The following is a 114,453-nucleotide window of genomic DNA, read 5'->3' as shown; positions in this document are numbered from 1 at the left end:
CGCTAAAAAGTGTGATGATAAGACGTCCCTGTCATTGTTTTGTTAGCATTAGCAGTTGCACCGTCTTCATATGTTAGCGCTGTGTGCTCGTTTTAGATTATAATGTAACCTCTGTGTTAAATAGTCGTTGTAATACAGGCAGTATTGTAGTAGTGGGCATGGATGGAGAAGTTAGTGTAAATATAGTAACACACCATTGCGTTACATCCATATGAAGACGTTGTTCTGCAGGTGCATCATGGTCATTTTCATCTGGCTCCGCCGGGTCCGACTCTGGCTCCAACATGTATGGCTGGATGGACAAATCTTCCCTTGTTGACATTTTGTAAATAATGTGTGAATATAAAGTTTCTGCGCCGCTAGATAATTGTATCTGTTCTATCAAACTACAAAGATGGCCGAACAGGGTGACGTTGAACCGAGTGTCACCTCTGCAACCTGGAGAGGAGGCGGGGTATGAAGAGACCGCCCCAAAACCAGTTGCTCTCAGAAGCACATCAGAAAAGGGGTAGAAAAGGGGCCTGTGGAGCTCTAATAATGAGGAATTCAGACCCAAGCATTGCAGTTCCGCTTTATATAGACCACAACTGTATGATTTAGATGTAAAAAGGAAGGATTTAAAAGCATGATATGTCTCCTTTAAAACGTGTTTCAGTCCAGGCAGTGTGTTCTGAATGACAACTAAGGCTTTTTGCACATTTTCAACTGCTTGTGCAGGAGATGCAGCACCACAGTACACAATAGTGTCATCAGCACAAAAATGTAAAGTGGCATTTGTCACATTTTGGCCGAGATTATTTACACAAATTGTAAATAAAAGTGGACCGAGCACAGAGCCCTGCGGCACACCCTTGTGGACGGGTATAAAATCTGAGCATACCCCGTCATATCTCATGCACTGCGACCGACTGCTCAGATAGTTTTAGAACCAGCAACCGCTTCTTCTCAGAGAGCCGAGCTCAGAAGAATCAGCTTTAGAACATCATGGTCGACAGTGTCCAAATGTCGCACAGTGCTGTTTCTTGTCAAGAGCTCCAGAAAGGTGGTTTCCCACTTCCAGCGCAGCTGTGACAGTGACAGTGACAGTGACAGTGACAGTGACAGTGACAGTGACAGTGACAGTGACAGCGACTGCGACAGCGACAGCGGCAGTGACAGTGACAGCGACAGCGACAGCGACTGCGACAGCGACTGCGACAGCGACTGCGACTGCGACTGCGACTGCGACTGCGCTCGGCCTTTCTCTGAAACCTGATTGAAAAGGAGATAAAATGTCACTAGTGTATAAAAACTCCTTAAGCTGATCACTCACAAGAGATTCAAGGATTTTAACCAGAACTGACAGATTTGATAAAGAACTATAGTTGTTTAAAATACTGGGGTCGCCCCCTTTCAGTAAAGGGAGGACAAAGACAGACTTCCAAATCCTTGAATTTCCCTGGAAATCACTGAGAGGTTAAAAAGATATGCAAGTGGTTTTGCAGCAGTGAGCTTCAAGAAATAAAGGTCCAACAAGTCTGGTCCTGAAGGTTTTCTAGGATGGAGCTTTTTTAAGGCCTCACCAACATCCTGCACACAGAAGGACATCAAATGGAAAGACTGTCCGGTCAACACTGACACACAAAAGGAGAAAACGTGAAGCGAAGCTGTTCTTCAGCTGAAGCAAGTCTGATCCTCGTGTGCTGTGTGACATCGACATGACTTTTACATCCATCTGTATGCATTTAGTTTCATGTTTTCTAAATAAAAAAATTACTCTTCTTGTGTTTTACTTGTGTTGTGTGAATAATAAAGATTTACTAATAGAGTTCCTGTACATTTTCTGTCCAGGATCATTCTCAGGGTCATTCGTCAGAGATGAGCTCTGTTATTGAAAGAAACTTGTCCTTCAACTTGTTTTCACTTCTTTCATTTCAAAGCAGGTTGACACACATCCGAGCACAGACTGTTACAAACCAGTGAATTGTCAACAATAAATACACAATAATCACCAAGAAGCGTTCAGTTCAGCTAACAGGCGTTTATTAACAAAATGTATTAATTCATCAATAATTCTGGAATCATCTCATAAATCAACACATTCAAGTAGCAAACGACATCTAACATGGAGATCTAATCTATTAAACAGCAACACTATGTACAAAGAGAGTGTGTGTGTGTGTGTGTGTGTGTGTGTGTGTGTGTGTGTGTGTGTGTGTGTGTGTGTGTGTGTGTGTGTGTGTGTGTGTGTGTGTGTGTGTGTGCGTGGTCTAGAGCAGTGGTTCTAAACCTTTTTGGGGTCTTGGACCCCCTGCATATTTAAGATCAACCCTGAGGACCCCCCCACCCCCACCCCTGTAAATGTAATAGACCAGGGGTCCTCAATTATTTACCCCTGAGGGCCGGAACAGTCGCGGGTTTTTTTGCATATCAGTAAAAGTTGTTTTAATTGCAGATGTTTTAGCTGATGTTACCATGATTACTATTATCATTGTTATTATCATCATTTTTATTACAGTAGTAGTAGTCAAGGTAGTAGATGTAATAATTTAAGCCTGGGATTTTCAAAACCTGTGTTGAGGGTCACATGAAAAAGCACATCCTCCTCTCTGATCAACTCCATGGAGGTTCTCTGAATGCTGAGCGCTCTGGAGTGTGTCCACTGTTCAGTAGCTGCTGGGAGAAGAACTGGGGGGGTGGAGTCAGATGTTTTTATTCTACGCCCTGGGCGAACACCGGCGCCTCAACGAGACGCACCTGAGACGCTGATTCTCATTTCCTCTCAGCAGAGCAGCCCGCCTCAGAGAGCAGCCCGACGCAGGGCAGCCCAGAGCAGAGCAGCCCGCCACAGAGAGCAGCCCGACGCAGGGCAGCCCAGAGCAGAGCAGCCCGCCACAGAGAGCAGCCAGCCGCGGAGCAGCCCGCCGCAGAGCAGCTTTGCTTATTAGTTCACAACACCGCTGAACAATACTGCTGACGGTGCATAACGACTGGTGGTGATCCTCCATGTTTCCTGCTCTGACTTGTAACTCATGAGAAAAGGTGGAGACTGTCGGTGACGGAGTGACGCCTCCACCCTGAATCCTAGAATCCAGCTCAAAATGCTGATCCTGGTCAGGAACTGAGGTTCCTGCCAAACTTGTGGTGGTTCTGTGTGTGAACGCTCCTTTAACAGCTCCTCTACCGGTTCCTGTCTTTTCTCCTCCTGACTTCAAACTTCATCCACCAGATTAATGATTATTTTAATGACCTCAGCATCAGCAGAAGGTTCCTCAGCTTTGACCAAGAGAGCAGCGATGCTGCTGCTGCTCTCTTGTACCAATGCTGACAGAGCGTAGACCCAGAGCGTAGAGCCAGAGCGTAGACCCAGAGCGTAGACCCAGAGGGCTTGTATCACCTCATGTGCTCTGTTTTGAGACTGTGGGCCTTTGGAGGCTCGTTGGTATTAAAGCTGCTGCATGCAGAGAGTTGAAGTGCTGATCCACTCTGCTGACCGCTCTGGTCTGCTGCAGATCAAGTCTGGGTCGGTAATATTAAACTAACCTGTTTAGTCCAGTCAGAGTTCAGCTGAAGCTCTTCCTGCTGCAGCTCAGGTTGGTTCTTTTTTTAAATTTTGACTCAGTGTTGGATGCCGTGTGGTTTCGCGAGTCATGAAAATGAAATCCGTGGACGTCCGAGCGGAGCAGCATTGACGTGATTACGTCAGATGTGCTTTGACTCTGACTTTGACTACGATGTGGGATGAGGATTAAAAAGGTGGAGCAGAGCATTTTGTTATTCACAAATTGCACTTTATTTCACGTTGACGTGCAGCTAATGGGCCGCCGCGGGCCAGACAGATGGCTCCTGCGGGCCGCCTGTTGAGGACCCCTGTCATAGGATCTTTTTTAAGAGATGTTTGATTTTCACGGACCCCTTGCACTTACACCACGGACCACTAGGGGTCCACGGACCGTAGGTTGAGAATCACTGGTCTAGAGTGATGAGTGTGAGTGGGTGGAACGTCCACCAGAGGGAGGCAGGCGTCGGGTTAAGTGTGGTGACCATGACGACCACTAGGGGCGTGCGGCAGCCCACAGAGGGAGAGCGCAAGAAAGAGAGAGTTCTGGCGAGGATCGGTTCCGAAACCCAGTTCTCCATACAAAGATCCCAGTGGGCCTGGAACTCACTTGGACCTCTGGTTGTGAGGTGGAAAACCCAAGTCTCGAACTTGCGACAGACAGACGGACAGACGGACAGACGGACAGACGGACAGACAGACAGACAGACAGACAGACAGACAGACAGACAGACAGACAGACAGACAGACAGACAGACAGACAGACAGACAGACAGACAAGCTTCAGCTCCGTGCCGCTGTGGCTTTATCAGCGGCACATTGAAACACATTGCTTAGCTTCAGGCTAATGTAACAGTTGCTGCCCAGACAAAGCTCTTAGCGTCCGGTTGCTGGGCGGTTCTGTGAGGCAGCGGTAACTTGTTGTTACTGGGTCTGAATTCAGCGTCCTGAAATCAGAGGCCTGGCGCTTCAGCTGCAGGAGTGGACAGCGAGGCAGCTGAAATGGGGGGTGACGCTGGCTCGGGTCTCCAGAATCCCCCCAAAGAAGTAAAAAGTAAAAGAGAAGAAGTAGTCCAAACTGTGTCCTGCTCGTCCAGCGGGCTGAACCTCGGTTTGGTTCCGTGGGTCCACTTGGTGCTCTCTTTACCGTCCCAAGGCAGCGGAGACGTGTGTCCCTCTCGGTGGCTGGGAGGAGAAGCGGGGGACAGTTGGTAGGAAGGGAGTCTCACCAAGTTTGAATTTCGAACCCCTGTGGTGTCCGGGTCGGGTTCGACCGGTGATGTTAGCAGCTAGAACTCTGCATTCGCTGCACAGTTTCTATTGGTCCCCAACCTGGGGGTTGGACCCTCCTGGGGTCGTTGCCTTCCTCCCTGCTGTTTTATGGCCTGTTCACTGTTCCTGGTGTTTCTCCTCTGGGGGAGAAACTGCTGGAGGAGTTCACTGGAATCTTGGGCCCTACAGAAGCCATTAAAGTTTGGGATGTTAAAGGCTAAAAGTTTCCAAACAATTCCCAAAAAACTGCTAAAGAATGTCTCATGCAAAGCAGATGAGAGAGGCACCTCATGTTGGAGATCAAATGAGATCAGTGTCTGTTGCCATGGTGATCAGGAGCTCCTGCCTGTCTGTCCGTCCGTCCTGTGCTGGGCTGTGGACCTGCCTGGGATCTGGGATCACTGGGATCCAACATGTTGGTATTAAGTTGAGGTGACCTTTAGCAAGAGACCAAACCCCAAGCCGTGAGTCCAAGCAGTGAAATACATTTAAAAATATCAGTTATTACCAAAGGACAACACGTAAATACAGCAAGTCTGGATTTTGTGCAGCGTGAGTGTGATTTTGTAGTTGAGAGTTCACTGACAATGTGTGAGAGAGAAAAGCTGTGGTTCACACCGGAGCCGACACAAAGAGCCTCCACATGATCCAAAAACAAAACATGAGTAACACGAGACTGAAACAAAACCCTCTACGTAGAGCACAACTCACATTTATCTTTAGTAAAACTCACTGTTTCATGACAGTACGGGAACACGAGAAAAGCCTTAATAATGTAAATCCATAGCTTCACTTTCAGAACACAATCTTATAGTGAGGTTGTCTCTTTTGCTTTAATCACAGGAAAACTTCTGTCTGACTCTGAGTTTGACTGACTGCTCTGCTCTCATGTTTTAGGTTGAGTTGTCCAGATGAATGACTTCAGGCTCACGTCTTTCCAGCTGCATCTGCTCTTCAAACTGCAGTTCTCCATGAGGACGGAAGATGGCGACACAACGCTAATATACCCTTAACTGCAGTGTAGTTTTCAATAACATGATCATTTTATTCCTCCTCTTGGTCTGGGGGATTTAGCTTCTTCCTAAAAGGTTTTTGGCAAATGGATAGAAAAGTATTTTTACAGTGTACTCATGCTGATCTTGCAGTAAAGCGAAGAGAAAAAGTAGAGTTGTTGTTTTTCTACTGATCCAGCCCAAATGGGACTGAAGGGGACTTCATATAGGCCCTGCTGTGGACATGTGAGATTATTCACTTTGTAGAAATACTCAAGTAATCTGTCACTGTCGGAGAAATCCTGGAGGCGAGTGTTGCACTCCCAAAAAGGCACGACTCCATTTCCTTCGTTTGACAACTTTATCTGCCCCGGAGCTGGGTATTTTTTGATTTTCTCTCCACAGCAGCCGGCAAGACGAGTTCCATTCCTCACAATCCACGTTCCACACACAACATCTTTCTACTGCCGTAGAACAGATTAGTGTCGTGCTGTCGCAACATTTCCAACTTAGGTTATTAAAGAAACATACAATATTTACAAATGAAACCAATATGTCTGTTAATACAAAACAAATGATAGCATTTCCTCTAATATTTCCAGGTTCCAACACGAGCCAGCGACAATATCAATAGGCTGAGGAATGAAAGACGAGGATCCAAACATTGTGAGGTTTCCTTTAATGTGAAGCGTGAGAAGCACACCAGCAGCCTATGAGCACAGTTCCTCCTGGCCACAGCAGCCAGGGAGGTTAGAGGACACCGTTATCAAAGTCTGTCACAAGATTGATCCGACCTTACAGGAATATCAGCGGCGCCTTCAAAGGAACACATAGGATAACATGTGCTCTATGTTAGTAGATAGGAGAACACAGTATGCATTCACAGAGAATAAGCATAAATACATCAAGCATATGAATATTCCATCACAGTCACAAATAGAGAGAAGACTTTTGAGAAACATTAAATATCATGATAGAGTTGAAATAATATTTCAGGAAAAATTTTGTTTGTAATTGTCAGTTCTATTAATATGAACATTTACATTTTAAGCATATTTGTACGATTTAGTTGAGGCATAATAAAATCAACATGAAGTGAATGCACATGAGTACTTGTATCCACGGGAGTAAAAAAAGAATATTCCATTTATTTGTAATGTCAGTCTTGTAAAGATTCCATTCATATGCTACCAGCCGGTAAAACAAAACACAGGCTTTTACTTTCCTGTTTCTTCAGCTCAGTCTGATGAGATTAACTCAGAACGGTGGGAACATGCTGGAGGTGCTGTGAGTTTCACACTGATTGTATTAATATCAAAATGTCTTTACAGAGAGGAGAGCAGCCTCTCTAATTAATCAGTTAATCTGTAATGATGGTGAACATTTGTTAGTGAATGAGCAGCAGCAGCAGCTTCAGGATGAATTTCCTCTTCAGTACATCAACATAGCAGCAGCTTCTTTACATAGAGTGGTTGGTGTATAACAGATTTCCTACAGTTCATGAAGGCAGCAGCAGCTGTTTCATTGCATTGAATCGTGTGTGTGTGTGTGTGTGTGTGTGTGTGTGTGTGTGTGTGTGTGTGTGTGTGTGTGTGTGTGTGTGTGTGTGTGTGTGTGTGTGTGTGTTTTGTGCGTGGGGGGGTTCTATTGCATTGCGCTGTATCTGTGATGTTGTAGAATTTCCTACAGTCCGTGAAGGCAGCAGCGGCAGCTTCATTGCATTGAGCTATCTATGATGTTGGATCATTTCCCACAGTCCGTGAAGGCAGCAGCGGCAGCTTCATTGCATTGGGCTCTCTATGATGTTGGATAATTTCCCACAGTCCGTGAAGGCAGCAGCGGCAGCTTCATTGCATTGAGCTATCTATGATGTTGGATAATTTCCCACAGTCCGTGAAGGCAGCAGCGGCAGCTTCATTGCATTGAGCTATCTATGATGTTGGATAATTTCCCACAGTCCGTGAAGGCAGCAGCGGCAGCTTCATTGCATTGAGCTATCTATGATGTTGGATAATCTCCCACAGTCCGTGAAGGCAGCTTCATTGTGGCCCTGCGGAGTAACGCCATCATCACACGCAGCGGCTCCAGAGCAGCGGGGGGACGTCAGGGTCACACCGCGGCGGCTGTCGGTACTCAGTGGCTGTCGGACCGGAGCGGATATGGAATACAACGGCTCGGACTGTTAGACGGTTCCCGGTAAGAGACGGTGCTCGTCACCCGCCTGCTGTCTTTGGAACGCTGTGATTTGTGTTGTCGCCCGCTGGACGTGCCTGGCCTGTTAGCTAGCTTCACCCGGGTCTCCCCGGCGGGCGGGGGGCTGCTCGGCGGCTCTCACCGCCTCACAGAGCCTCCGGAGCGGCGGGGACACGGAGGTCCTCCGGCCGAGCGGCAGTGTGTGTGATCAGCCAGTTTCCATCCTCACCTCTCGGTTGTTTACCACACACACTCAACCTCCACCCTCATCATCATCATCATCATCATCATCATCATCATCATCATCATCATCATCCACTCTCATTGATGCCGAGTAGAGTCAGATGAAGGACTGTGTGTGTGTCCTCTTTGTCCACATGTCTCCCTGTGCAGGTTTTGTGTGACTCTTCCTCTGAGCAGTTAACCTCTCCGGTCCTGTGTCTCCGGTCCTGTGTCTCCGGTCCTGTGTCCCTGGACCAGAGCAGTTAACCTCTCCGGTCCTGTGTCTCCGGTCCTGTGTCTCCGGTCCTGTGTCTCTGGTCCTGTGTCTCCGGTCCTGTGTCCCTGGACCAGAGCAGTTAACCTCTCCGGTCCTGTGTCTCCAGTCCTGTGTCTCTGGTCCTGTGTCCCTGGACCAGAGCAGTTAACCTCTCCGGTCCTGTGTCTCTGGTCTTGTGTCTCCGGTCCTGTGTCCCTGGACCAGAGCAGTTAACCTCTCCGGTCCTGTGTCTCCGGTCTTGTGTCTCCGGTCCTGTGTCCCTGGACCAGAGCAGTTAACCTCTCCGGTCCTGTGTCTCTGGTCTTGTGTCTCCGGTCCTGTGTCCCTGGACCAGAGCAGTTAACCTCTCCGGTCCTGTGTCTCCAGTCCTGTGTCTCTGGTCCTGTGTCACTGGACCAGAGCAGTTAACCTCTCCAGTCCTGTGTCTCCGGTCCTGTGTCTCCAGTCATGTGTCTCTGGTCCTGTGTCACTGGACCAGAGACACGGTGGACATCCTCTCATCACCTTTAAAAAACACCTCTGAATATTAAGGAAGCTGGAAATTAAATTCTCCCTCAAGAATCTGAATTCAAATGGTAAATAAAGTTGCTCCAGCAGAACCCACAGGGGAACCAGTTGTAGTTGCTGAGGTACTTCTCTAATACACTGACACCTTTGTGAAGGAACTCTCTCATTACACTCATATAAACACATATTTCACAGAACAGCCAGAGTTTCTTGAATCTTACCGTCACTGAAACTCACAAAGATTCCCGAGGTGCCGTGTCACAGGATCCCGTTTGGATCCCGTTTGGATCCCGTTTGGATCCCGTTTGGATCCTTCAGATCTCCACTCTCACTGGGAATATGATTAACAATCAGGGTCACGACGTGACACTGTCCTCCTGGCTGGAAGACTCTTCCTTTGAGAACGTGGGTTAAATGTAGATGTTCTGCCGCCGCAGGTTCCCCGAGATGGCGTCAGGCAGGGAAGGAGAGTTTGACGGCTACAAACTCCGGTTTGTTTGTAAAAAGTTGGAGTTTGGTGGCTGGAAGGAGAGGTGATGGTTTCAGTGTGTTGGTTTATTCTCTGTGCAGAAGTGAGACCCTGGATGGGAAGTATAATGACGTATAATCTAAAGGATTGTTTGTGGTAGAGTAACTTTAAAACTTGTCTTTTATTGTATTTTATACACTGCCCTGAAATATATTGGTGTATTTAGTTGTGATAAGTTAAGTGTCTCCCTTTGACTTTAGTTATTTGAATCAAACCAGATTCTTAGGATTGTGATCAGTTTGCTTCATTGTGCAGAAGATAATCTGTGACTTCCTCTCACCTGACCAGGATCATTAAACTGAAGCTCTCAGTGTTCCAGACGTGGACGGTCCAGTACAACGGTGCAGGGAGCCCACGGTTCCGTCTGAACCTCAGGATTTGGGCCACAGTTTCAGTTTTGAAGTTTTCTAAGCTGGACGATAAACACGGTCAGTGTTCCTGACTGGAGTGACGCTCTGGAGTCCTGGACTGCCAGAAGGGTTAGGACTGGAGTCCTGGACTGCCAGAAGGGTTAGGACTGGAGTCCTGGACTGCCAGAAGGGTTAGGACTGGAGTCCTGGACTGCCAGAAGGGTTAGGACTGGAGTCCTGGACTGCCAGAAGGGTTAGGACTGGAGTCCTGGACTGCCAGAAGGGATAGGACTGGAGTCCTGGACTGCCAGAAGGGATAGGACTGGAGTCCTGGACTGCCAGAAGGGTTAGGACTGGAGTCCTGGACTGCCAGAAGGGTTAGGACAGGGTCTCACGCTGGAGACGCTTGTGTTTCCTCTGTTTCCTGCTGTGAATGCTACAGAAGAAGAGCAGGACAACATCTGACACTGCGACTGAGCCCAGGACTGAACCCAGGACTGAACCCAGGACTGAGCCCAGGACTGAGCCCAGGACTGAACCCAGGACTGAGCCCAGGACTGAACCCAGGACTGAGCCCAGGACTGAGCCCAGGACTGAACCCAGGACTGAACCCAGGACTGAGCCCAGGACTGAACCCAGGACTGAGCCCAGGACTGAGCCCAGGACTGAGCCCAGGACTGAGCCCAGGACTGAACCCAGGACTGAGCCCAGGACTGAACCCAGGACTGAACCCAGGACTGAACCCAGGACTGAGCCCAGGACTGAACCCAGGACTGAGCCCAGGACTGAACCCAGGACTGAGCCCAGGACTGAACCCAGGACTGAGCCCAGGACTGAGCCCAGGACTGAACCCAGGACTGAACCCAGGACTGAGCCCAGGACTGAGCCCAGGACTGAGCCCAGGACTGAGCCCAGGACTGAACCCAGGACTGAACCCAGGACTGAACCCAGGCTGCAGGACGGTTCAGTCCTCAGCAATGTTCCTCTCAACTCTTTTCTCCTGGATTAAGATAGAGGTTAACTTCAATCTAGCTGACCGCCCCAACAAAAGGAAAACCTATAATCTGATGTTAGAGGAGGAAGATGCTCTATAATCTGGATGTTAGAGGGGGAAGATGCTCTAAAATCTGATGTTAGAGAAGGAAGATGCTCTAAATGTGATGTTAGAGGAGGAAGATGCTCTAAATTTGATGTTAGAGGGGGAAGATGCTCTATAATCTGATGTTAGAGGAGGGAGATGCTCTATAATCTATGTGTTAGAGGACAAGGATGCTCTATAATCTGATGTTAGAGGAGGAAGATGCTCTATAATCTGATGTTAGAGGAGGAAGATGCTCTATAATCTGATGTTAGATTAGGAAAATATGAAATGTCCAGTTGAATCGTCAGCATGAGTCTGAATGAAACTTTTATTCTGAGTATTTTCTTGAGGTTTTCCTGTTTTGGAAACATTTCCCAGTTCAGTGAGCGGCAGGTTACGCAGATTAATGTGGTAATCTGCTCTTGAACTTTCGCCCTTAAATGTCACATTTGTGACGTGGAGCAGCAGAGGAGAGTCTGCAGAAGAACCAGGTCAAAGTGTTTATAGACTAACGGTGGTTCAGTGAGAAGCTGCACCCCCATTTTCATTTCTCACAGAAAAGTGACTGAGGCCCCGTTTACACTAAAAGTGTCTCTTCCAAACCTTCGTCACACCAGGTCACACCAGGTCACACCAGGTCACACCAGGTCACACCAGGTCACAGCAGGTCACAGCAGGTCACAGCAGGTTTCAAACCTGGTTCTCAAGGTGCAAAGATTCTTTCACAGGTGTGATGCCCCCCTGCAGAGACTACAGCAGGAGACCACACGCTGTTACTGCCCCCCAAACCCCCCCCCCCCCCCCCCCCCCCCAACCTCCCCACTGTAAATAGTTCCTTCTGCTCATGCACCTGTAAACCAACATGGCCGACCTGTAGTAGTTTGACTCGCGGTCGTATTCTAGTTTTAAGATCCAGATCAGTGATTTAATAGTTGAGACTCTCCCTGATATCATCTGATGAGTCATCAAGCCACTAGAATGTCGGTTCTGTCCATTTTGTTCATGATCATAGCGTATTGCTCTCTGCACACGTCTGTGTGGTTTCATCACAAAAACCAGTGACAGCGCCCTCCTGTGGCCCGGCAGACTAACTACATGGTTGTCAGCGTGTCTGCTGCTGCCGTGTAAACGCAGCACTTTTTTAAACGCATTAGGTGTTGTCACGTGAAACGTTGTCGTGTAAACGGGGCCGGAGTTTTCTGGAATTGAAGTGTCAGTCATTTTTATCCATAAAGTGCTTAAAACCCCACAGAGTGCTGGACACAAACAGAAGAAGAATGAGCTCCAGGAAGCTCTACACCACATGACCCGTCAGGAACTAAAGTCAGAACTCAGTCATCAGTAGGCCCGACTGAGAGGGACGGTCTGGGCGATACCATGCCGATATAGGGACATAAAAAATGCTGATGCCGATCAAATCTTTACATTCTTAAATAAAAATAAATAAATTATGAAATATGTTTTTTTCATGGTTTGAATTTACAGTCGCTTCAAACTCTTGTTAGAAAGATATAAACTAACCCAAGATCATGTGACTCTTTTCAGAAACGTGTGGCAGAAGGAGCATATGAACAATTTGAACATAAACTAAGTCAAATATATGATGTGGAGATAGAAAGAATCTAAAAAGTGTTCATACAAAGTCGTTTTGCTCAGGAGCCTCATGGAGGAAAGTCCATTCCCACGCGGGCCGGACCGCTAAGATCACCCCATCATAACTTCTAAATAACCACAACTTCAGATTGTTTCTTTGTTTTAGTTTGGTTCAGAATGGAACAAGAACATTCTGAAAACTACACATCACAAGTAAACAAAACACTTCAAATCGTTAAAAAATCTCAGGACACAATTGGTGCAGTTTCAGGAACACGAAGCTTCAGTGGCTGGAACTTCGTCTCCGTGTTTCTACAGTCAAACACGTTTAAGTCACAGCCTGTCAGGGTTTGGACTAAAACAAACAAGTCTTCCAGGTATTAAATACCTCATTTGTTATTTCCACGTCTGAACCTCCACACCACATCGACTGGAACTATTCAAGAGGGTGGAGTTCCTCTCTGCTCCACTGTTCATTGAGAGAAAAATAAAAGCAGTGAAATTCATAAACAACGTCAATAAAACCAACTTATGAATTACTACAGTAAATCACACTGTTCACTTTCTTTAACTCTCCACAAGATATTCATTTTCACAGAACGATGTCAGGGGTCATCCGTTTCTCACGCAGCATTTAAGTCCTTTCAGTCCACTGTTTATTTTACTCCTGAAACCTGACGTCTTTCAGCTTTCACTAGTGCATCAATACCAGGTGTCACGTCCCGAGGGACAGACATTTTCAGGAGGTCATTCAGGTGTTTGTGTGTGAGCCTGAACGCAGCTTTGTTTTCTTGATGCTCATCACAGAGAAAAAGCTCACCTAGATATGTGGTTCCAAACATGCAGAACACTTCAGCAGCAAGGGCTCAAGTTGGTCCAACCTGCCAGGAGACACTGATCACATGTGTCCAAGCCAGCTGCAGCAAGTTGTCCCTTCAAATCTGAGTCACACTGCAAGTTGGATGTTGGCGGCAGATCGGAGGTGTTCAGGGTGAACGGCTCTTCCTCCAGTTCAACACAAATCTCAATGCCTTGCTCAAACTCCCGTTATCTTATCATTGAACCGCTTCATGTCTGCGGCACGTCGGGTCTATCTCTCTGATTCAGGCCTCTGGATTGGATGAAATTAACAGTTTGGACGACTACCTCCATGAGGTTTGGTCCAAAAACCACGTCCTCCAACTGCCGTCTGAACTGTCTCTCTAGATCTTGTCACGACACCTGCTTTTCCCTTTCATTGATGGTGCAGCCTCTGTAGCCAGACTGACCGCGCCGGACCAGTCCACTTCCAACCTGTCCACTCCCCCTGGTCCACTCCCCCCTGTCCACTCCCACCCTGTCCACTCCCCCCTGTCCACTCCCACCCTGTCCACTCCCCCTGGTCCACTCCCACCCTGTCCACTCCCCCTGGTCCACTCCCACCCTGTCCACTCCCCCTGGTCCATTCCCACCCTGTCCACTCCCCCTGGTCCATTCCCACCCAGTTCACTCCCACCCTGACCATTCATCCCCAGTCCACTCCCACCCAGTCTACTTCACCCCGGTCCACTCCCACCCAGTTCACTCCCACCCTGTCCATTCGACCTTGGTCCACTCCTACCCTGTCCACTCCCACCCTGTCCACTCCCCCTGGTCCACTCCCACCCAGTTCACTCCCCCTGGTCCACTCCCACCCAGTTCACTTCCACCCTGTCCATTCGACCTTGGTCCACTCCTACCCTGTCCACTCCCACCCAGTTCACTCCCCCCACGGTCCACTCCCACCCTGTCCACCCCTGAGTGAGGCTGTGAGAGCAGTTTGCTCAGAGTGAGAGCGACGAGAAATAGGGAAGCGTACTTTTCAAAATCTCAGCGCTCTTTAACATCGGCGTCAATCGGCCAACTTTTGGCAGATTTGGCAGAGTTACTTTTGTTAATGAGTTACTGAGTTACTTTTGTTCATGAGTTACTTTTGTTCATGAGTTACTTTAGTTCATGATTCAGGCCCTCTGATTGGGGCCCGGTCCTGGACTTGTGGTGGTCACGCGGATCCCACTCGGCATCACGCAGGGACAGAGCGTCTTTTGTTCCAGCAGAGAGAGTTGGAACCTGGCCGAGCGGTGACGTCTCTCAAACACACTCATTGTTCAGAGGCCGTGACGGAGCCTGCAGGGTGACATCACATGATGGCGTCTCCGCCTGCATCACTGCCATCTCCATGGAGACGAGACAGAGGACACTATTCCACCTCTGTAACTCCAGTCCTCCTCTCTTTCCTCTGGACCGATGTCTCACCTCTCGTCCAACAAACACTAGGATTTATTCTACGCTTGGCCACAGGGCCGTTTCGTGAAGTGCTCGTGCCTCTAGGTGGGAAGTTCCCCAGTTTCTCCATGGTTCCACCTTACGGTTCTTCATGACGGTTCCTCCGAACGGTTCCTGCTCAGGTTAAATTGTAGGTCAAAGTACTGAGTATCCGATTGATACTTTTCTGATCCTGTGGATCTTTGAACTTTATGGTTTATAAAAAAATATGAAATAAGATGTAAAACTAAAAGCGACCTTCACTGTTCCGTTTAGCTCCAGTTTTATAAAGCGCATATATGAAATGAAAATTCCCCAAATGATGGAACAGGCTATTTATTTTTACTTATTTTGTCCGATAATACCTGAGAGTGTAGTGCTGAAGCACTGCGGGTGGAGCCCGAAGACACTCGTCCCAAAGTAAGCTGAACTAAAATATAAACACAACACTCCCATTTTTCTTGAGCTGAACTCAAAGATCTAAGATTTTCTTTCTCTTTCTCTCAAATATTTTTCACAAATTTGTGTAAATCTGTGTCAGTGAGCACTTTTCCTTTGCCGAGATAATCCCTCCAGCTTACAGGAGGCAGATCAGGATGCTGATTGGACAGCAGGATTATTGCATAGGTGTGCCTTTAGGCTCGCCACAATTAAAGGACGGACACTCTAAGATATTCACTTTTGTCACAGACATGTCAGGTTTTGAGGGAGCGGCCAGTTGGCATGCCGACTGCAGAAATGTCCACCAGAGCTGTTGCCTCTGAATTGACTCATTTCTCAACCATAATCCGTCTCCAACGGCATTTCAGAGAATGAATCCAACCAAAGCTCCAGTTCTTATGTGAAGCAAAACCATCTAAACCCTCTGAGCTGTGGTGTCTTCATTTTAGAGGTTCCTCAGGTTTTGTGGCTCCAGATGAATTTTATTTGGTGAAAAGTGGTAAAAGCTGCTCTTTAGAACATAAAGGTTGCAGGGCTCTGTTCTGTGGAAGCTCTTTGTTGGGTGTGGAGGGTTAGCATGTGTAGCGGAGCTGCTAGGCCCTGTGTGATGTCATGTGTGAGTGACCAGGCTGAATCCTGGATCAACAAAGCCTCCCTGTTCTGCACAGTGTGAAAACTGAATGTGAGCCATCTGATGGAGCTTCATGCTTCTCAGTTTTCACTCTGAGCGTCGTTATCACAGCTAAGCACTGCACCGTCACTTCTCTGCACTGCTGACGGAGAATCCCCGACCAGAGAATCCCCGACCAGAGAATCTCCGACCAGAGAATCCCCGACCGGAGAATCCCCGACCGGAGAATCCCCGACCGGAGAATCCCCGACCGGAGAATCCCCGACCGGAGAATCCCCGACCGGAGAAGCTTCGACCGGAGAAGCTCTGACCGGAGAAGCCGGCAGACACTGTGGCCTTCAGCCCCGTGGCCTCAGAGCCTTGCTGGCACAGTCACAAGGTTTTATCTTGGCCATGTCCTGTAATGTGTCAGATAACCACAAAGACATCCAGCAGCTCCCAGTATGTATATTAATCAGCTCAAGCATCCCTGTCATCTCATTCTGGAAAGATTTATTTTTATCATGGTGTTGATCTATCAGCAATGAAACATATAAAGGAGATAGATTTGTATTTTCATTATAAAAAGGGTGATTTTATTTTTTTAAACTGCAGTATCAACATGGTCTTTTGAGCTCATCCATCCATCTGTCCATCCACCCATTATATGCTTGATTCCCAGGGATCTAAAAACACTAATTGATATAAGAATCATGGACCTGATCATCTAAAATAATTTGACGTAGAACACAGTTCATGAAGCACAATGTTCAATGAACATGAAATAGATTGAGTGAGTACCAGGTGGTGCATAATCCCCGGGGGTTATGTTAATATGTTAAGTCCAACACACAAAGTTATTCCCACCATATGAAAACCTTTTCATTGTTTCTCATTGCATCGGTCTTTAAGCTGCAGAAGGCTGTTTGATTTAGCTGGTTTGTGGAGTTTATTATAAGATATTTTCTTTGTTGCACTCCTTCCTAGTGTCTTTGAATCTCTTTTTCCCTACTCCTTTGACTGTAAAAGATTGGTGTTTATGTTTATTTTGTTTTGGTTTATTTGCCTTAAAAGTCCAAAATGTTAAGACTTCCTCCACCAACTGCTTTGCAGCAGTGGAATACGCTCCAATACGCTCCACTGATCACTTTCAGGTGCAAAAATGCAGTAAAATCTTTAGTCAAATGCTTCTGTTTGTATGTTGTCACTCATTCCGTTATTCTCAGCTGATTAAAGCACAATATATAGCAGGCATGTGAGGATGCGTTTGAAAATGCTTCAGGATCTTATGACATCCTGAAAGACCGTGTCTGTCTTTGAACTGTCTGAGAAATCCAGAGTATTGATGGAAACTGTTTGAAGAGTCTGGTTGATTGATGAAGATAGCTTTGAGCTGGGAGTGTTGAACTTCATGGTTCAGACAGACGTTCTCCAGATCTCAGCTGAGCTGCTGCCGCTCACAGAGGAGACCCGGGGGTTTGTTCTGTCTTCCTGTGAAGACTAAGGGGCCGTCCACACCAGCAAGCCGGTTCATGTGAGGGAGCAGTTTCTGACCTATCGTCCAGACGAGGTGTTTTAGAAGCGTCAAAACGGGTTTCTTTGAACACGGGTCCCAGGGTGGGTAAATTCTATAACCCCGGCTCACTCCGTCCAACACCCCGAGGTCTGGACGACAAAGACGATGATCTGTGGTAAATAGATGACGTCATCGCCCCCCTCTTCCTCCCACCACGGTCCGTGATGTCACCTAATAACCACAACAATCACGGACTACAAGCTACTGACGCGAGCAGGAGGAGCAGGGCCATAGACCTATAAAACTAGAGTTATATGAGCAGGAGTCTCAGCGCCCCTAAAAGCCTGGCATGCGTACTACATGCCCTGAAGCCTCGTGTCAGTGTTGCCAACTCCACTGTAAGGAAAGTAGCTATTGGCCGTCCTCGAAGTCGCTGGAAGTCGCTAAATGACGTCATCACCTAATTTGCATATATGGACATTGGCGTGTAATTGTAAGACACACTGTAGGAAAGAGGAATAACATAGTGGAAGAGACAAAGTAAGTAAAAAAACACACCCTGAATATGTTAAGAACTGCAAATGAGCTTTCTGCGGCTGATTCTACTGTTTTTGTTTTTGTTTTTGTCATTGAAATAGAACTGTGTGAGTCAAATGCAGTGATTTATTGGATGTTTTAGTGTGATTGAAGAAACAGTTAGATTTACTTGCTGCCCAGTAAACCAGCAGTGGCGGCCTTGCTCGGTCCCTTCTCAGTGTGGACGCAGTGTGGTGAGGGTGTCCTCTGGTCTGACTGCAGGAGGGACGGAGGGAGGGACTGTCACACTGACCTCAGGACGGGGGAGGGGCTCACAGCAGGACCCGCTGCTCGCTGACCACAGTGACTGTAGAACCAAACCTGCTTTCACCTCAGAGTCGCTAAACACACTAGAAAGTCGCCAATAACACCAGAAAAAGTCGCTAGATTTGTCGCTAGTCGCTTTTCACAAAGAAAGTCGCCAACAGGACCTGAGAAGTCGACAGATTTAGGGACAAAGTCGCCAAGTTGGAAACAGTGCCTCGTGTTGAGCCGTGTTTATAGTGAGGTGTGGATGGAAAATCTTTTAGAGAACCTCAGGGAGAAAAAGGTCATTTTGTCTGGTGTGGATGTGGCCTGAAAGCACCAAATAGGCTTTACCGTAGAGGTTTTTCTTCTGTAAACGGTTGTTATCGCCTCCTCATGTAGCGCCGAGTGAAGCAGGCCAGAATCTTCTGCTCCAGTTCTCAGCAGATCGTTCTGTCAGACTCTCGGTCCGTCCTGCAGCTCACCATCACTCAGAACCTGCTGGACCCCGTTTACACTATGGTTCAAGTGAAAACTCATTGTTTTTGCTTTTTCATTCCAGAAGAGTTTCACTTTACATGGCAACCTTCTGAAAATTCTGTTCATCTACAGAGCAAACAATGTAGTTATCATGTTGAGCCACTAGTTGGTGCTGTTGGTAGTTTTTGTAATGAAACCACACACACACACAGCAGACAACAATACGCTCTAAACATTAACAACAGGAGACACGGACATTCTAGTGGACAGACGACCAAGTGGGATTGTTATGGTATTGACTGTCAACTATAAAACTACCAAGACCCATGAGGAGATGGACTGGGAGTCATGACAGTCATTGTTGTTAGTGGCCATCTACTGAGCATGTGCAGAACAACTAGTTACTACGGCTGTAGAGTGCATGCGCAGTAGCAGCGTTTCCACCCTCTACATGGAGACGGAGCCCGAGCTTTTCCAGAAAGTGTCGTTTTCAAAAAGTTCCACCTTTGGAGTCGTTCTCAAAAAGTTGCGTACCGATGCCATACATAACACGTCTTCACTTAAAATGATTGTGGTGTAAACGAACCCTCAGTGACCTCCCATCTGTTAGGGTGAGGGGGACACTGGAAGCTTTCAGGATGTCCCAGCATGCCATGCTGTTACCATGGACTCCATGACGCCATTCAGCTGCCACACAGTCAGTGGGGCTGTGCAGAGTCCATGCAGAGGCTGTGGCCTGCAGCTGGAGGCTTTGCACAGGCAGTTGTTATTGAAATGGCAGCGTGCCTTACTTCCCCTTCACAGACGAGCCCTGGAATGAACCAGAAGAGGTGGGCTGACAGCAGCTTTATGTTGGAGCCTTTCAAGGCAGAGAGGACAGTGAAGCCGGCCTGGCAGCCGTCCTGCACTCACACCTGCACTGCACTGTCTGAGCAGGACGACAGGACCGGGCCCCAGACTGGCTGACATGCCTTCAATTAGATCGGGGGGGGGGCGGGGGGGACACTCAAGCAGAGATAGGAAACTGACAATCGAGAGTCACAAAATGACAAAATTGTACCAAATCATGTCACGATGTGCTGGAAACTGAAGAGATGTTAGATCATTTCATAGAATCAGACCGTGTGTATGTGATCCGCTCGCCTCAAAAATACATTTCTTTTCACTGCACTTACAGAATAATATGAATTAATTGGAATAGGATATTGGTTTCAAGTGGTTTTATTTAACCTTTTCTTTTCATCACCATTTTTTGGAATTGTCTCACGGGCTGCAAAGCAGGCACACAGCGCTGCCTGTGGCCCGCGGACCACCAGTTACCTAACAGAAGTAACTGTTCTAGGACTCCATGTATTAACTTTATGGCATATTTTTTACTTCATTAGATTATGAATGTCAGTGCACTCTGTTCTGGCTCTTTTAAGACTCATCTTTGTGCTCCTTGTGGTGTTAAACATGTGATTAATGATGAACGTGTGTCTGTGGCCGGCAGAGCTGCTGCGGAGCATTAGCAAACCTACTTTGTTTTTAGGTGCTGTGATAAAGAACTAGTGACGGGACTCTGGTGTGGGAGCACGCAGTGGGGACACAGGAACGTTGGCACAGATGTTTTTAAGGCTTTCAGCTTGTTGGTGTGGCGGCTCAGCCTCTGCCCCCCCCGCCCCCCCGCTGTGCATCCTGCCTCTATGGCTGCAGAGCAGGATGACTGAGGCCGTTGTGCTCTGCAGGTCATGTGACGGCTTTCAGACGAGGCTGCTGCTCTGCACAGCGACGGCCCGGCTGCTTGGAGCAGAGTGACAGGAAGAAGCCTGCAGAGCGGCGCAGACATGTGGGCCGGCCACGCCACAATATTCTGCTGCTGCACAAAACACAAATCACATGTTTCACTCACTCTGAGGTCGGTAGCAGTATTTTGGTCCCCTCGCAGGCTTAAACTAAAATACACTTTACAACCTGCAACTGAAGAAGCAGTTTTGGAAACAATTTCTTTTTGACTGACTCTTCTTTTGTTATTCCTACTGGAGCTGCATGATGCATATTAATACATTTATTTTCTTAGTGGTATCAACATGCACACTATAGATATCATGAAACACTGAACCCAAACTAAATGATGTTCCCTTACACTTTGCTTCCATTCCATATCGGTAACTGAAAAAAACAAAATGCCTGTGAAAAGGTTAAGTCCAGTATTTATATATTTACTGTAATTTTGTGTGACTTTCACTGGATTTGACACAAATTTGAAAGAACCACTTAACAAACAGAGGCTCTCGTCCTGCCAGTGGCCTCTTTAACAAACACACTGACTGTAACGCGTCAATGTCCACATGCAACATCACATTTCTACATAAAAGGCTAATTAAAAAATAAAGGTGCTTCAGTGCATAACCACTTTGTGTATGTAAAGCAGTAAATATGTTATGCTTGTTTACTGTATATCTGGAGAGATTTTATGGCCTGTATTATGAACTGGGATCATTTCACAATTTCCCAGCTTCTTTTATGTAAATCTCAGAACATCTCCCTGTTGTTTGACATAAGCCTGGAAACATTTCAGAGCTTTGCAGCAACTAGTATGGTAACCTTCTCGGCTGCAGGCGAGCTGGAAACGTTGGCCCCAGTTCAGGATGGTGGTGTCGCTGGTGGGTTTGCATGTTCGTGGTGTACTTTACTTTTTCAAGGACGTTTTTGCATATCACATGGTCTTTGTCAATCTTGCTTCTTCCTTCAATGTTACGAAATCCAAGATGGGTCCGCACACTTAAAGAAGGACTGAAATGTGGATGTTCACTTCCACTCAAGTCATTAGGTAGCAACGCTGGGGAAGTGGCAGCTGGAAGGCGACTCTGGGAGGGCCTTATTTTAACAAAAATCGATATTTGGCAGCAGCATTTCAATACTCCTATCGCATGAGGAAGGACGATACATGGCTGGGTTGATATTTTGTCCCGCCCCTATTGCAGACGACTGCACAGAGTTTCTTGGAGCCACGGACGGCTGCATGGAGCTGCAGGGAGCTTCATGTAGCGGCGTACAGCTGCAGACAGCTGCATACAGCTGCATGGAGCTGCAGGGAGCTTCATGTAGCGGCGTACAGCTGCAGACAGCTGCATACAGCTGCAGGGAGCTTCATGTAGCGGCGTACAGCTGCAGGCAGCTGCAGGGAGCTGCAGGGAGCTTCATGTAGCGGCGTACAGCTGCAGGGAGCTGCAGGGAGCTTCATGTAGCGGCGTACAGCTGCATACAGCTGCAGGGAGCTGCAGGGAGCTTCATGTAGTGGCGTACAGCTGCAGACAGCTGCATACAGCTGCAGGGAGCTTCATGTAGTGGCGTACAGCTGCAGGCAGCTGCAGGGAGCTGCAGGGAGCTTCATGTAGTGGCGTACAGCTGCAGGCAGCTGCAGGGAGCTGCAGGGAGCTTCATGTAGCGGTGTACAGCTGCAGGGAGCTGCAGGGAGCTTCATGTAGCGGCGTACAGCTGCATACAGCTGCAGGGAGCTGCAGGGAGCTTCATGTAGTGGCGTACAGCTGCAGACAGCTGCATACAGCTGCAGGGAGCTTCATGTAGCGGCGTACAGCTGCAGACAGCTGCATACAGCTGCATGGAGCTGCAGGGAGCTTCATGTAGCGGCGTACAGCTGCAGGGAGCTGCAGGGAGCTTCATGTAGCGGCGTACAGCTGCAAGGAGCTGCAGGGAGCTTCATGTAGCGGCGTACAGCTGCAAGGAGCTGCAGGGAGCTGCAGAGCAGTGAAACAGGCCGGAGACCTTCATGCAGCAACCTCTTGTTCACTTGCTGATAATCTGTGGTCACAGTGTTTCTGTGTCGCTCTGGATTTACAGTTTGTTCCCCGTGCATCTAGATCACTTATTGTTTCTGCACCACTCTGTCACCATCAGCCTCACAGTATCACTGTGCTCTCCCAGAGCATCATGGGTAAAATATCCATCTCCACAGAGAAGAGCATACAGGTGATGTTCAGGTGAATAACTGAGTCTCTGTGTTCCTGCAGGGCAACAGGAAGAAATGTGGAGGAATTAAAATCCTGCAACACTGGAAACCTGAGGTAACACACACACACACACACACACACACACACACACACACACACACACACACACACACACACACACACACACACACACACACACACACACACACACACACACACACACACACACACACACACACACACACACACACACACACACACACACACACACACACACACACACACACACTCTGAGTTGTGTAGGTCTATGGTCCTGCTCCTCCTCCAGCTCGTATCAGTAGCTTCTGACGCTCTACTGGAGCTTGTACTCTGCCACTGTTGTGGTGATCAGGTGACATTGTGGACCGCGGTGGGGAGGAGAGGCGGGGCGATTACGTCATCGTTTTTCCACAGAGGATCGTCTTTGCCGTCCACACCTCAGTCGAGCCAGGGTCTTAGAATTTCCCCACTCTGGGACCCGGATTCAACAAAAAGCTTTCGAGCTTTTAGGCTGCCGTCTCGTGTGGATGGTCGGCCAAAAACGGTGCGTTTATGTGAACCGGTGTTCCCGTGTGGACGGCCTCTGAGTCTAATTTACAAACAAAAGAGCAGTAAAGAGGATTAAATGAGAGAAACTTTATTCTCTCATGGAGGGAGCCAAGGTGTGTGTGTGTGTGTGTGTGTGTGTGTGTGTGTGTGTGTGTGTGTGTGTGTGTGTGTGTGTGTGTGTGTGTGTGTGTGTGTGTGTGTGTGTGTGTGTGTGTGTGTTACAAACACAGGACACACACTCTTCCTGTCCTCCCCTCGGTCTGCGATGCCACTGGATCAGATTGTTTAGTCTGACGTTCTCTTGGCCATGTCAGAAAATGTTGATATTCCAGGCAGAACTTCCTCACTGCTCTTCTTTTACTTTACATTCTCCATCACTGGTTCTGAGGCGGAGGTTCTCTTGTGTTTCCTGTTGGAATATTAATTCATCACCATGACGACACGAGTAGTTCTGGTTCCATCAATTCATGTTTCTGCAGTTCTGTCAGGTGTGATCATGAACCTCATTATTCAATTTACGGTCACCATTTGACCTCACATGCATGTCTGTGGACTGTGGGAGAAACCGGAGCACTCAGAGGAAACCCACATGTACACCAGGAAAACATGCAAACACACAGAAAGGCCCCGGCTATTTGACCTGTTTGACTCTGTAAACCACTGTGCCACTTCCTGTTCAATAACTCCCCGGAGGAGATTTATTCACCTGCACTTGGTACAACATGAGTGATAGTGATCACTGTGTTCACTCTCAACTCATTTTATTGCATGAAAGTGGCTTAGAATTTCTATACATGCACATTTTGACCTGATATTGAAACCCTGGGACTGACATATTTAATTTCACTGTGCTTCATGAACCGTTAAACCCCTTGTCTGCACACACACACACACACACACACACACACACACACACACACACACACACACACACACACACACCCACACACACACACACACACACACATGCATTGTGTGTGTGTGTGTGTGTGTGTGTTTTCAGGCTGTAGTTGTGATTGTGCAGACAGTTTAGAGCTAGAACCTCATCCTGTTTACTGTGGAGACCACCTTCACCACATGTTGGTCGTCTGGCTCTGATCTGTCGCTCTGGTTCTCTGCTTATGAGGTGAGTGTTTTGGTGATAACACTGCGCCTGCTTTTACTTCCTGTCAACACCCCAACGCGAGGCTAACTCAGCACCTTAGTATCTGAGGGGACCAAAGTGCAGCAGTCCCATGTTCCACGTCCATAGCAGACAGAACAATGTCTCTGTCTTGCTGTCCATGGTTAACCTCCTCCTCTTCGTCTTCCTACATGAGACCAGCTGAGCAGCAGCCCTGATTCCTGCAGTGCCCCCCCCCCCCCCCCATTCGACTTTTCAAATAAGATAAATAAACACATGGACAAAACCGCCTGGTCTCTTTAATTATGACCCACAGTCAGAAAGTTGAAGCTGAATGGACTGGTTGAAGTGAACTTTTCAAACAACACCTGGATTATTTTAACCAGCCCCACAATCTTTAAACCAAACTCTTTCCAATGACGATGCTCGGGGCAGCGACATTTCACCTCAATACAACGTCGTCTCTGCAAGTTTGTTTAAAAAGTGGCATGAGTCCAGATACACTCCTGGAATGTCCTTGATAAAAGACGTTCTGCTTCTCGTCAGGACGTTGACTCATGTCTTTATCCATTCCTAACATGATGAAGGAATAATAATCACGACAAAATGTTCATGTGGACTCGGTCCAAATCTTCAATTAAACTGAACCCAGTCAGGTCAGGATTCTGTATTTGAAGGATTAAAACAGCATCAGGCAGGTGAAGCGAGAACATTGTGAAGAGGACATGAGGGCTCCGGTTTCAACTGTTAGAGAAGATTAATGAATATATAATTCTATAAGGAAGTAAATGTGTCATTACAATACAGCTCAGTGTAGTTTTTTCCTGCTCTGGCTCTCAATTAAGCTAAACGGGACATTAAGCAGCTTTTTGGGTTATTTACAGGTTGATTGGCCGAGGCACTGAAAGACTCTCCCTCAGTATAAACGACTTTCTTCCACATGTTAGTAACCCTGCTCTCAGCGAGCTGAATGGAAACTTCACACTGACGAGTCTTTTAACCACATCCTGGCTCGTTGTTATCTGCTCACTTTCAGCTCCGTCGAAGCTGCACATTTGCAGCAACACAACACCCACAACATGCAACTCTCACCATCTTTTGCTTTTGCGCTGAGGCTGCAACTAAATCATTAACCATAACGTTAAAACTACACGTTTCAGGATTCATGTGAGGGACCGCCTGAGGGTCTCCTCTGTCCAGAGCTCGCCCTCAGCAGACACGCTGCCGTTTCATTTACTGTAACTCATTCAGTCCCTTTGGTTTTTAAATCGGCAGATTCTTGTCGTGATTCGAGGAAGTGAATCACTTGAATGAAATCGATGCATAATTGATGGTTCTTTGCTAACGGTGGATGAATATTTGAATGGAGACAGCAGAGGCGTGTGGCTGCTGTTGATTCAGACAGAGCTCAGAGGAAGGGGAGTGGGGGGGCGTCCATGTCGACCCTGGTTAGAGCTGCTTTAGTGAGAGAAGGTCAGCGTTCATCACATCTGCAGGCTCACATACAGCAGCTCTGTCCGTGTTCCTGCCTCTGGCTCACGTTTCTAACTTTGTAGACTTTAATTACAGATTTATTAACAGCAAGGCCGCGAGCTGCTGACGAGCACAGGAAAATGTTCCTGAGAAACATTTTATGTTTATCAAGAAAGATGCTCCAGTGTGACATAAAGATATAAAAAGTGTGGATACTTCCTGAACATCATGACAGAGCTTCATATTACCTGGACAGGAATGACAGAATGGATCATTCGCCGTTTCACTGTCCTCTATTTCAAGCTTTTGTAGCTGTGATGGAATGTGTGAAGGACTGCATGGTGGCTGGCTGGATGTCCCTGCAGACTGCCCCGCCCACACAACACACATCCAGGGGCTGGTTGAGCTTCAGAGGGTCAGAAGGTGTTTATGTTCCTCCACGTCATCCGTCCCCTCGATGCTGCTGCTGCAGACAGGAGCCCTCCTGACACAATGGTGTCAGTGCTGCTCCGCCCTCCTGCAGACTGACTGACAGGAACATGGCGGAGAGGCTGCTCCAGCCGGGTGTTCATGTGTTTGGGTCTGCAGAGGGAGGGAGCAGAGGACCGTGTGGTTGGCGTTCAGGCAGCAGGTTGAGATGGAGCTGAGCATGTGGCCTGTCAGGCTCCCTGCAGCAGGCCGGCGGTGGGAGGAGGGGCCGCTCCCCTTCTGACAGCTCGCAGCTCATAATCCCGACCGGAGACGCTGCCCACCAGCCATGAGCGGCAGAATATACAGTCACATAACAAAAGCTTCTACATTTTTCAAATAACCAAGTTTTCTGCACAGATTTGTCAAAAGTTACTCTTTTTTTTTTAATGACTTTTTCTACTGTACAGAGCGACACAACTGGAATGATAAAGGAAGCAGCTTGAGACAACAAATGCCATTATACACACACACACACACACACACACACACACACACACACACACACACACACACACACACACACACACACACACACACACACACACACACACACACACAGGTCAGAGCAGCAGAGGTCATTCTGCTTTAACAGTAATAGTTAAAGGAAACACTAGATGTAGATGTTTTGAGGGATTATACGTATAATCTGCTGTTTGACCGTTTAGTTTTTGCTCAGCATCATTCGAAAATTGCCCTACTGTGTTAGTTCACACTGCAGGCAAATATGACTCATTTCTAATTTTCTGCTCACAGTGACTCATATTCCGACACCATACATGTGGCCGTGTGAACGTTGCAATTCTGATTCCTTCAAACCAGAGTCAGGCCTCCAGCGTCGCTGGTACCAAATCTGATATGAGTCTAAGATTTTCAACACGACCGCCGTCTGAACGATCCAGTTGTGAAGTTGGTGAGCCAAATTCTCTCACCTTTTAACTTTGTTTATTTAGTCTATCTGTGTGCTTATGACATGTTCTTTATCACACATATATTAGTGTTAGAGTCTAACATTATTTCTGCGCAGGTTGAGATTTGGGCTGGTTTTATTGAGGTGTGTGGGTTTTACATTGTTTGGGCTGGAAACCGTGAGTCAGGTCCAGCCACCCTGGGGCTGACCAGCATGGCGTCTATATTTACAGTCTTCTTGGGGTAAAGTCACGTTGTCTTCTGCGCATGCACTCTGGGGTCAGATAACGTTCACGCAAAGAAATCAGATCCCAGCAAAAAATCTGAATTGTGCATCCAGACCTGCAGTGTGAACGGTCAGGTCAGGGTCAGGGTGAAGGTCAATTTACATCGTTAATATAGCCGGCTGATAGCGTCTCTTCATATCTGCTGGAGATCTATTACATTTTCTTTTTCTTCTTCTGTCTCCCAAGGTCAGAAATTGTTTCCTGCGATGGGATCAGAGCTGTCAGTAGTTTTCAGGCCAGCTAAAAATATCTGGGCCCAAGTTTTCCTTTTCACTCCCGACTGTCGAAAGCATCGCTGGTCAGCTGTGTTTTTCCTCCTTCTTGGAAAAGGGAGGCGCTCTTCCTCATTATGGTGAAGCTGCCCCGGAGGAGGAGGCTGCGACCACAGCTGCTGCGCTGTTGTTGGGTGCCCCTGCCACCACCACCAAGAGAACACGGACCTGAAGGAGTTGTTCTTGTCACGCTTCAGCCCCCCTCAGTACGGAGCTCAAAGCTTCAAGTCTACATGAGTATTGCTGCTGCTGATGTCCATCCTTTTATGATCAGTGTTGTACATTCTACTTCCAGCAAGAAAGTGCATCTTGTCACAAAGCTCCAATCATCCTGACCACAGAACATACCAGTTCCAGCTCCTGGCCTGGCTCAGGTTGTTTGTAGGTGTGATGTACTGAAACGCTTCAATCTGTTTGGAAATCCAAGATGACAAGATCACAATGACAAGTTGTGTTTCTTTGCTGCTCTTACTCTTGGCTGTGAAAGTCTTGGTTGTTGAAAATCTAAGCTCCAATTCAGACATTGTTTTATTGCAGACCTCATTGTAAAGATGTTTTGTTTAATAGGATGATGAGTTCACTAGACTCAAACAGGCGTTTTATAGTTCATGGTGCTGCGTGGAGTTTACGCACACTGATGGTGACTGCTGACTCACAAGGTGCTTGCATGCTGCAAGTAGCAGCTTGTGATTCAATGTTGGACACATGGAAAATAAAAATAATCTATAGAACCACCAACCCAGGAATCTTAACACTCTAGACTTTAGACTCTAGACTTTAGACTTTAGACTTTAGACTCAGCTTTATTAATCCCTTGGGATGACTCCGTCAGGGAAGTTTGAGTTCCAGCAGCTTAATAGAAGAGGAGCAGCACACAGAGGAACAAAGATGAGTTACAGAAAAAGGTAATTCACTAACTTAACTAAATATAGAAGTGGCAAAAATAACAAGACTCCGAGCAAAATATAGCACAAAAAATAGTATACAAAATATAAGATAATATAAACTCTTAACTCCTAATTAGACTATATACTTCATAGCTGTGTGTTGATATCGTGTAGGATTGGACAATAACACTGCAATAAGGTATCCCATTATATATACAAATAGTGACAGTATCAGTTTCATTGCCGTCATTAAAAACTAAAATCTACATATTTATTCCTATAGGAGCCTACATACATACATACAAACCAATAGATAAACGTGAACACAATCTTTGCCCCAACATTTGCTGGAAAAGGTAAATACTATTTATTGTGTTATACGGTGAAGCGTTTTCACCTTTAAACATGACTTATATTGTTATAACACAGACTTATGTTTGAATGGGGAAACTGTGGACCTAAAGTGATTTTTGTAATTGGTAGCGATCATATCGCCCGGCGAGCTCAGCTGGTAGAGCATGAGACTCATAATCTCAAGATAGAGGGTTCGTGTCCCACGCCGGGCGCCACCTTCCTGTGGGCTCTCCACCTTCCTGTGGGCTCTCTCCACCTTCCTGTGGGCTCTCTCCACCTTCCTGTGGGCTCTCCACCTTCCTGTGGGCTCTCCACCTGCAGGAAGATTCTTAATGGGTGCAAGGTGATCTGGGTGACGGTGCTCAGACTGACAAATGGCAAACGGGAGAAGATGGATGGATGGATGGTAACGATCGTACTGTATACCCCGGGAAGTTTGGAAAAGGTTTAACGGTATCAAAATGTGGATACCGCCAACTCTAATATCATGTACTATGTTGTTGGATAACATACTGCTATAATTGTTAAAGACCATTCACAGTTCTTGTCACTGCTGGTAGTTTGTAGTCCAGCTTCTCCTCCTGGATAAGTGATGTGGTTCTACAGACTTCTGCAGCTGTGATGGCGGATGAAGCAGTACATTGCACTCCGAGGTGTAAGTTTGATGGGAGATTTTAACCTGTAGCAGTGACAGGAATCCAGCAGCTTGTATTTGAATGATATGTTCCAGAAGGTTTGGTAAAGCCTTCCTTCCTCCATCACACGGATGCTGCGCGACACTGGCATGCTGGGAGAACTAAGGGCCTGTACACATCACAGCGCCGTTCCATGTAAACGCATTGCTTTTGACGACCATCCCATCCCTGAAAATGTCTTTTGTTTTTTTAACACGAGTCTCAGAGTGGGGAAATATTTGACGGCGAGGTGTTGACGGGCAAAGATGCACATTTGCAGAAAACGATGATGTCATTGCCCCCCTCCCCCCCATGACCCTCTCCCTGATCACTGAATAACCTCAAAAATGGCGGACTACTTGCTCCAGGTCATGCTGCAGACACTACTGATAATAGCAGGTTCAAGAAGGTGAGATGTTGGATTTCTCGAGTTTGAGGAGGAGCTGAGTATTCTCCTCTCCATTGTCATCTTCTGCGATTTTGGTGTATTGGTGAGTCACAGCGGCCCCTAAAGGCCTGGCATATGTATGACATCGTGGTTTTAGTGACGTGTGGACAGAATTTCTTGGGCGAACGCCGGGGAGAAAAAAGATCGTGATGGTTTATGTAGACGAGGCCTAAAAGGAGACATCTTTTCCCTTCCTCTTCCTATCATGTGACACTTGGAGGCTGTTATTCCCATCTGGTGGCTCTTTTTGTCCTTCCAGCTTTAACCCCAGCTCTCACTCAGTCCTGTCTCCTTCCTGTGCTCATGAATCATGTGGTTATTACACCATTCAGCCTGTCAGGAGCTCAGCAGGCTCGGTCACTGCTGGGTGAGCAGAATATTTGGTGCTGGGAGCTTTGTGTTGTCACTCTGGGCAAAGTTATTGATGTTCATGATGGTTTCCTCCTTCCTGAGTTTTGGGCTCCTCTCTGTGTTCTGTCAAAGGGCAGCACTGTCAAGACAGTTTAACCACATGAGGATGTGCCTGGACTTGGCAGCAGGCTCCAGTTAAATTCATGTATGTCAACCTGTGTTAATGCGTCTCGGTCTAGATCAGGGGTCCTCAATAGGCGGCCCGTGGACCAGATCTGGCCCACGGGAGCCATCTGTCTGGCCCGCGCTGGTCCATTAGCTGCACATCAACGTGAAATAAAGTGAAATTTGTGGAGAAAAAAAGCACTGCTCCACCTTGTTTGGACCTCATCCCACACCGTAGTCAGAGCCGGAGTCTGAGCTCATCTGACGTAATTACGTCAAGACTGCTCCGCTCCAACGTTCATGGATTTCAATTTCAGTTCCACGACCCACCAAACCCCCGTCATCCAGCAGTGAGTCAGCATTAAACTAAGAACCAACCTGAGCTGCAGCAGGAAGAGCTTCAGCTGAACTCTGACTGGACTGAACAGGTTAGTTTAATATTACCGACCCAGACTTGATCTGCAGCAGACCAGAGCGGTCAGCAGAGTGGATCAGCACTTCAACTCTCTGCATGCAGCAGCTTTAATACCAACGAGCCTCCAAAGCCCCACAGCCACACAACAGAGCACATCAGGTGATACAAGCCCTCTGGGTCTACGCTCTGGCTCTACGCTCTGGCTCTACGCTCTGGCTCTACGCTCTGTCAGCATTGGTACAAGAGAGCAGCAGCAGCATCGCTGCTCTCTTGGTCAAAGCTGAGGAACCTTCTGCTGATGCTGAGGTCATTAAAATAATCATTAATCTGGTGGATGAAGTTTGAAGTCAGGAGGAGAAAAGACAGGAACCGGTAGAGGAGCTGTTAAAGGAGCGTTCACACACAGAACCACCACAAGTTTGGCAGGAACCTCAGTTCCTGACCAGGATAAATGTCTTTTTACGTGGCATGAAAACCAATAATGAGACAAACTGGAGAAGGTGGAACATTTTCCTCTTCCTCCCAACTAGGGATGAGCATGAGTAATCATTCAACATCCCTTATCGCCTATAATTCATGTACAAGAGTAAACCCCCTGCAGAAATACTAGAGTAATTCCCCTGTAGCAGTACTCCAGCACTGTATTAGTTCTGGAGTAAAGAACTACTGGATTGAAGAGATGTGGTCTCTCTAAACCTGTGCGGTTTGTCTGCATGTTCTAGAAAGTGAAAAGCAGGCATGCATGCTGTGCCAGAGAAAAAACTGACGAATTATCACTCCACTGGAGCAGTTCACCCCAAACAAACACTTTGAATATTCAGCTGCTGCTGCTGCTCTGCTGCTGCTGCTGCTCTGCTGCTGCTGCTACTGCTGCTCTGCTGCTGCTGCTGCTGCTGCTCTGCTGCTGCTGCTGCTGCTCTGCTGCTGCTGCTGCTGCTGCTGCTGCTTCTGCTGCTGCTGCTGCTGCTGCTGCTGCTACTACTCTGCTGCTGCTCTGCTGCTGCTGCTGCTGCTGCTGCTGCTGCTGCTACTACTCTGCTGCTGCTCTGCTGCTGCTGCTGCTGCTGCTGCTGCTTCTGCTGCTGCTGCTGCTGCTGCTGCTGCTACTACTCTGCTGCTGCTCTGCTGCTGCTGCTGCTGCTGCTGCTGCTGCTGCTACTACTCTGCTGCTGCTCTGCTGCTGCTGCTGCTACTACTCTGCTGCTGCTCTGCTGCTGCTGCTGCTGCTGCTGCTGCTCGCTCGCCTCACTCAGGCTCGTCAGACATCATTTACCCTGAGACGCTGTGATCCAGTCTGAGAAGATAACACAGCTCATCACCACAACGAGCTCAACAGGCTGCTTCACTTCACTTATTGAAACTTTAAAGGCCTCACAAAGTTCCTGGAAGATATTGAGTGTGAATACACCAAGCACTGATGCTAAATGCTAACCGTCGGAGTCCTGCACAAGTTGTAACAAAGAGCCTCAAACTTCAGAAGAAATCTGATGGACTTGTTGAATTTTAAAGAACTAAAAAGGATCTGAATAACACACAATATAAATCAGGACAGTGATTGAAAGGCATAGTGAAGCATTGTGCTCATAAAGTTTTCAGAATTTTTTTTTTTTTTTTTTGAGGTGTTAAAGATTTTCAGTTTGTTGACAGAGCATTGTAATCCTTGAATATCCCTATCCTAAACATACCAAACCTCATATTTATTGCTGTGTAAAGATGACAGATGTGAACTCTGACTCTGGTTTCACTGGGACAAAGTGATGAACACGAGTTCACCTTAGTTTGAACCAGATGATCCCACTAGGGTCACTCTTATCAGACCTCCTCTGCTGCTTTCAATGAACTCCCACATTACCTCTTCATGTAAATGCAACCATGGAACCCCCCCCCCCCCCCCCCCCCTCCCAAAACCTTCTGGTCCATGCAGCCATCATGTGAAATATTCACAGGCACAGGCATGTGGCTGTAGGTCCAGTCATCCAAATTGATCTGTTTTTATCTCATTAACTCCTTTATTGGGGCTCTTTACATCTTCCCATGCTGCAGGTCCTTGGCTCCAATTTAAGGACTTAATGAATGTGGTCCCTTCACAGATATATGAATCGTCTTTGTCACCTGAACTAATTATAGCTGTCCCACACTGTAATTAGATTTTGTCCCATGCGTTATTGATTTCATGTTGAAAGTACACGAGACATGGGAGGAGGTTGTCTCTCTGATATGAATCATGAGAGAACACTGGACATTTGCAGTGCAAAGTTGTGTTTCCAAGATAAAAGATGTAGGATTCCTGATGTCTTAGGTAAAAATATATGTCGGTGGTCTCCAATCCTGGTCCTGGAAGGATCCTTTCCTGCAGGCATTAGATGTATTTACACTCAGGAGAGGGACCTTCCAGGACCAGGACTCGTGACTCTGATCGCAGACCAGAGACTGGCTGCAGCTGAGAACCGTGTCGGTGTCAAGCAGTGATTCAGCCTCTTTCTGGGACGCGGGAGGAGAATGTGAGAGACTGGGGGAGTAAACAGGGAAGCAACTCCTGCAGCAGGCAGGTGGCAGCTTTTTCTGCAAATGAAGAATCATTAATGAGCAGAGAGGAGTGCGTGAAAAGGAAGGAAGGAAGCTGGAAATAAAGAGATGAAAGAGGCTCTGGCTCACTGAGGCTGTGCAGAGCTGAACACTGCCACAGCTGGCATAGATAGATAGATAGATAGATAGATAGATAGATAGATCTAGCTCTAGCTGTAGCTCTTGAAGAAGACATCAGTGTTACATACCACAGTGATCTGTGTGTGTGTCGCGACAGTGTGACATATAACTGTGTTAAACTGTCACTGTTGTTTGTAGGCGAAAGCCCGAGCTCCCAGGGAATCCTGGGTAATGTAGTTGTGTGAACAAAGCCAGTTCCTAAGGCACACAGTCGTCGTCCTCCTGATTCATACTCAATGATCAGTTCAAACAGGTGGTGAGCGGGTGGGAGGGGTCTTTGAACAGGTGATGAGCTGGTGGGAGGGGCTGGTGGGAGGGGTCTTTGATCAGGGGATGATCTGGTGGGAGGGGTCTTTGATCAGGGGATGATCTGGTGGGAGGGGTCTTTGAACAGGTGATAAGCTGGTGGGAGGGGCTCGTGGGAGGGGTCTTTGATCAGGGGATGATCTGGTGGGAGGGGTCTTTGAACAGGTGGTGAGCTGGTGGGAGGGGTCTTTGAACAGGTGGTGAGCGGGTGGGAGGGGTCTTTGAACAGGTGATGTCTGGTGGGAGGGGCTGGTGGGAGGGGTCATTGAACAGGTGATGAGCTGGTGGGAGGGGTCTTTGAACAGGTGATGTCTGGTGGGAGGGGCTGGTGGGAGGGGTCTTTGATCAGGGGATGATCTGGTGGGAGGGGTCTTTGAACAGGTGGTGAGCTGGTGGGAGTGGTCTTTTATCAGGGGATGATCTGATGGGAGGGGCTGGTGGGAGGGGTCTTTGAACAGGTGATGTCTGGTGGGAGGGGTCTTTGAACAGGTGATGAGCGGGTGGGAGGGGTCTTTGAACAGGTGCTGAGCTGGTGGGAGGGGTCTTTGAACAGGTGGTGAGCTGGTGGGAGGGGTCTTTGTAGGAATCTGAGCGGGGGTTCTGTCTCTACCATGTTCCTGTTGATGTGAAGTGGGGTGTCCACTCTGGTCTTGCGGAAGTCTACAATGACCTCCTTTGTTTTGGTTGAAAACCACATGGACAGTGGGGATGCAACCGTTCCCAGTAAAACATTGAACTGTTCAGTTCACCCTGCAAGGTTCAATACGCCCTTACAGACTGTGTTTTTTTCAGTTTTAAAATACATTTTGCATTTATACTTTACAGGCCAATGTGTCTGTGTTTGTCCCCTGTGTATTCTGTTCAGAATGATGGACATGATCCAGCCCTCTGGTTCTTTCTGAATGGACCCGATCAGATCAGGATCTAACGATAGACAAGTTTACAGGAAGGTTCATGTTATTTATGTTCACATATAAGGTCTTGAAAGTCAATATTAACGTGATGTTATGATCTCTGTGGGTTGTACTGTTTGATGAAGGACTGCTCAGGATCTATGAGAATAAAGTAAACACCTCTCCACTGGTTGACATTGTACAACGCAGCAGGTGTTTTACCCACTCAGCAGTCTCTTAGTGCTCATACAACTTTAGCACACAGTCACTGACACGTTGATGTCAGTGAATCCGGGAACTCTCAGGTTTTACTGCCCTGCTCAATGACACTCACACAGGAAGACATAAGGAATCCAACTTCCAACCAAATCCGACACGCTCTACCTACCGAATGTGTTTTGTTTCTGTCAGACTGAAAGACTGCTTGTGTTTGTGCATTTGACACAAAACCGAGAATGTAAATACTTCATATGTTTGAAAGTTCATGTGTTTTATATTTTGACTAAACTACTGGACATCATCCGCTGTATTCAGCCTTACTTTTCCTTGATAAAACTGCATGAATAAAATGTTAAAGGATAAGGGGACCAGTTATGATATGAGGAATCACGATCTTATTCTCATCATTTGCTTGCTTTTTCAGCATCTTTCCATCAATCAAGCAGCACAAAGCCGACAGAATGAGCTTGAAAAACACCCTGTAATTCACCCCTTTCATACACTTGATATCTTCTTTTCTCTCTGAAAGAAATACCACACAAATAACATGTTGGACTTGCTCTCCCTCCTCCGCCCACCAGCTTCTTGCGACAACCTCTGATTGTGCTGACAAGCATGTCGGCCTCGCTGCCATCTGAAGGATAGCTTTGTAATTATGCTGAAAGCCGGTGGTCCCGTGTGTCAGCGTGGCTCTGATGCTCCAATTGACGAAGGGTTTTCTCCATTTGGCTGCGCGAGCAACAGAAACCAGGGTGAGAGTATTATCTCCTGGTGAATGCCGGGGTCTTAACATGAAAAGCTGAAGTGAAATCAACAAAACTACAAAGTTAACCACAAAAGACATTATTGTGAGGGACCGAAACCAGTGGATAAATACATAAGGTCCATTTAAATAATGCTGACATTCAGTGTTCCACTTCTTCTGATCCAAAGCAATCTTCGGAGATGAATTAATCAACAAACAGACTTAAATGTGTTTGCACATCAACATAATGTTCATTTTGTTGTTTAGTTTTTTACTTCTATTGTAGACAGCATGTCCTTGAATTTAACAACCAATTAGTAATATCAGCTTGTGGCTTCATGTTTAGCATACTTTAGTCTGACAGTTGTTTAAACTGAAACTTTCCATCAACCGATAAAGCAACAGTTTGTGTGGGCCGTCACCACACCGGAACAAAACAACACGTCGACACGTTCTCCACCTCCGCTCTCTCGCTCCGCTCAGCGCTCAACACACCCCAGCTCCCTCAAACACCCCCAGACCCTCCACCAAGTCCATGGAAACTACGTTCAACATTTCATTTCACTGAACAGGAGCTACAGTAACTCTGGACACAGTGAAGACATTGTAGAGGCTCCGCAGGATGACCTGAAAGGAACTCTGTTCTAAGAAACCTTCTGTGATGAAGTGGAAGAATTAGTTGATCAAAATTAAGACAATAAAAAAGCCATTCCTTGATGAAGATCCACAGTTGGGGAGCGCGAATATTCACAGCATATTTAATTAGAGCTGCTACAAATACTTGATATAGTCGACGTAATCTACAATGAAAATTTGTTAATGGAGCACTACTTTCTCCTCTACTCGCCTCTAATTGGCTAGTACTCACTGTACTTGCTGATCTGATTGGTTTATGTCTATGTTTACCACACAGCATGATGACTGATGAGCCCATGACGTCCGCCAAAGGTTGACCAGGACTCAGGAAAAATAAAGTCCTGATCCAGAATGCGGATCACCTCTAACTCTTAAAGGGGTTTTCACTGTCCGAACATCTATCAGTGGTGAAAACTTGGCTGAAAATCTGTCATGTGTTTTTGACGCAATCCTTAAAAGCCTATAAAATGAAATTTTATTACGTCCTTGGCAAATATAAATATGTGAAAATGGACAAATATTATTGATTATTGATTATTATTTATTATTGATTTTCACTGAAAAGAGAATTGAACATGTACCCACTACACCACTGAACACTAATAACTAGTTATTAATGAAACAGTGAGCGATGGTCTGTACTTCTTTAGAAAAATGATGACTGTCTTTGGATGATACGTGGGCAACTTAGAGTGTTTGGCAGTAATGTTTTAAGAAAAGGGGCCTCTTTTTTTATTGACATACAATGTCTATTGTTTAAAAAATTAGTATTATATTTTGCTTCAGTTTATTTATCTGGTAATATATCTTTTTTGAAGGTACAGGTGAGATTTTATGTTTTGGCCCTTGAGTTAAATTATATTTAGTTATATTTCAGGAAATTTTAAAAGAAAAAAAGTACAAATATAAGCTGTACTTGACTATAAGCTGCAGGTGTCCATGTTGTAACAGGGCAGGAATTTCACTGCAGGAATTTTGGGATTGTTCATATTTTCAAAAATTCCTGCAAATCTGTGTTTCATAGTGCTGGAAATTCTTGAGAGAGAGAGAGAGAGAGAGAGAGAGAGAGAGGAGAGAGAGAGAGAGAGAGAGAGAGGAGAGAGAGAGAGGAGAGAGAGAGAGAGAGAGAGAGAGAGAGAGAGGAGAGAGAGAGAGAGAGAGAGAGAGGGAGAGAGAGAGAGAGAGAGAGAGAGAGAGAGGAGAGAGAGAGAGAGAGAGAGAGGAGAGAGAGAGAGAGAGAGAGAGAGAGAGAGAGAGAGGTGAAGAAGTCCTTGAGAGTAAAGGTTTTTATTCACTAGCAGTTTAGTGTTCACCAGGATCATGGGACGAGTAGAGCAGCGACCTCGGGGCTGGAGTGCCTCACCTGGACCAGCACTGGGTACCAACCCGGCCTCGGCAGAGTCTAGTGAACATCTTGGAATATAAGAGTGAGCCCCTGCATGTTTAATCCAGTCAGACCTCAAAAAACATACCTTCACCTTCCCTAGCTGAGCGCTGGGCTTGCCCTCAGTGACGTTTACTCCGCCTGGCGTGCAGAAGATGAGCTGGTTGCCTCGATTGAAGTGAGGTTGCGTTTTGTGTCCATCCTGATTAAAATTCAACACTTCTTTAGAAGACAGACGAAGGTTGAGTACAGTTTGGTGATTGTATACCAAAAGGAGGAGAGAGTTTTAGGGGCGTGGGAAACAGACTGAAGATTCTTACCTGCTCTTTCTCAGTCGCACGCTAACTAAGCTCCATGAAAACTCATCATCCCCCACCGTCCTCCCACCTACTACAGCACTACCCTACGCCTCCACAGCCATCCTCTGCCGTGACGTCAGTATGGTCGGAGCTGTTCTAATGTTAGTGAACCATCGGAGGAACGATCTGTGTGCCAGGCTGAAGACGCAGGATGCTGATCAGACTCACCTCACTCTGACGAGGATTGTTGTGGTCAAACTAGGTTCAGTTCTCCACCCTGCCAGGCTGGTGGAGAACTGAACCTGTGAATTTGGGCCGTTTGTGTCAGATCTTTTGAAACTGGGTGTTTTAGTCCATTCAGTCGATGTTTCGAGTGTCTGTCGGTTTTTCTAAATCTAAAGAATTCAAAAAATGCAAAGGAACTAGTTTTCATTTCTTTTGTCTTGATGTGCCTGATGACCAGTTTTTATTAGTCACAAATAAACTGGGATTCTTTTCCTCAGTGACTGAGTTGTACTTGAACGGCTCTCGATCATTTACCACTGGAAGTGAAGAGAAACCATCCCAGCCTGCTGACGTTGGTCTTCTCTTTACAGACTTTAGATAATGGGCTGTGTGCAATGCAAGGACAAGGAGGCAACCAAACTGACGGACGACAGAGACACCAGCATCTCGCAGGGAGCGGCGTACCGTTATGGAGCAGACCCCACGCCGCAGCACTACCCCAACTTCGGGGTCACCGCCATCCCCAACTACAACAACTTCCACGCCCCCGTCAGCCAGGGGGTGGCGGTGTTCGGAGGGGTTAGCACGTCCTCTCACACTGGAACTCTGAGGACCCGAGGAGGGACGGGTAAGTTACCCAAAACCACTCGCTCACACGTGTAGAAACTACTTCAATGGGATCTTCAGTGCTCACAGAAAACAAGTTGTACTGACAATAGAACTTTGCAAGTTCCACCAAATGCAAACACAACAGTGAATTATGGACCACAGGGGTGTCCCAGGAAATCGACTAATACAAATGATATTTTGACATTCTTTGTATTACATTCAAATAGAATAGCTTAAGAGGTTCGATTACAGCCGCCTCCCTTTAGTCTGTGATCACAAGTTAAATATATTGTTTCCTGAGATTCAGTTTGGGTTTGTTTTTCTGTGAGGAAGGCACTTTAAATCTCTAGTATTTCACCCAGAAGTCACTTAGAAGGCCTTATTGAGAATTAGAATTTTAGATATATATTAAATCTCAGAAGTGTTTGAATTCATGACGCTTCTTTTTTTTCTAATTGAAGCATCAGCATGGTAATGACATAATAATAATAGTAATAATGACAATCGCCCTACTTGCTTCGATGTTCATCAGGACCAAACGTAGACTGAATCTTCCTGCAGTCTGAGCACGAGGAAGCTGTGAGGTGTATTTTCTGCAGCTCTCTGTGGCTGATGGACAGAGTTACACGCAGTAACCTTCTCATCTGTCTCCGGCTGCTCTCGCGTTACGTCACCGGCACCTCTGATCTTTTTAGTGGTAATTTGGAAGGTCAGCGCCAAACAAAGTCAAAGTTTAAACAAACTGAAGTTTGACAGCAGTGAAGATCCCTGCCAGGAGCAAAGGTGCGTTTACACATCAGCACGATGAGTTACCAATATCATTTTCCCGTCATTCCTCACATTCTTTACGTGACGTAATGCATCTGAATGAGGTTCTTAGCAGGGCGTATCGGTGCGTGGCATTCCTTGATATTCTTGGAACATGTTGGCTTCACAAATATCTTCCAAGAATGTGAAGAATCGCCTGGATTCGTGAAGTCTGTAACTGAGCGTGTGAATTAGTTGTGATGCGTGGTGTTACGTAATGGAGTGTGACACCTGCAGCATCCTCCTCCTCTCTGCCCAACTCTATGGGATTTCTCTGGATGTGGAGCGATATGGAGTGTGTGAACTGCTCAGTAGCTGGAGAATAACTGGGGGGTGTGGACTCATTTCTATACACCCAGTGGCTGACCTGACTTGTTTAACGCCCTGGGTGAACACACGCACCTCCACCAGACGCATCTGAGACCGTGTGTGTGTGTGTGTGTGTGCGTGCGTGTGTGTGTGTGTGTGTGCGTGCGTGCGTGTGTGTGTGTGTGCGTGCGTGCGTGCGTGCGTGCGTGCGTGCGTGAAATGTCAGTTGGATTGTGATGTGGAGGTTTTAATGGTGAAAACAGTGGAAATGTATTGTTATTAAAACGAGGGAGGGGGTGTAGAAATAGAAAGAAAAAGTGAGAAACTAAAAACAGAAAAAGAACCAATTCAAACCCAGAGGGGACATTTAGCGGAGACATAATGAGGCTCTTTCTATTTTCCTTTCCCTATTTCCCAGCTCTGACGGTGCAAGTCCAAGATAATTATTACTATAACAATGTAGTAAACACCGTGTACATTAATGATGTAATATTAATTAGCTTTGCCTTAATAGAGGTTGTTCATGATGTTTAGTGATGTTACTGTTAAATACTTACCTGGACCTGAGTACACCTGTGATGTGTGTGTTAGAGTGGTTATACCCAGCTTGTGAGGACCATCAGTAGAGCCAGGGGGGGACGGCGGGGTCCTGGAACAGTTGACATAGAGCCTGTCCACTGTGAGGACGGCTCGGGATGCCTCAGCGATGAGCTTCTTCCTCACAGGAGAAAGCAGGTCCAGGATAGCAAAATCCACCACTGTACATACCAAATAGTCCCGATTCACAACATTGGTGACAGATTAGTGAGAGAAAGTGACGATGTGCAGCAAGCTACACTGCAGAACAATACTGGTGACGGTGCGTAATGACTTGTGATGATCCGCCGCCGTGTTCTTGCTATCCGTTGTGACGCATGGTAACAGATCACGACTGTGCATGACGGCGCCTGACGCCTCTGCCCTGCTCATGATTTAGATCACAATCGTGACCCGCGGTCAGGAATTGAGATTTGTGCATTTCGTGACTTGTCACTGTGTGTAAAGGCACCTTAACACCGGCCCCCAGCGTGGAGACCACCAGGAGCGCTTCAGTCCTGCTTGTAGAAGGTTTTGGTCCGAACGCTTCCAGAGACCCAGCAGGTTCGACACCCGACGTCTCTGAATCACACATCCTCCCGCTTTCTCACATAAACGCATCGCTTCTGGCCGGTCATCCACACGTCACGGCGTTTCAGGAGCCCGAAAGCAGGTTTCTTTAATCACGGGTTCCAGAGTGTGGAAATTCTAAAAGTCCAGCTCGGCTTTGAGGTGTGGACGGGCAGAGACTCACATCTGTGGAAAACGACGATGTCATCAACCCCCTCTCCCCCCCGCCACGACCGTCTTTGTGATCCTTGATATCACTTAATATACATCAATGGCGGACTACGTTCTCTAGGTGGCGCTGCAGGAGTATTCTCTTCTTCTTCGTGGTCTCCGTGTCTTCTTTTGCGTTTTTGGTGTATTCGTGAGTCATGGCGCCCCTAAAGGCCTGACGTGTGGACAGAATTATTTTATAAGAACGCCGGGGAGTAAGATCCAGTGCGTACGCTGCCGGTTCCCGCTCCTGGACTGTGATATCCAATCAGGCAGGATTAATAGATGGTTTTTTTTCTGAAGAAAAATTGAAAAGAAAGTGCTTGTTTACATTATTTTAGCCTTTTTATTCTGATACTTTGAGCGTCAGCCTTCTTTACAATCCAACTTTTGAAGAGCCATAGAGTGTGCAGGAGTGAATTGAAGCCGGTGGAGTTGGTTTATAAATGATGTTACCAGGTTTATTCCAGCACATTTCACAAAGTGGAAAGGCACCAGATGAAATGTGGAGAAGGTCCATGTTGATTGGACCCTGGAGCAGAGGCTGATGTTCGTAGCATAAACAGCAGCTGTTCCGCTAAATGCTGCTTTTCTTTAGATGTTAGAATATGCAGCTTGTTGTGTTGCTCACTCACAAAGATAACCTGAATGTTAATGAGAATTCTTGTTGAATAAAGACAAATCCAAGCACCAGTGAACACACTTTGTGTGTTTGCTTATTCTTTCTCCCGATCAGCTCTGAGTTTTCATTTAGAAGAATGATCCATAAATATCCAAATGTTTCCCTCATTTCAGTGAAGAGGTGAAAATAGAATTTTGAAGAGAAATGAAAAATGAGAGTAATTTGAACAATATGCTGTTTTTAAAGCTCTTTCCTCTTGGAGCCTCAGCATGCTTGTTTCTACTGTTTGACTGGCAGTGTGGCTTTGCTGCTCGTGCTGCTTCATGGACAGATGATATTCTGGTGCACTGCTCATGAAGTGTTCCATCACAGACGTCTTCTTATGCAAACCCACACCCTCAACAGACTCCCTGTTACATCCCAAAACCCTGAAATAGTGCTGATCCACCTCTCGCTCCTGGCTGGGCGACCCGGAGCGACCCTGTCAGGAACGTCCGGCTGGCTTTAGCGCAGGGCTTTGTGCGGCAGCCTCATTGTTTGGGTGGAGAATATCCACACTCAGGATATCCTTTATGCTGGACTGAGGCTCGGCTGCTGTGGACAGGAACTCAGCGTTTCCACCCAATTTAGCAGGAGACCGCTCCCACAAAATCTGGATTATTTTCTGTCTAGTATAATCTAAATCCACACTGTGGCAGAGGTGTAGAGGAGGCTTAGCTTTTTAATTTTCTCCCAGTAGGAGAAATTTGGTGGTAAGCTGCCCTTTCATTTAAAGCCCAACGCAGCTGCCCAGCTTGTTTACTAACAGCCCCAATCAGCCCCTTCAGCCACAGCGCTGGAGAAGCCAGCCTGCAGCCGGCATCACACTGCTTCATAGATATCAGTTAATCTTTGACGGATGTAATGTCCCCAAATTTAAAATCGCAGCCAGTCCCGTGACCTTCCGCTAGTAATGGCGTGATTCCCCATCAGACAAAGCCTGAGGAAAATCAATAAGCCAGTTTACACCTCACTGACTCCTCTGCTGACTTAATGGAACATTTGAACATAGCAAAGCAGTTGGTACGCGTTTAAGGTCCTGTTGATTCAAAACACAAACTTTGAGACGTTAACAGTCACATTGTGTTTTCTACACTAATGTGTGAGACTTAGTTCCTCCAAGTAAATCAGGTGATCCTCCGTGCTTCATATTCATGAAGGCAAACACGTTTTATAGATGGTTTGTCTTATTTTGTGTCTGTCAGATTTGATCTTATCCTTTAGTAGGTCAGCTGTAGATTGTACCATTTGTATGAGCACAAATGTTTAGCAGATCAGGCTTTGTGTCTCAGGAGTTATTATCTTTTATTTTTTTATTAGGGACCGAGCAGGATAGGTGTAGCACCCTATTGGAACTGCTGTGCCTTTACATAGATTAACCCGGGTCATAGATCAGGGTTCTTTAAAGTTCAAAATTCAAAAAGTAGTTTCATACATGAGATGACATAATAGCAGCAACTTCTGTTGTTACTCATCCCCAAATCATTGGACTCAATTAGATATTCTCAAGATTTATTTAGAAGAAACAATGTAAAAATGTTTACTGCTGGTTGATCCAGTAAACCCCCCCTGACCTCTCCATGTGGGGAGTTACTGGTGTTACGGTCTCCGGACCTTAGTAGATATGTCCTGTGTGTGCTGTGCTGTGTCAGTATGGGAGTTGTTCGGCCAGCACTTGTCAGTCAGTTAGGTGTGTATCTAATTGTCTGCTCTTCTGGAGGGAATCCCCAGCAGACCACGCCTCCAGCCCTCCTCTACTGCTGCTCAGTGTTCCCCTGCTTGCTGGTTGGCCGGCCCCCTCGCTGTCATCATTGCTTCCGGCCAATCACTGCTTCACCGGCCCCTCGTCTCAACCCTTTAAAAGCTGGCCACAGTCAAGAGCGAGGGCGGCTGTGATTTAACCTGAGCAGTCCGTGGGCGTTTTCACCTGTTTCATTGTCGTGTGGTCTTTGGGAATCTGTGGGCTTTAGGATTCAGCTTGGTCACACACTCGTGAGATAGTTTGAGCAGCTCTCTGGCCTTATGGGCGGCGGTTTGACTGTGGTTTTGTTTGCCAGGTAAGTCAGAGTCGACAGGCAGGTTTGTTTTAGTTTTGTTCTTTTGAGTGGCCTTCCACCACCTTTAACTAGTTAGTTGGGAGGTTTATTGTGTTGGTGACAGGGCAGAGTTTTGTTTTAATTGTTTTATGGTTTGCCATCACCCTTCCCTTAAATTATTATCCTTATTATTATTACCCTGTAATTTATCACCGAGGCTCCCCTTCGTGAAGCCCGGTTTCTTTGTAGTCTTGGAGCCTGCCAGCGTGTTTTTCTGTTCTGTGCCGCTTTTTGACAAAAGCGTGGATTATATTGTTTCATTATTTTGTGTATAAATAAACAGCAGCTTGCCTTATTCACTTTACGTTCTTTGTTTTGTTTTATGTTGCTTCCCTTACCCCTAGACATACACTGGGTTGTAACATATGGGTCAAATGCTCTTGTCTTGACTTTTAGTCTGATCTGATGTGATGAGTCTCATTAGGCTGAAATAGCCCAAAGCATCACTGATCAGGCCGCTCCGTGGAGAATGTCTATCACTGTCAGTCCTCACAGTTCAGGTGCTGGATTTGCTTCCAGTAAGCAGAAAGACGAGCTATTAATGTCTGTGTCTTTGCAGATCCTCACAGGGATGCAGAACCCTGATGTTAGAACCCTAAAGATCCCCTCAGGCACAGCTGAGTGTTTATCCTCCAGCAGTGGTCATGGGCTGAGGAATTCATTCCCAGATTGTGTTTCTGAAAGTTGTGAGTTCTGAGGCTTAGAAAACATGTCAACCAAGCAACTTCCTGAAAATCAGTACTTCCTCACAATTTACCACGTGTTCTTTGGCAAGTACCAAATGTATGTATTGTTATATATACTGTATGTATTTTTTTTAATCTATCAGTGCCTTTGAAAACCTTCAGGACAATACAGAATGAACAATCAGGTAAAGTGCAGTTAAATCGCATTAAAAAAGAAATATTCAGACATTTGCAATAGACAGACATTGTTATCATGTGTCATCCGCATGCCAGTGAAATTGGTTATAATAAGAAAAATATGGCCATGGTGGAGGAGATAGATGATGAAGAGGATGGGGCCTAGGACTGCACCCTGGGGGACACCAGAGGAGAGGGGAAATGGCTGGGATCAGAAAGCTTGTAATTGAACAAACTGAGTGTGACCAGAGAGACGTGTGTTTGATAGTCCAATGGTTGCCAATCTGTGGTGGAGGGGGAGATGGTGTGAAATGCTGCACTCAGATGGAGGAGGAGGAGGAGGAGGAGGAGGAGGAGGAGGAGGAGGAGGAGGAGGACGTTTAATAGTCCAGTCGGCTGCAACCAGAAGGACCAAAAGATTGAAGTTGTTCATAGCAGCTGTTGGAGAGCGGACAGTAAATATGGGATGCTACATTTCCTTCCTGAATCTGGTGAGAAATATTAGATTACAAATGAGATGAAGATTATTGTAGTTGTTGGGCTCTGAGCTGGGTTTCTTTAGAATTGGTGTTGTAGCTGCAGTTTTAAGAGATGGAAGAACAAAACTCGGGGTGAGGGAGGAACAGATTATGGCTATCAGAGGTGAGAGGGAGGAAACACATGACTTCATTAAGCCTTAGTCAAGTCATGTGTTTCATGTGTTGGTAGTGGGTCAAGCTGGCAGGTTGATGATTTGGATGAGGTCAGAACTGTTGGCAACAGAAGAGAGGTGGAAACTTGTTAGTGTGAGGGTGTGAGGGTGGAGAGAAATGGGGGAAGGAGAGCTGCAGGAAGATCTGGTCTATTTTTGAGTAAAAAATCTCCTAAGTGAGTTGTTGTTGGGAGAAACGAGTCTGGGGGTTGCAGGGTGTTGGTGACCAGTGAGAATCAGGCCTGAGTGCTCCGGTGGCCATTTCTGACTGTGAGAAGATCTTTGTATAGCAGAATGTGTCTGTGGTGCATTTCTTTATGACTTGTGAGAACAGTTTTCTTGAAGTGACTTTGCAGCTGGTGTCCTTTGACCTTGAGCAGGCGTAGATGAGGTGAAAACCAGGAAGCAAGAGGAGTGAAAGAGACAGTTCTGGCTTTTAGACCAACGTGTGAGTCCAGCGGATTGTAAAGACTATTGTTGTAGTGAGAAAACAGTTGATCAGTGGAAGAAGAGTTTGATGGAGAGATTGTCACAGCCTGATTTTTATACTGTTTTATGGTTTTGATATCGTGATATGTGATAACTTGTAGTGTTTTACTTCTGGATAGTGTGAGTCAGGTTGAATGAAATTAAAATGTGGTTGTAAATGAGCAGCTCAGTAGCCGAGCAAGTTAATGCAGAAATTCTTCATTGTAAAAAAAGAATGATGGGGCCAAGCATTGAATTTGATTATTGCAGTGAAAGTGTGAATCTGAAATGTAGATTTGTTCAGATCAGTTCACACCGAAGAAGGACAATCATTGTTATCTGTACAGCAATATTAGTTTTGATAAAACACATGGGAGGACATGGTTGTTAAACAGATTTAACATGTCGGATGTACAGTCACATCAAGAGGTCCTTTTTATACATCGTGCTGCAGCTCTCTTCAGTTCAGTGGCTGATGTTCCGATTGATTTTCTCCTGCTGATCTCGTCTGTGCTGACACTGTGTTTCTCTGCCTTTCTGCAGGAGTCACTCTCTTTGTGGCACTTTATGACTACGAGGCCCGGACAGAGGACGACCTCAGCTTCAGGAAAGGAGAACGCTTCCAGATTATCAACAGCACGTAAGTTTATCCGTCCGTCCATCCATCCATCCATCCATCCATCCATCCATCCATCCATCCATCCATCCATCCATCCATCCATCCATCCATCCATCTTCTATACTGCTTCATCATGGTCACCAATCAACCTTACATACATGTTTTTGGACTGTGGGAGGAAACCAAGGCACCTGGATGGAACTCACGCACACACAGGGAGAACATGCTATCCACTGTGCGGCCCACTACCTAACAAAAAGTTCCACAGAGAAGTCCTGGGTGTTGGTGGTGCTGGTTTCATAGGTTCATCATCTGAGGATTCATCAGCGTATTCATAGTCGAAATCCCTTCAACATTCCATTCATAGTAAATCTGCAGGGGCTCAAAAAATCCCATTGAATCTCACTGACGGTGAACGGTGGGACACTGTGTCAGGAGAACGTGTATCTTCTGTATGTGGAGGATGAATGGTAAATGCATTTCACTACAGTGTTTTCATGTAGTGCTTTTCAACTGCTTGACAGTCTCAAACGCTTTACATCCTTCACCCATTCACACCTAATCCATTACGCCTAATCCAGAGTGATGCCATCTTCAGAGTAACATCCACAGTCCAAATTGAGCTTCTCAGAAAGATTTCCATCAGAGTCAATATCCTGTTGTAACTCATAGGATTTATAATCATAAGATTCAAAAATCTTCAAGTCTGTAAGATCTTCTATTTTTCTAGTATTTTCTTTTCATGACTCATTTTTAAAATGCAAAGTGCACCCAGGCCCAGCTCTGTGGCGTGGTCCCACCACAGACAGTACAGTTAAAAAGTAGGCGGGGTTGTGAACCAGGCGGGGATGTGTCGGGAGAAGAACGTCAAAGCGGCCGGCAGCTCCGCGGCCGTCCGATTAGAACCTTGAGCCTCCTTTCTCCACGACACCGCTTAAATTTCTCCTTGTGAACCTCAGCGTCCTGCTGAATGTCCTCCTGTTACTGAGAGGAGCGTCTGCACCTCGATGGAAGGCCGCGGTGCTGTGGAGCGCCGACATTTCAATAAACCAGTTAACAAAACAACCAGTGAGCACAAAGCAGCAGATGTAAACAACAAAGGGAGGGTTTATGGCCGATGAAATATTTAAATATTGCAGGCTTGTCCAGAGTGACAATGGTCACTGACCAATCAGCAGACGGCTGAGTTGTCGGTCCTCCTCACAGACCCTTCCTCACTGCTCTGTACCTCAACGGAGGGGTGACGAAAAATGTAAGCTGTGGTTATGGTTTGTTCCGTACCATCCACAACTTTTGTCAGTGGGACCGCATGAAGACCCGTCCTGCCCTGTTCCATCCTGGAACAAACAGCGCGGTGGGACCGCGGCTTCTCTATGTTCATGTCTGCTTTCAGTTTGTTACGGTGTGAACACCTTGTACTTAGATTTTAACTGTTTTCTCAATGGTCATGTTCGTATTATGAATATATGAATATACATTAAACTACACTCCCAGGATTCCCTCTGACTCTGGGCCAGAACCATCTGCTCGTCCGTCTTATTCACCAGCAAGCATCAGGAGTCACGGCTTAAAACTCTTCTCCCCCAGTTGCCATTGTCTCTGTTGTTGCAACGCATCTCTCTTTTTGCGATGCTTCGTTCCCCATCTGCGTCCCCTCTGGTGGAGCTTTTGCAGTCTTGCCGGCAGGCCTGAGGGCGATCAGCTGCTCCCTTGTGTCCGCCGGCAGGCCATCCATCAAATCGTAGGAGAGCAGTAAGTATCCACTCGTTGTTGGCTAAACTCCAGATCGTGTCACATCTGGAGCTCATCATGAAGGACATCCAGGTACAACCTGCGTTCACCAGCACTTATGATTTGAAGTTGCATTATGACTTAAGAGAGTTACAGGCATATTTAAGTTTAAAGTGGGTGCAGCCAGTAAGCATCATGACTGGCTGCAGACTTCCTTCAAGACTCCCCTCTAAGCTTGGAGCGGAAGTTAAGAGTTCCGCCCTCTGGGATGCTGGCTTCTCTTTTGCAGAAGCACGTTTGCTTCCTGCCTTAGCGTTGTAGATGGTTTTCATTTGGAGCGATCCTCTCCTGCCTCCCTGTTTGTTCGAGTACCTGCAGCAGTGCAGTGACATTTGAGGAGGCAGGCAGAGACTGCTGGGACGTATGCTCTGACCCTGTTCTCCTTGATATTCCTCAGTAATCAGGCTACAGGGTGAATGTGCAGAGCAGCTCTGCAAACTGACTGTGAATGGATGAATTCAGAGCACCTGTGTGTCACTGTCAACACACTGCCGAGCCGCGAAATCCTGTGAAAACACCCAAAAACACAACCAGCAAAATTTGGAACGATCGCTTCAGTTGCAGAAAGCTTGCTGTTTTGGTGCTCAAGCCACCCTGATGACACCCTGATGACACCCTGGTGACACCCTCTTGACACCCTGGTGACACCCTCTTGACACCCTGGTGCCACCCTGTTGACACCATGGTGACACCCTGATGCCACCCTATTGACACCCTGATGACACCTTGGTGACACCCTGGTGCCACCCTGTTGACACCCTGATGACACCTTGGTGACACCCTGATGACACCTTGGTGACACCCTGGTGCCACCCTGTTGACACCCTGATGACACCTTGGTGACACCCTGGTGCCACCCTGTTGACACCCTGATGACACCTTGGTGACACCCTGGTGCCACCCTATTGACACCCTGATGACACCTTGGTGACACCCTGGTGCCACCCTGTTGACACCCTGATGACACCTTTGTTGACACCCTGGTGCCACCCTGATGACACCCTGGTGCCACCCTGATGACACCTTGGTGACACCCTGGTGCCACCCTGATGACACCATGGTGCCACCCTGATACAGACCTATTGTCACACAACATGCTAACGCAGTAGTTTCCTGGGGCCTCGTTCATAAAGTTTGCTTACTGGCAAGACAGGTCCTGGAAGATGCGTACGCCACTTCCCACACAAAGTTTGTGATCTATAAAAATAAACTTTGTGGGAGAATGTGTGTACCGGTACGCAAACTTAGAACCTTGAGCAGCACATTTTGAAAACAACATAACCTGGTGGTGCTGATTGTGAGGTGGAGAACTGAAGCCAGATTCATCTCATACATTTATTATCTTCAAATATCAGACTTATTGATCCATGTGATCATAAACAGCCAAGCTGTAGAGTTCTAGATGTTTCTTTAGTGGAACGTTACTGCTGAATCAGGAGAACCATTTTCATATGTCAAACTTTCATCTTCAAATGATCCAGAGGACAGAACTGATTGATTATCAATGATCCAGAGGATAGAACTGATTGATTATCAATTGTGACAAAGTGAGTAAAGCTCACTTTGGATGTTCCGGTGTTCTGCCAAAAACTGATTCCGTCCTCAGGAGGACACTGACTGTCTGTCTCCAGTCTCTGTGGACGTCCTGACTGTCTGTCTCCAGTCTCTGTGGACGTCCTGACTGACTGTCTCCAGTCTCTGGGGATGTCTGTTCTGTTCCAGCTGATTTTATTGGGATTTACAGCTAAAGGGTACTAATATACTGAACTGTACCTACATGGTAACAAAGTGAGTCTCTGGGAAAGTCTCATGCAAAAAAAAAAAACTGCATTTGAGATGATTTACCAACGTTTACATGTAAAATAAAGAAATTATAGATTATTAACATACATACGTGATACAGTTTAGTATATTTTTACGTTCTGGCTGTAAATCCTGATAAAGCCGCTCGCAGTACGGTCATGCACTCTGGACACTCTGCTGCTGCAGACAGACGACCTCCTCCACCCTCCTCCTCCACCTCTAGTGACTGAGGATAAAACACAAAGTCCACTGAGACTTTTCACCGTCCCTGTTCAAATATATAATTTATACATTTAATAAACAGATCAAACTGAACTTAATCAGTCTGCTGTGTCTCCACCAGAATGTCTCCTTCCCCTCCGACACTCTGACACACGGTGGAGTCACTACCATGAGGCTGTTTTGGTGTCCAGCAGTGGGCTGGGGTGATCCCCCATGATATTACTCTCCTCCATGATGTTACTCTCCTCCATGATGTTACTCTCCCCCATGATGTTACTCTCCTCCATGATGTCAGTCTCCTCCATGATGTCACTCTCCTCCATGATGTCAGTCTCCTCCATGATGTCACTCTCCTCCATGATGTTACTCTCCTCCATGATGTCAGTCTCCTCCATGATGTCAGTCTCCTCCATGATGTTACTCTCCTCCATGATGTTACTCTCCTCCATGATGTCACTGTCCTCCATGATGTTACTCTCCTCCATGATGTCAGTCTCCTCCATGATGTTACTCTCCTCCATGATGTCACTGTCCTCCATGATGTTACTCTCCTCCATGATGTCAGTCTCCTCCATGATGTTACTCTCCTCCATGATGTCAGTCTCCTCCATGATGTTACTCTCCTCCATGATGTCAGTCTCCTCCATGATGTTACTCTCCTCCATGATGTCAGTCTCCTCCATGATGTTACTCTCCTCCATGATGTCAGTCTCCTCCATGATGTTACTCTCCTCCATGATGTCAGTCTCCTCCATGATGTTACTCTCCTCCATGATGTCAGTCTCCTCCATGATGTTACTCTCCTCCATGATGTCACTGTCCTCCATGATGTTACTCTCCTCCATGATGTCAGTCTCCTCCATGATGTCAGTCTCCTCCATGATGTCAGTCTCCTCCATGATGTTACTCTCCTCCATGATGTCACTGTCCTCCATGATGTCAGTCTCCCCTATGATGTCACTCTCCTCCATGATGTCACTGTCCTCCATGATATCAGTCTCCCCTATGATGTCACTCTCCCCTATGATGTCACTCTCCTCCAGGATGTCACTCTCTCCTATGATGTCACTCCTCTATGATGTCACTGTCCCCATGATGTCACTCTCCCCATGATGTCACTCTCCCCCATGATGTCACTTTCCTCCATGATGTCACTCTCCTCCATGATGTCACTGTCTCTATGATGTCACTCTCCTCCATGATGTCACTCTCTTCCATGATGTCACTGTCTCTATGATGTCACTCTCCTCCATGATGTCACTCTCCTCTGGCCCCCATGATGTCACTCTCCTCCATGATGTCACTCTCTTCCATGATGTCACTGTTTCTATGATGTCACTCTCCTCTGGCCTCCTTGATGTCACTCTCCCCCATGATGTCACTCTCCTCTGGCCTCCATGATGTCACTCTCCCCCATGATGTCACTCTCCTCTGGCCTCCATGATGTCACCCTCTTCCATGATGTCACTCTCCTTCATGCTGCCACTCTCCTCCATGGTGTCACTCTGCTCTGGCCTCCACCCTCAGATCAGACTCTTCTCCTCCACCTCTACAGTTGCTGATCTCTCTCAGACTCTCTCACTATTTCCATCAGTGACGACGAGCTGCTGATCGCTTGTTTTTTCTTTTATTAGTGATTCCACTACTGTGACACCAGATAAGATCATCTCCTGACCTCCACCATCTCTTGACCTCCATCATCTCCTGACCTCCACATCCTCCATCACTATTTCTCTCTCTGTAAAATTCCTTTTCTTCATCTTTTCTTCCAGGATTTAGCCTCAAATGCCGGCGATCAACAGGCTGAATAAGATGTAAAAATATTGATGAGGAACTTTGTATTGACCATTTATGGTAGAAAGTGGGCGTGTTGAGGGCGGGGCCTGAACTGTCTACCTTCCAGGTGGACTGTTGAGGGCGGGGCCTGAACTGTCTACCTTCCAGGTGGGTTAGGGTTCTATAAAAGGAAGGTTTTATCTAGAGAATCATGTTCCTGTCTAGATAGAGCTGCTCAGGCTGGTTTAATCCAATAACAGTTGTAAAGTATTTGGATCAGTGTGATAACTGCAAATAATATATGTAGCACGAACAAGGGTATTGTATGTTTCCCCCCCCAGTCTTCTCTCTTCTCTTCTCTCTTTGAGCGTCCCCCCCCCCCCCCCCCCCCCCCCCCCCGTCCAGCAGCCATACCAACTCCTAATAAAGCAGCAGCAGGAGGAGACTCCAGGTCTCTTCCTGTACAAGAGCAAAACTGTTCTGACTCCAGAAGGTTCTAGATCACATCATATTGTTTGGTCAAGCTGCCCAACAGGACAAGGGGAAGAAAAAAAAATTTATTGATAAATTGACAAAAATAAAAAAAATATGTGTATATATATATATATGTATATATAAGGAAGGTGCATGCAGATGTGTGTTCGCACGATTTTATTGATCCAAATGTTTGGGGGCGCACGCCATTTTCAGCTTTTGCGTGCACGTACATCTTTAGTTGGAATCCTACGCTAGGTGTTATAGATGAGGCCCCAGTTCTGCTCTGGGTTCTAGAAAGTGAAAAATATGTATCATTATTACATTTCAATATCAATATCATTTTGACTTTCTTTGGCAAACGGTGAATCTAGGAGCTACTCTTGTGACATGTGCTTAGCAGCCAACAAAGTCTGATAACTCAGCAACTTAACTCGACCAAAGACTACGAGACGATGGCAAAGAAGATGGCAGAGGATATGGAGGAAGTGAAAAAGTCACCAAACTTCCTGACAGGAGAATTGAGTGCTGTGGTTCAACAAAAAGACCTGTTGAAGATGATTGAGGAAATGTGGCAACTGAGAGGAGCTCTAAGGATCAGAGGATTGAAGAACTACAAAACAGAGTGGTTGATCTCGAGCAATATACAAGGATGGATGACTTGGTGATGCCCGGCCTGATGACAACCCACTGCACCTATGGCAGGACTGCAGCAGGGGACAAGCAGGGCGAAGACACATCAACTTCTTTTACAGTGAAGACATCCCACTGGACAGACACATATCAGCCTGTCACACCACCCCTCAGAAACAGAGCAACATCCCAAAGATCCTTCTAGGATTCACTAAGCACAAACACAACCTGGAGCTACTCAAGGTAAGAAAGGAGCTCAGGGGAACAGGCGTCTATAGAAATGAACACCTCACAAGAAAAGATGTGGCAATAGCAAGACAGGCAAGGCTATTGAAGAAACATTCAGGATACAAGGAACTGTAAGGTAATGATTAAACTTAACGGAACACCAGAGCAAGCAAAAGTAACGTCAATAAGAGAAATGAAAGACTTGGAACAATTTTAATAAAATTACTACTCGATCTCGTAAAAATTAGTCATGAAAAGAAAATACTAGAAAAATAGAAGATCTTACAGACTTGAAGACTTGATTCTTCTGATAATAAACCCTGAGTTACAACAGGACATTGACCCTGATGGATTTCTTTCTGAGAAGCTCAATTTGGACTGTGGAACTGTGGATGTTACTCTGAAGATGGTATCACAGGAACAGAGGAACATTTTACTACGATCCGTTTCATTATCAGGAGCCTCTTCAAGAACTTTGATAAAATCAATGATCACTTATGACAATTTAATTTTAAATTTTGTGTGGGAGACTTGGCTGGGTATCTTTAAATTTCTGGGTTTAGTTAAGTTAAAATTGCTGGAAATTCTGTTTGGTGCTGTGAACAGGAGCCTTCCCATGAGCATCCAATCCTTCAAATTAAGAAGAGGACATTCTAATTTAAGAGGTTTGCTTCGGTTTGAAATAATAATAAGAACCAACATCAAACAAAGGTGTGTTTCAGCTGTTGGGGTGAAATTATAGAACGATCTTAGTGATCAGTTTAAGTTAATCCATTCTCTGTTAAATTCTAAAAATCTCTAAAATGTGATATGATTAATACATGTCAGTTATGTGAATAGTTAGTGCAGCACAGTTCCTTCATTGAAGAAGCCTTTCCAGAAGGTTCTAGAGGAATGTGAGCTTAGTGGCAAAAGTCTGTTTGATTACTGTTGAGTTGATGTGACGTCCAGGGTGGAGTCAGAAATACAAACCTTGCTTCTGCCCAAACCTTGATTGGTTGTGAGAATTGTGTTCCTGAAGGGAAAATGTAATTGTTGAATTTAAACAACCAAAATAAAACTTCATTTCAGTTCAGAATAGTGAAGCGTTCATCTGGTAATGTGAGTAATGCAGGTTTATCTGTTTATCAGTTTACATGACAACGAAAATGACCACAACACTTTGGTGTGTTTTGGGTTTCCACTTACACGACAGCAGTGCTCAGAACCACTGCAACCATCATTCTTCAGATGGGCTCCCGAAGTGGACCCTTCTTTGGTTGCACAGTAGGAGTGGCCTCTGTGATGCTTCCTCCTCAGCACAAACACACTTTCTCTCTCCAAGTGAGTGCAGATGTAATGTAAGGCGTCTCCTGGAGAATCTCTTCATGCTGTGCTTTGCACAAGAGCGCAAGGTCACACTTCCTCCTCACCGCACCCACTTAGCATCCTGTCACATCACATTCCTCCACGCACCTCGGTGGTCCCCGCTGGGCCCCTGCCAGACATTACAGTGCAAACTCCACCGCCTGCTCTTCCTCCTTGCTCCTCCTCATCAGCAGGAGCCACACTGCTTATCTTCTCCATTTCCCACCACCCTGCATCCACCCTGCATCCACCCTGCATCCACCCTGCATCCACCTGGCCTCACAGCTGCAGCCTCGCTCATCAGCACCAGGCTTCTCTCAGCTGTCCACACTGTCCCTCGCTGGACAAAGGTGTTAAAAGAAGAACTTACAGACTGACCGATCGTTCCCAAGCTGAACTGACATGTACGCTGTTTTCCCTTTTTCTTCCCGAGAGCTTCCTCCAGGAAACCGTCCTGAATGTTTACAAGGTGTTTTCTTAAGGTCTTTAAGGTTTTTGTTTATTTCCTATTTTCCTTTCCTGTTCATTATTTGATTTCATCTGAGAAACATTTCTAAATTCTTCATGCAGCCAAAAGTATGTTTCTCCTTCGAAGCAGAACAAGACATCCATCCATCTCCTCCCTCTTATCCTTTTCCTGGTGGTGGTGGTGTCAGTCTGAGCACCGTCACCCAGATCACATTGACCCATTAAGAACAATCCTGCAGGTGGCGAGCCCACAGGAAGGTGGAGAGCCCACAGGAAGGTGGAGAGCCCACAGGAAGGAGGAGAGCCCACAGGAAGGTGGAGAGCCCACAGGAAGGAGGAGAGCCCACAGGAAGGTGGAGAGCCCACAGGAAGGAGGAGAGCCCACAGGAAGCAGAACAAGACAATCATTCCATATTAATCTTCTTGGAGCCTCCAAAACCTCTGTGCCCTTTGTCCTGGTGTTTGGAGATCTTCCAGCAGCTGCTTCACCCATCTCCTAGCAGCTGCTTCACCCATCTCCTAGCAGCTGCTTCACCCATCTCCTAGCAGCTGCTTCACCCATCTCCTGCACCTCTCTCTCTCTGTGCTTTATCCTCTGAACCCTGACTGATGAACTCCTCATGGTACACAATCATCACATGGCCTGTGCAGTGTTCAGAGGTGTCTGATCGGTCTTCTGTTGGATCGTGGTGGAAAGCAGCTGTGGAGCTGAGTGTTGCTAATCTTCTTTGGCCAGAGCTTGAGGAGCAGCTTACACATGTGGAAGCCTTCCAACTTTTTTTATGTTCAACTGTGAGTTTTCAAATCTCTGCTCTGGAAAGTAGAAAAGCTATAATGTTGTAGTTTAGTCATTCCTCCATACGAGCAAGACAAACGGAGCTCATTCCACTCTGCCTCAGTCTGATCTTAGTTGTTACAGCAAGTTAGATTTTAGATTATAAGGAAACAACATCTTTACAGTCTGGGACGTCGTCCTCAGACACCCCCACCCCCTCACCCCCGCCCCAAATGCATCCTTAGCCTCTCTGACACACATTCCCAGAGCCTGCTGTGTGTCGGGGAAGTAACACAGACGGCGGTTCAACAGAACAAGGCAGAACGCCAACACCTGTAATTGTACATTCCTGTGTATTCTTCTGTTACCGCCCCCAGCTGTCGCTGACTCAGCAGGATACTTGGTGACAGAAGACGGCAGTACATTGGCATCCCTTAATTAAACAACAGTTCTATCCATTCTGCTTCTTTTCTGCAATGTGCATGACAAATTATCAACTTTACTGATCTGCACAGTCATAAACATGTAGATATCCACTAATGTAATTAAGTGAGACCATTATATCACCGGATATGCTCCCTGTGGCCTGAGCAAGACCCTCGGCCCGAGTGCTGCCTGGTGTGGCTGGTGCCGATGGGTCAGTTCGAAAAACACATTTCCCCTCTGGACTGATAAGGGACTACTAAATTAAAGCGGCAAGCAGCATTGAACAGGTCCTCGCATCCTCGCAGGTCAGCGATTGGAAGTGTGTCTAACGAACTAACGAAAATAGAATCGCTATCAAAAGCTGCTTTAGCCTTTAGTCAAATATAGAAGGAAATGACCATATGAACCCTCTGACCGGTGGGAATCCCTTCTCCACTGTACGTAATGTGACTTCTCCTGGTTTGGTAGAGAGCACATGAAATCCACGGCCTTCTTCGGATCATCAAAGCATTTAGGACCCCCTGGAGTGGATTTTTAATTTGGCAGGATACTGAAGAGTAAACAGAGCACTCTTTAAAATCCTCCCGCTTGGCCTGGGTGCTGCTGGAGAAATCATAACGGGTGTCCCATTCAGCTGGAGCTCGCCTTTCTGCTGTGAAGTACGTAGGATCTTATCTTTGTTCCCCGAGTGCCGGAACCTTGTGATGATGATGCCAGGACACTTTGGGTTTTGCTCTCAGGGTGATAGACGTGGGCCCAGCCTGTGACAGGGTTCAGTATCCCAGCCTCCAGGGCGGGTCCAGCATCTCTGAGATGGTATTCTCCATCAAGGTGACCTGAAGGATCCTGATGAAGTGCAGGTTATTACACCTGCTTGTGTCTTCCATGTGATCCAGTCTCTCACAGAGAGCCTCCAGTTCACCGAGGTAGCAGGAAGCTCATTCTCCCATCAATGAGACAATCCTCAAAATAAGAGCTGATGTTTTACTAAGCAAAACCCTCAGCGATGCCCTCGGCTACCACACCTGAAGGGCTTTCTGCTCGTCTCCATCTGGAGCTGACGGAGCAGGGAGCATGCCGTACCTGCTACTGTCCGAATTTGATGGCTCTTTTCAAGTTTTATTCACCGTTTTCCTTTTTCAAACTGATAAGAGCAAAAATCAACTTGATTGCCTTGTTGAATAGTAAGTTTAGGATCGTTCATGGTGCCACTGTGAGCATTTCTCCCATCAAGCAGCCATTCCTGACTCCTGACACGTCTTGGTTCTCTTCTTGGTTACTATTCATTTCAAAGACACTTGCTCTTCCTGATTGCAACACACACATTCAGATGTTTTTTTGTTCTCAAAGCTGTGAAACTAATTCCACTTTAGGGTCATCGAGGAAGAGGAATAGAACCTCTGAAAAACAGGAAACACAACAAATTACAGCTTGAGCAGTTAATTTTCATTTCATTGTTAAGAATGTAATTTTACACAGGCGGAATAAGAAAGCCACACACACTAATGATGGTGCTGAGCTCACACACTCTGGACAGTGTGCAGGGTGAACCAGCTCAGCCACTCTCCACGGCCACACACTGCCCCCTGCTGGCAGCTGGTGTGAACGTGCTGAATGAGAAACAGTGGAACACTGATGTTCTTCTCTGTGTTTCTGTTTCCCTCAGTGAAGGCGACTGGTGGGACGCTCGATCACTCACCACCGGGGGCAGCGGATACATCCCCAGTAACTACGTGGCCCCAGTGGACTCCATCCAAGCCGAAGAGTAAGAGAGTGTGTGTGTGTGTGTGTGTGTGTGTGTGTGTGTGTGTGTGTGTGTGTGTGTGTGTGTGTGTGTGTGTGTGTGTGTGTGTGTGTGTGTGTGTGTGTGTGTGTGTGTGTGTGTGTGTGTGTGTGTGTGTGTGTGTGTGTGCAGAACTAGAAGCGGAGACTTTCTGCTGTTCTAGTTGGAGGTTAAAAGAAAGAAAGAAAAGGAATGAACAGAACCTGCAGAGGGTAACAGACACAGACAGCCAGTAACATGTAATCGTGAAACTTCCCTGTTGTGGTCTTCATTGCGCTTGTGTTACAGGCTTTTAATTTGAAACCTGGTCTTTACTTGCTCCTCTGATGGTTGTTCACTGAAGCTTATTTTCTAATTCTAATTTGTGTCATAAACACAATACATTAATTTGAAGAAATATCTGCCCTTGAATGAAATCATTCATAGTTCACATCCTGGTCTGTGGCGCCCCCCAGAGGCGGCTGCCCCACAGTCTGACACCACTGGACTGGTGAGAAATGGTGAGACTGGACAGAGCCGGGTAGTTTTATCCGGGATTGTTTGGTTGAGATGCTGTGTCTCTAGCCTGAGTGGGGAAATAAGCTGTGAATGAAACCAGGGATGAGATTTCCTCCTCCTGATCAGAGTTTCTGATCTGGACCATGACAGAGGACTGGCTCGTCTGGGACTGACTCTGTTCTGCCCCTGCTGCACTGTCAACTTATGTTTCACCTCTATGCTTCTCTTGCAGCGGCACTGAAAAGCATGTAGTTCCTGTGTGTGTGTTTTCAGGGTGCAGATGTATTCAGGATGAGTGAAGGTGCAGTCTGACCTCACGAGCTCAGCCTCCTGTTTCCACAGTTGGTACTTTGGTAAACTGGGCCGGAAGGATGCAGAGCGGCAGCTGCTGTCCACTGGAAACCCTCGGGGCACCTACCTGATCCGGGAGAGCGAAACTACAAAGGGTAAACACACACACACACACACACACACACACACACACACACACACACACACACACACACACACACACACTATCCAGAGGGTGTTGTTACATCCCTCTCTGCTCCGGGTGTCGAGGATTGTTGTGCAGTGTTGAGTCTCTCGGTGACTCCAGCCTCGTCCGTGTCCCAGGAGCCTTCTCGCTGTCCATACGGGACTGGGACGATGTGAAAGGAGACCATGTCAAGCACTATAAGATCCGTAAGCTGGACAGTGGAGGATACTACATCACCACCAGGGCCCAGTTTGACACCCTGCAGCAGCTGGTGCAGCACTACTCAGGTACCACACACCCGCCGTGTGTGTGTGTGTGTGTGTGTGTGTGTGTGTGTGTGTGTGTGTGTGTGTGTGTGTGTGTGTGTGTGTGTGTGTGTGTGTGTGTGTGTGTGTGTGTGTGTGTGTGTGTGTGTGTGTGTGTGTGTGTGTGTGTGTGTGTGTGTGTGTGTGTGTGTGTGTGTGTGTGTGCGTGTGTGTGAGAGACTTTAGGCCTGAAGACGACAGACTCTTTACTGGATGTTCAGTGTCTGATATTAAAAGTGAATTGAAGTAATCAGCCGTACCTTGGCTGTTTGATTGTTTTCTACCTCAGTCGATCTAAACTTGCTCCTCAGTCAGCGGACCCTCTCTGACCTCTGATCTCTGACCTCTGATCTCTGATCTCTGACCTCTGATCTCTGACCTCTGACCTCCAAAACGTCACACTGAAGTTTTCAATATGTTCAACCTGCATTACCAGACATGAGCACTAAGTGAAATTTTAAAATGTGTCTATCTGTTATTACATTATTGCTGTGACTAAATATCACAATGAAGTTACAGTAGTTTTTGTGTCATTAAATATTTGTGTGGTCATTTTATCTTCTTAATGATCTAGATTTGTAAATAACATTCTGGAGATTTTAATAATAATTTTATGTTTTTTAACTACACCATTGTTTTTCCTGATGCAGTCTTGCTTGGTTGATCATATTTCTTCGAAGAATTGAACGTATTGTAAATAATGTAGGATGTAATCTGTGAGACATGTTGCCCTGGTGCATTCTGGGAATTATTAGGGTCTTCAGATGGCTTTAGATTCTAACCTGGTTTGTTTTGTGTTCTGCAGGTAAATTTAAAGAGTCCTGTGATGTGTTTGGTTCAGATGACGGTGCGGAATTTAACTGTTTGTTTGGATTCAGGAGGAACTCGACGTTGTGGAAGATATGAAAGAAAATATTTTCAACTTGGATGAGAGCAGGGAAAGTTCTACATTAGACAAATTCAATTTCAATTTCTATTTATGTATTCATCAGGGACAGTGCAATATACATAGAAACAATCTGATGTGTTGCACATAGAGTATTTAGCTCGACACTAATTAGCAACTCTCGTCCCTGGAAGAGCTTTTCAGAGGGTAAAAGAGGAAACTACAGTACATTCAACACCAAGATACATCAGACAAGCAGAAATACACAGAGTAAATATCTGATTCACAATTACATGTTATCATAAAACACATTCCCTCCCTCTCTCCTTCCTTCCTTCCCTCATTCACTCCGTCTCTACAGTAAAACACATTCCCCCTCTCCCTCTCTCCCTCATTCACTCCTTCTCTACAGTAAAACACATTCCCCCTCTCCCTCTCTCCCTCATTCACTCCTTCTCTACAGTAAAACACATTCCCTCCATCCCTCTCTCCCTCATTACAGTAAAACACATTCCCTCCCTCCCTCCCTCCCTCATTCACTCCTTCTCTACAGTAAAACACATTCCCCCTCTCCCTCTCTCCCTCATTCACTCCTTAACTACAATAAAACACATTCCCTCCATCCCTCTCTCCCTCATTCACTCCTTCTCTACAGTAAAACACATTCCCTCCCTCCCTCCCTCCCTCATTACAGTAAAACACATTCCCTCCCTCCCTCCCTCCCTCATTACAGTAAAACACATTCCCCCTCTCCCTCTCTCCCTCATTCACTCCTTCTCTACAGTAAAACACATTCCCTCCATCCCTCTCACCCTCATTCACTCCTTAACTACAATAAAACACATTCCCTCCCTCCCTCCCTCCCTCATTACAGTAAAACACATTCCCTCCCTCCCTCCCTCCCTCATTCACTCCTTCTCTACAGTAAAACACATTCCCTCCCTCCCTCCTTACCTTACTACAGTAAAACACAGACCCTGTAGACATAAAAGCATTTCAGAAGTGGGTACATTCTTGTCTTGTTTTCAGCCCGTTTTTAACCTTTGAGGTGAATATTTTATATTATTTATAATATATTAATTTCTTATTTCTTTACTAAATGGAATCATGAGCATTGTCATGTGGAATTGTGACATTAAGTCATTCAATAAGTGCAAACTGGTTTCTCAGTTGGTCTGTTGAAACATCACAGGTTTAGAAATGTGGACTTTTATCTTTGTAATCTGATGAAGCTGAGACACTGAGTGGAGGTAACAACGATGTAAATACTGCCAGAGTGTAGAACTCCGTCTCCATCTGCCTGGGAACAGGATGTTTGTCCTCTAAGTTGGCTCTTTGACATATTGATCTTTAAGGCCTAAAGTCAACAACATGCGTTCTGTGTGTGTGTGTGTGTGTGTGTGTGTGTGTGTGTATGTGTACATTAACCTTCTCCATTTTCTCAGCCCTCCAGAAGACGTGTGGAGCCGCGACAGCTTTGATATATAACCTTTCCCCTTTTCAGGGTTTTTGCTTCCACAGTGCTTTCTGCTTTCTGCTGAGCTGGATGTTTTATCCTTCAGACAAATTCTGTGTGTGGACTGTTGGACTGTTGGACTGTTGGACTGTGTGGACTGTGTGGACTGTTGGACTGTGTGGACTGTTGGACTGTGTGGACTGTTGGACTGTTGGACTGTGTGGACTGTTGGACTGTGTGGACTGTTGGACTGTGTGGACTGTTGGACTGTTGGACTGTGTGGACTGTTGGACTGTGTGAACTGTTGGACTGTTGGACTGTGTGGACTGTTGGACTGTGTGGACTGTTGGACTGTTGGACTGTGTGGACTGTTGGACTGTGTGGACTGTATGGACTGTTGGACTGTGTGGACTGTTGGACTGTGTGGACTGTTGGACTGTTGGACTGTGTCCTCCACTCAGCTCAGCTGCAGATGTTCAACACGTTGGTATCCAGGCAGTGATAAAGTATTTTTCAACTTGGTTTGACTCTTAATAATAATCTAATATCTGAGCAGCTCTAAGCTCTGATGTTCATCCATCAGTGATCATTCCTCCACCTTTGACCCCACTCAATGCCTACAGTATCAGTACGAGGCAGTCGGATGTGTCTGAGGTAGATAAGCTCAGAGGTATTCTTCCTATGGTGAAGCCATGAGTGTCCCTTTATGTCCTGTCTCAGGTTCACTTCAGTGTCAAGCACCAATCCAAGAGCGTTTCTATTCAGTGTCTGCTTCTGACCAAACTTAACCCTTTATTGTCCTCAGCCAAAAGAATTGGCATCAAGAATGTTTCACCTCTATAAAGAGTCCTTCTTAACGTCTTTACCCATAAGGTCATATCATGGACTTATTTATGCTGCTGCTTTCCAAAGTTAAAGACCTTCAGATTAAATTGCTCACATTAGATTCTCAGTTACAGAAAAGAGAAGAAATAACAAAGTCACTGACTCACTCTTAGAATATTCTAAGTAAAACAACATTTAGTAGATAGTCGTCCTCTGAAACAAGCTTTCACTGGGGGTCCTCAGTGCCCCCCATCGGTCCAGACTGATGCCTCCATCCCCTGATGACCCCCCCCCATCGGTCCAGACTGATGCCTCCATCCCCTGATGACCCCCCCCCATTGGTCCAGACTGATGCCTCCATCCCCTGATGACCCCCCCCCCATCGGTCCAGACTGATGCCTCCATCCCCTGATGACCCCCCCCCATTGGTCCAGACTGATGCCTCCATCCCCTGATGACCCCCCCCATCGGTCCAGACTGATCCCCTGATGACCCCCCCATCGGTCCAGACTGATCCCCTGATGACCCCCCCCATCGGTCCAGACTGATCCCCTGATGACCCCCCCCCCCCCATCGGTCCAGACTGATCCCCTGATGACCCCCCCCCCCCCCCCATCGGTCCAGACTGATCCCCTGATGACCCCCCCCATCGGTCCAGACTGATCCCCTGATGACCCGCTCCACAGACCACCAGCTTTTATGAGCGCAGCAGAGCTGTAGTGACGGCTGAGGCAGGAATGAACGGCGATGGCCGGGACGCAGCCTTTATCTCGTCTTTACTGCACCATGCAAACAGTCTTATCACAGGCGGCGTGGACGACAGGAGGAGGAGGGCGGTCGTAATCCACTGCTTCAGTCCATCACAAGCAAACATGAGCACTTCCTCTGGAGTGTTGATATCACGACGTGGACAGCGCCGCTTCATCCGCTAAAGTGACGGCAAACGGGGCCGATCGAAGGGGAGACAGCTGGAGTGTGACTGAACAAACAGGGCTGAGCGCGGTGGATGTACTTTCCCTGATGGATGCAGCGATCCCCTCATAGAACTCACTGCCATCATCATAAAGAGTTTGTAAGTTATAGGTGTCATTAGCCAAAGTGCATCCACTGGCTCTGCTGGCAGGCTCATTGTTTTAACCTTCAGCTCAGCACAGAAACAGTTGTAACGTTTATCAATGAGAAAACTGCAGAGCTCCATCTTTTACTTTATATCTTGTACTCACAGTAAGTGTGGCTGCGTGAAAAGAACCAGGCGTGATTCAGACGCTGAGTTTTAAAAAGGACTCGATGTCTCACCAGCTGTGAGACGGAGACAACATGAGGTCTGAACAGAGGGAGAAGCTTCCTGTTACAGGTCTGTCTGATCGGGTCCACTCAGAAAGAACCAGAGTTCTACTTCATGTCCATCAGAGTCCACATCCACACTGGTTCTGACCCGGTCTCCACAGCTGAGTCAGATCCTGCTCACTGGGCATGTCTGGTACGTAACGCCACCACGTGACCACGCTTCACGATGCGGTTTAGAGAAAACGGTGTCAGTCAGAGCTGGACTGCAGGATTCAGAAGAACAGAACTGTCTTTTCCTGGTCAGACTCTGAACAAGCAGAACATTTCTTTGCGTTTTACTTTTTCAAATAAACAACCAGCAAAGAAGTCATCGTCAGTACTTCCTGCTGAAGCTGGGTGAGGATCATGTGATCACATCACAAACCTCACAGCGCAATATCAGGAAAATGAGTCAAAGAAAAACAACGTTAATAGGTAAGGGCAGGAGGTTTTTATAACCTCCTGCCCTAACCAGCATTCAACATGTTCTAGTTGAATGCTGAATCCCTTAATAATTACCTTAGATTTAGTAGAAATAATATTTTCCGTTGAGATGCCTGAGTAATTAAAAGAATAACTCTTCTGGTGGCCGTTCAGGCTTTTAATTCCAAATCTCTTTATATAATCTGCTGCTGGCATATATGTAATACATTTTTTGTCAAGATTTTTCTTTTTTTTATTAAAACAAAAAAACCATCCTGCTGGGAAGTCTCCTCCACCTGACAGTTTTTCCAGATTCTTAATGTTGCAGAGGCTCTCTGGCGCCCCCCAGAGGAGGCCTGAACCACATACAACCACTGAGTTAGTTCCACAGACAAGCAAGCAGTAGGTCACATTTGTAAATGTTGAAATGTCTCAGTGCGCCATGTTTCTGTGAGCTGAGTGGTGGGTTCGGTGGAGACGAAGGATCAGAGAGAATGTCAGACTGTTGGCCGCTGTCCTCTGGCCTGGCATCGAACCGTGCTCCTCTTGCTGTGCTAACTGTCCGTGCCTCTCTGTGTTTGTGTGTTGGCGTGCTCAGACCGCGCTGCCGGCCTGTGCTGCCGCTTGGTGGTTCCCTGCCATAAAGGGATGCCCCGCCTCGCCGACCTGTCCGTCAAAACCAAGGATGTGTGGGAGATCCCGCGGGAGTCGCTGCAGCTCATCAAGCGTCTGGGGAACGGACAGTTCGGGGAGGTCTGGATGGGTACGGACCCGTCGAGGCCGAGGCGGCGCGTCGAAGGGGAGACCGCACACACTGCCAAACACGGGGCAGGGTCAAGCCAGTATATATCATGATTCTCAGGTGGAGGATGGTTGCCATGACAACAGTGATGTGCAGAACAGAGTGTGTCTCCGGTGGTCTCCTTCCACGCGCCCCTCGCTGCATGCTGCCCCTCCTGGTAGTTAACCCTGTTTGCCCCCCCTCCCCCCCTTTAGAGTGCTCGGATGGTTTGTGCTTTCATTTAACCGGCGTCTGTGTGAACCACATCCCCGACACTGTGGGCTTGAGTCATGATTCCTGGGAGATCAGCAGGAACACTCTCGAGCTAGAAGTCAAGCTGGGGACGGGATGTTTCGCTGACGTCTTCTCCGGTAAGAGAACCTGAGGAAAAGCAGCTTGGTGCTAAAACTGGAGTGGGGGGGGTGGGGGGGGGGGGGGGGTTGATCCTCCCCCAGCATTCATAAATGTGCCTACAAACAATTGTCAGATTTGTTTCAGGTGAAAGCAAAAGGTTTCTTGTCACTCTTCTTCCATTCTACAGAAGCTTTTAATGCATAATCCATGTAATCCACCGAGTTTTCTGCCTCTTTATTTCTAGCATACAACTCAAAACTTTAACCCACAGCGGGTGATACAGTGAGTGATACAGTGAGTGATACAGTCGGTGATACAGTCAGTGATAGTGGGTGATACAATGAGTGATACAGTGGGTGATACAGTGAGTGATACAGTGAGTGATACAGTCGGTGATACAGTCAGTGATAGTGGGTGATACAATGAGTGATACAGTGGGTGATACAGTCGGTGATACAGTCAGTGATAGTGGGTGATACAGTCGGTGATACAGTCAGTGATAGTGGGTGATACAATGAGTGATACAGTCGGTGTTACAGTGGGTGAACCAGTCAGTGATAGTGGGTGATACAATGAGTGATACAGTGGGTGATACAGTCAGTGATAGTGGGTGATACAGTGAGTGATACAGTCGGTGATACAGTGGGTGATACAGTCGGTGATACAGTCAGTGATACAGCCGGTGATACAGTGGGTGATACAGTCGGTGTTACAGTGGGTGATACAGTCGGTGATACAGTCGGTGATACAGTCAGTGATACAGCCAGTGATACAGTGGGTGATAGTCGGTGTTACAGTGGGTGATCCAGTGAGTGATACAGTGGGTGATACAGTGAGTGATACAGTCGGTGTTACAGTGGGTGATACAGTCGGTGTTACAGTGGGTGATACAGTCGGTGATACAGTGGGTGAGACAGTCGGTGAACCAGTCAGTGATACAGTGAGTGATACAGTCGGTGATACAGTCGGTGATACAGTCAGTGATAGTGGGTGATACAGTGAGTGATACAGTCGGTGATACAGTGGGTGATACAGTCGGTGATACAGTCAGTGATACAGCCGGTGATACAGTGGGTGATACAGTCGGTGTTACAGTGGGTGATACAGTGAGTGATACAGTCGGTGATACAGTGAGTGATACAGTCGGTGATACAGTGGGTGATACAGTCGGTGAACCAGTCAGTGATACAGTGGGTGATACAGTCTGTGATACAGTCGGTGATACAGTGGGTGAGACAGTCGGTGATACAGTGGGTGAGACAGTCAGTGAACCAGTCAGTGATACAGTGGGTGATACAGTCTGTGATACAGTCGGTGATACAGTGGGTGATACAGTGGGTGAGACAGTCGGTAAACCAGTCAGTGATACAGTGGGTGATACAGTCGGTGATACAGTCGGTGATACAGTGGGTGATACAGTGGGTGATACAGCCGGTGATACAGTGGGTGATACAGTGGGTGATACAGTGGGTGATACAGTCGGTGATACAGTCAGTGATACAGCCGGTGATACAGTGGGTGATACAGTCGGTGTTACAGTGGGTGATACAGTCGGTGATACAGTCGGTGATACAGTCAGTGATACAGCCAGTGATACAGTGGGTGATAGTCGGTGTTACAGTGGGTGATCCAGTGAGTGATACAGTGGGTGATACAGTCGGTGTTACAGTGGGTGATACAGTCGGTGTTACAGTGGGTGATACAGTCGGTGATACAGTGGGTGAGACAGTCGGTGAACCAGTCAGTGATACAGTGAGTGATACAGTCGGTGATACAGTCGGTGATACAGTCAGTGATAGTGGGTGATACAGTGAGTGATACAGTCGGTGATACAGTGGGTGATACAGTCGGTGATACAGTCAGTGATACAGCCGGTGATACAGTGGGTGATACAGTCGGTGTTACAGTGGGTGATACAGTCGGTGATACAGTGAGTGATACAGTCGGTGTTACAGTGGGTGATACAGTCGGTGATACAGTCGGTGATACAGTCAGTGATACAGCCAGTGATACAGTGGGTGATAGTCGGTGTTACAGTGGGTGATCCAGTGAGTGATACAGTGGGTGATACAGTGAGTGATACAGTCGGTGTTACAGTGGGTGATACAGTCGGTGTTACAGTGGGTGATACAGTCGGTGATACAGTCGGTGATACAGTGGGTGAGACAGTCGGTGAACCAGTCAGTGATACAGTCAGTGATACAGCCGGTGATACAGTGGGTGATACAGTCGGTGTTACAGTGGGTGATACAGTGAGTGATACAGTCGGTGATACAGTGAGTGATACAGTCGGTGATACAGTGGGTGATACAGTCGGTGATACAGTGGGTGAGACAGTCGGTGAACCAGTCAGTGATACAGTGGGTGATACAGTCTGTGATACAGTCGGTGATACAGTGGGTGATACAGTGGGTGAGACAGTCGGTAAACCAGTCAGTGATACAGTGGGTGATACAGTCGGTGATACAGTCGGTGATACAGTGGGTGATACAGTGGGTGACACAGTCGGTGATAGTGGGTGATACAGTGAGTGATACAGTGGGTGATACAATGAGTGACACAGTCGGTGATAGTGGGTGATACAGTGAGTGATACAGTGGGTGATACAGTCAGTGATACAGCTGGTGATACAGTGAGTGAACCAGTCGGTGACACAGTGTTAGTTGTCCTGGTTCCATGGTTTACTGGAAATAACAGTTAATCTGAGTTTATGGAGAACTATGGAAGAGTTTTTGGTCCATTGGAAAAACAACAGAAAACCTCATGCGCTTCAGAAAAAGTCAAAAATCAAAGTTGAGATTTTTTTTTTGTTTTTTTGTTTTCTTTACAAAGTGGAAACGTCCGTCCATCTACATGCCAGCGCATGAGACATCTTCTACCAAACACATTGCAGTGGTGAAACGATGCTTCAGAACAGGCTTGAGCTCATAAACACACTGCAGATATCATCAGTATAAGATCATATGAGATCATAGAATATATCAGATTTTATCATGCGGCTCTCCGTCACGGTCGTTAGTGGAGTACGAAGGACAAAGGCACGGATCCCGGGGTGCTTATAAAATGTGTTATTATTAAACAGGAAATCCTGCGTAAAATCAGATGCTGATAATCAGTCAGCAACTCTCTTTATTCAGACTGAAGAGATTTGATGTGATTTCACCTCCGTGGGAAATGATGAGGGACGGACCGACTCGCTGCTCCACTTTGCATCAAAAAATTAACTTTGTTTTCTCTGTGGAAAAAAACTCTCAACTTTGATTTTGGACTTTTTTTCTGAAGCGCAGGAGGTTTTCTCTTTTTTCTTTGTCTCCAAAAAGTTTTTCTTCTGTGGCCCTGATATTCCTCCGTAGGAAAACAAACGCTATATCAGGTATATTTTCAAACAACACGTCAATCTGTCTTTCAAAGCAATTTAGAAAGTTTTAAAAGAAACCTCAAAGAAAGAGTTTTAAATAAACTGCTTCTTTAACTCTTTAAAATTAATTCATGAAGCAGTGCAACACCGGACCATCAAATAATTAATTAATTAAATAGTGAAATAATTATATGTTTTCTTACATAAATGAATTAGTATCTTAATTATTTAATGACACGTTTATATATTTAATTAAAATTTTAATCAATTAATGACACATTTACTTCTTTAATGGTGTAATTCTCTATTGATCTGATTTTGGCACATGTAGTCCTCCCTACCCGGGTCGCAGTCTGTTAGAGGCTTTTAGCAGTCGGTGTACTGGATGGTTAATGGTGACCCTTCTGAGGATTATCTGCTCCTGTCAAAGGTCCTGCTGGATCTGGGTCCTGCTGGATCCGGGTCCTGCTGGATCCGGGTCCTGCTGGATCCGGATCCTGCTGGATCCGGGTCCTGCTAGATCTGGGTCCTGCTGGATCTGGGTCCTGCTGGATCCGGGTCCTGCTAGATCTGGGTCCTGCTGGATCCGGGTCCTGGATTTATTTACATTCATGCAATCATTAGCTTTATTTCTTCAGGAGAAACATCCGTGTTTTAAGTCAGGCTCTTCTGTGAATCTCACATTAAACCATTAAATGATCCTCTGACTCTGCATGAGCATGAAGCACACTCGTTCACCTGGTGTCGAGTTAGGCTCCTCCCCTCTCCTCTCACCTGTACTGACCGAGACCACCCTGCTCGGAGCGAGTGGCCTGGGCTGACGTCTGTCTGCCTGTACCAGGGACGTGGAACGGGACCACCAAGGTGGCGGTGAAGACCCTGAAGCCCGGCACCATGTCGCCAGAGTCCTTCCTGGAGGAGGCGCAGATCATGAAGAAGCTCCGACACGACAAGCTGGTGCAGCTGTACGCCGTCGTGTCCGAGGAGCCCATCTACATCGTCACCGAGTACATGGGCAAAGGTACACACACACACACACACACACACACACACACACACACACACACACACACACACACACACACACACACACACACACACACACACACACACACACACACACACACACACACACACACACACACACACAGCTGCTCTGGAGTGATTAGAATTTCCTCTCATTCACTGGTTCCTGTGGATAATTACTCGATAAAAGTTGACATTTAAAACGAATAATGATGTGAAGATCAAATAAAATCCAACAAACACGATGCTTGACATGTCAATTGTCTTTGATCGAAGAATCTAATGAATATCTGGAGGGTTTACTGTCTGTCTCCAGCAGTATTTGTCTTCAGGTCATGTGAGGGACAAAGTGAAGTTTTGATAAATCACTCAGTGCCAATGCTGAACAATAAGAGCTTTTGTTTGTGTGACTCCCACTGAAACACGAAGCAGAACCTTTACAGTGGTCAACTTGAATGTGAGGTGGATCCTTCGTGCTGTTTGCAGGAAGCCTGCTGGACTTTCTGAAGGACGGAGAAGGACGTGGGCTGAAGCTGCCCAACCTGGTGGACATGGCTGCTCAGGTACACTGTGCAAACTGCACTCCAGCTTCATGTTGTCTGTGGAAGCAGGAAACCATTTAGATACGCACATGTGACAATGAAGAGGTTTTTCATTTTCATGTTTCTTCTGGAAATTCTTCTGTTAACAACTGTAATGTTTTATTCTGCCAGCAGGAAATGTGCAGAGATATTTAGTGATGAATTCTGAGGAGGAGAATCAGCAGATCTCTGGTTCTCAGTCTGTGGAACAAACTCTCATTTATGTCTGTGCAGAAGTGCTGAGAAGAGAATAAACAAATAGTTAGAAGCAGTAGTGGTGGTGTTTCAGTCAGGGCAGCAGTAACAAAACACCCCCCCCACCCCAAACAAAGTTTTGTTGCCTCTGCGATCCAGCCAATGTCCTACAGTAAAAACACAATCCGAATCCAATGTGAGGCCTCTATTATGAACCAACATGACAGCAACCACAACACATCAAGACTCCACTGAGCAGCATCACCATCACATCATCTTACAGGGGTTCCCACAGGTTTGCATGGGGGGGGGGCATAGCACCCAACAGGGGGTTCACGCTCTACTGTCATGCATGTTGCTCTCGTCTGACTGTGTGAATGACGATAACGGAGAAAGAGGCGATGCAGAGATGAATGAACGGAGGGACACTGTGTTGGTCGGACCAAAACCTGAGTCATTTAATTGTATGTGAAACTTTACAATCTTTACAATCAGAAACTGCATCAAACGCCGACAGCAGCGCCAATCTAATCCAGAGCAAGTTAAAAACAAACTAGCACTCACCATCACTGGGAGATGAAGTCCGTCCTGCTGTAAAATGCTGGTGAAGCAGGTCTGCTATCAGGTCCGATTCGCCGCCATCACCTCCAGAACATCAGATAATAACAGTGCGTCATCACCGCCTGCTCATGGGCCAATCAGTGACGCTCATTTCAATGACGACACCCAGACCAGCACTAGAAACTCTGCTTGTCCTGGGGCGTTCCGTCAATAACATCAGAACCTGATTGGCTGATGGTCCTGTCACTCAACATTTCAACCCAACAGCAGCGTCCATCAGAGGTTAGCGATGCAGTTACTGCTGTGATGCGTTTAGGGGACGTAGGAGATTTGAGCTCCACAACATAGAACCAGCCGTTGTCTGGATAAAGTTGTTGACTGAACAAGCAGCCTAGTTGATTCCAGACACAGATTTCAGAATCACTTTATAATTATTAAAAAAAAGAAAAAATTTTTTTGACAGAGCGAGCAGTGCTCTGCTGCCCCTGACTGCTCACCACTGCTCACCACTGCTCAGCAGTCTGGAACCCCACTTCTCCACCATGCTGATCACCCTCACCTGTGTGTGTGTGTGTGTGTGTGTGTGTGTGTGTGTGTGTGTGTGTGTGTGTGTGTGTGTGTGTGTGTGTGTGTGTGTGTGTGTGTGTGTGTGTGTGTGTGTGTGTGTGTGTGTGTGTGTGTGTGTGTGTGTGTGTGTGTGTGTGTGTGTGTGTGCAGGTGGCAGCAGGCATGGCCTACATAGAGAGGATGAACTACATCCACAGAGACCTGCGTTCTGCCAACATCCTGGTTGGAGACAGTTTGGCCTGTAAGATCGCAGACTTCGGTTTGGCTCGACTCATCGAGGACAACGAGTACACAGCACGGCAGGGTGAGCTGCTCTTCCTCACTGCTCTTCTTCCTCACTGCTCTTTTTTCTCACTGCCCCTCCTCACTGCTGACCATAGATATAAAACACTAGATGCCGCACGGCTTCTCAGCACCTGTTGACACGTGCCTACAGCGCCGCCATCTTGGGGAGGTCTCCCGCTGTGCTAAACATTTAGATCCCAGGCTAGAAACTAATAGCTCAGTTTAAAGCTGAGGAAAAGCTCTATCCCATGGAAACCTCACGGAGGAATTATTGGGAGGTCTTCCATAGAGTCTTCCAGGGGATAGAGCTTTTCCTCAGCTTTAAACTGAGCTATTAGTTTCTAGCCTGAGATCTAAATGTTTAGCACAGCGGGAGACCTCCCCAAGATGGCGGCGCTGCAGGCACGTCACAGGCGGCGCTGTGAGGCATCTAGTGTTTTATATCTGTGATGCTGACGCCTCTGTTTCAGGAGCGAAGTTCCCCATCAAGTGGACGGCGCCCGAGGCGGCGCTCTACGGGAAGTTCACCATCAAGTCAGACGTGTGGTCGTTTGGGATCTTGCTGACGGAGCTGGTGACGAAGGGCCGAGTGCCTTACCCAGGTACCACAACCTGCAGGGCCCCAGACCAGAGGGGCCTGGGGGGGGGGGTCCCTGGTCCTGCTGTGTTCCTGGTGGTAATGTTGTGGTCCTGTCTCTCCAGGTATGAATAACCGTGAGGTTCTGGAGCAGGTGGAGCGGGGTTACCGGATGCCCCGCCCCCAGGACTGCCCCCTGTCTCTCCACGAGCTCATGCTGCAGTGCTGGAAGAAGGACGCCGAGGAGCGGCCCACCTTCGAGTACCTGCAGGCCTTCCTAGAGGACTACTTCACAGCCACCGAGCCTCAGTATCAGCCCGGGGACAACCTGTAGACCCCCCGGGTCTACCCCGGGCTCCTGTCAGGGCTGGGGGCAGGACTGCAAACCCCCCCAGACTTTACAGAGCTGTACAGACTCCCAGTTCCAGCACAGACACTGACCCACCAGCCCCCCAGTCTCAGGCGCCCTGCGGGGGGCGCTGGTGGACGGACAGACTACTGCTACTGCGGCGATGCCACGCAAAGCAGTGTAAATAAGAAACGCTTGTTTTAGCTCTTCTACTTCATTTTGAGATTTTATTTTCTCCTTTAAGGACTGATGATGATGATGATGATGATGAGGGTGGTGAGGATGGTGGTGGTGGTGGTGCAGACCTGGGCATGCAGGGAGGTGGAGGAAGGCACAGCTCATCATTCATGTCATACCCTGTGTTGTTTTCTTCACGGTTCAGAGGAATGTCTCTTCACTGTCCTGCTCTCTGCTCGTCTTTCTCCACCTTCAGTCACTCAGGGGTCGTGGTGGTGCCCCCCCCCTCTGAATCCAGCCTGACAACAGTGGAGGAGTTTTCATTCACACACCAACTCACCAATTCACTCCAACCACGAGTTGGAGCTAAAGTGCAGACACACCCACACACACACACACACACACACACACACACACACACACACACACAGGATCTGAACCCTATGTTTCAGGTATGATGCTCGTCTGTTGGCTTCAATGCAGCAGAATTCATTTTGTTTTCGGTTCGTTGGACGATGAGATTCAGGTTTGCGATGCAGAACTCTGAAGCCTTCAACTCACAGCTCGGAGTTCTTTCACCCTCCTTCATCGTGGACGTTCTTGTTGACTGAAGGTGAAGAGTTAACTGCAGACTCAGCAGATTTCTTCTTCTTCTGTGGTGATGATGAGTTTCCTCGTCACTTCAGATCTTCACAAGTCGACACCACAGAAAACGTGTGTGTGTGTGTGTGTGTGTGTGTGTGTGTGTGTGTGTGTGTGTGTGTGTGTGTGTGTGTGTGTGTGTGTGTGTGTGTGTGTGTGTGTGTGTGTGTGTGTGTGTGTGTGTGTGTGTGTGTGTTCATTTAGGAAGAGTCGTGTCTCCTGAAGAGTTTTCAGATCCTCATTAAACCGACAGACTGGAGCTCTTCCTCCTCCTCCTCCTCCTCCTCCTCCAGTCCTCCTGGAGGAGGAGGAGGAGGTTCTGTTGTCAGAGTTCTCTGGTCGTCACTCACTTCCTTCCTTTCTTTTCCATTTTTTCAACATGTTTTGTTAACTTGCGTCTGGAACTCAGAAAAGACCAATAAACATTTTACACTGACTCACAGTTTTGAATCCACTGAGCGACTGAGTGGGACCAGAGAGGCCAGACATTCCCCTCCCCACCAAGAAGAACCTGCCTCCTCTTGGCGACATCTGGAGGCTGCTCACACACTTTAGAAAGAGAAATCTAGGCAAGGCAGGGCAAGGCAGGTTTATTTATGGAGCACCATTCAAACACAAGGCAAGTCACAGTGCTTTACAAATAAATTAAATAGATTAAAGAAATACATTAAAGCTTTAGAAGAAATTAAAGAAATGCATTAAAACAATGAAAAAGTATAATAGAGGTAAGAGATTTGTTAAGATTAGTTTACTTAGTAAGTAAAATCTATATTTTATTCTACAGCCGGTACATCTAGGAATGTTTTAAGTCCTGATTTAAAAGAAGTGAGTGTGTCAGCAGTCTTCAGGTGTTCAGGAAGTTTGTTCCACAGGTGAGGAGGTAGGAACTAAAAGCTGCTCCACCTTGTTTCTTCTGACTGTAGGAACAGTGAGTCAACCTCTTCCTGATGACCTCAGAGGTCTGGAGCTTTGATCTTCTACAAGTCAATCTGAGATGATTTAGGCCGAGACCCTTCAAAGCTTTCTAGAGCAGAAGGACCATTCTGAAGTCCTTTGATACACAGGCAGCCAGTGGAGAGGGTGGAGCAGGGGGGATGAGCCCCACCCTCAGTGTGGTGGTGTAATGTGTTCCCCCCTCAGTGTGGTGGTGTAATGAGCTCCACCCTCAGTGTGGTGGTGTAATGAACTCCACCCTCAGTGTGTTGGTGTAATGAGCTCCGCCCTCAGTGTGGTGGTGTAATGAACTCCACCCTCAGTGTGGTGGTGTAATGAGATCCACCCTCAGTGTGGTGGTGTAATGAACTCCACCCTCAGTGTGTTGGTGTAATGAGCTCCACCCTCAGTGTGGTGGTGTAATGAGCTCCCCCCTCAGTGTGGTGGTGTAATGAGCTCCCCCCTCAGTGTGTTGGTGAGGACTCCACCCTCAGCGTTCTGGATGAGCTCCACCTTCAGTGTGGTGGTGTAATGAGCTCCACCCTCAGTGTGGTGGTGTAATGAGCTCCACCCTCAGCGTTCTGATGAGCTGTAGTTGTCTGACAGATTGTGTCCTGAGGCCTGTAAACACTCCGTTACAATAATCAACCCAGTGAAGATGAAAGCAGAAGAAGTTTCTCAGAAATCCTTTGATTCTTCCACATTGTTCAGACGGTAGGAAGCTCATGTGGTTCTTGTCTTAATGTGGCGGATCTAGAAATCCTCTCTTTTATTGAAGGTTATCTATAGAAAATGAAGCACAGACAGTTCAGGGCCCATTCTTAGTTTGTTGGCATGAACATATTTTGACATTATTACAGTTTATTAATTTATTTTATTGTTTTAGTTTCTGCTTCTTGGTGGGGGAGGGGAGCCGCCACTGCACTTGTAGCTGTTTAGCCAACGACGCTGGCACCATGCGAAAGCTGGATGGAGAACGGAGAATAGGTTGGAGAAGACGGACAATTAGCATTAGCCTTTACTTAGCTTCTTAGCTTCGACTACATTTGGATTGGTTACATAAGAGTTCAAAAACGCAGTGAGTTGATAATAATGTTTATCTTTTACTTTCTTTCAGTAGAAAGATTGACTACAAATGAAAGTGAAAATCCCCCAGCGAGCTCAGTTGGTAGAGCATGAGACTCACAATCTCAGGGTAGAGGGTTCGTGTCCCACGCCGGGCGCCACCTTCCCGTGGGCTCTCCACCTGCATGAAGGTTCTTAAATGGTGCGATTGACGGTGCTCAGACTGTCACCCCCGCGACCCGGAAACGGATAAGCGGAAGAAAATGAATGAATGAATGAATGAAAGTGAAAACCTTCATGTACTGTTATAAATATCTGACGATTTCTTATTTCCAGTTTCAAACTTGTTTTGTTTCCAGTCAATCAGTCAATGTTACACCGGTTTCTATTGACGCTCATGGTGACCACGGCCATGACGTCATCGTAATCTTCCTCCAATCCCTGCGCACCACCAGCAGTCGCCGTGGAGACGGGCAGACTGCCGGCTGTTGGTCAGAGGGAGCGTTCAATTGGTTCATGGCTGGTTTGGGTTGATTAGCTGAGAAGTTTGTTGTTTCTGGTGGTAAATGTTGACTTGATTGAGAGTTTTGTTGAGTAGTTAGTTAGTTACCTTTGGCTCTGCGTTGACAGACACCATGAGCAGAGTGGAGATGAAGTACAGACAGAAAACCACCAGGTGGCAGACCATTCTGAACACAAGCCAGAGGGAGGGGATGTTCGTGGGTGGAGCTCCCTCTGTGGGTGGAGCCATAGATATAAAATCTAGATGCCTAACGGCCTGTCAGCGCCTGTTGACGCGTGCCTACAGCGCCGCCATCTTGGGGAGGCCTCCTGCTGTGCTAAACATTTAGATCAGGCTGGAGAGAAGCTGCTGCTCCTGGAGCTGGTAGCTCCTCCTGCTACCTGTGGTTGGCTGAGTTCAGCAGGAGGAGGAGAACAAGGGGATGGTTCAGGAGGAGAAGAAGAACAAGGGGATGGGTCAGGAGGAGAAGAAGAACAAGGGGATGGGTCAGGAGGAGAAGAAGAACAAGGGGATGGGTCAGGAGGAGAAGAAGAAGAACAAGGTGATGGTTCAGCAGGAGGAGGAGGAGAAGAACAAGGTGATGGTTCAGCAGGAGGAGGAGGAGAAGAACAAGGGGATGGTTCAGGAGGAGAATTCAATTCAATTCAATTACATTTTATTTGTAAAGCTCTAAATCACATCAACAAACATCTCAGAACCTCTTACAATGATAGAGAACAACAGAACCCAACTAAACCTTCCAGAACCTCTTACAATGATAGAGAACAACAGAACCCTACTAAACCTTCCAGAACCTCTTACAATGATAGAGAACAACAGAACCCAACTAAACCTTCCAGAACCTCTTACAATGATAGAGAACAACAGAACCCAACTAAACCTTCCAGAACCTCTTACAATGATAGAGAACAACAGAACCCAACTAAACCTTCCAGAACCTCTTACAATGATAGAGAACAATAGAACCCATCTAAACCTTCCAGAGCAGCAGATGGAACAAGCAACAGAGGAAACCAGGAAGAACTCCCTCTCAGGAAGAACAGTTCATAAGAAGTCCCTCTTCAGGAAGAAAGGGGGCGGAGCCTAGACTCTGGAAGGGGGAGGGGGGGGGGGGGGCATCTACCTTGACCGGTTGGGGGGAGAAGTACATGGGATAGGACAGGGAGAGAGAGAGAGAGGAATAGAAGAGGGAGAGAGAGAGGAATAGAAGAGAGAGAGAGAGAGAGGAATAGAAGAGGGAGAGAGAGGAATAGAAGAGGGAGAGAGAGAGAGGAATAGAAGAGGGAGAGAGAGAGGAATAGAAGAGGGAGAGAGAGGAATAGAAGAGAGAGAGAGAGAGGAATAGAAGAGGGAGAGAGAGAGAGAGGAATAGAAGAGGGAGAGAGAGATGAATAGAAGAGGGAGAGAGAGGAATAGAAGAGGGAGAGAGAGATGAATAGAAGAGGGAGAGAGAGAGGAATAGAAGAGGGAGAGAGAGAGGAATAGAAGAGGGAGAGAGAGGAATAGAAGAGGGAGAGAGAGAGGAATAGAAGAGGGAGAGAGAGGAATAGAAGAGGGAGAGAGAGAGGAATAGAAGAGGGAGAGAGAGAGGAATAGAAGAGAGAGAGAGAGAGAGAGGAATAGAAGAGGGAGAGAGAGAGAGAGGAATAGAAGAGAGAGAGAGAGAGAGGAATAGAAGAGAGAGAGAGAGAGAGAGGAATAGAAGAGGGAGAGAGAGAGAGAGGAATAGAAGAGAGAGAGAGAGAGAGAGGAATAGAAGAGAGAGAGAGAGAGAGAGAGGAATAGAAGAGAGAGAGAGAGAGGCAGACAGGCCAGAGAAGTACAAATACTAAGAAAAGTCTATGATGAGCGTTGGTCTGATGATGAACCAATCTCAGTCTGGAGTTTAAGGGCCGTGCCGTTGTGGTGGGGTCCCGGTGCTGTGGGGGGGTCCCGGTGCTGTGGGGGGGTCCCGGTGCTGTGGGGGGGTCCCGGTGCTGTGGGGGGGTCCCGGTGCTGTGGGGGGGTCGGGTAGTAGGACCGTGGTAAGTCCACTCTGGGAGTCTTGGGTCTGATCCCCTGGATCCTGCTCCCCTCCTGTCAGGATCTGGTGGCTCCAGTAATGTTGTTACACAGAGAGAAAGAAAGAAAGACAAGAAACAGAAGCTCCAAATGTAGAGTTCCTCCCTTTAACGGGAGAGAGGAAATCCCCTCAGCAGTCTAGGCCTAGAGCAGCTCAACTTAGTGCTCCTATTATATTCCTAATGAGAAGCTCTATCAAAGAGGAAGCTTTTTAGTCTCCTCTTAAATAAACTAATGGTGTGGGCCCTTCGGACCGAGGCTGCTAGTTGATTCCAGAGTAAAGGAGCCATATGGCTGAAACTCCTGCCTCCTCTTTTACTTTGAAGGACTTTAGGGATTACCAACAGTCCTGCATCCTCAGAGCCAAGGGCTCGTGGAGGGTGAGACCCTTCTAGAAGTTTCTCCATATAGGACGGAGCCTGGTGATGAAGAGTTTTAGATGTGATCAGAAGGATGTTGAATTCTATTCTAGATTTGATGTGAAGCCAGTGTAAGGATGCTAAGACTGGGGAGATGTGCTCTCTTCTTCCAGTTCTGGTTAGTAAACCTGCAGCAGCGTTCTGCTCTAGCTGGAAGATCCTAACAGAGGAGTTTGGACATCCTGACATTAGGGAGTTACAATCATCTCATCTTCAAGTCACAAAGGCAGGAAGCATTTGTTCTGCATCTTTGAAGGACAAGAAGTTTCTCATTTTTGCAATATTCCTTAGATGGAAGAAGGCTGTCCTGGAGACATGTTTAACATGGGACATAAAGGACAGATCCTGATCAGAAATAACACCCAGGTTCCTAATATCACTGTTAGAGGTTAAGGTAATATTATCTAAGGTAATCAGACTATCTGAAAAGTAATCCCTGAGCTTTTTAGGACCTAGGATTAGAACCTCAGTCTTGGATGTGTTGAGCATTAAGAAGTTGATAGACATCCAGGACTTAACGTCCCTGAGGCAGGACTCTAGTTTAACAAGTTGGTCGGCCTGATTGGCTTTAACTGATAAATAGAGCTGAGTATCATCTGCATAACAATGAAAGTTAATGTTGTGTTTCCTAATAATATTTCCGAGTGGTAACATCTAGAGATTAAACAATATGGGTCCGAGGACGGAGCCTTGTGGTACTCCACACCGGACCCCTTCATGTATTGAAGATTTGTTATTTACATGAACAAATTGAAAGCGGTCAGATAAATATGATTTAAACCAGTTTAAGGCTAAGTTTTTAATGCCGACGGCATCTTCTAATCTCCTTAAAAGTATATTATGATCGACAGTATCAAATGCAGTACTAAGGTCCAGAAGAACTAAAACCAATAGAAGACCTCTATCTGAGGCCATTAGAAGGTCATTAGTAACTTTTAGCAGAGCAGTCTCTGTACTGTGGTTCATTCTGAAGCTGGACTGAAGGTCCTCTAACAGATTATTCTCCTGCAGATAATCCTGGAGTTGTTTAGCCACTACTTGCTCCAGAACCTTTGACAGGAAAGGAAGGTTGGAGATGGGCCTGTAGTTTGAGAGAAGGCTTGTGTCTAAGTTTGGCTTCTTAATGAGAGGTTTAATAACTGCTAGTTTAAAGGATTGGGGCACATAGCCTATTGATAGAGACTGGTTAATAATTGCGAGTATAGAATTATTAACCAGTGGCAGTGCCTCTTTCAGAATTCTAGTAGGAATTGGGTCCAACAGGCTAGTAGTTGGTTTAGCAGAAGAAATAAGGGAGTTTAGTTGGACTAGTTGTATTTTCATTTTTTGAGGAGCTATGTCGTCTAGCGTTGTTTTTAGCATATCTGTCAGACTGTTTGTTAGGTATTCAATGTCTGAGCTAGCAACAGTATACGGGTCAGGAAGATCCACTACTGATTCTATAGCAGAGGGAATTCTTTCCTTGAATTTAGTTACTCTGTTATCAGAGAGAGACCTGGTTAACACGGCTTTAACCGGAGGGTTAGAACTATTTAGAACAAAGTCAAAGGTTATTAAGAAGTGATCTGACAGGAAATCATAGTGAGGAGAGATGGTCAGATGCTCTATATTCAAACCATAAGTTAGAATAAGGTCTAGGGTGTGGAGATGTTTATGGGTAGGCCCGTCTACTACCTGAGAGAAACCTAGAGAGTCAAGTGTAGATCTAAAGCTGCACTGAAACTATCATTTTCTAGGTCAACATGAACATTGAAGTCTCCTACCATGATAACCTTATCTTTAGTCAGGGCTACATCTGACAAAAATTCAGAGAATTCAGTTAGAAAAGTTGAAGAAGGTCCAGGAGGACGAGAAATGATTACAGATTCTACAGAATTTACTATTTTATTTGACGGGTGTGGCATGGTCATGCTCAGACTCTCAAAAGAACTAAAGTTGGGTTTTGGGTTAATATTAATTAGTAAGTGAGAGTTCTAGATGGCTGCCTCCACCCTCCTCCACCACCTCCACCAGCTATTTGAGTGTTAGTATGACTTGGAGGGGAGGCTTCATTTAGACTAACATACTCATCTTTACGTAGCAGGTTTCTGTTCATCCAAAGAGATCAATGTTGTGTTCACTTATCAGATCATTGACTAGAAGAGCTTTGGATGATAAAGATCTCATGTTTAGGAAACCACATCTCATTTGTTTGTCTTGATTTTGTCTAGTTTCACACTTGATACGGATGAAGTTTTTGTAGTCATTAGAAGTAGTTTTCCTAGGTTTAGATAGTTTTATACTTGTGGTGGTCCGAGGGATAGACACAGTCTCTATGGGATGTTTAACTAAGTTAGCTATGGTTGGTGACTGCCCAGAGGGAAACTCAGAGAGGCGTGTAGGACTGCCACTCTGTTGACAAAGAAGACAAAGCTGATGGTTCAGGAGAGTCTTCCTTTGCAGCCTCCTGGTTGTTCCCTTGTCCAGACCAGAGGATCTGGTCGCTCAGGTCTGTGCTGGTTTTCCTGCTTGTTGAGGAAAAAGCACAAAGAGGTTCTATGAGGTGTCGTTTCCTGGTCTCGTCCTGGAGGAACTGGTTGGTCTTCCCTGGTTGAAGGGAGATCAGACGCTGGGTGCTGGTCTCTGGTCTCTGGATCTGGGGGAAGGTCTGACCCTGGTGGTCGGTCAGCAGAGGAGTTGAGGCCTTTGGTTGCAGACCTCTGGGGTTACCTGCTTCCAGCAACTCACCTCCTCCGTTGAAGAGCAGGAGCAAAGCTTTTTGAGAGAATCTCTCCAAAAGGCTTTTGGTAAGGTGGGGGCATTCCAAGGTGTCCAGTCCTTCAAACCTCCACCAATCAGTGACTGGCTGAGTGCCTGGGGGTAGTCAGTGTCTCTGCAGGACCCCCTGCAGTGGGTTGAAGCTCAGACACATTCCTGAGAGTCAGACTTCGGTCTTTCCTTAGAAATGAACCAACTTTCTGTGGTCTGCTGAGATCCCAACACTTCAAAATGATTTTAATGTTTGTAGTCAAATACTGGGCATCAGAAAAACTGTGTTTTTCTTCTCTCAGTCAGTGGTGGGAGGTGGGGAAGGGCCAGATCAGAAGTTTCTGCCAGCAGTACACCTCCTCTTCCATGGCCGGGATTCGGAGGGCTGTTGAAGAGTTGGAAGCAGAAATCAGTTGATGACAGAGTGGTTCTGATTCTGACACTGGTTTGCTGCTCTCTTCAGGAGAGAGCAAAAGGAGCTTTGGTCCGAGCCAGGCTCAGAACGCTAAGGGACATAATGCTCCTACATCCTTCTTCTTCACTTTAGAGAGATCGGAGGCTCAGCGGAGACAGACGGTGTGTCTCCGCTGACCTCTGACCCCACTGAGATGAGGAGGCCTGCTGTGGCCAGTTTGGAGCGGAGGACTGTGATGGGGATGCTGCTGCTGAGCTGCTGCAGGATCTGCACCAGCTGAGTCCAGAGGACCGTCACCTCCAGAGTCCAGAGGACCGTCACATCCAGAGTCCAGAGGACCATCACCTCCAGAGTCCAGAGGACCGTCACGTCCAGAGTCCAGAGGACTGTCACATCCAGAGTCCAGAGGACCATCACCTCCAGAGTCCAGAGGACCGTCACGTCCAGAGTCCAGAGGACTGTCACATCCAGAGTCCAGAGGACCATCACCTCCAGAGTCCAGAGGACCGTCACGTCCAGAGTCCAGAGGACCGTCACATCCAGAGTCCAGAGGATCGTCACGTCCTGAGTCCAGAGGACCATCACCTCCAGAGTCCGGAGGACCGTCTCATCCTGAGCTCAGACCAGTGTCACATATGGCCTCTGGGAAGTCTCCAGGCCTTGACGGACTCCCCCCTCAGTTCTATAAACATTTCTGGAGCCTGCTCGGAGGTGACCCGTTGGACGTTTATAGAGACTCTTTTAAGAAGGGTACCCTTCCTGCTTCCTGTCGCCGTGCGGTGATCTCCCTGCTGCCTATATCAGCTGTACAGTCTGGCTGTTGAGCCACTACTGCGCAGACTGAGGAACCGGCTGACGGGTCTGTGTCTGCCAACGCTAGCTGCTGAGTCCAAGGTGGATGTGTCGGCTTACACAGACGACGTAAATGTTTTTGTAGAGGGACAAGAGGATGTGCTGGCGTTGCAGGACAGTTTAGCCCTGCATGGGAAAGCCTCTTCAGCCAGGGTGAACTGGGGGAAGAGTGAGGCGTGTTTGGTGGGACGCTGGAGTCCTCTGGACACTCCTGACCTCTCTGGACATCTCAAGTGGGGGACAACAATAAAAGCCTTGGGTCTGCGGTTGGGAAATGAGGACAGAGAGAAGCAGAACTGGGAGGGGGTGCTGGATCAGGTGCGGGTCAGGTTGTCTAAATGGAAATGGGTGCTACCACAGCTGTCGTACAGGGGAAGAACTCTCATAGCCAACAATCTGGTCTCCTCGTCTCTGTGGCACAAACTCAAAGTCCTGGTCCCTCCACCAGACCTCCTGGACAGACTGCAGAGTTCTGGTGGACTTTTCTTTGGTCTGGCAAACTCATCCAAGTACCAAACGTCATCTAATACGGAGATCTAATCTACTAAACAGCAACACTATGTACAGAGAGAGAGAGTGTGTGTGTGTGTGTGTGTGTGTGGGGGGGGGGGGGGGGATGGGTGAAATGACTTCGAGCATCCACCAGGTGGAGGCAGACGTCGGGTCAGTGTGGTGACCATGACGACCACTAGGGTCATGCGGCGGCGCGCAGAGGGAGAGCGCAATGACTTGATGCGTCCACCAGGTGGACGTCAAGAGGGATTGCGATGACCCACGCGACCACTAGAGGCGTTTGACTCGCTCTTTCTGGGGCTGCGGTTGCTTAGCGACCAGATAAACAAGACGCCGTTGCGCGCACATGCATGAGGGGGTCTCGGAGCGAAGCGGTCTCACCTACTCCCCTAACGACCGGGCCGTTTTGTCGGCCCGGTTCTGAGCCCCGGAGTTCTAACAGGATGTCAGAATATGCAGCCAGAACTCTGGTGATGGTGCGAATGTGGTTTAACGGCACCAGATAGCAGTTTGGTTCAGCGTTGTTTTTGGCAGCCATCTTAGTTTTAGTCTTCGTCTTATGGACGAAAATGCTTATTAGTTTTAGTCATATTTTACTCATTTCAAAATGTGATAGTTTTAGTCAAGTTTTAGTCGCCGAAAACTCAAAACGGTTTTAGTCTAACTTTAGTCTGGTTTTTGTTTTTTAGCATATTAGTCTTTTAACATTAATTTACTTCAATAAATGTTCTAAATTGGAGTCAAGGTTTACAGGTTGTATCAGGTGTTGCAATTCACAAAACCAACAATGAACCATCAAGCCTTCACATAACCACATTCTTCTCTTTGGCAACTGTGGCTTTATTACTGAGACTTTTCATAAGTGCAATGAACATACACACATTCCCAAAATAATAACAATGGATGAGTCACTCAACCTGCCAATGCAATTAAGAGGCATATTATTTGTAAAAACAAACACCATGTTTCTTGTTTTGTTCTTTTGGGTACAGTCAGCCTCTTATCAAAGCTCTCCATCATGAGGATGAAATCTTCATCCTCAACTGTGCAAGCAGGGAGACCAGTACGTCCAGTCCAAAGAGCCATTGCCTGTTCTTTGACAGATTGTTCTACTGAGTCTGACTTTTCTTTGGATGCTGCGGCGATGATAGTTGACTGTGCCTTGTCGTTCTTTGGACCACCAGGTTTCTCTTTAGGCGTCCTGGTCTCTGGGATCTGAATGAGGAAAAAAAACAATGAACAGAGGATACAATTGATCTCTATATACAAAGTACACCTCCTGCAAAGGTCAAAAGGTGAATACAAGAATGCAAAACTATTTAATGTAGGACACCACTGAGATATATATATATATATATATATATTAGTGTTGTGTCAAAATATCGATACTACGATATATTGCAAAATTCTGTCTTGCCGTACGTTAATACACTGGCGCCAAATATAGATTTTTTGTTTTCCTTTTTACACAAGTACTAAACACAAGTTAAATGTTCCCAGGTTTTCGAGATTACAAAGAACACATTGATGTTAATATTCTGCAGTGCAGTTTTAAGTTGAACTTTACACATGGTGCTAAGTATAAGTTAAGATGTGTGCCCAGGTTTTCATAGACCTCCCAGTTGTTTATATTATAATACACTGACTGAAATGTTCCTTTTTCATATCCGGCGCACCAGGGACATTTTCCAGTTTTCACAAAACAAGTTCATTCTGCTTGTTAAGCAGCACAGATATGTGTCTATGTTTACAGAAAGGTTGATAATACGAGCACTGAAGTGAGTACTTTCTGCTTTCATTTAGTTTTTAATGATTTAAAGTTAATTTGCACAAACATCATTAATAATTATCGTAATGAATCGTGGATGAAATGTCTTACAATATATCAATTATCACAGAAACGCTATATCGTGATATTTTAGTGATCGTTGGCAAAATATCATGATCGGATCATATCGTGAGGTACCTGGTGATACCCAGCCCTAATGTGTGTGTGTGTGTGTGTGTGTGTGTGTGTGTGTGTGTGTGTGTGTGTGTGTGTGTGTGTGTGTGTGTGTGTGTGTGTGTGTGTGTGTGTGTGTGTGTGTGTCGCACCACGAACGGCACAGGTCGTGGTTCAGGATGCACGACGTCACTGACGTACCCTTTTGGGTTTTAGCCTAAAGCTGGCGGGCTTTACTTCTGATAAAGTAGTGAGCATATTAACAACACCTGGTTAACGTATCACTACATGTGCCTCCATGTGTCAGACAGACATGGGTCAAAAATCCTTGGATGTTCTGAATAACAGTAACAATGAATTCACGTTAGGACAACCAAGCTAACGTTAGCCTGATGTTAGCTGCCCATGTGCACATGAGTTAACATGGAAAACTATAAACTTACTATGAAATGCATCACAGCTCATTTTCGGAGTAACAGCGTATTATGTATGCTTTGTAAAGAGGGGAAAGCCTTCAGCAGCACTGCAGGTTTCACAGCCAATACGAGGAAATACATTTTGAATGTCTGCCAGGCCGCGCACTGAACTTTTAGTCCCGTCTCGTCGGGTCAACGAAAACTCACACATCTATATCGTCATGTTTTAGTCGTAAAAGAGACGTGTCAGCTCGTCACCATCTCGTTATCGTCATGAAAAAAAGGGGCGTCAACGAAATAATTTCGTCATCATCATAGCTGACGAAAACAACACGGGTTTGGTTGCTAAATGTGTGTGTGTGTGTGTGTGTGTGTGTGTGTGTGTGAGCTTATCTCCTTCAGATAACACGAGCGGTGGGGACGAGCAGGGTGCGCCTGCGAAGTGGGCTTAGAGAAGGAGGGAGGGAAGAGAGAAAGAGAAGGAGAGAGCAGAAAGACAGAGAGTTCTGGTGAGGTGAGGTTCTGAACCCCGGTTCCTCCACACAGAGATTGAAGTAGCTTCTGGAAGCTACTTGATTCTCTGGTTTCTGCAGTGGGGAACCCCAGTTCTACTACGATGGTACACAAACGGGCTCTTTGTGCAGCGGCGACCTTCTCAGCAGGACATTAAAACACATTGCATGTCAGCTTCAGGCTAATCTACCAACGCTGCCCAGACACAGCTCTTACTGTTGTTGTGCTGTGTTGTTCAGCACCGGGTGGTGCTGTGCGGTTCTGAGAGGCAGCGGTAGCTGGTTGTTACCGGGTCTGTGTTCAGCTGCAGGATCAGAGGAGACGCGGTGGCAGCGGTGCGGTCCCGTTGAAGAAAAGAAAAAGGGAAAAGCAATCACACTTCTTTTCCAACTCGTTCAGCAACTTGAAAAGTTCTGACTCGGTCCGCGTGAGTTAACATGCAGCTCCTTGTGTCCCCGTTAGAACTCCTGCGTCTGGATCGATGCAAATCCGTCTTGGAGAAGGGCGTGTTTTCGGACTTTTATACCTGCGTGTCGTGTTCCTGATGGTTTCACGATGGCCTTGGCCAATCAGATCGGGGTGTTTCCTCCGGCTGTGGATGGAGTCGGTTGATCCCCCTGGTGGTGAGGTGCAAGGATGCAGCTTCCAGCTTCCAGCCCTCAAAGCCCACCCCTTGGTCAGAGTGCACCCGTTCAGAAAAGCCATAGATACAGTAGAAGTAGTTCCAGACTGGTTGGGACAGAGATAGACCTGGGCCAGTTCAGTAGAATGATCAGTCACCACGAGGACATCAAGGGATTGGTTGGAGTAGTCCCCAGCTGACCAAAAGTCCATGCAACCCAGCTTGAGAGGTCTGGAGGTCTTGACAAGTGGCTTCAGGTTCAGGAGACTTTCTGAAGACACAGCAACCACAGCACCGTGCTTACTCCGTCACATCTCCATCCCATCCCAATAGAACCGTTGTCTGGCCAGGTAGAATGTCCACTTCTGCTCTTGATGGACATCCTTGAGGACTCTCCCTTTCAGAGCGAAGGGCACAATGTGTCGGTAGGTTTTATTCTTTGTCCCTAAGAAGTGCGATACCACATACCTGCTTTGATGGTGAGCGTCTCCCAGTGCCTGAGGAGCCTCCACAGGCTCCAGTAGACGATCTCGCCTCTATGGCCGTCTCTGCCATTCCACAAAATGAAGCACACGACTCAAGGAGGGGTCAGCATGCTGCCTGGACATCAGCTCATCTCCAGGCAGAGGACGGAAATAAGACAGATCAGGTCGTTGAATGGACTGAATGAGCTGAGTTAAAAGTATGGTACGAGGGGGTGTGATCCAAAGACTGCTCCAGAACAGCAGGCAGTGGCTGTGAGAACGAGGTGTGGGAACGTTTTAGATCTGTTGTTAAACTTATTCACAACATGCACCAATAAGGTTTAGCATGGGGGGGCGGTACATTTATTTGTTAGTGATGTGGTTCCAATTGCCATCAGCAGTTGTGTTTTAGTACTACATTTAATTTATCATTATTACTTATGGACCTGTATAATATTTATACCTTTTTATTTTGTTGCTTTTTAATATGATTTATAAACAATTATAATTTAATTATCTGTGGTCTCTTGATGTGTTTCCTAAGCCCCAGTCTGCCATCAGGAGGACTCCCACTGATGTTGCTCCTGGATTGTGGCTGTGAGACCTGGTGAACCTGTTTTGTTTACATGTTTTCGACAACAGCGCCACCAAAGAAGCGTCGGCGTCTGACGGTGACGGCCCTCGTCATCTGTTAGATTTCACTATGAAAGTGAAAGTCCCAGACCTCTACATATGCTAAGGCGACGACGTACAGGCCACCAGGAAGACCGCCCGGAGGTTTCTACAGAGAGGGGACCGCCCGTTCAGCCACCACTGAAATCATTGACTGAAACTTTACAACATGTTCACACTCGTTCAAATACTGTTGTGTTTCACAATGCTGCCGGTGGTTCAATTCCTCCCTGAAGGTGAGTCTGTAATTGTTATTCAGAAACACATACAGGTTTAGCCACCGCACGATGTAGCATGTTGCTTGAAAGCTCAGCGAGCTAAGCCGGTTAGAGAGAGGTTATGGAGACGATGCTTCAATAAGGTGAAACTGGAAGGAGGTCATCAGTAACAGTCACTCAGATGTCTCGTTGTCAGGAGCTTCAATCCAACACTGGTTTGTGTATGTGTGTGTGTGTGTGTGTGTGTGTGTGTGTGTGTGTGTGTGTGTGTGTGTGTGTGTGTGTGTGTGTGTGTGTGTGTGTGTGTGTGTGTGTGTGTGTGTGTGTGTGTGTGTGTGTGTGTTGGAGTGTGTGTGTGTGTGTGTCAGTGTGGTTTGGTACACTTACCACAGCAATCACAATAAATATTTGTGTCCTTCCATATATGATCTACCTATGTATGTCTTGACTGCTGTACGTCTATGTGAGACGTTTAGATTTATATTTTGACTGATGTATGTTAATGTGCCTGTTTATAAACATTGGCTTCTAAATTTATTGATCGCTGTTGAACTTTTCCACATTTTGTCACATGACAACCACAAAGGGAAATGTATGTTATGAGATGTTATGTGTTATGAGAAGACAATGTATACATATACAATGTATACATATACAATGTATATGTGTGTCTGTCTTCTCAGATTCACTGGTGAAAATCATCCCAGCTGTTGAAGGACAAACTGTCACTCTGCCATGTAAAGCTTCCGACAACGAGAAGACAATCACACTTGTAGAGTGGAGCACATCTGAATCTGACCGGAAGGACCTGTATGTTTTTTCGTACCGAAACAAAGGAATTGATACGAACCAACAGCTTCCTTCTTATAAGAACCGAGTGGAGCTGAAGGATATAGAGATGAAGGACGGAGATGTGAGTCTGATCCTGAAGAACGTGATGTCCACTGACAATGGAATATACAACTGTTCCATCATCCAGGAAGACAAAACCGAGGAGCCAGAGCTGATCAGCGTCGTCTTTCTGTCTGTGGGTCCTTCAGGTGAGTTGTTGGAGCGGCTGCTGGGCGGTTGGACCTCATGTTGGTGGTGAGAGTTTGTGGAAAGCAGAAGGTCTGAGTCAAGTGATCAGAGTCTGACAGCAGCTCTTCATCATCGTCTACCTCACTCTGTTTCTGTCTGCAGATGGACCTGAAGGGAACAGAGTCAATGGAGGACCTGTAGTGAACGGTCACGGTGGAGGACATGTTGGTCCGACTGTTCTGACTGTTCTGACTGTTCTGACTGTTCCGACTGGTCTGATTGTTCTGATTCTGTGATGTCGGGCTGCAGCCCACCAACGACACGGTGATATTGCTAACGTGACGTCAGCTTCTGGAAAGAATAAAACAAGCAGGTTTTTCACTCACGTGACAAAAGCTGCACTGCTGCTGGTCCTAATCCAGCATTCTAGGAATTGAGATGAAATGATTTGGGGGTTTCAGATTTTTTCTAATATTGACTTATTGTTGGATGTGTAAGTTTTCATACATGAGATAAAATGTTTTTTTGATCATCACAGTGCATCGCATCATTTATTTGAAAGGTTTTAGCTTGTTCATCTAAGTGGATTTGAGTTAGTTATTGAATACAAATTAAACCAAGACTCGGATCAGTCAAAATAAAAACGATGATATTTAAATGGGCCCCACTACCCCACTAAAACCAGGGAACATCAAATACCCCAGCACTTAAACTACCCCCCCTTATTAGAACATTGGAGGAGGACCTCACCCGATGGAGGACACTCCCTATTTCACTTCTGGGGAGAGGAGCAACAATCAAAACGATGGTCCTGCCTAAAATGAACGCCATCTTCTCAATGATCCCAACAAAACCACCAAAAAGCTGCTTTAACACTCTGGATTCTCACGTCTCAACATTCTGATGGAAAAACCAACCATCAGGTAGAAGTTTAAAAACACTCCAGAACACCAAGGACCAAGGTGGCTTCGAACTCCCAAACTTTATACTCATTATCTGGCCAATAAAGTACTTTATGTAGTAAAATGGATGAATCAGGAACCCTTAGATGAAGGCTGGCTAGACATTGAGAAAACCTTGTGTGAAGATCTCCAGACCAGAGATCTTCCCTTCTTCAGTCCTTCATCAAAGAACCCAGCTGCTTTAAAAGCATCAATAGAACCAGGTCTCTGACAGCTTGCTGGGAGGTTCTTCACCCCCTCTGGAACAATCCTGACATCCTGCAAAGAAAGAAACCAAGAAACTTCCCAAGATGGCAAAATAAAGGAAGAAGAACCTTAGAAGAACTTTCCTCCAGTAACTCTTTGGTTCCATTGAATGAGCTAATAGAACCATCTGCTATCAGTCAGAACAAGTATCTGGAACCTCTTCAGCTTCAGTCAATAATCCCAAGTCAGTGTAATCTAGAAGAGATTGAGCTGAACTGACCTCAGACAGTGACAAAGCTCCTGAAGATCTCAGCTCCTAAACCTCTTTCTAAAATCATCTCAATCCTGGAGCTTCAAATATCTCAACATCCCTTCAACCTCCAGATGGGAAGAAGATCTCAACATCACCAGACCCAACGTTTGGTCACTACTCTGTACTAGTACATTAGTACTCTGATAACACCACCATACTGCTCATACAGTACAAGGTCCTTCACACAGTACTTTACAGTACAAGCTCCTCCACAGAGTACTTTACAGTACAAGCTCCTTCACAAAGTACTTTACAGTACAAGCTCCTCCACAGAGTACTTTACAATGCAAGCTCCTTCACACAGTACTTTACAGTACAAGGTCCTCCACAGAGTACTTTATAATACAAGGTCCTTCACAGAGTACTTTACAATACAAGGTCCTCCACAGAGTACTTTATAATACAAGGTCCTTCACAGAGTACTTTACAATACAAGGTCCTTCACAGAGTACTTTACACAGGACAAAGAATGATCAAGATGGGTCTCACTCCCACTAACATATGGGCAGCACGGGGGGTCCAGCTGGGCCAAGGTCCTAGCGACGGGGGGACCCCCTCCCTCACAACCCTCCCTACCTTACCTCACCTTACATCACTCCACAATAGGGAACAGTGGGGCGGTGCCTAGGGTTGGGTGTCCAGACTACCTCCCCCGACTTTGCACCACCCACAATTTTAACCACACCTAGTCACGCAGGGCCTTGAGGGGGTAAACCGCTTTTGGCGTTCTGACGCTTGTCAGCCGGGGGGGGGGGGATTCTGGCTCCCCACAGAACCTCCCACTGGGGTGAGTACAGCTGGAATGCGGGGAGTGTGCGCCCTCCGGCATGGCGCTCGTGGGGGGGCTGGGGTGCGGTGCTCCTTCCCCATTCGCTGTCGGATTAGTGGAGGATGGGATCTCGCGGTGGCCGGGTGGGGGGGTCTTGGCCCGCTCGGCCCGGGGGCCCTACTCCGGCTGGTCTCGGCTTGGCGGCTTGGGTCGGGGCGGCTTGGCGGCTTGTGCCCTTTATCCTTCTCTTGTGGGCTCCTCTTGCCTGGGGGGGGGATTCCTCTCTGCATTCTCCATCTGGTGCTTTCTTGGCGGGGGCGTTGCTCTCTGGGGTGGTTCTCTGGGGTCTCCCCGGGCCTGGGGGGCTGCCGTCCGCCGGGGTGATGGTGTACGGGCCCGATGGCCTCGGCCCCGGGGTGTCGCAACGGGTCCCCCCACAACAGTTCTGACCACACCCAGTGGACAAACCACACACACACACACACACACACACACACACACACACACACACACACACACACACACACACACACACACACTCACACACACACACACACACACACACACTTCCACTCCTCACTAAAGGTGCTTCTGAAGTTGCTTGTTCTCTATCATCATTTGTTCAAACTTTAAAAATCATGTTCCTCTTTTGTTGTTGCTTCTTTGTTCATTCATGTTCCTGCTTCATGTTCCTGTCTAGATAGAGCTGCTCAGGCTGGTTAATCTAGAAAATCATGTTACTGTCTAGATAGAGCTGTTCAGGCTGGTTAATCTAGAAAATCATCTTACTGTCTAGATAGAGCTGCTCAGGCTGGTTAATCTAGAAAATCATCTTACTGTCTAGACAGAGCTGCTCAGGCTGGTTAATCTAGAAAATCATCTTACTGTCTAGATAGAGCAGCTCAGGCTGGTTAATCTAGAAAATCATCTTACTGTCTAGATAGAGCTGCTCAGGCGGGTTAATCTAAGAAATCATCTTACTGTCTAGATAGAGCTGCTCAGGCGGGTTAATCTAAGAAATCACGTTACTGTCTAGATAGAGCTGCTCAGGCTGTTTAATCTAGAAAATCATCTTACTGTCTAGATAGAGCTGCTCAGGCTGGTTAATCTAGAAAATCCTCTTACTGTCTAGATAGAGCTGCTCAGGCTGGTTTAATCTAGAAAATCATTTTACTGTCTAGATAGAGCTGCTCAGGCTGGTTAATCTAGAAAATCATCTTACTGTCTAGATAGAGCTGCTCAGGCTGGTTTAATCTAGAAAATCATCTTACTGTCTCGATAGAGCTGCTCAGGCTGGTTTAATCTAGAAAATCATTTTACTGTCTAGATAGAGCTGCTCAGGCTGGTTAATCTAGAAAATCATCTTACTGTCTAGATAGAGCTGCTCAGGCTGGTTAATCTAGAAAATCATCTTACTGTCTAGATAGAGCTGCTCAGGCTGGTTAATCTAGAAAATCATCTTACTGTCTAGATAGAGCTGCTCAGGCTGGTTTAATCTAGAAAATCATCTTACTGTCTAGATAGAGCTGCTCAGGCTGGTTAATCTAATAACAGTTATAAAGTATTTGGATCAGTGTGATAACTGCAAATAATATATGTAGCACAACAAGGGTATTGTATGTTGCCCCCCCCCCCCCCAGTCTTCTCTTCTCTCTTCTCTTCTCTCTTTGAGCCCCCCCCCCCCCCCACCCCCACCCCTGTACAGCAGCCATACCAACTCCTAATAAAGCAGCAGCAGGAGGAGACTCCAGGTCTCTTCCTGTTCAAGAACAAAAACTGTTCTGAGTCCAGAAGGTTCTAGATCACATCATATTGTTTGGTCAAGCTGCCCAACAGGACAAGGGGAAGAAAAAAAAAATAAATAAAATAATAAAAAATAATAATAATAAATTACAAATAAATGGGCCCCAGTGCTGGTCAAGTTACTTATAAATAGTAATAAATTACTGAGAACTGATTACTTTCCTGAAAAACAAATCCAGTTACTTTACTGATGACTAATTTCCAAAAGTAATTAGTTACATTACTTTAGTTACTTTTCAAAAACATGACTCACAACCTGAATAGACCTTCCAGCCTCACTCTGTTGGTTCTGCAGATTCCATCATATAAAACTGAATCAAATGAAACACTGTCGTTTTTGATTGTTTCAATCTTTTAACTTCCTGCACGTTGCATCAAGCAGAAGTTGAATTAACTGCAATCGTCTCTGACATGAAGGAAATCTTTGAATATTTAAACCTATTTTGACTTTGCACCATATTTTAATGAAATAAAGTAATTTGTGTATGCACTCCTTCATTTGACTAGATAAATGAAGGAACTTCTACTATAATCTGTACTCAACAACAGGAAACCCAGAAAAGGAAGATATTCTGACCTTCCTCAGTAACTTAAATGTACTGAATGAACCACTGAATATAAAAACACTCCACTCACGGTTGAGGAGCTACAAAGAGCATTAAACTTGATGTCTGCAGGTAAAGCACCTGGAGCAGCTTCCCTGCAGAGACTATACAACATTTCTGGCCAATCCTGGCTCCTCTTCTTCAGAACAGTCACAGTAATTAAAGCCACTGAACAAATCAGACCCCACCTGAACACAGCAGCAATCAAACTCTCCCTGAAACCAGATAAAGACCCTTCACTGCCCTCCAGCTCCCGCCCACTATCACTGATAAACACTGACATGAAAATCATTTCTAAGGCACTAGCCCCTCCATCATTCATACTGATCAGACCAGATTCATTAAAGGTCGACACTCCAACAACAATGTTCATAGACTCTTAAATCTGATCACTATGTCTCAGCGCCAGGACAATAAAGCAATCATTATGTCACCTGATGCAGAAAAAGCATTTGATAAAGCTAATTGGTCCTTTCTGTTTGCTGTACTTCATGAAGTTGGTTTTGGAGAATCACTCATCCAGTGGATATCAGTCCTATATACCGTAACTCTCCCAGAGCTCCAGTCACTACCAACGGGGTTACATCACAAAGCTTCACCCTACAAAGAGCAACGAGAGCAGGATGCTCACTCTCACCTCTACTGTTTGCCAGATTCATTCAACCACTTGCAACATCTATTCGCCAGAACTCCAAAATTAAAGGCATTGGTTCTACTTTAGAAGAATATTAAATTAATCTACACTGAACAAAAATATAAACGCAACACTTTGGTTTTTGCTCACATTTTTCATGAGCTGAACTCAAACATCTAAGACTTTTTCTATGTATGCAAAAGACCTAATTCTCTCAAATATTGATGACAAATCTGTCTAAATGTGTGTTAGTGAGCACTTCTCCTTTGCTGAGATAACCCCTCCCACCTCACAGGTGTGGCAGGTCAAGGTGCTGATTAGACAGAATGAATACTGCCCAGGTGTGTCTCAGGGTGGCCACAATAAAAGGTCACTCTGAAATGTGCAGTTTGTGGTGCACCTTGAGGGGGGTTCTCTCATTCAGAGTGGAAGGGGGGTGTCGGTGACGTGTGGGGTGTGTGTTGGTGATGCGGGAGGTGTTAAAGGAGGAAGTGTGGTGATGTCACGGGTGAGATGTTTGACGGGTCTACTGTCCGGCTGTGTGAAGCAATAAAGAAAAACGACTTGACAACTCTGTCCGTCTCCTCTTTCGCGGCTTCCACAAGTTTTGCTTTATTGAGCCGGGGGGGGGTCCCCCCCATGGAGTGTGACCACCATTTGCCTCACCCAGTGCAACACCTCTCCTTCACATCGAGTTGATCAGGTTGTTGATTGTGGCCTGTGGAATGTTGGTCCACTCCTCCTCGATGGCGGTTCCAAGTTGCTGGATATTGGCAGGAAGTGGAACACGCTGTCGTCTACGCCGATCCAGAGCGTCCCAAACATGCTCAACGGGTCAAAAAAGTGCACCTGTGTTGGTTGTCCATAACATACGCCAGCATGCCAATTGCATGGTCCCTCAAAACCTGCGGCTCATGGTGGCGGTGGGGTTATGGTATGGAGAGGCATCTCGGGAGCTCTGCCACGCCTCAACCAGACCTCAGCACTCTTTTGGTAGCGCCCCCTGCAGGGCTCAATGGGCAGAGCTAGAAAACACTGGTTAGTTATATCTGTCATGTGGGTGGAGATCTAGACCACAGGGGCCATAGTAGACCTAACACTTAGTAACCCCCCCAACACACACACACACACACACACACACACTGAGGTGTGACACGACCCTCCCTGGTTCAGAGTAAAAGCCCCTTCATGCTCTGCGTGGCTGCGTGTGCGCAGAGGACGCGTGACGAAAAAATCCTCATCCGCCCCTTTGCACAGGTTCTGCTGCGGCCCCACTGCGGTAGACCACGCAGCACAAATTGTGTGACTGCGCGATCTGCTCCAGAGCTGCTCCTGCTCCAGAGCTGCTCCTGCTCCAGAGCTGCTGGACGTTGTGTGAGGAGATCCTCCGTCTCCCGTCTGAACAATCACTATTTAAAAGCAAATAAAGATCCAGAGGATCAGAACTCCTGAAGTGAAACATAAACTACTTGAGGAACGGTGGAGAACGCCGGGCAGCAGAGGTGGAGATAGTTTCTGGATCGTTACTTGACGGAACGTTATGGATCGTTACGATACGTTATGGAGCGTTATGGAGCGTTACGTTATGTTATGGAGCTATATGGATCGTTATGGAGCGTTATGGATTGTTATGGAGCGTTACGTTACATTATGAAACTTTATGGTTCGCTATGTTACGTTATGGAGCGTTATGGATCGTTATGGAGCGTTACGTTACATTATGAAACTTTATGGCTCGCTATGTTACGTTATGGAGCGATATGGATCGTTATGTTACGTTATGGAGCGTTATGTTACGTTATGGAGCGATATGGATTGTGATGGTGCGTTATGGAGCGATATGGTGCGTTATAGTGCGTTATGGAGCGATGTGGATCGTTATGGAGCGTTATGGATTGTTATGGAGCGTTACATTACATTATGAAACTTTATGGCTCGCTATGTTACGTTATGGAGCGATATGGATCGTTATGGAGCGTTATGGAGCGTTATGTTACGTTATGGAGCGATATGGATCGTTATGGTGCGTTATGGTGCGTTATGGAGCGATATGGTGCGTTATAGTGCGTTATGGAGCGTTATGGAGCGTTACGTTACATTATGAAACTTTATGGCTCGCTATGTTACATTATGGAGCGATATGAATCGTTATGTTACGTTATGGAGCGTTACGTTACGTTATGGAGCGATATGGATCGTTATGTTACGTTATGGAGCGATATGGATCATTATGGTGCGTTATGGTGCGTTATGGAGCGATATGGAGCGTTACGTTATGTTATGGAGCGATATGGATCGTTACATTATGGAGTGTTATGGAGCGTTATGGAGCGTTATGGAGCGGAACGTCCATAACGTGATACAAACCCTCTGGGTCTATGCTCTGGCTCTACGCTCTGGGTCTATGCTCTGGCTCTACGCTCTGTCAGCATTGGTACAAGAGAGCAGCAGCAGCATCGCTGCTCTCTTGGTCAAAGCTGAGGAACCTTCTGCTGATGCTGAGGTCATTAAAATAATCATTAATCTGGTGGATGAAGTTTGAAGTCAGGAGGAGAAAAGACAGGAACCGGTAGAGGAGCTGTTAAAGGAGCGTTCACACACAGAACCACCACAAGTTTGGCAGGAACCTCAGTTCCTGACCAGGATCAGCATTTTGAGCTGAATTCTAGGATTCAGGGTGGAGGCGTCACTCCGTCACCGACAGTCTCCACCTTTTCTCATGAGTTACAAGTCAGAGCAGGAAACATGGAGGATCACTACCAGTCGTTATGCACCGTCAGCAGTATTGTTCTGCGGTGTTGTGAACTAATAAGCAAAGCTGCTCTGCGGCGGGCTGCTCTCTGTGGCGGGCTGATCTGCGGCGGGCTGCTCTCTGCGGCGGGCTGTTCTGCGGCGGGCTGCACCGCGGCGGGCTGCTCTCTGCGGCGGGCTGATCTGCGGCGGGCTGCTCTCTGCGGCGGGCTGTTCTGTGGCGGGCTGCACCGCGGCGGGCTGCTCTGCAGCGGGCTGATCTGCGGCGGGCTGCTCTCTGCGGCGGGCTGCTCTGCGGCGGGCTGATCTGCGGCGGGCTGCTCTCTGCGGCGGGCTGATCTGCAGCGGGCTGATCTGCGGCGGGCTGCTCTCTGCGGCGGGCTGTTCTGCGGCGGGCTGCACCGCGACGGGCTGCTCTCTGCGGCGGGCTGATCTGCGGCGGGCTGCTCTCTGCGGCGGGCTGTTCTGTGGCGGGCTGCACCGCGGCGGGCTGCTCTGCAGCGGGCTGATCTGCGGCGGGCTGCTCTCTGCGGCGGGCTGCTCTGCGGCGGGCTGATCTGCGGCGGGCTGCTCTCTGCGGCGGGCTGCTCTCTGCGGCGGGCTGATCTGCGGCGGGCTGCTTATTATTTTTTCTTTCTTTTGCATGTTCAAATAGTTACATATTCTTTTTATACATGTTTGAAATAAAATTCATTCATTCATTCATTCCTTTCTTCAGTAATCTGTCAACTGCTCTGTAGAGTTTCTCCCTGTGTGATTGGTCATACGCTTCAAACTCCGCCCCTCTCATGTGAACTCGCACACGTAGGTCTTGGTTGAACTAGTGAGTTGATAACCTGCTTGGTAGTAACGGTGATCAGTTAACCAGGAGACAGAGATCCTGGATGTGTTGATCAGGGTCGTAGTACCTGTAGGCCTCTGGTGTTTAAACTCGTTTCACCAACATTTCAGCTTATTTCTAATTTGTTCCGATTCTGAATCAGTGTTGGGTTAGGTTTAGGGTGTTGTAATTGATGTTCCTGTGTTTCTGATGTTTTCACCGAGGCTCTGTTTACACATCGTTTCAAGAGGAAACGCATCATTTTTGCATTTTCTTTTTGGAGAAAATTCCTGTTTACACGGCAACACTTTGAAAAGAATGTACTTTTCATTTTGGACCTCTAGTTGGTGCTGTTGGTTGTTTTTGTAATGAAACCAGAGACACATGAAGCAGACAAAAATACGCTCTTAAACAACAATGGAGAACGTGGACATTCATGTGGACAGACAACCAGGTTGGACTGTTATGAAGACGTGGGCTTTGCAAAGTGTTAAAGGTGGAGCATAAGTCTGCAAACATGAGTGTTGAGAAGCTCCAGGTGATTGTGAATGATGTTGATGATGAAGACTTTGGCATCACCAACACCTTCTCACAAGTTCTCTGGTATGCAAATTTATACTGGCGGTGTCGTCACTATGTGTAAATAAAGTAAATGAAATCACGTCCTTGTTCCAGTCTGAAGCCGACCTGTGTGAATGTGATTAATGGGCTTTTCATTGGAGCTGTGGTTGGAAAAAGAAACATGTCAGGAGATCTGAACCTTATTGATCAGACCTGTTTCTCCCCACAGCTCAACAAACAGAAGAAGAATCAATACGACTCCATTCACGAGTCATAAAGTCCCGTTTGTTCACCGCTTCACTGCAGCTTTCCTGGGATGTTTCCACAACATCTTCCTCCTCCTCCTCCCCCCCTTCCTCCTCCTCTTCCCCCCCCCCCTCCTCATCCTCCTCCTGGAGCTGGACCCTCCTCCTCCTCCTCTTCCTCCTCCTCCTCCTCTCCCCCTTCCTCCTCCTCTTCCTCCTCCTCTTCCCCTCCCCCCCCTCCTCATCCTCTTCCTGGAGCTGGACCCTCCACCACCCCCCTCTTCCTCCTCTTCCTCCTCCCCCTCCCCCTCCTCCTCCTAGAGCTGGACCCTTGCCCTCCTCCTCTCCCCCCCCCCCCCCCCCCCCCCCCCTCCTCCTCCTCTTCCTGGAGCTGGACCCTCCACCACCCCCCTCTCCCCCCCCCCCCCCCCCCCTCCTCCTCTTCCTGGAGCTGGACCCTCCGCCCCCCTTCATATGTCCACATCTCAGTCCTCACTGAGCCAGACGGAGCCTGGTTCACCTCAGAGGAACATCTGCTCTCTGTATGGACACGGTGACGGAGAACCTAAGGAGAACCTACGAAGAACCTACGGAGAACCTACGGAGAACAGGTGTGTGAGACTTTATCCTGCTTAATCCTGCAACATGAAATTAAGATGATTGGATTTTAAACAAGATCCAGACTCTCTGAAGTAAAACCTGACGACTCAGCATGTGACTGGATTTAAAACAGAATCTAAACCCACCTTCTTCTCAACTCTTCAAACTCCACCTACAGACGTCCCTTCAGACCTGATCTTTAAAACACAACTTAGGTCTTCACAAACCTTAATTTATCATTTATATTGTCAGAGTATTGAAGTGGGATGAATTTGTGTCAAATGTTGTCCGGTCCTGTCACGTCCTAGAGACTTTTATTGTCCTGTAATGTAGTGTCATACAAAGAAAGAATAAAAGGTAAATAAATATTAAAGTTTGTGCTTCAGGTTTGCAGTGATCACACAGATTAATTCAACTGAGACCAAACAGCTGCATTTGTGGTAGCCAGTGAAGTTTTACACAAAGTGGTTGTTTATGCTCAGAATTTTCTTTGTCAGAAAGAAATGAGTTCTGTCGCTGTCACGTTGGATGAAACAGAAAGAAATGAGTTCTGTCGCTGTCACGTTGGATGAAACAGAAAGAAATGCTGAAGTCTGCCACAATAAACGGCCAAACAAGACTTTTAAAGCTCGACTGTTTAAAACAGTAGAGAAGTATCAGTGTGTGTGTGTGTGTGATTGAGGCTGTTCCAGATCTTTACCTGCAGTTCCTATAAAATACAACAGATATTATTCAGGTATATAAAGACTTAACATATCATGCTAAATCCACTTTTTTAGCCCTTAAATGCATGTTGTTGTATATTTAGAGTATTTAGAAGTACAGAAAAGTTCAAAGTAGTCTCTTCAGGTGCTCCGTTGATATCTTTATATTCTGTTTTGGTCATATTTTGCAATCTGTTTCGATTTTTCTATTCTCTATTACGTTTTTTGAACAATGACGTCACAGTATTCGCAGCGGAACTGCCAAATTAGGACATCGACACTTCGAGCAATCCGCCATTTTTGTTTCTCGCTGCGATTTTGTAGTCCAACCGAAGTTACGAGAGGATAAGTGGAAATGTTCGGTTGTTGGATGTAGTAACCCACAAGCTTCGTTACACCGTCTCCCAGCATCAGAACCTTTTCCAAGTGCCTGGTTGAGTTTTATTTTTCACAGAAATGTACCCACATCTGTGGGTAAGGTCATTTTTGTGTGCGCGAATCACTTTAAGGACGACTGCTTCAGCAACCTCCGCCAGTATAAAGAAGGATTTGACGAAAGACTTGGTCTGATTGAGCGGTCAGTTCCTTCTATCTATGGAGACGACGAACAGAGCACTTCGGTAAGCTGTATATAACGCTAAAAAGTGTGATGATAAGACGTCCCTGTCATTGTTTTGTTAGCATTAGCAGTTGCACCGTCTTCATATGTTAGCGCTGTGTGCTCGTTTTAGATTAGAATGTAACTTCTGTGTTAAATAGTCGTTGTAATACAGGCAGTATTGTAGTAGTGGGCATGGATGGAGAAGTTAGTGTAAATATAGTAACACACCATTGCGTTACATCCATATGAAGACGTTGTTCTTCAGGTGCATCATGGTCATTTTCATCTGGCTCCGCCGGGTCCGACTCTGGCTCCAACATGTATGGCTGGATGGACAAATCTTCCCTTGTTGACATTTTGTAAATAATGTGTGAATATAAAGTTTCTGCGCCGCTAGATAATTGTATCTGTTCTATCAAACTACAAAGATGGCCGAACAGGGTGGAGTTGAACCGAGTGTCACCTCTGCAACCTGGAGAGGAGGCGGGGTATGAAGAGACCGCCCCAAAACGAGTTGCTCTCAGAAGCACATCAGAAAAGGGGTAGAAAAGGGGCCTGTGGAGCTCTAATAATGAGGAATTCAAGCATTGCAGTTACGCTTTATATAGACCACAACTGTATGATTTATATGTAAAAAGGAAGGATTTAAAAGCATGATATGTCTCCTTTAAAAACCTCTGATGAAATCAAACGGATCAGCTTTCATTATGTGCTGTGTCTAGAAAAGATTATTCTGGATGAAAAACATGTTGGAGTCAAGATTATTGTGAACCTGCTCAAAGGTGTGTGTGTGTGTGTGTGTGTGTGTGTGTGTGTGTGTGTGTGTGTGTGTGTGTGTGTGTGTGTATGTGTGTGTGTATGTGTGTGTGTGTGTGTGTGTGTGTGTGTGTGTGTGTGTGTGTGTGTGTGTGTGTGTGTGTGTGTGTGTGTGTGTGTGTGTGTGTGTGTGTGTACTCCTGATGGCTTGGTTGCAGGTGAGAGCATGTAAGCTGTGTTTGTGAATGATGGAGGGAGACTCGGTCACAGTCTTCGTCACCGTCCAGAAGATCTACTACCCTTTGCTGTGCATCATGGGTATTCCAGGTCTGTATTACCACACAGCTTCTCATTCTGTATCATATACAACTATTCAACTTCTCATCCTTTGTCTATTTTTTTCTCACTCTTGTCCTGTTCAGCAGCTTTGGCAAACAACAATTTGTGATTGAGAGCTTTTCAGTGCCAGAACAGATTTTACTCTTTCAACAGGAAGAGACTTGGAATCACTTCCTGTTACTGCCTTTATTAGAAGCTGGCATGGCTGCTGGACACAACCGGGGGGGAACGCTCCGAGAGAGAGAGAGGAAAGAGAGGAGATAGATGGGGGGTTGGGGGGGGACAATAGACAATACCCTTGTTGTTGATAATGATATATAATATTTAAAGTTACCACACCAATCTAAACACTTTCCAAAAGTTGTGAGATCAAACTGACCAATAAATTGATTATTAAGCAGGTACATACATTAGTGAAAGAACAACAGCAGATACAGTAGTACATGATTTGGACATTTGAACAAATGATGGCAGTTTTCATGCTTTATCATCACTACCACATCTTGACACAAGAAACAAATGAGACAACTTAATATTGGCTGTTTTTCATGATTTCTTTATCCATTTCTAAAAGTGAAGTGTAGAGCAACCAGACAGACACCTCAATGGATTTGATGCTCATGTTGTTCCGTCAGCTAACCTTTAGCTTTCTTTACACTTCAAATCAACTCTTCAGTTCAGATTTTCAGTGTTATGTTCACTAATCTGACTCAAACTGCGAAATCCACAATGGAAAAATAGTGAATAGAGGTGACCTTAAAAAGTACAGTTATTGTCTTTTTCAATTTTTATACCATATGCACAGTAATTGTTGAGTTACCGTATTACAAGTCATGAAACAAACACGACAGAATAGTGTTTAAATTGACGTTGCGATTAAATCCGTGTGGCAATAGGGACTCCTTTAACCTTAAATATCTGAAACACACTCACATTCTCTGTCTTTCAACTCATATGCCAGTTGAGGATGTACACAAACTTTTCAGACCTTTCCAGTTTCACAGAGGGAGGTTATGTTCTACGTCATAGGTCTCAAACTCAGATCCTGGAGGGCTGCAGCCCTGCATGTTCTCCATGTCTCCCTTCTTATCACACCTGAGTCTGCGCTTGGGTCCATCCACACGCCACCTGCACTCCCTGACACACGGAGTATAAAGGAACGTCTTCGCTGCTTTGTGTGTTTTTTAAGAATGTTTTGTCTTTCTCCCTCCAGCAAACCTCTTCACATTTTACATGATCTGTTTCCGGAAATGTGGGATGTCCAACACAGCCATCATTTACCTGAGCTCGCTAGCCATTGTGGACACTTTCTACATCGTGTGGGTTATCCTTATTGACCTGACGCTCACCTTCTGGATACAGCAGCCCTTCTGGCACTCCCACCCCTGGTGTGGTATCCTGGGCTTCCTGCAGTATGGATCTCTCTACAGCTCCTCCTGGATTGTCGTGGTCTTCACTATTGAGCGCTACCTGGTCCTCCGCAGCGCCGCGGCCAAACAGCACTTCTCCCAGGCCGGAGTCACCAAGCTGACCTGCATGGCTATAGTGCTGGTGTCCCACCTGGTGTCTGTGCCCCTGGGCTGGATCAACGTGGTCATACCGGTGAACTTCACTGTGCACGGCGAAAATGTGACACTGCCCCGGTGTCGATACCGTGAGCAGCACTATACGACTGCTATCGTGTGGATAACTACCTTCCTGTCCGGGGGAATCCCCATTATGTTGGTCATCATCTTTAACTACCTGATCGGGTGCCATCTCTGTCGTGCGAGCAACCTCTTTACGAAGGAGGAGCGGCGCTTCATGCAAGGCAGGAGCACCAGGTCAATGCTTAGAAGGACCATCCTGCTACTGGGAACTGTCTCCCTGGCTTTCGTTGTGCTAAGTCTCCCACGCTTCGTGACTTACTGCATCCTGAGGACTGTGTACAACGACGACAGCTTCAACAGGAATGACTACAGCATTCTCATCAATGTGGCTGGAGACGTGGCCAACATGCTGCAAAACCTAAACTCCACCACCAACTTCCTGCTGTACTGTATGGTCAGCCGCTGCTTCAGGAGAGAGCTGGTCCACCTGCTGACCTGTGGAGCCAAAGCTCTGGACCTGGTATCTGTTTTCACCCACACCACCATGAATGTCTTCTCTGTTGTAACTCATAAACATTCCCCACCTGTGACTGTGATGCTGACCAACCTCAAGCAGACTGAGACCAAAGAATGTCCAACTACAGGCAGAGAACAGACTTCCGACAGATCTAGAACAAGTGTTCAGGACTGAGAGCTCATTAAACTACACTTAACTTTTCTCATTGGGTATTGACCTGAACCTCATGAAGGTAAAGGAGTCAGGAAGTGGAACTATTCCCAAATTATTCAGCATTTTGGTGTATTATTAACTGCGAGTCCATCTCTGAAGTCAATATTAGAATCAACAACTTATGTATCAGTTGGTGGAGTGGGTTGTCTTACATGTGTTGTATTTTTGTCCCTCACATGGGTGTACCAATAATGTTGGGTTTTGGGAAGTTTGGCCATTGTTAAGGATTAATAATTATCAAACATAGTTTTGAATTATTTTATCTAACCCTAATCAGATAAAGGTGGGGCACCACCGGTTTAACAGGAAAGTATAGCCAATTTGTTTATATCAGATTCAAGAAATACATTCAAAAATGTATTTGGAATTTGAAGCGCCACCAGGTAGCGGCCGAGTCAAGGTTGACTCGACCAACGTGGCGGTTGTTGTGTGCAAGGGCGTAGGAATCTTAACATTGTTTTGACATTTTAACAAAGTTTAACATGGGGGGTAGATATTGGAAACCTGACAGATCCGTAAATATTTTGAGCAGAAATGTCAGAAATTAGCGACGCCGCAAACCACTCAGAAAAGCCACTTTTTATTCTTTTCTCGCATAATGATTCTGTCCTCACAGGGTGAACGCTGAATTTAGCGGGTGGCACCACTGCTACTAGCAAGCTAAATATTTCAGTTGCACAAAGACACATTCAGTAGCACACACAGGTGCACGTTTTAACATGTTTTATTGGTCAGAATCCATTTGATTGTAGTAAAAAATGCCTTTATTTAGGTTGTCAGGCAATTGAGCTAGCTCTTTCAGAAACAACTTTCTGACATGAAAAAAACACGAATAATGTTAAAAACAAATGATTCACCTTTTGATATCAGATTAAAACACAAAAATGTGGAGTTTTAATATTTTATGATTATACTCCCTAAGGTTTTATCTCTTACTTAAGTAAGAAACATCTAGTAAAATAGACCTACTCAGTTGGAAAGTCAATACAGCAATTAGGCCAATGAAAAACTAATTTTGTTCTTCTCCAAAGACTCCACATGGTTCAGTGCAAAGGTCTCTGGCCAAACAAACTAAATCAAAGTGATACGTCTCACATCTGATAGACAAGCTTAGTGCCTCACTGACACTCGGTGCACTGTGCACTCTACAGCCCTGCATTTAACAATCTGCATGTCAGAGGATCTTCCTGTGGGCTCTCCACCTTCCTGTGGGCTCTCCACCTTCCTGTGGGCTCTCCACCTTCCTGTGGGCTCTCCTCCTTCCTGTGGGTTCTCCACCTGCAGGAAGGTTCTTAATGGTGCAATGTGATCTGGGTGACGGTGCTCAGACTGACACCACCACCACCCGGAAACGGATAAGCAGGAGAAAATGGATGGATGGATGGATGGATGGATGGATGGATGTCAGAGGATTTCTTCCAGCGTCAAACAAGAGCCATGACACACAAAAGGTAGAAAAGCACTGGTCTGAGACAAAAGAGACAAATGTTTTTCCCGTCTCATTTGTAGACACAAATTGCTCACATATTGATTTCTTGTCCAGAAGGTCAAATCCAGTTACCTTGAACTTACTATGAGCAAGCAAGTAATTGTTTTTTCACTTTTTTGTGAACTCTTGTAAAATATCAGCTGTTATATGTTCTCTTACCCGTTGGTCTGTTATGTTGCTCTGCTCCTGTCTCTCCATCACTTTGATTCACTGCCTTGAGCCCTTGATGTCCCTGCATAGCATTCACATAATCACAACAAACATTACATTAATAATTAACATTACAGTAATGTACAGTAACAGCAAAAGCTCAAAAAGTACATATTAAAGTTTTTGTCAAATAGAATAAAGACATTCAACAACTGATATGCAGATGTATATAAGTAAACTCTGTTTACGGCATAACTTAACCCTTACAGGGTTATCTACTCTATTAGAAGAGCTCATGTCCAGCCCTGTGCCGTCCTCTCCTTCTCCTGTCTCCTTCCTGCTCCTAAACATACAGAATGTCTTCAGAGATGCAGGTCAAAGTTGCAGCTCCTGAGCACAAGGGTGAACTATTTTAAAACTAAACAGAAAAATAATCTACTTATTGGTCATTATAGAGCATCTCACCATATAAACAAGTAGAACACTAATGGGCTATTCTAGTGCAGCTCCTTACCTAATTAAAATATATGCCAAGCTATCAAAGTACTGTGAAATAATGAAATAATTATTAAAAAATGTATCTTTAAAAACCAATTTAACACCAGTCCTTACCTGTTCTCCTTTCTGGATCTATTATAATCAGTAAACATTTAAAAACAAAGCAAATGTTCTTATGTGACATTTTACTGAAATGAGATGACAAAACATTTTGGCGAGTGTTGACAATACTTGAGATTTCTGACAAGGTCAGTAGTTAAATACTCGACAAATGACCATACCAAGATGAAGAGGACTTTATCAAAAAGATATAGTTTCTAAATATGAATACAAACTAACAACATGACATTATAAACGATGCATATTCGTGGTAAGGTTCCCTACAGACCATTTTACCTCGTTCAAAAGAAGTCCTGTAATTAAAAAACCTGCTGCCCACTGCTGCTGTCTCCCACCTCCCACTCTCAGAGCAGGTGAGGAAGAGGTCAGTGACAGGACACTGTGCTGCACCGTCACAATAAAAGCATGAAAAATTTCAATATCAAATATTTTCCTCCTCCACGTTTTAATGTTTGGGTGGGACAAATGCACAAGTTTCCGATATTGGGAGGGACACGTCCCCTTGTCCCCCCCCGGTTCATATGCCTATTGTTTGGGGTGTGGCATTTGATTAGCAACCAGACAACAAGACAGCAGTTCACACGTGCACAAGAGTGTCTTGAAGCAAGACCAAAAATGGTGGTAACAGGTCATGGTTACTGGCACAGAAAGACGCTTCCCAAGATTGTGCAGCAATACCAGGCGACTGTGTCAGCGCGGTAGTGACCACATGGGCTTCATGGCATGCCTGAACATGCAGTGGAACTCAGAGTGGTCATACAGGAGGTGACCAACGGCAAAATGTCCCAGTTTGGTTGCTACATGCAGTGGTTAGCTGGTGGTCACGTGACCATGCAGACGAACCGGCATAAAGCGAGACTCAAACCCATGTGCGGCGTCTGTAAGCCATTTGTATTTTAGGGGTGGGGAGGGGGAGCAAGCACTGCCCCCTGCAGTCATAACAGGAAAATGAGTCTGGCTGTTCTCTAACGTGACGGCGAAGCGAGTGCGCATATGCAGGAATGGTGCATTTGGTTCCTGTGGTTCTACGTGTGCCTCCTTTGTGCCAGGACCGCAGCTAGGAGATGTGCGTCCCCTAACCTGGTCCATTGGAAGAAGCGAAGAACAAGGAGGTCAGGGGGGTTAGTACCTGAGTCTCACTTCCTAATTATATTGCTAAAAGTACTGGACTGTTTCACTCCTCTGAGTCGGTGTGCTGTCGGACGCACCGGGGAACCATTCCGCCCCCACACTGGCCGAGCCAGTGGGGGTGTCCTGTTCCCTGGAAAAGGAGGAGGTGTGGGCACCAAGTGATGACCGGCCGATCCCAGTTCAGAAGGGGCCCCTGTCAGAATGGTAGTGGAGCCAAGTCACAGGCTCGGTGCAGCTGATCCCAGCTCCGCAGAGAAAGGCAGGGCTTTGACAGGACGGAGCTGAGCCTTCGCACACAGCAGAAGCAGCGGCGGCAGGAGCTGCAGCAGCCAACCCAGGACGGTGAGGCGCCAGAGAGCAGTGCCTGCGACTGCCGGGGACGCAACGTCAGCAGAGGCCTGACCTGCTCCTGAATTTTCCTGCGGATACCTTTGCCTGCCGTTGAAAGATTGTTTGTTCAATAAACTCTCTAACTGAACTCCTCAGTACGAGTCTGCTTCTGGGTCTAATTCTGGTTCGTCACAGTACAATCTGGCCACAACATCGACCCCCGGGAGTGGTCAGACTCATGAGGTCACCGAGCTCCATGAGTCCACCATTGCTGCTGTGGGCACCCAGGTGAAAAGTTTTAGGAACAAGCCTCCGGCCCTCCAGCCTCTGGCACCACACCTGCTCCTAGAACCTCGTCAGCCGCACTGCAACGTACTGGTCAGAGCAGATTAACACACCTGGCTCATCCTGTTCACTTCGGCCATTCCTCATGCAGTGTGGTCTACACTTTGAGCTCCCAGCCGCCTTGCTCCAGACAGACCGCACCCACATAGCGTACATCATTTTCCACCTGACCTGGCGAGCCGAGGCATGGGCCACAGCAGAGTGGGACAGAGGCTCTCCTGTGTGTGCTTCTCTTCTGAGTTTCACCAAGGCATTCACCCAGGCCATCCAAAAAGGTCTCCCCGGGAAGGGAAGCCACACAGACTCTGACCGACCTCCGCTGATTACGCTACCAAATTTCACATGCCTTCCTCAGCGGGCTGACTGATCCTGTTCAGGATCACCTGGCCCCACTGGATCTGCTGGAAGACCTACACAACATGATCACGGTGGCTTCCAAGACCAAAGACTAAATGTGCGCAGGGCGGTGCCGCGATGCAGCATGTCACCCCAGGTAAACTCTCTAGTCGACAATGACGATGTTGTCATGTGTGCATGTTGTAGTATCACGTATGTAGTCGTCATGGCAACAGTAAACATGACAACTTATCTTGAGAACAGTGAGCAGCATTGTAGGGATGATCGGGCATCAGGGTGTTTGTATTAAGCCTGTTGAAAAATATGCCTAGAGAAAATGTTCTTTCCGCATGCTGCCACGAATGTTATCCTTCTCAACGTCCTCTGGAATTCCCCTCTTCTTCTTGGTCTCATTTTGTCTTTTCATTTTGCCTGTTGTGTTTTGGCCTACTCTTGTAAAATGCTGTCAATCATTTCTTCCACAGCCTCTATAATTCAACCAGGAAAAAGGGATTCCTGGCTTGCCTGGGTACCCAGATGGGACGTCGAGGAGACGGCCTGAGCTGGACGGCCGCCCCCAGAGGAGGATGGCTGGAAGGCGGTATGGCCCTGCAGCATTCGTCCGGTCTGCACGTCAAACCTGTAAACACAAACTGCAGCCTATTCACCGACTATCACTCCAACTGAGACTTTATGAATCTCATGTTCCACACTATAGACTGAGATAACAACTGACACAACAAAGCTATTGTAGAAATAAACCAAATATTGCTGGTACAACATTGAGCAGCACATTTTACCAGATTGACAACGGCTGTATTATTCACCTGTAATTCTTTCACTCTAACAGAAGGAAGATTCATGTCTCCTCCTCCTCACTGACTGAGAGACACTGACTGAGAGACACTGACTGAGAGACACTGACTGAGACACTGACTGAGAAACACTGACTGGTCAGTGTCTCTCAGTCAGTGTTTCTCACACAGTTTGTAGAATATCTCATCTCACCACGCTCACTGAGAACACACACACACACACACACACACACACACACACACACACACACACACACACACACACACACACACACACACACACACACACACACACACACACACACACACAGGTGATGACTACAAGTAAGAATGTGAACCAAACTGGTGTCAAGGTTCTGTGTGTGAAGTGAAACATCACCAAACCATCTTCATCCTCCGTCTAGGATCACAGCTCTGCTCTGCCTGCTTCTCCTCTGAGGACCAGACTGCATGAAACCTTCGCTCAGGTGGAAAGTCTGGAGTGAGAGAGGAAGACTCCACCGACAATGTCCAAAGGTATACAAATACCTCAGAGACTCCAAAGGTTCCGCTCCCTCATCCACATACAAAGGTAGTCTTAATGTTGTCCAGTTGAACTTTTGGAAATGACTCTTGTAAATATCTTAAATAGATGCTTGTCAATATTTGTACAAGAGACTGTGCTCAGTGGAGGACAAGCCTGAACAAGATGATGCTGGATCTTCTGGAGAGAAGATGTGAGGAAGACCAGGCTGAATATGGACATGTTGCTCTCATGTTGGAGGCCATGGCACATCAGAAAACATTTGGAATATAATCTATTTAACATTACATTATTTTATATAGCCGTTTCAGGCAGGGTGGTGCCATGTTCTTGTGTTTAACTTGAAAACGTACTTTTGAGGATTTCTATCTACTACATATCCTATACTGTTCATTAATACTGCTATATTTGAATTACTGTGTGGAAGAATGGGGCAACACCTACAAATCATCACTGACTGTCCTGTGCACTCCAGGAAAGAGCCATCAGACTGGTTCATGAGGCTTCCTGCACCACACCAATACCTTATTTATTAATTCCGGCCTACTGAAACTTCCAGATCTGGTAGAATTCGAAACTGCCAAACTAATATACAAAGATAGAAATAAGCAACTACCAGACAACATACAGCATCTTTTTACTGATGGAGAGGAGGGTTTTGATTACAGGAGGAATCTGGACTTCAGATCCAAGAGAGGAAAGGGAGCACTGCCTGAATGAATGTTTATGAATGCAAAACTTATTCTTTATATGTTTGTGTATGTACTGTATGTATGTATATGGTGTGTGTGTGTGTGTGTGTGTGTGTGTGTGTGTGTGTGTGTGTGTGTGTGTGTACATATTTATATATTAGTGCTGTAAATCGATTAAAACAATTAACTGCAAGATTTTCTGTAACTAATTGCGATTAATCACATTGTTTTTCTGCTGGAGACGGAAGTTTGTAATACATATTTATTGATGGAAAACCATGGAATTAATGTCGACTCAACACGCAGACACTATATTTAAATATAAAGACGTTTTTTATACGTCCTTTTAGCTTTGTGTGAATGCTGGTTCTCTCCAAGATCAGCAAAAATAATGAAAACATAAATTAGTTAATAAACATCTAACATTAGTCTAGGTTTTGTTAGACCACTTAGAGGATTTTAATATTTCTAGAAACAAAGTTGTGAACTTATTACATGAACAAAGTGGAAATAATATACTGTAATATCCTCACAAGAAAGAAAGTAACACTGAGGGGGGGGGGGGGGGGGGGGGATTATTTTAAAACACTTTTATTTACACCAGTTCATCAGAAAACAGTTTTACATTGTGTGTCAGATCCTTATAAAATCATTCATGTTAAAAAATGCACAAACTGTAATTCATTGTTTTCGTCCAGCTCAGAATGTTTTTAAAACCCCAGACCTCTTTAAAACATTCAGATCATTGTTTAGTTTAAAAAACGGTGTTCAAGTCAGAGTCTGGATTTGATGTTGACTCGCCACACTTCTATGACATCCTGCCTTCTCTGTTCTCCACCTTGTTCCTCCTGCTGACGTAGATCGCCATCTTGGCTTCACCTGAGAGGAAGTTCAGGAGCTGCCATTTGGCTTTTTCACTCTTTTTGTAGCCTGCTGCCCTGATAAACCCCCCCTCAGTAAAAACAAGACTAAAAAGACTAAAAACCATTGTTAGGGTGAAGAAGTCTGTAAGTCTCTGTCACTCCGTAACAACATGATGAATAGTCTCTTTCTGAGAGCAAAATGGGCAAGTGTTTATAACAGCAGGGTTAATAACAGGTAAAGTGTTTATAACAGCAGGGTTAATAACAGATAAAGTGTTTATAACAGCAGGGTTAATAACAGGTAACGTGTTTATAACAGCAGGGTTAATAACAGATAAAGTGTTTATAACAGCAGGGTTAATAACAGATAAAGTGTTTATAACAGCAGGGTTAATAACAGGTAACGTGTTTATAACAGCAGGGTTAATAACAAGTAAAGTGTTTATAACAGCAGGGTAATACCAGATAAAGTGTTTATAACAGCAGGGTTAATAACAAGTAAAGTGTTTATAACAGCAGGGTTAATAACAGATAAAGTGTTTATAACAGCAGGGTTAATAACAAGTAAAGTGTTTATAACAGCAGGGTTAATAACAGATAAAGTGTTTATAACAGCAGGGTTAATAACAAGTAAAGTGTTTATAACAGCAGGGTTAATAACAGATAAAGTGTTTATAACAGCAGGGTTAATAACAAGTAAAGTGTTTATAACAGCAGGGTTAATAACAGGTAAAGTGTTTATAACAGCAGGGTTAATAACAGATAACGTGTTTAAAACAGCAGGGTTAATAACAGATAAAGTGTTTATAACAGCAGGGTTAATAACAAGTAAAGTGTTTATAACATCAGGGTTAATAACAGGTAAAGTGTTTATAACAGCAGGGTTAATAACAGATAAAGTGTTTAAAACAGCAGGGTTAATAACAGATAAAGTGTTTATAACAGCAGGGTTAATAACAGGTAAAGTGTTTATAACAGCAGGGTTATTAACAGACAAAGTGTTTATAACAGCAGGGTTAATAACAGATAAAGTGTTTAAAACAGCAGGGTTAATAACAGGTAAAGTGTTTATAACAGCAGGGTTAATAACAGACAAAGTGTTTATAACAGCAGGGTAAATAACAGGTAAAGTGTTTATAACAGCAGGGTTAATAACAAGTAAAGTGTTTATAACAGCAGGGTAAATAACAGGTAAAGTGTTTATAACAGCAGAGGTTAATAACAGATAAAAGGGGATAACATACAATACCCTTGTTAGTACTACATATATTATTTGCAGTTATCACACTGATCCAAATACTTTACAACTGTTATTAGATTAAACCGGCCTGAGCAGCTCTATCTAGACAGTAAAATGATTTTCTAGATTAACCAGCCTGAGCAGCTCTATCTAGACAGTAAGATGATTTTCTAGATTAACCAGCCTGAGCAGCTCTATCTAGACAGTAAGATGATTTTCTAGATTAACCAGCCTGAGCAGCTCTATCTAGACAGGAACATGAAGCAGGAACATGAATGAACAAAGAAGCAACAACAAAAGAGGAACATGATTTTTAAAGTTTGAGCAAATGATGACAGAGAACAAGCAACTTCAGAAGTCCGAGTCCATCGGGCCCGGACACCGCCACCCCGGCAGACGGCAGCCCCCCAGTCCCGGGGAGGCCCCACCGAACCACCCCAGAGAGCCACGCCCCCGCCCAAAAAGCACACGACGGAGAATGCAGAGAGGAATCCCCCCCAGGCAAGAGGAGCCCACAAGAGAAGGATAAAGGTCACAGGGCCCCAGGCCCCGACCCAAGCCGCCAAGCCGAGAAAAGGCCAGAGACGGCCCCAGCCGCCGCGCCCCGGACCAGCCCCGCCCCCAGACCAGGAAAAGCGAAGGCCCGAACAGGCCCCGGTCAGAGGACAGTCAACCCTCCACCCCCAGGAGCCTCATATCCCACCCGCCCTATGATTCTCCCCCCGATCTTGATTGATAAACCCACACCCCCACCCACCCCCCCACAGACACCCACCCCCGACACAGACACAGACACAGACACAGACACACACTCACACTCGGGGGGGAGTGATGACTCTCGCCCCCCAGGCCGCCGGCCGGGCCCCCACCCGGCCACCGCGATATCCCAACCTCCACTAATCCAACAGCAAATGGAGAAGGAGCACCGCGCCCCAGCCCCCCCACGAGCGCCACGCCCGAGGGAGGCCACGCCCGAGGGAGCCCACCCCCGCATCCCAGCCGCACTCACCCCGGGCCGGGGCGGGACCCCAGCGGGAGGTGCTGGGGGGAGCCACGTCTCCCGCCCTTCCCCTGCCCTATATGTGTGTTGGATGTAGGTAAGGGTGTGTCTTTGTGTTTTGAAGAGGTGGATGCAATGTGTGTGTCTATGGTGCGGTTTAAAATTGGGGGGTAGCGGGGCCCGGGCGTTCTACCGCTGACAAGCGGCAGAACCCTG

At 46.5% G+C, this 114,453-nt stretch overlaps 2 protein-coding genes across 10 annotated transcripts; both read left to right on the top strand.

Annotated features, from left to right (window-relative positions):
- Positions 1 to 7,764: 7,764 nt before the first annotated feature.
- On the top strand, positions 7,765 to 74,782 carry fynb (FYN proto-oncogene, Src family tyrosine kinase b). 9 transcript variants are annotated; one of them, XM_080490577.1, is made up of 15 exons: positions 7,871 to 7,998; positions 22,720 to 22,773; positions 38,858 to 39,114; positions 46,890 to 46,986; positions 58,575 to 58,673; positions 59,532 to 59,635; positions 59,805 to 59,954; positions 65,487 to 65,651; positions 65,885 to 66,040; positions 70,223 to 70,402; positions 70,894 to 70,970; positions 72,462 to 72,615; positions 73,067 to 73,198; positions 73,299 to 74,015; positions 74,652 to 74,782. In XM_080490577.1, exons 3-14 carry the CDS (start codon positions 38,868 to 38,870, stop codon positions 73,505 to 73,507), a joined length of 1,770 nt encoding a protein of 589 aa, XP_080346703.1. In that variant the 5' UTR covers positions 7,871 to 7,998; positions 22,720 to 22,773; positions 38,858 to 38,867; the 3' UTR covers positions 73,508 to 74,015; positions 74,652 to 74,782. The 9 variants fall into 9 exon arrangements, with proteins under 9 accessions (XP_080346697.1, XP_080346698.1, XP_080346699.1 ...); XM_080490571.1 differs by lacking the exon at positions 65,487 to 65,651 and having other exon boundaries at positions 7,765 to 7,998; XM_080490572.1 differs by lacking the exon at positions 65,487 to 65,651 and having other exon boundaries at positions 7,765 to 7,998; positions 73,299 to 74,007; positions 74,649 to 74,776.
- A 27,510-nt stretch (positions 74,783 to 102,292) lies between these two features.
- On the top strand, positions 102,293 to 104,666 carry LOC308126559 (putative G-protein coupled receptor 139; the record flags this gene model as incomplete). Its single annotated transcript, XM_080491060.1, has 2 exons — positions 102,293 to 102,374; positions 103,600 to 104,666. The coding sequence occupies 2 exons, from the start codon at positions 102,293 to 102,295 to the stop codon at positions 104,664 to 104,666; spliced, it is 1,149 nt and encodes a 382-aa protein (XP_080347186.1).
- Positions 104,667 to 114,453: the final 9,787 nt, after the last annotated feature.

Source organism: Lipophrys pholis (assembly GCF_963383615.2).
Source record: "Lipophrys pholis genome assembly, chromosome: 21".
Taxonomy (NCBI): domain Eukaryota; kingdom Metazoa; phylum Chordata; class Actinopteri; order Blenniiformes; family Blenniidae; genus Lipophrys; species Lipophrys pholis.
This window is presented reverse-complemented; position numbering and strand designations above follow the sequence as displayed.

Coding starts and splice junctions, on each gene's coding strand:
- fynb (XM_080490577.1), top strand. CDS start 38,868: ATGGGCTGTGTGCAATGCAAGGACAAGGAGGCAACCAAACTGACGGAC. Junction 59,636..59,804: donor GGAGAGCGAAACTACAAAGG/GTAAACACACAC, acceptor TCCGTGTCCCAG/GAGCCTTCTCGCTGTCCATA. Junction 65,652..65,884: donor GTTCGGGGAGGTCTGGATGG/GTACGGACCCGT, acceptor CCCCCCCTTTAG/AGTGCTCGGATGGTTTGTGC.